The sequence below is a fragment of the Rousettus aegyptiacus genome, unplaced genomic scaffold, assembly GCF_014176215.1.
Source record: "Rousettus aegyptiacus isolate mRouAeg1 unplaced genomic scaffold, mRouAeg1.p scaffold_m13_p_9, whole genome shotgun sequence".
Classification (NCBI taxonomy): Eukaryota; Metazoa; Chordata; class Mammalia; order Chiroptera; family Pteropodidae; genus Rousettus; species Rousettus aegyptiacus.
Window position 1 is genome coordinate 100,337,817 of NW_023416312.1, and position 103,961 is coordinate 100,441,777.

Sequence of the window (103,961 nt, forward strand, 5' to 3'; positions counted from 1 at the left end):
CACCTGCTCTAGGGGCCCATCTGTCACCCTGGAGCCACAGCCTAGGACGCCACCATGGCAGGGTTGGCCTGGATCAAAGGCGGACCACGCCCTCTTCGTAGCTGGTTCCTCACTGATGCAGATGGCACGGACAGCTCACCAGGACCCCTCTTGCAACCAGGAGCTGCCTCCTTCCTTGCTCTGGCTGGATCACTAGCCCCCCTCCAGCCGGTCCCCAAGCCTACAAGAAAGAATGACCCAGTCCAGACCCAAGCCCCCAAGAGCAGAGCCAGTCCCCTCTATGGAGGCTGCAGCCTGCCTAGGGTCTTCGACCTTGTCTCTCTGTGCCTCAGTTTCTTCATCTTGACAGTTCATTAAGAACCGCCAGGATGGTTTAGTAACATTGTGTTTGTCATCCTCATTCCCAGCACAGCGACCAGGAGCTATAGCTCTCATTATCCAAAGGTCTTGGGATGGCACCCAGCCATCCTACCTGCTTTGTCACTCGCTGACTCCTGCTCTAGAAGGTGGTCTCTGCCACCTGCAGCTCTGGGTTCTGGCTCCAAGCTTACCAGTGACACTGTAGGGCCTTGGGCAATTCACTGCCCCGGGCCTTAGCTCCCTCCTGCCTTTACTTATTTCAGACTCTGTAAGGGACTGGCTAGGGCTTCCAGGCCCGGGCTGAGGCCTCAGGAATGGTCCCAGACCAGGGGGAGTGGTGGCTCCAGCGGTGGGGGTGAGATGCAGAGAGGTACTGGTGCAGCCTGGCCTCAGCGTAGCACGTGACCCAGTCTGGCATCGGGCCTTAGTCCAGGTGCAGGGAGCCAAAGGGGGCCCAGGCTGGGCCTTGCAGTGTTGGGAACGGCAGGGGAAGCAGTGTGGGGAGGCAGCCACCCTGGGCGCTCAGTGTCGTGATAGAGGTGCACAGACCCTTGAGGAGAGAGGTGGTAAGAGAAACCTGAAGCATGTGCAGGACCCTCCGTCCCACCCCTTGTAGATATCTGAGCCAGAGCAAGGGGTCGGAATGAGCCGTAGCCTGGGCCCAGCCTCGCTGCCTGTTTCACATATTAGCTTCGTTCCCGTGATGAGATGACCTGGCTTGAGAGGCACCTCCCTAGAGGGGACATGAGAGATATGGCCAGAAAGGCAGATGGCACGCTCACAGAGGCCTTCCTCAGAGCAACTGGGGGTCTGCCGCTGCTCTGTCCTGCTACCCTCGCTGGCTCCCCCTCTCCACATTCAGCCCTCAACCTCCCTCGGACAAGCGAGGAAATCCTCTGCTTCCTTCTCTCCTCCCCTTCCACAGAATGGGGGCCGGAGGGGCTCCCCACTCTCCTCCCTCTTCCCCCTTGCCTCCCTTTGCCTGTCCAGCCAATGGGCGTGGGCGTCTGGCTCTCTCCTGGTACAAGGATTATATCATCTGTAATGTATATCCAGACACACGCGTTGCTGCTTGGGAGGACAAGACGAGGAGAGGGAGCCCGCGCAGCTGGCCGGAGGGGGTTTATAACCAGGTTATTGAACCTGAATTTGAGCCCTCCCAGAATGGGGGTGTTAATGGCTCCTGAGGACCCGGCCCCTCGGAAATCAATCACTGTGCAGGCTGGCTCTCTCAGACGCCCCTCCCTCCTCTCCTCTCGCTCCCTCAGGCTCCGGCCTGGCACTGCCTCTCACCCTTTCACCTCAGCTGCAAGTGCAGCTCTGGGAGCTGTCACAGGGCCATTGGATTTAAAATGTCCTGATATAGCCCCGTTGGGAGCTGCCGCAGGCAGGTGGGGTGCTCCAGAGCAGGGTCTAGAATGTGCTTCTGAAGGCATGGCCACTGGTATCATGTCTAGAAGATGCTGGCTAAGGCTCCTCGGGTGGGGGAGGGTCAGAGTGAAGCCTGTTACACAGCGGTGGAGCAATGGCGGCCTAGGGGGCGGTTGTCATGTGAGCAAATGGCTTCAGCTGCAGATATTGTTCTCTGTAGGACCAAATGGTTGCCTAGAAATAAAGCCTTGGGTGTGTGTGCGCCCAAGTGCCAGGGCCCCCCAGATGGGAGAGGGGTCTCCAAGTAGGGGCCTGATAGGGTGAGACTCTCCTCAAAGCTCTATTCACTTGTAAAGTGGCCCAGAATTGGACATGGAAAGAGTATTCCTGAACAGGTTAAGGCCAATGCTTCAGCCTGCTTCAGCCAAAGGCCCGCCATAGTGCCGTGTGTGTCAAAGCTGGGCCAGCATTTGGCACAGCCGGGTTGAAGAACTCTGCACCCAGGAAAGGCCCAGCTCTCTGCCCCTCCATCTCGGGAAGGACTGGGACTGGCAGTTCCTGGCATCTGACTGAGAGCCTTGGGGTTCTGGTTGGAAAGGGGGCAAGGCCACAGAGGAGAGGGTGAGGGCTGGGGCTGCCCCACCCTGAGAATTCGGTGAGAAGCAGACAGGACCTGAGCACAAGGGCTTGGGCACTTCTGAGGTGAAGGCCCAGCTGCGTCTTTAGAACAACCTGGATTTCGACACGGTTAGCCTTGTGCTCCAGTCCTCTTTGAGAAGGCTCTCCATGTTATTCCTCAACAGGGCACAGGCCAGGCCTTGCTAGCCAAGACCGGTCTCTGGGGATGAGGAGGGAGGTCTCATTTCCTGAGGCAGAACAGGCCTGTGCTTTACAGCCCCTGGGCCTGGCCTGGCCATTGTGTTAGCTCTCTGCTCCTCCAGTGCTGGTGGCTCTTGTTGCCTGGAGAGCAGAGGCGCTGTGGGAGGGCCAGGATGAGAGCTTTGCAGGGGTGGGGGGCAGCATCATTCAATCCAAATGTTCCTCCTCCAGCCGTTCAGCCCTGAGTCACCAAAGCACAGGATTCTGGGGGTGGGGTGGGGGGAGTTAGTTATCCAATCTTTCCAGAAACTCCTCTGTGAGTCAGCTCACTAAGCCTTTGCCGGGGGCCAACTGAGTGTTCGGGCCATGGGCACGGCCACCATGTCTTCCTCAAATGGGAGGACCATCAAGGGGTGCAAGTCAGCCGCATCTTTTTTGATCTCTGTGTATTTTCATGGTTTGGCTGACAAAATGGCCCTATTGCCATATTGCACGGCTTTTAGCATATGTTGAGTTCTTAGCAAAGGCCCCTGAACGTCAGGACAGCTGACATTGCTGTCGGAGAAGCAAAGGGCGCAATGGCAGGGCCCGCACACGGTTTCATTTGCTCACCCATGTCGTGTCATTTCGGCAGTTCAGCTTTACACTGGACCCCAGAGTCCTGATGTTGAAGAAGAAGAGAAAGAGCAGCCATGCGCTAGGGGCACCACCCTGGACCTGCCTGGCGGACACACCTCCCGGCAGGTGCAGCCCGGAAAGGCCCCAGGCCCGAGAGGGCATCTGCTGAGGCCAAAAGGGAGCAAGGGGCAAGGCGGGCATGTGCACTGGCGGCTGCGCACATCATGGGTTAAACCTGCTGAGATGCTAGGGCAGCTCTTGGAGATCAAGAGGTCTTCCTCTCTCCCCAAATGTACAGATGAGGAAACTGAGGGACCAGAGACAAAGCTGTCTCTCTCTTCTCTTTTCCAGGAGTAATGACTCAGGGGAATCCAGCACTGCCGCAGACACGAGCCAGGCGGCCAGGCCTCCCTTGGCTGCCCCTCATCCATGGGGCCGCTGGCATCCCAGCTCTGCCCGCCTCCTTCGAGATGTCATCCCAGCCTGGCCTTGCCTTATTCTCATTTCCCAGGGCTGAGAAGGGAACCTCCAGCCAGAAGCCGGCCCACAGCCTCATGCTGGTTCTCAGCATCCCTCAGCCCCATTCCAGGGCCGAGCCCCGGCTCACAGACTACTGGCCCGGGAGGCCCTGAGTGCTCGCTCCCCCCTGCCTCCCTCCCCACACAGCAGCAAGGAATCCAGGAACCGATGGGCCTTCTCGTTCACACTCAACTGAGGCTCCAGAACTCAGCACATCCGAGCCCGCCCCGGCTCTGCCACAACATTATTGGGTGACTACCAGGAAACTACTGCCTCAGTTTCCCTAGCTATCACATGGGAATGGTCTCTTCTGACTCGGAGACTGGTGTAAGGACAAAATGAATTCCTTGATGGGGATGCTTGTGGCCTTTCCTGCCGAGGAAAGCACACTGGGCCTAATGACAGCGCCCCCTCCCAACCCCCCCCCCAATGTCCTGGCTCCACCTCTTCCAGGCACCAAGGCTCAAATGCTATTACTATTAGGCAGAATCTGATACGTGAGAATGGGAGAACACAGCGCAGGGGGGCCCTGGGGGTTGGAGGTGCTCGCAGTGCAGTCAGCTGGACCTTAAAATCCCTCTCCCCTGTGGCGGCAGGAGGTGGCCCCGGGGACCAAGCCGTGCCCGGCCCTCGATGGGCCCCTTTGCTTCCTTTGCGGGGAGCAGGGCGCCAGCGGAGACTCTTCGGTACAACCCTCTGCCAGCCTAGGCCCAGCCTAGGTCAGGGCCCCCCACCACATTCCTGCTCCCCACGCTCGGGGCCCCCACACAGCAGGGCTGTTGGGGTTCGGGGCTGCAAGGGGCATCCAGACAGGGGCCTTGGCAGGCAGAGCGGGGAAAGGCTCGCAGGTGGGAAGGAGGCGAGCGGGGGCGGCGGAGGTGGAGGGAGACGCCGGGCAGGCCGCGGCCCCTCCCCGCTCCCTCCCTGCGCGCCGCCGGCGACGGTGCCCCTCCTGGGCAGGGGGCGGAGAAGACGGCGACGGGAGGGGAGGAGGCGGCGGCGGAGGCGGGATTTGGAGTTTCCCTCCGCAGCGGCGGCGGCGGCAGCCCCTCGGCTCCAGGCGAGGCCGCCGCCCGAGGCTCCGGTGGCGCTGGGCGGCAGTGGCGGTGGCGCTTCCCGCCGCCCGGGCTTCGGAAACTTCCCGGCCGCCACGCGCGGAGCCGGCGCAGGAAGCCGAGCAGAACGGAGGTGAGCAGAGGTGAGGGAGCACGCGGCGCCAGGGCACCCATCCCCGCCCCACCCCACCCCCACCCCGCCCCCACCCCCACCCGGCCTGGCCGCCCTCCGACGTGCGCTTCTCCACCCTGCACCCACAAAGTCTTGCCAACGCACACCCCACGGGCCGACACACGCGCCCCTGTGAGACACGCTCGGTCCTCCACCGCACACCCCCCGCATCCCGCCGTGCATCTCCCGTGTCCTCCGCCACGCACACCCCCTGTCACTTACACTCGCGCGCACAAGCCATGCGCCGTGGACCCAGGTCCCTGCAGTGCAAACACCGGCAGCCCCTAACCCACCGCCCACCACGGTCCCCAACTCAGGCCAGCACCCATCCCAGACCCTGTCATGCCTCAGTACACACCCTGCCACACACGTCCCCGCGCTCTCTCCCCTCACCGTGCCCCTACCATCTCCGACTCCCCATATGCTCATTACAGACACCCCACCCACGTTCCCAGCCCAGAGACACTGCAATCCACCCACCCCGAGCGAAGCCCCAACACTAACCCACGCCCCAGCAGCCGACACTCCCCACTCCCCAGCACTCGCTCTCAGACACCCCAACATGTAGGCACACCTGCTGGATTCCCGCTCTCCAGCACCCTGCCCCGCCCCCATCGCAAAGAGCCCTCAGCAGCCCCCCGCACATCCCTGAGTCCCTCCCACCACCACCCCCAACACCTGGCACGAGGGCTCTAGAGGCTGCAGTCATTTGGTGACATCTCTGCCAGGCACCTCTGGCTCGCCTTCAGCTGTGGCTTGCCATCCTGAGGGCCCCCAGGTGCCTCCCTAAACAGACCCCGAGTCTCCCCAGCGACTGGCTTGGCCTCTTCCCTAGGATAAAGAAGGCACTTGGGGCGCAAGGTACCGTACTTAGATGTCGGGGTGCGGGGGGGGGAGGGAGGAAGAGAGACGCTGGCACTGAAATGGAGGCGGCGGCAGCACGTAGTAGGTCGGTTCCACGAGGACAGGAATTCACGCCGTGTGTGTGGCTGTCTGCGTGTGTTGGGGGGAGGGCTGTGTATGCACGTGTGCTCGAGCGTGTCTGGGGGGGGAGTGTGTGACCTGCCGAGAGAAAAAGCAGCACCCTCCTGGGCTCCCTCATGCAACAATTGGTTTCATTCATTCATGCCTTCTTTGTTAACGAGCATTTCTTCCGTGAGCGCCAGGCTGGTGCCAGGCCCTGCGCTGAGGGCTGGGGCCAGCTTGGGGCCGGGCACACACCCGCTCCTGCCTTGGAGGAACTCCCAGTCCCGCGAGGAGACCGACCAGGAAAAGCAGAAAGCCATCCCCAGCAGAAAGTGGATTTGGTGGAAAAGACACTGGATTTGGCAGGAACGCTGTCGCTGGGAGTTGTGCTCCCAGCCATGTGACCGGGCCGCGACAGCCGAAATCCTCGGCCCGGCGGGAACCGTGCATTTCGGAATGGGGGGATGGAGGGAGAGGCGGGGCGTCGTTTTCCGGAGGCTCTGGGGACCAGAGGGCGCACGCGGCGCGCACGGGGCCTACGGGCGGCAACGTCGCCGCGGCCTCCAAGACGCAATGGCCGAGCAGGACGGAGGCCAGGGGTGTCCGGCGCGGGCTGGGGTTGCGGGAGGAGCGCCCACCCTGCAGCGAGCGCGCGGCCTGGCTCCGCCCGCCGGAGGGGGCCTGGCGAGGCTCTGGCGCGTGGCCCGCCTCCCCCTGCCCAGCCCTCCCGGGGAGCGGGTGCGGGGAGGGGCCGACTCCCAGAGCAGGCGCTGCCGGGCCGAGTGCGGGGCGGGCCTGGCGAGGGGTCGGGGGAGGGGGGCTTGGCTGCGCTCAGCCCTGCAGTGCGGAGGTGGCAACAGGTTCCAGTTTGTCCTGCTGCTGGCACAGCGGGCGCTACTGGCGCCTGGCACCAAGCACTCGCTTTCCAGGTTGGAGGGCTTGCTGGCGGGGTTGAGAGCAAGGTGCAGGGAAACCACTCCTCAGGCCTCGGGAGACACAGGTCTGCACAACCCCACCGCGGGGGTTTCTTGGAGTCTAACTTCCTCTGGCTTCACCATTGCAGAAGTTGCCTCCACATCCTCATCTTCCTAGCCAGGCTCCTATCTCCTCCCCGGTGGGGGGGTGGGGCATGCTCGAGCACCTCAGGAGCTCCTACCTCCCTTGGGGTTGGCCATCCTCTCTCTCCAACCATGCTGAGCTCCCATGACAGGGTGGGTGGGGACATGTGTCTCTCTACCTCCTTATCGGATGGACCTTGCCACCCCCAGTGCCTGCAGTGTGGCCAAGCCAGGCACCCCACACTGGCACATTGCAGAACCCCTTGGTGCCTTCAACCCCTGGACACCCCAGGGTCCCACCGAGAGCTGCAGTAGGCCCAAAGGGAGCCCCTAAGCTTGGGGCTCATGGCCAGGTGGCTGCCCACTTTTGTTTTGGGGACCAAAGATGGAGGAGTAGGAGCCATAATAAGACAGAGTCCCTGCCCTAGAGCACATGGGACAGGGGGAATTGGGCCCTGATCTGGCCCCCGGCCTCCCAAGCTGCAGCTCTTGGGCACTGCAGCCTCAGAGGACTGGCATCTAAAGCAAGGAGGAGGGAGACCACAAGCTGTCCCAGGAAAGGAAGGCTGCCTGGAGGAGGGCATCTCGAGGGGTCCTGAAGAAGGAGCAAAATCTGGACAGGCTGCAGACAAGAGAGGCCTGAGCTGGGGAGAAAGGAGACACACACCAGCCCCTGGGTGCTGGCGGTGGGTCTCATCCCAGAGGCCAAGACAAGGTGGGCTATGAGACCCAGGCTGGCGACCTACTGGGTCAGCGAGGGAGGGAAGACGAGAGCGAGAGCGAGGCAGGAGGTGACTAGGGGCCCCTTTGAGGTAGCCCGATCCTCCCCAGCATTACCTTCGAGTTCTCCCATCTCACTCTGGTTCGTGAGTGGGGTCTTCAGTTGCACCACTGGACTTAACTAGCCTAAACTTAGGCCTTCTAGTGCCTTCGAGCCCTTCGCTCCTTAGTTACACGTCTCGTGGTGCTTGTCCTATATGCATAGCTCTGCCTTCTTTTACTTAGTTCCTTGGGGTAGATTCCCAGAAGTGGCCAGAGGATGTGGATTTCTTCCTAGCTCTGGATGCATATTACCAAATTAATTTCCAGAAGGCCCAGTAGGGAATTCTCCGGCAACCAGCAATAGAGAGGCCAGTTTCACAGCACCCTTCCCAGTACTGGGCGTTCTCAATTGGAGAGCATTTTACTAATGTATCAGGTGGGAAGTGTTACCTCGCTTTCTATGTCATCACCTTGCTTTTTAAGTTTGCTTTCCTTCCACGTCTCAGGTCGAACCTTCCCCTAAATGTCTCGTACCCAGTTGGGTTTCCTCCTTCATGCAGTCTTTTCTGCTTCCTCGCCCATTTATCTATCAGAGTCTTAACCTTTTGATTAATTTGTATGAGCTTTATCTTATCTGCTGTACATTTTCCTTCGACTCTGTTATTTGCCTTAGATGGGTTTTAAGCAGAAAAGGGACATAGAACCAGACAGACTTTTCAGAAACCTCCCCCACCTCGTTTCATTGTCTGGGCACTTATCACACCTGGTATTATCTCGTTCAGTCCTCTGTTTATTACCGACCTGTCCTGCTAGTCTGGGAGCTCTGTGCAAGCAGACCCTGTGCGTCCTGCCTATTCATCATCCTGTGTCCATGGAAGGTATGGAGGCCGCCGGCCTTTGCTGAGCAAATGTTCTGGTGCAGAGCAGGGGCAAAGGGTGGTTGAGGCAGACAGGCCTGGAGGCAGGGAGAGGGGCTTTGGAACCCGCGACAGTGACCTGGTCAAGAGCTGGTGAACGCAAGCCCCTCGGCCAGTGCGCGGGCAGAGGGGGGAGTACAGATGTGAGAGAGACTTAAGTAGAAAGAAAATGCTTGGCTCTTGATGAGGCAGGAGGCAGAGGGAGAAGCCAGGGTGACTCCCGGGGAACAGTTAACGTGATAAGAGCAGGACGCTCCAGTTTAGGGCTAGGAGCTCAGAGCTCCGGGGTGCCTTTGGCCAGGCCTGCGCGAATGAAGGCAGTAGGGGCGCCCAGAAGCTGCCATCTGCCTGCCTAATCCTCCAGCGTTCTAGACCAGAATGTGGCTGTGGGTTTCTGGTCCTACTTGCTCCTCCCCCTCCACGGTTTCAGTGGCATCCCACAGTAGCCTGGGGTGGTGGCTATGATGAGCCTACTCTATAGATGGGGCCACTGAAGTCCAGAGAGGGGACATGATGGTTCAGGGTCACCAAGTGAGGAGGGATCCAGGCAGCCTTTGGGGCAGGGGCACTGGGCTCTTGTCCCCACCCCTCCCCCTGCCTCCAGGGGCCTGACTGGCGCCGGCCAGGGGAGCTGTGGCTGGTCCCCTGCTGGGCCCCTGACCTGCCCTTGGCCTCTGCCCCAGCCCTGTCCCGCTTGGGTGGAAGCCCCAGCTCAGCGCGCCACTTGCGGGGGGCCCACCCGACTGCTTTCGCTGGCACCCGTTGGTTCGCTGGACCCCTGAGCCCGCCCCCACCGCCCCGCCCCTCTAAATAGTAACTCCAGGTCCAAAGGCCTCCGCTTCTAAGGTGGAAGCTGGCTGCTAGGAAGCAGCCTGCGCACAGCCGCGCAGGACTCGACTTCCACGTGCGCGCCCGCTCGGCCTCACCGCCCACCTCCCAACGGTGGGCCCCGGGACACCCTGCTCGGGGATCGCACCCCGCGTCCTGCGGTGGCCGTGGCCGGGACGTCCGCGCGCAGCTGCCTGCCGCCGGATCACGCCCCAGGTCTCTCTCCTTTTGTTTTCTCCTCCCGGGGTGGGCACCAAAGCCGGATGAGAGGTCCAGCTGAAGCACACCACCTCGGCGTCACCTCGATTCCTCCGGCCCACTCGCGGTGGGGGCGATCTCCGCCTTGAACCCCTCTCGCACTCACACGCCCCCGAAGTCGAAAGCTCGAACTTGGGGAGTGATTGAGGGCGGGCCGAGCTAGAGACAGAGAAGGGGGTGTGGAGGAAAGAAGGTAGCCGTGGCCTTGGGACACCCCAGGAGGGGCCGGGAGGGGACCCACGGCTCTCCGAGGAGTCAGTGGACGCCCAGCCTTTTTCTTCTGGGGGACCTCTCACGCCTCCCTTAGCGGGGCGGCGAGCAGCGGCTGGGCGCCCGGATGGCTGGCTCCCTCGGGTGTTGTTCTTGGGGCACACGGGGCGCTTTCTGCGTGTCCTCACTGTGAGAGGGGCGCGAGAAGAGAACCGGGTGGAGAAGGGGTGTCCCCGCGGGACCCTGGGCGCCTGCCTTCAGGACACGGCTTTGGCTTCACATCTTGAGCCCTGGGCCTGTGCCCCGGGGCGGCGGGGCGCGGAAGACCGGGGCTCACACCGCGCGCCCTCCCTCTCTCCGCAGAGCCAGCAGCCCGACGTGCCAGGAGCCGCGAACCCATGGAGGGTCTGGGCCGCTCGTGCCTGTGGCTGCGCCGAGAGCTGTCGCCCCCGCGGCCGCAGCTGCTGCTTCTGGATTGCCGCAGCCGGGAGCTGTACGAGTCGGCGCGCATCGGCGGAGCGCTGAGCGTGGCGCTGCCCGCGCTCCTGCTGCGCCGCCTGCGGCGGGGGAGCCTGTCGGTGCGCGCGCTCCTCCCCGGGCCGCCGCTGCAGCCGCCTCCGCCCGCGCCCGTGCTCCTGTACGACCAGGGCGGGGGCCGGCACCGGCGCGGGGAGGCCGAGGCCGAGGCCGAGGAGTGGGAGGCCGAGTCGGTGCTGGGCACCCTGCTGCAGAAGCTGCGTGAGGAAGGCTACCTGGCCTACTACCTACAGGGTAGGTGCGATCGGTGGCACGGTGGGCACCCGCTTGGGGAGGACCCCTGCCTGGGAGACGGGGCCCCACCTTCCGAGGGGATTCGTAATTCATCTGACCTCCAGCAAGCCCTTTATGTAAAGTGGAGGTGAGATCCCCTCCTCTGAGCATGATCTTGGGCCAGTCCTTCGCCTTTTGGAACCAGTTTCTGAATCTGGAAAATGGGAAGAATAGGGTTGGCCCGACCTGACTCCCGGGGAGGCTCAAGAATGGAGTCCCAGGTGAGGGATCCCAGTCTCCCTCTGATGGTATCTCCCCCTCCTGCAGCTGCTCAGCCATGGGCAAAGGGGGCGGGTGACACGGGACAAATCCCGCTCTGCAAAGGCTCCGGAAAGGGAGCAAGGGAGAGAGAGAGAAGCAGTGAAGGCAGGAGGAAGCCTGAAGAAGCAGGGACTTGACATGCCCCCTCCCCAGTAGTCACGGCAGGGCTGGGGGGTGGAGGGGAGAGTGGCCGGTATAGCCTGTTGGCTCCTTGCCCAGACAAACACACACAGGCACCCTCTAGGGGTCCAGGGCAGGGACACGGTTTCCATGAACCTACAGAGCTAGCTGCCCCTACCGCCCCATCGATGAGGGTCATTGGACTGTGGTCGCTTGCTCCATTCTGAAGGCACAGGGGGGATACAGAACTATAGAAAGCGTTGGGTTTCCAGGCCCTCACCCCAGCCCAGGGAAATAGCAGTTATCTGTAGACCAAAGAGATGCTCGCTTTTTGCGACTTTGGAACCATCCAGGTGGAGTGTTGCACCCTCTCAAGCTCCCCACCTCCTGGGCTCCCAGTTTATCCCTGAAGAGATCACAGAGATGGCTGTGACCCAGCCCTTGCCTTCCGGGTGCTCCTGGTCTAGCTGGATAGGGAGACACCCGGGCAGAGGACGTGCATCTGAATCTTTCCTCCTCTTTAACTGATGGCCACTGTCCTCCCTGGGATTTGCAGTACATTCAGACTCCGTTGAGCCCTCGTGCCTGCCTCGGCCAGGCCCAAGGGCTGTACGATCCTCTTTGGGTGGCTCTTCCAGGGCTCAGTGTCTTGCATCCCCAGCAGCTGCAGTGGACACTTGCTGTCCACAGGAGTAGCCAACAGTTCTGGGCTGTCCATAGCACACCACATAGTGACACCAGTATAGCTCAGGCTGCTGCCTTTTGAGTTCCCTTTGGTAACATCTGCGAGCCCCCTCAACCATCGGGGCCATCTAGGGTTGGTTCCCTATCCCCAGCCAGGAGTGCTTGGCTGCCAGGAGACCAGATCAGCGGGACCCTCCTTCTCTCCCCTCCCAGGTGGCTTCACCAGATTCCAGGCCGAGTTTCCTCACCTGTGTGAGACCAGCCTCAACAGCCGTGGCGGGCCAAGTACAGCCATGGTGCCCAGCCCAGTAGTAGGGCTGGGCGGCCTGTGCCTGGGCTCTGACTGCTCCGATGCAGAGTCAGAGCCCGACCGCGACTCCATGAGCTGTGGCCTGGATTCAGAGGGTGCCACGCCCCCCCAATCGGGGCTGCTGCCATCCTTCCCTGTGCAGATCCTGCCCAACCTCTACCTGGGCAGCGCTCGGGATTCGGCCAATGTGGAGAGCTTGGCCAAGTTGGGCATCCGCTACATCCTCAATGTCACCCCCAACCTCCCGAACCTCTTTGAGAAGAATGGCGACTTTCACTACAAGCAGATTCCCATCTCGGACCACTGGAGCCAGAACTTGTCCCAGTTCTTTCCGGAGGCCATTGCATTCATTGGTGAGTCCACGCTGCCCTCCACTTTCTCCCTCCTCCCCCAAGGCCGAGCTCCTGGCTTCTCCCATTTCTTCCCCCTCTCCCCAATGGTGGCTCCTCCTGGGCTTAGCTGCAATCTTAGAGCCTGAAGCCAAGATGGCACTTCAGGGGTCAGACAGTGCTGAGGCCAGCTCCCGGAGGCCACTGCTGAAAGTGTCAGGACTCCTTAGGCCGGGAAGGGCTCCCAGGTGAACCTGGCCAGGGCCACCTGGCTTGGAGGGCAGAGAAGGGGCCGCAAGGGCCCCTCTGGAAGGCCATTGGCCTGCACCTCATGCTGGTCCCCACTCTGCCCCCGCCTAGACGAGGCCTTGTCCCAGAACTGCGGGGTGCTCGTCCACTGCCTGGCGGGCGTCAGCCGCTCCGTCACCGTCACCGTGGCCTACCTCATGCAGAAGCTCCACCTCTCACTCAATGATGCCTATGACCTGGTCAAGCGGAAGAAGTCCAACATCTCGCCCAACTTCAACTTCATGGGGCAGCTGCTGGACTTCGAGCGGAGCCTGCGGCTGGAGGAGAGGCGTGCCCGGGAGCGGAGCAGCGGCGGGCAGGAGTCTGCCGCCTCTGACCCGCCTTCCTTCTTCACCACCCCCACCAGCGATGGTGTCTTTGAGCTGGATCCCACATAGGGCCCTGCCCTGCCCCCTATGGGTGCTCCTGACCACCCATGTGCTGGGGGGGAGAGGGAGGGGGTTAGCCATAGGTGGGGGGTGGGGGGTGGGTTGGGGGGGAGAGCGCAATACCTCATGCAGGGGCTGTGGGAAGAGGCAGGAGCCAGGAGCCCCTCCAGGGTGGCTGTGGGGGAGACCTGTCCTGCCCACTTGAATCATCTGCGGGAATCCTATTAAATGTGCCTATGGGCCAGCCGGGAACCACCGGCCTGTCCCTTGCCGCTTTGGGGCGGAACCACGCTCCAGAACCTGCCTCTTCTGCGACTGTTACTTCTTTCTTTGGGTGGGGGTCTCATTCCAAGGGACCATTCCAGGTGGCCGCCTGTTCCCAGGCCCAGGCCCTGGGTGCTCTGCCAGCCCAGCTGGGCCCTGAGTCCCCCTGTGGCTTCCCCCTTCAGGAAGGGTGTGTGCCTGCCCAAGCCACCTCATTTGCCACAGGGACCTGCTCCCAGTCCCATCCCTATCCCCAAATGGCTGTTTATGGGGAGGGGTTCACCACTACCACCAGTGCAGTCACCTCCTTCTCTGCTGAGGTCCTCCCAGGGGATGTGGACTCGGAGGTGCAGTAACCACCCAGCGTCCATGGGGACAACCCCTTTCTGGGTGGCTCCTTGCTGGGCAGCACCGCTGGGGAGAGCGCTGGCCTGGGAGCTGTTGGGAGGGTTCCCAGCCGCACATCTGGCGCCCTGACTGTTTATCCACTTGACATTTGAAAAGATGCTTTTTTTTCCTCTTCCCCCAGATGTCTTGACGGGATCACTGGGGCTCTTTGTGACTGAGGGTGGTCAAACTGCCACCGGAGGAGATGGGGTCTCAGAGCAAGAGCTGGGATGGGGGATGGGAAGAAGACGACCTGGATTGCAATGCTGCGGGTCCCACACGGCCACAGTTACTTTGGGGGGCAGGGAAGGGGCCAAGCTACATGGGCACATGAGCACACACATTCATTGCAGTACACATCCTCATGAGCAACGGGCGTGCATCTGTGCGTGTGTACGTGTGCATTGGCGCTCACACACGCACCCTAGTCTGCTTACACACCTGGTCCAATGACCATCTCACCCTTGGGAACCCACCCCATGGTTGCTTTCTTCAACTGTTCCTGAATAAACGATTTATATAAGATTCTGAACTGAGGGAAGCTGCTTTCTGAGCACCTTGGAGTGTTTGGGGGAAGGTGGGGACGGATGCCTGGGAAGGGGGGGTTCCTGGGCTGGTCAGGACTCACACGCCGCCCTGCCCCCATGTCATCGTTCCCCATCTGGTGCCACATTGCCTTTCGGTCCAAACTCTGGCTGAGTTGCGGTTTCACCCACTGAGCCCCTATCTGTACCCCACACAGCTAAAGACTAAGACCAAGCAGTGAGCCAAAGAGGCCTGCCACTTGGAGCCAACTTCCTGGAGGGGGAGGGAAGGTCCTAAACAACAGACCCTACGAAGCAGTAAATGACACCGGTGTCCAGTGTGGCAGTGAGAGCAGGGGAGCAGGTGACCATGCGGGTTGGCAGCTGCACCCCAAGACTTCATGCAGAGTCAGACCCGAGCCTCGGTACAAGGTGGTGGGAGCCGCAGAAAGATATGAGCTGGGGAGGGACACGTCAAAGCGCATGTCCCTCCGGCAGATGAAGTGTGGAATTTGGACCGAAAAGGCCAAGGCTGGAGGCAGGGAGAGACTGCAGCGGCCACTGGGCCACCTGAAGTGACGGACGGAGTTTGCTCCTCCCTGGCCTCAGTGCCTTCTGCACGCCGTGTCTGGCGCAGTCCTTCTAAAGCCAGGATTCCCAACCTTAGAGACAGGAAGTATAAGGAAAACAAGTGCAGTATGAAAACGCAGCGGTGACTTTACAAGCAATGTGGACAGTATGTCCAGGGAAAGCTTCCTGGTCCAGAAGCCCTAAAATGTAGGATGAGATCTAAAAACATGTTGAAATGAATGGCTGAGCTGGTAGGAAAATAAGAGAAAACCTCCAAGGTCAGAAGCCGTGAGGATACTTGAATCTGGAGGAGTGAGCCAGCTCTGAGGCTAGCGCCTATCCCAGGGGAATCTACACCCAAGAGCCATGAGCCCAGGGCACCCTCCTTAGACACCCTCTTTTATGGCTTTCCAGACACCGCACATGGGAGCCTGGAGACAATACCTCGCCCCCTACTCTGAAGGACAATATTCTCAATAGGAGTGGCTGGAAGAATACTGGTCTCCTAAACACGGCAATATACTAATCCTAGGACCCTGTGAATATAGTACCTTACATGGCAAAAGAGACTTCGCAGATGTGACTAAGTCAAGGATCTTGAGATGGGGAGAATGTCCTGGATTATCTGAGTGGGCCCTAAATGCCGTCACATGGATCTTTATAAAGGAAAGCGGGAAGTAAGAGAGTGAGAGCCAGAGCCAGAGAGAGATTGGAAGATGCTACACTGCAGGCTAGAACATGGATGAAGGGGTCACAAGCCAAGGAACGTGGGCCGCCTCTGGAAGCTAGAGAAGTCAACACAATGGATTCCTGAGCCTCTTTAAAAAGTGCAGCCCTGCCGACACCTCAATTTTAGCTCAGTGAAATCTATTTTGGATTACTGACCTCCATAACTGTAAGATAATAAATCTGTGGTCTGGTTGGAGGGACAGCTCCTTGATCTGTCTTGAAACTTCATCTCATTAGCTTGCATACAGATTTTGCTTAGATCGTGACAGTCCAATAAAAATAGCAAAGTTTAAAAATATATTTTTTAAAAGTTCTAAACGAAGTGGTCCAGAAGGAGTATTGTCCAAGAGTGCCTGGAAGAAGCAAGCACAAATCCTCTGTGCAGGAACGTCCTTTAAATACAGGCCTCGAAGAATTCCTATAGAAAATTCTAAAATATATAATGAAGAAAATCACAAATGTACAAGGAAATAAGCCACCATGCATGAGAAAACCATATAAATATAAGTTCCTATCCTGCCAAAATATATTTTTAAATTATATGACACAAATATAAAATAAGTATGATCGATGTTTAAAGAAATAAAAGAAAGTATCAAAAGAACAAGAGACTATGAAAGGACCAGGTACTCTTGAAAGATGACCAAATAAAACTTCTAGAAATTAAAATTGTAATAATTGAAATTAGAAACCCAAGATACGGGTTAAACACCATGTTAAACATAGCTGAGCAGAGACTTAGTAAACTAGAAGATGGATTTAAAGAAATTATCCAGAATGTGGCACACAGAGACAAAGAAATTGAAGTCGCACAAATATTTAGTTGGATTTCTAGACCAAAAAAGGTAAAAAAAAAAATAATAAGGAATATGCAATAGTAAAAAAGACAATGGCTGAGAATTTTCCAAAATTGATGAGAGACACTGTGGAAGAGGATGCTAACTATCCGCCAGTCTCCATTCTCCCATTCCTGCTTTCAGAAATAAAATACTCAAAGGTTATAGCGCATCTGGCTTTCTAGCTACAAACTTTATTTCACATCCTCCTTTGCAGCTAATCGTGGCCATGTTCTTCCTTGTTGTCTGCTTTTTCCATTAGAGTCCTAGCATATTAATCATAGTATTTCAAATTGCCAGTCTGATGATTCCAGTACCCCTGCCATATTTCAGTCTGGTTCTACTGCTTGCTCTGTCTCTTCAAATTGTTTTTTGCCTTTAGTATGCCATGTAATTTTTTGTTGAAAGCTGGACATGATGAACTGGGTTAAAGGAACTGTGATAAATAGGCCTTTAGTAATGTGTGGCGAGGTGTGCGGGGAGAGGAAGCATTCTATAGACCTATGATTAGGTCTCAGTCTTTCAGGGAGCCTCTGCTTCTGTGCTGTAAACTTTACAATGTTTCTCAGGTTTCCCCTCCTAAGGTGGAATAGGGTGACTAGAGGGGGCCAGAGTAGGATATTTCTCTTCCCGCAAGTCTGTTAGACTCTGATAAAACCCCAATTGGTCAGGCTCTGGTATAATAGTTTGTCTTGTTAAGAACAGAGTGCTCTGGTATATTTCAAAATGTATACTTTTCCCCTCCCCCTGCCAGAATCACAAGAAGATTTTCTATAATCTTCACTGTGGGGGCCTGGTAGGGCTCCTAGAAGTAAAACTCACAAACATGTGAAAACCTAAGACTGCTTCCCAGAGTTTTTAACTCTTAGACTTGTCCACACCAAGCCTCCAGCAATTCGCCGATTACAGTTCAGATGTTCCTAGCTGTGGGTTTATGCTCTGGTAAATTGTGATTCTCTGTATTCACCTGTCTCTCCAGTTTAGGGGGAGCAGTTTGCCCTGTAACCTCAATTCTCTGATGGATCTAAGAAGAGCTGTTGATTTTTCCATTTGCTCAGCTTTTTACACATTGTTAGCATGGAGTGATGACTTCCAAGCTCCTCGTGTGCCAGACCAGAAACAGGAACTCCCCTGGGTCTGTTTCGATTGGCTAATTTTTATCATTATGGGTTACATTTTTATGCTTCTTCTACCTCAGTCAGAAAGTCTGAGTTGTGGAGTTCACCTAATTTGTTTCCCTTCTTTCAGACACCACAGGGTCTTCATTGACTGTTGTCCATCATCCGAAAACAGTTGATTCACATATTTTGCCAAGTTTTCCAGTTGTGTGTGATGGGAAGGTAATTCTGGACCCTCTAGTCCCTCAGAGCCACATTATTATTGAAACCTTTAAATTTTGTTAAGATAAATCTGCATGCTAAATTTTTTATAGTAAGTACTAAAAGAGTATAAATACGAATAGAGTGTACTACTTCCAGACTAGTAGAGGAAAAACATCAAATAATGAGAAAAGAATCTCAATCCAAAAAAAAATTCAAAAGAGGAAAATAAAGAAGCAAACATTGGAATAAGTAGAAAGTATAAAATAAGATTTTATAAATTAATCCAAACATCACTAAGCAAAATAAATGCCTTTTCCAGTTAAAGACAGAATTTTCTTAAATCCAGCTATAATCTGCTTATAAGAGATACATCTACATGATAGGACAAAAAGAAAAACAGATCGAAAGAGCAAGACTTCCAGCTATGGCCAAATAAGTTTATCGACAAATAATCTCCCTAAAAAGGCAACTATAAAGCTGGAAAATTTTGACAAAAACCACCTTTATGGTCTGGAAACAAACCAAAAGTTTATACAATAAACTAAGAAGCTGAACTTTGGGAATCTGTGTCATTCTGACCTCCGGCTGCTCCCAGCCTTCCCAGCTTGGTTGACATGAAGGTTCTGCCCGGGCAAGACAGCCATGAAGACAAGCAGCTTCTCTGCCTAGGGAGCTAACTCCATTTAAAGTAGTGGGCAATACCAACACCCGGGGGCATTGTCAGTGGAAGTGACTTCTCAGAGGCAGACCAGCAGGGGAGGACCAACAGTTTAGCTCTACTAGAAGGAGGTTGTGAATGTGGTCGAGGCAAGCATATTCCTGGCTACCCAGAGAATGGAGAGGTCCCAAGCTATTCATGCTCTCCGGGACTGCCTTGAGGCTATGTACATGTATATAGGAGACTCAAAAGAGCCCAATGGAAAGAAAACCCAGGTCGGACCTTAAAATAGCCTAAACATTGAAATAACTCCCCTACCCACACACAGATCCCTCAGCATACTACTGAAGCCTTACCAGCCCAAGATGTTTGAGCATAGTTTCTGTCCAATGATTGCCCAGGCACTAAGTCAGGCAGATACAGGAGCAGCCCTTAGGAAACCAGGTTTAATATTTTAAACTAGAATATTTTTAAAAAATTAAGCAGAGACACTAGGACTATACACTGCAGGCAGACAGATTTCAGAGATTTTGTCCAGAAAAGTTATACAACAAAGAAACGAACAAGTTATGACACACATGTACACACACAGCAAAAATAACAACCTCTAGGGAGAAAGGGAATATCAGAATCCAGAGTCACTAGGAAATATTATCTAACATGTTCAATATTCAACAAAAAAATTACAAGACATGCAAAGAAACAGCAAAGTGACCCACATTCAGGAAAACAATCCGTCAGTAGAAACTATCTCTGAGTGTTTCCAGATGTTGGGATTAGCAGATGCAGACTTCAAAGCCATTATTATAAATATGTTCAAAGTACCAAAGAAACCCATATTTAAAGAGTTAAATGAAAGTATAACAATGATGAATCAATGAGTAGAAATTTTCAATAAGAATACAGAAATTATAAAAAATAACTAAATGGAAATTATAGAGTTGAAGAGTTTGCTAACAAAACTGAAAACTTTTCTAGAGGTATTTAAGAGCAAGTTCAAGATGTCAAAAGAACATATTAGGGAACTTGAAAAAAGATCAATATAAATTATCCAATCCAAAGAACAGAGAGAAAAACGATTGCACCTCAGAGACCTGTGATATAACAACAAGCATACTATAATCTGTGTAATGGGAGCTTTTAAAGAGAAAAAGACAGAGGAGGAGATAGAATAAATATTTTAAGAAATAATGGCAGAAATGTCCACATTTTTATGAGAAGCATTAATCAGATCCAAGACATTCGATGAACCCCAAGTAAGACAAACACAGAAAGGCTAGTTGTAGACACTTCCTAGTTATACTGTTGAAAGCCAAAGATAGATAATTTTGAAAGCAACAGGAGAAAAATTACCCATGTAGAAGGGAACCACAATAAAATTAACGGTTAACTTCTCATTAGAAACCATGGAAGCCAAAACACAGTGAAATGATAAAGAAATGAAAGGAAAAAAATACTATTATTCAAAAATTCTATATCTAGCAAAACTATCCTTTAAAAATGGAAGGTTGAAAAAAAAAGAGAGAATTTGTTGCTAGTATACTTCTTTACAAGAAGCACTAAAAGAAGTACATCAGGCTGACACCAATTAGTAACTTGAATTCATAGGAAGACGAAGAGCATCAAAAATGATTAATATGTGGGTTAATATAAAAGTCTCTCCTATTTTCCTCATTTCTTCTTTTAACTTCTTTAAAAGACATAAGAGTATATAAAGCATTAGGTATAACAGTGTTTTGGAGGGTTTATAACCTATATAGATGTAATATACATGACAATACTAACACGAGAGGAGAGAAGGAATGAACCTACCTTGGAGCTAAGTCTCCACATTTTATCAAAATTAAGTGAGTATTAATATGAAGTAGATTGCGATTAATCGAGATGCATACCGTAATGCAATTATATATATTGTAATTTTTATCTATCTATAATATATGGTTTTAAAAATCTATGGAGAAAATTAAATGGTACACTAAAAATATTTGACACAAGAGAAGGTAGTCCAGGAAAAAGAGGAACAAAAAGACAGCAGATATATAGAAAACAAGTAACAAAATGGCAAATGTAAGTCCAACCACATCGATCTCTAAATGTGCATGGTCTAAACACCCCAACCAAAAGTCAGAGATTCAAAAAAGCAAGATTCAGCTAACTATGTATTGCTTACCAGAGACAAACCTTAGATTCAAAGACATACATAGATCGAAAGTAAAAATTCAGAAAAAAAAATATCATGAAAACGGTAATCATAAGAGAGCCAGAGTGACTATATTAATATCAGACAAATAGACTTTAAGACAAAAGCTGTTCTTAGAGAATAAACATTTCATAATGATGAAAGAGTCAATTCGTTAAGAAGCTATAACAATTATAAATGTATACACATCTAACAACACGGCTCCAAAATACAGAAAGCAAAAACTGACAGAATTGAAAAGAGAGACAACTCAAGTATGATAGTTAGAAATTTCAATACTCTACTTTCAATAATTGATAAAACGTTTTAAAAAGCAGCAAGGATACAGAAAATTTGAATAACACTAACAACAAATTCGACCTAACAAATCTATAGAACACTCTACTCAACAAATACAAAATCCTCACTCTTTTCAAATAAACATGGGACATTCTCCAGGAAAGAACATAACCTAGGCCATAAAACAAGTCTCAACGCATCTAAAGGGATTAAAATAATATAAAATCTGTTCTCTTACCACAACAGAATTAAATGAAAAATTAAAAGAAAGAAAGAAATCTAAGAAATTCAAAAATATTTGGAAATCGAACATCGGAATTCTAAATAACCCAAGGTCAAAGAAAAAATTTGCAAGGGAAATTAAAAGATACTTTGAACAGAATAAAATGAAAGGAACATATTCAAATTATGGGATGCAGCTAAAGCAGCTGTACCAGCAAAAAAGAAAGGTCTCAAATCAATAGCCTAATGTTTAACAAACTAGAAAAAGAAAAGCAAACTAAATCCAAAGCCAGTAGAGGCAAGATTAGTGCAGAAATGAGTGAAATAGAAAACAGAAAAACAAAAGAAAATATTAATTCAAACAAAAATTGGTTCTTTGATTTTACCTAGACTGGTCAAGAAAAAAAGATTACTAAGACTGATAATGAAAAGAGAGACATTACTACTGACCTATAGAAATTTAAAAGATTATAAGGCGATGTTTTGAACAACTTTATGCCAACAAATTAGACAATTCAGATGAAATGGACAAATTCCTAGAAAGACACCAATGATCAAAATTGATTTTAAAAGAAACAAAAAATTCAAGTAGACTTATAACAAGCAAATAAGTTGAATTAGAAATTGAAAATCTTCCCACGAAGAAAATCCAAGCCCAGAATTCTTTACTGGTGAATTCTATCCAATAACACAACTAAAAACATATGTCCACCCAAAAACCCGCACAGAAATTATTATAGCAGCATGATTCACAATAGCCAAAAATGGTGGAAACGACCCAAATGTCCATCGATTGATACATGGATAAACAAAACGTGGTCTATCCATACAATGAAACATTATTCGCCTGTAAAAAAGAATGAAGTATAGTAACACATGCTACAACATGGATGAAAACGTATGCGTGACATGAGAAATGAGACCCAAAAGGCCACATATCGTATGATTCTATTTATGTGAAATACCAAAATAGGAAAACCCACAGAGGCAGAAAGTAGCTTAGCGTTTGCCAGGGGCTGGGGGTAGGGAGGTGCGGAAAGTGGGGAGTGACCGCTAAATGGGTGCAGGGGTTTCTTTGGGGGTGATGAAAATATTCTGGAGTTAGATCATAGGGATGATTGCGCGATTTTGGAAATATACTCAAAAACAATACATTGTAGTTTTTAAACAGTGAATTTTATGGTATGTGAATTATATCTCAATAAAAAGAAATTTAAGTTGGAAAGGAAAACGATTGAACAAGCTATACCAGGCAAATATCAAAGGAAATTTATAGTTGCTATGTTACTATCGAAGCAGACGATAAGGTAAAAGCATTATTGGTACTACCCCATGTCATTATATTTTGATCGAATATTCGGCTTACCTGAAACATACAGCAATTTTAAGCTCATCTGCACTGAATAACCTCACTCGAAAAAACATAGTTAAAAGAACTACAAGGTTAAACCGAGAAAAACAATCGAGCCTCTCCTGGGACTTCATGTGAGGAAGGCTTGGGTCCCTTTTTGGTGGGGAAACTACCAAGCTCTTCGTGGGGCCTGGTGAGGAAATCTGGAGATGAGGTTTTAATACTTATCAAGAGAGGACAGTATTGAAAAATAGTGAAAAACTCTGAGCCAAAATCTGATCCTGTCACCTTGCTGTCTATAACCCTCAGTGGCTCCCCGGTGCCCTCTTGAGAAAGTTCACTTTCCAGGCTGATCTCTAATCATGTCTCACAGCCAGCCTCAGTCAACCAAACCGCGTTGTTTGTCATTTCCCAAACACTCCATCTGAGAAGACAAGGATGGAGGCAGCGGTGCTTGGGGGAGGCTGGGGTTGGGCAGAGAACATGGCTGCCACACGCCCACCAAGTGGCCAGCAGTAAGGGACTCAACCTAGAGTGGAGCCAGGGGGCGTGGCTTGGCCCCTTCACCTCCAGAATGGTCTGCTGTGCAGGGGGCATCCTCTACGCCTTCATACCCTGCCCCCCGTTCAGCCCAGCACGACCCATCTCCACGTTCCCAGTCCCACTTCCACTGAGCCTCGGCACAGGCTCCGTACATCCCTTGGCTTGCCCCCCCCATGACCCGCACACATGGACCCGTCCCCAGCCCTGGCCCACTTCCCATCCATCCCACACTGAACTCCACAGGGGTCTTTTCTAGAGCTCAGCTTCCACACCCTACTTTGGCGACAGTGGAAAAACCTCTCAGGTCCTCACTTCACAGGAAATTTAATTAAATGAAACTGAGGCACGGGGACATTAGAGGTGACGAAATCACCCGCAAGGCCCAAACTCAAAGCCAGAGCAGTTTTTCCAGCCTAGCGTTCCTTCTCCTCCCTCACACTGAGTTCGCACACACAGAGAGAAGGCTGGAGAACTCTCCCACCTTTTCCTCAAGTCCCCACACGACCCTCATGACATCAGCGAGTCTTCCTCACTTGCACGGAGGCAGGCGGCAGGATGGAGCACAAGGCTGTGTGGCTTTGACTGAGTCGCTTGGCCTCTCTGTGCCCTAGTTTCCCAGAGGGCCAGTGATAACGACAATGGATACCCTCTCAGTTGTGGTTTGAGCGAATACCTGGAAAGTTCTCCAAAACAGGGCCTGGCACACAGTGAGTTCCCAGCAAGAGTTCCCAGTGACCTAATCCTTGGAGCCAGTGGCAAAGCTAAAGCCATATTTGCAGAGAAGAGGGTGAGGGACACGTCTCTTTTGTTTTGCTTCCCCTTCGGGCACCTCCACCTTGCCATGTCCAAAACCAATCTCATTGTCTCACCCCGAAACCCACTCCAAGTGAACCCCTCTAAGCGAATGGTTCCATGATCCACCCAGAAACACATGGGCCACCCCGGAACCCCTCTCCTTAATTCCCCACCCAGTGTGGTCCCTCAGGTTGACAGAGTGTGTGACCAACCCTGTGTGGCCCAGAACAAGGGAGACAACTTCCTCTCGGGACACCCACAAAGCCCTGTGGTCTAGTCCCTGAGGCCCAGGCCAGCCAGCTGCTGGACCCTGCTCCTGAACGATGCGTTTCCCAACCGCCCCAGCTCAGCGCCTACCCCAGACTGGATAAGGGCGCCCTGCTACAACCCCTACTGTGGCTCGCCACTGCTCAGAGACCAAGGCCCGACTCTGGCTCTGCCAGGCCGCAGCCCCTGCAGCCTGAGCACCTGTTGCTCTCTGAGCGTGACATGCTCTCACGGCACCCCCGCCCCCCACTCCTTCTCCATCCCCTCCCCTCTTGCCTTTGGCTGAACCAGTCCTCTCTCCCAGGCTACATCCCAGAGCCGAGCCCACCCAAAGCTTTCCTCTCACGAGCTGTCCCCTCAGATGGGAAGAGCTCGGAGGGACGAAGGAAGGGTGTTGCCTCTGCCGCACCTGGGGGTCCCACTCTCTTCCCGCTCCCAGATGGTAGAGCGGGACCTCTCTCCTGGGGCAGGATTTTGGGGATAAGGTGGTGGCACAGAGAAAAGGTTTTGAGCAGCTGCCCCAGGTGCTGAAGGAGCAAGAGTAGCTGATGCATGTGACCATGGTGCCGCCTTCTGGCCAGAGGCCAAATTGCACCCTGTATCAGGGCAGCCGAAGCTGGGGCCCCAACTCCACAGAGACGATCTGGCCACAAGCCTGGGCTGGAAGAGCGCCTCTCTGAATGAGTGTGATCCTTTGGAAGGCTGGCTCAAACGCTCCTGCTCAGGACGTCCCCAGCAGCCAACATGCTGCTCTCCCCACACAGGCCATTCCTGTCACCCGAGTAAGCCCCGCCCCCACCGCAGGATCTCCTCCATGAAAGCAGGACCTTGTCCGGTAGACCCAGCACCTGGCACAGAGCAGAGGCCCAATCACAATTTGATGGACAAAACAAGAACCAGTTGATATCGCGGGTACAATGCGAACAATTGAAAAGGGGAGAAAGGGACGCTGGGGAACACAGCCGAGGCAGAGGGACAGGAAATGACAAGGCCCCAAGTTGGGAGGGGGGGCTACGGGGAGGAAAGGCAGGTCATTGGAAGTGAGGAGGTCAAGTTGTTGAGACCTGGCCATGGCACTGGCTGTCTGCGGTCCCCTGGATTCTGGGACCCCAAAGCCTGGAGCAAGGGACGGCCCAGGAGTGGCCGTGAGAGCGGAGAGAGCTGCCCACCCCCATCGGGACTTGCCCCGGGATGAGGAGCCTGTGGAGGGGTGTGCAGGGGGCAACGTGGCTCAAGGAAGAGGTTGAGGGGCTGCTGGGAGGGGAAGAAGGCCACAGAGGGGCTTGTAGGCCTAGGAACCGGTGGGCGGGCGCGCCCACTCCCAGCTATCCAGAGGTGCGCTGTGCACTGGCTGCTCCCCTCGGTGGAAGCCAAGCCCCCTGGCTCCAACGCCAAGCCCTGATCCAGCCCCCATGCTGAGACCCAGGCCAGCCCCGCCTTGGGTCTGACTGCCTCCCTTCAGGTCCCAAAGGTCAACAAAGAGAAGGTTCCTCATCACGCTCCATGATCAGAGCTGGCGGGGGAGCAGAGGGGGCAGGGATCACAGGAAGGAGGAAGGAGTGAGCAGCTCACACGAAACTCTGAGGGTGCTCTCTGTGCTCTTGCTAGGGCTGAGGGCTGGCCCTAGGGATTGGCCCCGGACGGACACAGAAGAAAGGCCTAGCAGGGCCAGGAGAGGTTTGCACCTCTCAAAAATGGAGGTGCGAGTGGCAGGAGCTGTATGGACCAGAAGACAGACCACTGATCCTCACAACAGTAGCCATAACCAACCCAGCCTGGGTTCCCCCCCCCAGCTCCCTGAGCCCATGGGTTCAGAAGCCGCAGCACAGCACAGCAGCTGGCGCCCCAGTGGCGCCCTCTCCTGGCCAAAGGGCTCCACATCCGCCCTCTGACATGAGCCTTCTGCATAGGAAGCTGCGCGCTGGAAACTGTCAGGCCACAGCCAAGGGAAGGGAAGTGTGGGAGATGTTGCAGGAGACAGCCCGGACTTTGGTCGCCCTCCAGGCTACAGGCCTCCACCTGACCTTGCACGGCAGGGGCCCTGCATCCCATCCCTGGGGGCCTGGCCTCTGCCATCCCCCTCTGCCGGCAGCCCAACAGAAAGCCAGAGCCACATGCAGGCCAGACTCTAAGGTGGCAGAGCAGGCGGCTAGGCTGCCTCTTGCGGGCACTTTGGGGGTGGAGCAAGGAGAGGAAGTTCTTAGACAACCAGGAACTTGTCTGCCATGATCCGAGTGACCAGGAGTTTGGGTGGCAGTGGACAAGGTCAAAGAATGGGGACCCACGGGCAGTGGCTCTGCCTCCTTGGTTTCCTTCCCGCAGGTGACACCCATCCCCTCCATGCTCATACCCCATCCCTGTCCCTTAGCCCTCCCTCCAGCTCACCACTGGCCCATTGCTCTGTCTGTCTTTATTGATTTGGGGGAAACTGGGGGCGGGGCGCTGGAGGGCCACGACACAAGCGGAACCACCCACAGTCAGCGAAGCGCAGAACAGCGTGCAAGGACAGCCTCTGGAGCCTCTTCAGCTTCTAGAGTGGCTGTGGCAGCGACAGGGGAGAGGGAACCCTGGTGGGCATGCCCCGCCAGCCCCTGGGTGAGGGCGGAGCCTGGAGGGTGCCCCAGCCCCACCCCAGCGCCATGCGCCCAGCAGAGGCCAGCCCCGGGGTGAGGGGCATGGGGAGAAGGGACTGAAAGGGTCCATGGGAAGGGAATCCGCGGGTCAGTGCTCTCGGCCTCAGCATCTGCCGGGGGTGGAGGAGGAGAGAAGTGCACAGGGGAGGGGGACAGTCAGGAGGCACCCAGGCCTGCCCTCTGCCCCTGCTCCCAGTCATGGCTGTCAGCGGCGGCGCCCACTGGGCCCTGTCACTGGGCCCCTCTCAGATCCTTACGGTGCCCGCAGTCACCAGCCCCTGCTGGCCCCTCCCTCATCGGCTCCTCCCAGAACCCTGACTCCTCCCTTTCATCCGTGCTCTCTGCCCTCAGCCCTCTGCTCTATGGGGTCTGCCCCGCTTAGCTCTTGGCCACATACGGCTCACCACCCTCTAAGCTCACCAAGGAGCCACCTCTCAGGGGATACAGGCCTACCCCCACGCACCTGGGCATCACCACTTGGGGGGCTGGCCAGCCCCGAGGCCTGGGTGGCTGTGGCGGACCATCTTCCGCTCTGAGGCTTCCTCACCCTCTGAGCTCTGTCCCAGCTTTCGGATGTGGTGCAGGAAGGAGGTAGCATTGAACGCTCGCTGCAGGCAGAGAGGGGTGTCAGGCCATGCCCCAGCCCTGGCCCCAAGACTTCGAGAACCACAGAGACCACTGGCGGCCCAGACCATGCCCCTGAGGCTGAGGGACAGGGCAGGCATGGGAGGGGTGCATGTTCAAACTGAATGGGTCCACGGGTCCTGCCCCACACTGACCTTCCAGTGGGTCCGAGCAAAATTCTTCTGGATCTGCTCACTGACTGAACCCAGGATGTCCCTGTCAAAGGCTGCATCCCCAGAGATCCTAGGGGGAGGCCGAGGGTCAGTGGGGCTAGGGGGTCTCTGAGGGGCTGGTCCCTCCTCTTGGTCCCAGGACGGCTCGACAGGGGTCCCACTCACCAAAGATGCTGTAAGGCCTGCTGGCACGTGAACCTCTTCTGGGGGTCTCGCTCCAGAAGGTGTCGGATAAAGTCTTTGGCTAGAACAGGGAGGCCAGGTCAGCCCGACCCATCCCCACCTCCCTGGTCACTCCCTCCTCCCTCCCCTGAGCTCAGGGCCAGCCTCAAGTTCACCTGATTCTGAGATGTCATCCCAAAAGGGAGAGTCAAACTCGTAGCTGGCCCTCAGGATCTGGCTGAAGAGTTCGGGGTCGCTCTCGTCGTAGAATGGGGGGTACCCACACAGCCTGGCGCCCACAGATGAATCACCCAGCTGTCCCACCCTCCCCAACCCAGCAGGGGGCAGGCAGGCAGAAGAAGAGCCTTCCCAGTGGTCACTCACAGGATGTAGGAGATGACACCCAGGGCCCACACATCTACAGCCTTCCCGTAGGGTTTCTGCTCCAAGAGCTCCGGGGCTGGGGGCCAGAGACAGACAGACGCACACCCGCGCACGCGCACACCAGCCTTCAGTGCTTCCGGGCTCAGCCTAGCTGACCCCAGGAATGGCCCACCGCCTGCCCTGCCCCTGGCGCCTCAACTCCTGCAGGGTCCCCCAGCCCCCTGGCCTCCAGCAAGCCTCGGGGCACCCCCTTCACTTACCCACATATCCTGGGGTCCCGCAAGCAGTGCCCAGCATGTTGCCAGCCTGGATTTTGGAGAGGCCAAAGTCAGAGACCATGATCTTGGAGTCTTCGAATGGCGTGGCATACAGGAGATTTTCAGGCTATGACACAGGAGCAGCCAGAGAAAGCACCAGGTCAGCCCCGGTTAGGTGTCCCCCTAGGTTAGGACAGGGAAGACTGCAGGGGCTGTGCCCCCTCAAGTCCCCCAGACTTTTGGCGCACAGGGAGGCTGGGTAAGGCCTCAGCAGGAGGGCAAGAGGGCAGGCACCTTGAGGTCTCGGTGCACGATGCCCAAGCTATGCAGGTAGGAGACAGCACCAAGGACCTGGCCCACCAGGTGGCTGGCATCCTTCTCTGTGTAGGAGCCACGTTCCATGATGCGGTCAAAGAGCTCTCCCCCTGTCACCCTGAGGGAAGACGGGGCTCAGTTGATCCAGGCCCCTTGGCCCTCACTCACTGCCCACCCCCAGCCTGTCCCTGCCCTCCTCACAGCTCCATGGCCAGGTAGAGATGGGAAGGGCTCTCGTGGACGTCCTCCAGAGCCACGATGTTGGGGTGGCTGACCCTGCACAGCAAGAAAAAGCCCTGATGGGCCGCTGCAGGCCCCTCTGTGCCTCAGTGCTTCCTCCTGCCTCTGCCCCCTTTCCTACCATAGGCCACCCCTGCGCAATCCAGCAAGGCAGAGCCCCAGTCCAGGCCTTTCTGGGGACACAGAGGAGGCAGGGGACTCCGCCCCAGGACACTGCCCTGAAGGTCTTGAGTGCTAGCAGCCTGGCCAGAGCACAGGCAAATACCTGCGGAGCACTGCGATCTCATTCTCCACCAGGGCCTCCTTGCCTCGAAGGGCCTTCTTGGGGATACACTTGAGGGCAACAAGGTGTGAGGAGCCCCGCTCCTGGGCCAGCACCACCTCAGAGAAGGCGCCCCTGCCACAAAGATGGGGGACGCAGGAAGGGAGGGGGAAAGGTGAAGAGGAAGAGGAGAGGGGCAGGGGAGAGAGAGCAGAGGTGGAGGGAGGGAAGGGCCCCACTCACTGAAGCAGATGGGGAGGCCCTGTCCATCCCACGCCACCCATCTCCCCACGCACGCACATTCACTGACACACACACACACACATGCATCACGCTCGCTGACACACGTTCAGTAGCACACTCACACACACTCACGAGCCCAGCTTCTCCCGGATCTCATAGACGCTGCTGATGTCTTCTGTCTGTTTCTTGAGCAGCAGCATGTCTGAGGAGCAAGGAGGAGGTGCAGGGAGGCCCCCTGGGCGAGGGGCGGCCCTGTCTCCCACCCCAGGCCCAGCAGTGCCTCGGCCACCCTCAGCGACAGCCCCTCTCCAGAACACGGGGCCCATATGGTCCCAGGCACCCTCCCCCAGCCCAGACCCATCTCGCCCATCCCCCACCGCCCAGGTCGGCACTCCCAGGTGGACACCACCCACCGAGGCCACCGCATACACCGCTCCCCCTCCTAGATACACAGCCGCGATCCAGCAACCCCCACCCCAGCACCCCGACGTCAGTCAGCGCCCAGACTCCACTCTCTGCCGCCACACAACCGAGTCAGCCACAATCAGCCGCTTTCCAGAAGGCTCCGTGCACCCCCCGCCCCGACCCCTCCGGACCCACCCCCATGCACAGCGCTCAGAGGGTCCCCCGCCGCCCCCAGGCCTAGACTTGCCCCCATAGCCCAGCTCCCACACGCCACCAATCCGCCTGAGATGCACCTGCGACCCCCGCGCACAGCCGCCTGCCACGACTACGGCCACCCACGCGGCCGCCCAGGCGCTCCCGGCCCTTGGCGCCGCGGGGCGGGAGGGACTCCGCAGCCTGGGCCTCCCGCGTCGCGAGCTGCGTGGGCCGCGCGCATGCGGGCAGGGGGCGCGCCGGGCGTGACAGGTGTGCGCGGGGGCTGTGGCGGCCGGGGCCTGGGACTCCGCACGCCCCCGCACGCGCGCTCACGCGCCCGGGACCGCCCGGTGCGGACCTGGAGCGGAAGCTGCAGCGTCGCCTCGCGCAGTGGCCGCTGTGCGGAGCCCCCCGCCTGGGGCCCGCCGGCCCCGCCCACTCCGCGCGCGCTCCCGCCGAGCGCTGGCGGCCGAGCACGCGGTGGCCACAGCGCTGCAAGGCGCCTTGTAAGGCAATCAGCCGGCGCGCGCCGCTGCCGCCCTCCCCGGTCATTCATGACCATTCCTGCTGTCTCCAGCCCTCTGGTGGCCGGGCCGGGCTGGCCCCAGGGCCTTTGCACCACCAGTGTCTTCCGTCCAGAGTTCTCTTCATTCTCATGTTGACATGGCTCTCTGCATGCCTTGGGGTGACAGCTCAGTCCAGGCCATTTGTTCTAAAACAGCCTCCATTCTTAGCCCAGCCCTGGCACTTCCGCCACGCTGGCCTGAGCTCCCATCGGCACTCAGTTGGATGACAGCCACGGCCTTCTCACTGGGCTCCCTCTGCCTTTTGAACCCGCCCTTAACCTCTCGTACCCAAGTCTTCCCCACCCAGAAGCCAGAGCATTCCAATTATTGAGATCATGTCACCCCCAGCTACAAACCCTCCCATGGCTTTCAATGACATTCCAAAGCATGAGTCTTACAGCCGCCCTTCCCCATCTCTGCTCTGACCCCTCTCCGCCCACTCTCCCCCCTGCTCAAGCAGCTCCAGCCAACTCCAGCCACGCTGGCTCCCTAACTGGCCCTCAAACATTCCATGCATGGGGTGTGTCCCACACATGATCTTCAAACAGGCAAACGCGCACCTGCCCCAGGGCCTTTGCACTGGCTGCATCTCTACCCAGAATGCTCTTCTCCCACATATCTGCTTCACTTGCTCCCTCACTCCGTCGGGTCTCTGCTCAAATGTTACTTCTTCACACAGGCCTCCCCTGTCCCCACTCCCCTCTGTTTTCAGAACATCCATCACTGCAAAATCACCTTCTGTATTCTTCCTTCGCCAGAGCATTCGCTCCCAAAAAGCGTCTCTGCAGACCTAGCCCAGGAGAACTGCTCAGGTAATAAGTGCTGGGTGACCAAATTCAATCCTTCATCCACCAGTTAGCGGATTCCTCCCACTCACTCCTATTCATTCTGCTACCCCTCCCACAGGGGTCCAGGCTTCATCATTGATGGGGGACAGGTGTCCTAGCTGTTGACAGGAATGCATCCACACAGGCCAGAGTCACAGGAGCTCAATGGAGTCGCAGGGTCCAGGAATGACCTGCTGAATCCATCTTCACAAGGTCCTGTAGGCTCCTGGTATGAGAGTCTTTAAGAGGATCCACATCTCAGGCAGAGGTTTTTTTTTAAAATCATCTTTCTGAACCTCAACTCCTACATGTACTCTGTCCAAAACTCAGTAAGTCTGAGAAGGCCCCCTCCAGTTCCCATCCCCCCGCCCTTTCCCAATTGACTCTCCTGGGTCACTCAAGAAGGTTCCAGGGCCCCGGAGCTCAGCAGTGCAGGCCCCTCTCCCAACTGCTCATCTCTGTGAACAGGGGTTCTTCGAGCTTACATCTAAAAACAGAGAAAAGGAATGTGACTGACAATGAGCTCCATCTCATACTAGCAGTAAGTCCTATTTGACTCAGACCGGAGCCCATCTTACTTTCATATTTGATGATTATGCCCGAAAAAAACACGACGGTCACATGTTATAACAAGAAATGTAACGTGCACACATTTGTGTTTCGGAGGAGCAGTAACAAGACTGCCCATGTGGAGAAAGATGGGACACAGAGACCTCTCCGAAGGGCAGCAGATAAAAAGCGGAAGAGGCAGGAATAAAAGGGCTCACTTCCAAGGTGAGCCTGGGAAAGAAAAGTCAGTGTGTGGAGTTTATGATGAACACAGGTGTCAATTCGTCAGGTGATTTCGATGTCACTGGCCTCAGGTAAAAAGTGATGTCACGGTTTTTGTTTTGAGTCAGTATAATGCGCTAGAATGACACCTTTCCCAACTTTTTAAATAAATAATTATCGAAACGTAGATGTGAATTTCAAAACACATGTGCTGGGTGGTGGTGGATAAAGGCCTTTTCAAAATCATTTCAGGAGCCCCCGTACAGAAGATTTTAACTCAAAGTAGATCATAGACCTAAACATAAAATGCCAAAGGTATAGAAGAAAGCATGGGGAGAAATATGTTTATAGATACAATATGGAAAACACGGGCCATGAAAGAAAAAATGATAAATTGGACTGTATCAAAATTTTAAATGTTTGCTCTGCAAACAACACTGCTAGGAAAAAGACAAGACAAGCCACAGGTTGGGGGAAAATCCTTGCAAACAAAAATGTACCGGAGGGGTGGTTCCACAGAGTAGTGCTTAGCACGCCTGCTTTACACACAGAAGGTCTTAGGTTCGAGCCCCAGCAGAGCCATGGCCCGGACCCTGGGTGTGCCAGGCCCAGGGTGCGCCGGGTCCCCCGGGTGTGTGCTGCGAGTGCGTGGGAGGAGACGGCCCGCCTTCAGAGATCCAGTTCTTAAGGGGTAATGGCAATATTCATAGGTCAGGGGTGGAAGTGAGGGTGGTGGGGGAATTTTAAAAAATGTATCCGATAAAGGACTGTTATCCAACATACACATGGAACTCTTAAAACTCAACAATAAGAAAACAAACAACTCGATTAAAAAAAACGGGCAAAAGATCTGAACAGACCCTTCACTAGAGAATAAATACAGAGAGCAAATAGCATATGAAAAGATGCTCCAGGTCATATGTCAGTAGGGAATTCTAGAACAAAACACGAGATACCACTATGTCCCTATGAGAATGGCCAAAATCCAAACACTGACAACACTAAATGCTGGCGAGGATGTGGAGCCACGGGGACTCTCATTCCTCACTGATGCGGATGCGAAATGCTGCAGCCACTGTGGAGGGCAGTTTGGTGGTTTCTTACAAAACTAAACGTACTCTTAATACGATCCGGCAGTTGCACTCCTCGGTATTTACCCAAAGAGTTTGAAAATTTTGTCCACACAAAACCCTGTACTCTGATGTTTCCTGCAGCTTTGTTCACAACTGGGAAAAGGTGGAAGCAACTAGAATGTCATTTGGTGGGTAAATGGGTAAATAAACTGTGGTCCATCCAGAGAACGGAATACTATTCAATGATAACAAGGAAAGAGCTATGAAATCATGAAAAGAAATGAGTGAATTTTAAATACATATCGCTAAGTGAAAGAAACCAGTCTGGAAAAGGCTACATACTGTATGATTCCATTTATATAACATTCCAGAAAAAAGCAAATCTATAGAGACAGTAATAGATCAGTGGTTGCCATGGGTTTGCAGGGCGGGGTGGGGGGGAGTAGTGTTTGAATAAGGGAAACCCAGGGGTGTTGAGGGACGTGAAACTACTCTGTACGATGCTGTAATGGTGGACCCGTGGCACCTGCGTATGTCAAAACCCAGAGGACCGGATGGCAGAAAGAGCAAATCTTAACATATGGAAAATTAAAAATAATATTTCAGGAGGTTGAGGGATCCGAGGAAGGAATGAGGACTGTGACCAAAGAATCTATGCGTATTACACATATACGAAAGTGCCTCACTGAGGGGGACTTAGGGAAAGGTGCTTCCAAGTCACTTTGGAAGTGAGCGAAATCAGTTAAGACCAAAGGCAAAAGGAACCGCATGTGAGTACTACTCTCTAGTTGACAACGTTGTTCCGCAAGGGGGTAAAAAGACAGTAATTCCGAAGCCACTCTACATGTGCGCTGCAATTAGACAATTAAGTAAGTGGAAGGCAGATGAAGGGAGCCAGGTTTCTCTCACTGGGGAAGTGGGAAGAGACAGACAAACAAGGGGAGGTACTAGAATAATCCATGTGGCAATGGATCAGAGTTGGCGACATCACTATGGACTTGTTTATCTTACTATGTAGATAAAGGTATATGCATTTGTATCTACGGATTACATATACATATATATGAGTGTTTATAGATGTGTATATATGCATAGGTTAGTATACACATAAATTTCCTTGCTGTCAGCTGGATGGGCCTACAAGCAATGATACTCCAGTAACAATGAGTGCGCTAGACCTCGATTTCTGATATTTTCCTCCAATGCTGGTCTCTGGAGAAATGGCTGACTCTGGGGCTGGGGCAGGAAATAGACAAGATGAGCCTGAAGAGCCACATAGTGCTGGAAAGGGAGCGTGCCTTCCCCTCCCTCCACGCAGTGACAACGGCGTGACAAAGGGACAGAGGACCCAACTAAAAGAGCTCCTAATGGCCAATGCTAGAACAATTTGAGCAACGAAGTAAATAGATAGTATTGGCTTATAACCTAAAGTATAAAATAAATATCCAGTTATCAGACAATTCCAAATAATTTATGCAGATACTCAACCCCCGAGGGTGAGCCTAACTCTGTCCTCAAGTGTGGGCTGCCCACGGCGACTTTGGTCCAAAGAAGACAGGATGCAAAGGGGGGAAATTACATTGAAAGTGGAGACACCTGATGAGCAAACGACCTCCGCTGGGTGACCAAGGTTGTCACGTGGGATGCATGGAGCCTTGCTAAGGTGTGATGGGAAGGGTGCTCCACCCCCGTGGTCCTCCTCTCAGTATTCCTCACCCTTCCACTCAGGACGCACCCCGAGAGGTAGTCCCCCTGTCTGACAGGACAGCCACAGCCAAGAGGAGTGTAAGGAGACGTGATGACAAATGCAGTGTGGGATGCCGGGGCAAAAAATTTAAAAAAAGGACCTGAGGGGAAAGCCAAGGAACTCTGAATAAGATTACAGAGGAGTTAATGACAATGTCCAATATTAGTTGACGACCGCAGCGAATGAGCCACGCCAATGCGGAATGTTAGGTGTGGACGCGTGGGAACTCGCGGCGCTATCTCTGCAGTGTGTCTGTACATAAAACGATTCAGACATTTTTTATAAGTTTATTTAAAACATAAAACAAATTTAAAAATCCTTTCGGGAATCCGTGTGGATAAGCGGTGGGCAAGGAGTGCCATGCAAGAGTGTGGGGGGGTCAGGTTGCCCCTCGTAGCCCCCAGACCCCAGCCCCGGGTGCGCGGCCTGGCGCCATCCTCCCCTCCCCAGCTGTCACAAGCACAAAGGCCTTCAAGGTGGACTGCAGCCTTCCCTTTGTTCCCAGCTAATTCTAATTCCAAAGCTCCTTGTGCCCGCAGCCTCCAGCAGAGGAGGCGCCCCCCACCCGCCTCCAGCTGCCGCGGTCCTCCGGGTTAACTGCTCGCCCCAGGGAGGGGCACCCTCCCGCCCAGTCCACTCCGAGGGCCAGCCGGTGGGGCCTGCAGCCCCGGTCGCTGTGGGCACTGGGTCTAATTCCCAGACCTTCCTGGACAAGGGAGCCATCCTTCCAGCAGCCCTTCCTCCCCTCCTCCTCGCTCTCACTCCAAACATCCCCTACCGCCTAACTGGCCTCTGAGCGGCCGCCCACCATGGCTGCTGCCTGGGGAACACTTTGCTTCTCACCCAGAAGCTGCAGTAGGGCCACCCCAACCCCTCATGCACTTGCTCCAGAGCCAGCCTCGCAGGGCCATGAACATAAGGACCTGGAAGGGCAGGCGGTGGCTTAGAAGGGGTTTGGTAGGGACAGAGACCCTCCTGGCCCTCGGCTGGGCTCCTGGGGCATCTACCCCACCCCTTCTAAACAGTAGCTGCTGCCTCCCCCCGTGGGGGGATGGCAAGATACACCTTCGCAAAGCCCTGAGACCATCCGGAGAACCTGAGGGCTGGAAATGCTTCTGCCGTTGCTCCTCTGCCCGGCACTCCATGTGTGTGGCCCCAGGAGCTAGGGCACTATCCCTAACAATAGTCGTCCCTATCAGCTAGGGAGGTATTTCACAGCCTGCAGGGGGCCGCATATCAGAGGCAAGCTTTCTGCCTCCAGGTCCTACTTTAGGAAACTCCCACCCAATCAAGCGGCCAAAGGCAAGGACAAGTTCGTGAACTTCATGAACCGCACAGCCCAGCTGCCCTGGCTGGGCGAGGGAGGGAGGCAGCCTGGCGCGGGTTCAGGCTTGGGTCAGAGGGCTCTCACACCCGTTTCTTTAGCCTCCTGGGACAGGTGGCAGCTGAGTTGAATCCTACAGGATCAGAGGGAGGTCAGCAAAGAGGCACCCCAGGCAGTGGGTCCCGGCATGGGCCAAGGGCAGGCAGGGCAACATGGGAGGTAGCTGCTCTTCAGTGCGGGGGAGTCCGTGGGCCAGCTGGTGCCCAATCTTGCATCCTTGGAGAGGAATTGAACTTGATCTCTGGTTTGAAGAAAAGCCCAAAGAAGAGCAGATGGGGAGGGGCTGCTGAGAAGCAAGCAGTGTCTGGGCCTCAAGGATGAGGCCACCGTGGGGTCCAGGAGGGCCCCGGGGGTGGTGTCACTGCCTGCTTCAAGACTTGGAGTGGGAGGGTGTGGTCCTGTCGAGTCCGGCCTGGGGGCCTGTTGCACCTCTCCAGCCCCGCCGCCTCTCTCAGCAGCTTCGACCCCACAGAGGCAAGGGCAGCCCCAGGTGGCAGCTTCCCTCACCTTCCTGCCTCAGCCTTGACGCTGCCTCACTTCCCAGTAGAGTGGGGGAGGGTCCCCGGGAGGGTCCCCACCCCTCGTTCGGCCTTGCTCTTTTCACCCCCCGCCTTCACAGAAGCCTCGGCCACTTCTCCAAAGCACCATCGGCTCACCCGCGTCCTTCCCCAACCACCGCTTTCTCTCCCAGCCGCGCTCTTTGGACGAGCATGGTCTTCAGTTCATGAGAGAGTTGCCTGCACCGAGACCCGTCCTCACTTCCCCCTGCTTCTCCCTGCGCTGTCTGGCCTCCGCCCGCACCTCTCCATCGAAGGAACCCTCATCCAGCTTCCCGCTCCTCCAGGCCATCTATGGGCTACGTACTTCTCTATCGAAGCTTTTGTCTCCAGACCAGCTTTAGCCCTAGACTGGGCAGAGAAGACTCAAGTTAGGGTCTTCTGATGAGCAGTGTGACCTTGCCACCTCGAAGGTCCCTAACCTCCTCCCCCAGGTCCCCACACATCTCCTGCTCACGCCTCTTGAGGCTCCTCCCACCAGCCTGGGTGGAGATGCTGCCCCTCCCTCACCTAGCAGGCTCAATCTGGCTCCGGCCGGAACTGCTTTTCTTCCTAAAGCCGCCGCATGGCTGAGGGAATGAGCTTAACGGGATGAGCCATCTGGGGACCGAAGGCCCGCAATTAGAGAGCCTGGAACTCGGGGGCAGGGAGTGGACACTTCACATACCTGACCAGGATGATGATCCCTTCCTTCCCTACCCCGTGGCTGCTCTCGGCCCTGGAAAATTCCAAACAGGCTGCTCAGCTGCCAGTGGAGAAGCAGCTGAACAACCTTGCTCTTGCTGGGGAGGCCTGGAAGTCCCCGGGGAGAGGAGTGGCAAGAGTAGGGAACTGGGACCTCCCCGCTGAGGCCTCTGGGGAAGGGTCTGTGCACCCACTAGGCACCAGGGGGCAGCCTTACTCAATTCCTGCCCGAGTCCTGCGGCAGGTATGGCAGGGGTGGGGGTGGCAGGGGTCCCTGCAACCCGCCCATCTTGATGACGAGGAGTAGCCATGCCCCTCATCCAGGCAGTCTCCCGTTTATCCCCTTAGAAGATTCATAGAGCCTCACCACCCCAAGAGTTGGGGCTTTGACTTCCAGCTTCCAGGGCTGCACCCCTTGGGGAGGGCCGAACGCCAGGAGGCAGAGTAGTTACTACCTGTGGCCAAATCCAACAGCACACCTGGAGGCGGACATCCCCACCCTCAACCTTTCTTTCTCTTGCTGGCCAGCTTGACCCAGCCCTTTGGGGGGTGCAAAGCACCCTGCAGTCCTTCTGGTGCCCAACACCAGCCCAGCCCCGAGCTGGGAGTCAAAGACGGGTCGGAGATGGGGCAGGCGGCAAGGACGGGGGAGGAGAGAGGGGGCCAAGGATGGCTGGAAGGCAGCCAGGGAAGCGGCTCTCCTAGAACCGGAAAGGGCAGGTTGGGAGGGGCGATCTGGGCCGGGTGGGCCCGGGTGAGCCTGGGGTCAGGGGCGGTTCGGCCCCTGGGGAGGGGATGCTGGCTGGCGCCCCAGGTAGCAGCCATCCAGTTTCCCGCAGGAGCGGCGTCTCCTCCTCGGGAGGAGGGCGGGAGGAGGTGGGCGGAGTGACGGGGAGGGCGGTAGGGAGGGACGAAGGAGGGGGAGGGGGAACAGCCTGGTCGTGGGGGTGGGGCGACAGTGACATCACCCCGGAGTCGGTTCTTAAGCAGCAGCCGGTCAGGCCGGGAAGGAGAGAGACGGTCGGAGCGCGGTGGCGAGTCGCTGAACCCGCCGCGCCCCGAGAGCGGCTGGAGCCGCCGCCGCCGGGAAGGAGGGGCGAACGCGCCGGGGCCACCGCCGTCGCCGCCGCCTCCGGAGCCGAAGCCGCCTGAGCGCGAGCCGCGGGCGAGCCGGCAGTCGCGCGGGCCCGGGCCGGGGCGGGGGGCGCGCGGGCCGCAAGCCCCTGCTCCGGCCGCCGCTTGCAGACAGTGGGCGCCCGATGCCGCCCGCGCCCCGCTAGGCTGAGCCTCGGGCCAGGCGAGCCGCCGCCGCCGCCCAAGCCGCCCAAGCCGCGGGCAGGAGCTTCGGGAGCCGCCGCCGCCGCCCGGCCGGGCCCCACAGCCGCCCGCGCGCCCCCGGGCCCCCGACACACATGAGATTCTTCAGGCTCACTTTCAAGTGCTTCGTGGACTGCTTCTGACCGCGCCGCGCGCCCACCCCGCACCCCGCCCGCCCGCCCGCCGCCCCGACCCCGGCCCGGCCGCCCCCGGCCCCGGGCCGGCCCGCGCCCTCGGGGTCCCCAAGCCGCCGGCGCCCCCCGCCGCCCGTCCCCCGGCCCGGCCGCGCCTCCAGCTCGGGCCATGGCGAAGAAGAGCACCGAGAACGGCATCTACAGCGTGTCCGGGGACGACAAGAAGGGTCCTCTGATCGCACCCGGGCCCGACGGGGCCCCGGCCAAGGGCGATGGCCCCGCGGGCCTGGGGGCGCCCGGCGGTCGCCTGGCCGTGCCGCCGCGCGAGACCTGGACGCGCCAGATGGACTTCATCATGTCGTGCGTGGGCTTCGCCGTGGGCCTGGGCAACGTGTGGCGCTTCCCCTACCTGTGCTACAAGAACGGCGGAGGTGAGCACCCCCGCTCCTCCGCGCCGTGGACCCTCCCCCACCCTCCTCAGCGGGGCGCACGGGCGAAGTCCAGGGGGTGGAGAAAGCCCCTAGGGCGGTCGGGGGCCGGGGCCGCCCCTCGCCGGCCGTCGCCACTCGGTGGCCCAGCCTGGCGGCATCCACCCCTTGGCCGGTCATGTGCCTGGCAGTGTGTGTGGGGGGAGGGAGCCGGCGAGCCTCCGGCCCAAGCCGCGGGGCTTCCCCCCCAGAATCCCGGAGCTCGGGGATTGGCCACTGAGGTGGGAAGGCGAGGCTTGTCCCTGGGGGGGCTCCCAGAGGTGAGGAGCCCTGGCTGCCCCCGCTGGTCAGGCACACAAGTGGCACATTGTGTGGGCCCCCCACGTGTGCACACACGAACACACACACACACAATGAGCCACTCTGTCCCTCCCCCTCCCCTCTCTTTCCTTCTCCTCTCTCCTCTTCCCCTCTCTCCCCTGCCCTCCCCTCGCCACCCTCCCCTCTATCCTGGGCCTGGAACACTGGGTGCCTGAGCCAGGCTCGGAAAGCCTGCGGCCTGGGCCGTCTGGCGCCGCCGCTGGACACGCTGCATGCCCACCCCATGCCCACTTACGGGCCCCAGCCCAGCTTAGCAACAGCGATGGGCACACGTGTCCTGTGACTGCAAAGCAGCACCCGAGGTGGTGGGATGCCATGGCGACTGGGTGATGGGTGGGAAACTGAGGCCCAGAGCAAAGGCCTTTGCCCAAGGTCACACAAGAAGGATGCTGGGACCAGGAGCCAGGCATGCTGCAGCGAAGCCCAGCTTCTGAGTAGTGGAGAGAGCTGAATCAGGGGCAAGGGTAGGAGGCCTGCAGAGGAGGGGGCGCACAGGGGCTACAGGGGCCCAAGCCCCCCCAGGCCTCCGGTCCTGCCCTGCACACTGCCTCCAGAGCTGAGTGGCCTCCCTGACAATGTCTCCCTCTGTCCTTGCTAACACCCTCAGGCACCTCCCCTCCAAGCCCACTGGCAGAAGACTGCCACCCACCCACCCTCTTCCCTGGACCTTTGCACTTGTAGGAGCATATGTGGGGACAGGGACGGCAGGGGCTCCCTGCCCTCACCCTAGCCAGGCAGCTTCCCAGGCCTGAGAGGCAGCCATGGCGCATACACGCACATGCACGCACATGCCTTTCCTTGTGCTGACTGGCAAATGCAGAACTGCGACACGAGGGATGGTTTGTGTGTACAAGCACGTGTGTCCTCCAAGCCCATTAGGTCACCCTAGGTGACGGTGGAGGCAGAAGCCTTGTGGGCATAGGGCCCCCTCCAGTCCAGGGAACTGAGCCACAGCATCCCATGGACATTCCAAACCTCCCTCCCCCCGGGCTATTCACCTGGAGCTTCTGAGTCAGTGGCCCCCGGCCGTACTGATTCACCCAGTGGGAAGTTATGATGGAGCTGGGGTGGCGCCCTGAGCTGGGACTCCACCCCGGCCTCCCAGGGCTTCTGAAAGCTGGGCCGGCCACAGGCCTGCACAGCATGGTGGGGAGTTTAAGTCAAGTCCCTGGTCTGCGCATCCTCCCTCAGGTGTGTTCCTTATTCCCTACGTCCTGATCGCCATGGTCGGAGGAATCCCCATTTTCTTCTTGGAGATCTCGCTGGGCCAGTTCATGAAGGCCGGCAGCATCAACGTCTGGAACATCTGCCCCCTGTTTAAAGGTGAGCAACCCTGGGCCAGCCCCTCTCGCCCTCTCCCTCAGGGACCCCACCCCTTTCCCATTTCTGGGGCAAGGCTGGCACCCATCCTGTCTGAGCATCAGACCTGGGGCCCATTGGTGGACCCCCAAGTCATGAGGCGGAAGCTAGAGACCACAGAGAACATCCAGTGACCTTGGGCATGCTGGGGCTACAGCGGGGGATTGGGCTCCTCTCCACCAGGGCTAGGACACCTAGGCCCAGCAGGGCTGGGGACAGGCACTGCCAATCACACTTGGCTCAATGGGGCTGGGTGGACGGTGGCTGGGTACAACAGAGAATGGCTGGAGAAGGTGACTGGAACCAGCTTTCCCAAGGCCAGAGGGCCAGGCCCAGGAGTTTGGATGCGAACCATTGAAAGTTCAGTGTCCGAAGGGAAAAGCAAGGGTAAAGGTTACCTTAGAGCCCTCTCTGTGTGTGGATAGTGTCTCCCCATCATCTCTCAAAGCCCTGCCTAGGAGGTAGGTTTTACTATTACTGTCCCCATGGAGGCAAGGACACAGAGATGTAAAGTGACCGGCTGAGGTTGCCTGCTGGGAAGGTGACTGTCTCCTATACTGCTCCAGGTTACAAGAAGGCCCCCCAAGCTGCATAGCACTGAAGGCCACTGTGGGGAGGGCAGGTGGAGGCTTGGCCCTTCCTCAGCTGCTGTGGTGGCAGTGGGACCCAAGAGAAGGGGAGTTACGTGAAGCTAGGGAGTCCACAGGAATTCACGCTCAGATGGGGGCAGGATAGGAGGGGCTCTGCCTTGCCTCTGAGGAGGATGCAGGGGCCGATTTCTGGCCTGGGACAGATTGGGGAGTTAACCCAGCATTGGAACACTTGCCCAAGGAACAGTCCAAGGGGCTCGGTCTGGAGCACGACAGAGACGGCCCTGGTGGGATGGCTGGTGGGGATGGGAAAGATGGCGGATGTGGGGGGCTGGCTAGAGCCGACTCCGCACAGAAGCCGCTCTCCTTTCAGGCCTGGGCTATGCTTCCATGGTGATTGTATTCTACTGCAACACCTACTACATCATGGTGCTGGCCTGGGGCTTCTACTACCTGGTGAAGTCCTTCACCACCACGCTGCCCTGGGCCACGTGCGGCCATGCCTGGAACACTCTCGACTGTGTGGAGATCTTCCACCACGAAGACTGTGCCAACGCCAGCCTGGCCAACCTCACGTGTGACCAGCTTGCCGACCGCCGGTCCCCTGTCATCGAGTTCTGGGAGTGAGTCACACACCTTCCTGTCCCTCTCTCGGCACCACACATGGCCCGAGACTGCGTGGGTTCAGCAGGGCCCAGCCCTGGGGAGGTTCCCAGCAGGAGTCACACCTGGGCCCTGCCTGACCCCGGGGACCTCCGGCCCAGTCCCTGAGGGAGCGCAGATGGAAGAGCTTCGCTCCTCCAGTGCCATTTCTCACTCCCGGCCCTGTCACTCCATGCTGCCTGCCCACCTGGGAGAGGGAAGAGGTCAGCAGCTCTTCTGCCTCTGCCCAGGGCTCCCAAGCTCCAGGTGCACAAACTGCGATGCCTCCAGGAGGCATGCTTGGGGCCGGGTCACCCCAGGTGCTCGGGAGGGTCCAGCTAGACTGGAAGGCTGCAGCAAGCAGAGCTCCACCCCGGGGACAGCTCCCAGTCGCTTTGCCCTCTGCTGGCACAGCCCTCATGGGCTCTCCCTTCCTCAGGAACAAAGTCTTACGGCTCTCTGGGGGGCTGGAGGTGCCAGGAGCCCTCAACTGGGAGGTGACCCTGTGTCTGCTGGCCTGCTGGGTGCTGGTCTACTTCTGTGTCTGGAAGGGGGTCAAGTCAACAGGAAAGGTACAGCTGCAGGCGGGCAGGGCCGGGGACGATGGCAGGGCTCGCAAACTGCATTTCCTGAGGCACTTTTGGTCTGTGCCAGGATCCCCCAATGGCACAGGGGAGGTGCCTGGGCCAGCATCTGGGCTTGGGCCCGGGATCGGATCTGAGGGGTGGGACAGGAACCTCAGTCCAAGCCACTCGATTGCCACCCCATGGCTGCAGACGCCTCCCCACCCTCCCCTTTCAGGCCCAGTAACCTTCCCTCGTGGGGGCACAGACCCAGGCAGCAGCTGCCCCTTCCCGCATCGGGGTCCACGTCCCCGCCCCCCTCCCAGTTCCTCTCTACTCCTCACTCACTGTCTGAGTCTGTCCAGAGGGTCTGGGTGCACCTGCTCTATCACTGTCTCCCGTGACTGGCCCAGGGAGGGGTCTAGACATTCACCTTCCCCAGAAGCTGCTCATCAGGTTCCGGACACAAATGTGTGAACAGATGCATGATGACAGTGTGCCGAGGGCTGTGGGACATGGCCAGGTCCCTGGAGGGCTGGCTCTTTCCCAGCAGGGTCCGCGGAGCTGCCTCTTCCGAGCTGGCAGCCTGGCTTGGACCGGAGGCAGAGGCCTTTGCTGTCCAGCCGCTCCTGCCTCTGTCTCTGGCCGGCCCACTAATCCCAGCTACCAAGGACCCCGCCTCTCTGCAGATGACCTGGAATCCCATACAGGAGGCATGGGACCTGCCCCCAGGCTGATGTCCCACTCCCTGCCCAGGCCGGCCCTGCCTCTGCAGCTGCCTGTGCTTGCCGCGGGGCTGCTGGTGCCTCAGACGAGCACCTGGCTGCCTTTGGCTCTGAGGCCTAGAGGGGGGGCTGCTGGCTGGCCTCCATCCTCACCTCTGTACACACTGTCCTGTGGTGGGGGACCGTGGCCTGCCCCTCTTAGGCCGCTCAGGCTGGGGGCCTCTAAGGGAGTAGTGGGCACTGCAGGGCCCCTCTAAGCATCCTGGCCCCCCAGATCGTGTACTTCACCGCTACGTTCCCCTACGTGGTCCTCGTCGTGCTGCTGGTGCGTGGGGTGCTGCTGCCTGGCGCCTTGGATGGCATCATCTACTATCTCAAGCCTGACTGGTCTAAGCTGGGGTCTCCTCAGGTATGTGGAGGGGGTGGGGCGTAGATAGGGGAACTAGTCCGACAGGACCACTCACACCTATTCTTTCCTGGTCCATCTCCAGGTATGGATAGATGCCGGGACCCAGATTTTCTTCTCTTACGCCATTGGCCTGGGGGCCCTCACGGCCCTGGGCAGCTACAATCGCTTCAACAACAACTGCTACAAGTAAGCACCCCTGCCCCGCCCTTCTCTGTGCACCCACGGGCAGCAAACAGGCAGCCTAACCGGCCCCCTCCGTCCTCTCTGTCCCCAGGGACGCCATCATCCTTGCGCTCATCAACAGCGGGACCAGCTTCTTTGCTGGCTTTGTGGTCTTCTCCATCCTGGGTTTCATGGCCGCGGAGCAGGGCGTGCATATCTCCAAGGTGGCAGAGTCAGGTAAAAAAGAACCCCCCTGGGCTCCAGCCTGGCTTCCAGAGCAGCTAGCTGCTGTTCTAACCTACCATGTACATGAACGCGCACAAAAATAGACATTCTGAGAAATAAGAGAAAAATTCAAACTCAACTTGTCACATCACTCTGGGCCAGAGGCAGGCCTGGATGAGCAGCTGCGAGGCACAGCTGTTCCAGCCAGCTCAGGTCTGGAGCCTTGTGGGGAGCCTCAAGCCCCTAGCCATTCATCTCCAGGGGACTCAGGGTATGTTCTCACATTTGCCAGAGTGTTTTCAGAGGGAAAGGAAGGCCTTTCTGGGGTCAATGGTGTCCAGAAGTACAAATCACACGCCCCACTCTTACGGGCGGAGGTCTGCCAAGGGACTGCGGGAGCCTTTCTGTCCCTGGTATGGCACATACAGAGGGGCTTAAGCAGCCCAGCAGTGCCTTGACAAGGGGAAAGGCCCTTGGCCACGGGGTGTCCTGGTGCGGTCCACTGTTCTGGTACCACAGGGCAGGGATGGGGGGGTGGGATGTGGCCACAGGTCGCAGGTATCCACATGCTGCCCCTTCCCCGCTAGGGCCTGGCCTGGCCTTCATTGCCTACCCGCGGGCTGTCACGCTGATGCCTGTCGCCCCACTCTGGGCCGCCCTGTTCTTCTTCATGCTGCTGCTGCTGGGCCTCGACAGCCAGGTTTGCAAGGGGGACAGGACTGAGGGGGCTGGGGGCGAGGGCCTGCGGGTGGGCAAGGGGCGCGGCCTGAGCGCCTGGCCACAGTTCGTAGGTGTGGAAGGCTTCATCACAGGCCTGCTCGACCTCCTCCCGGCCTCCTACTACTTCCGTTTCCAAAGGGAGATCTCCGTGGCTCTCTGCTGTGCTCTCTGCTTTGTCATCGACCTCTCCATGGTGACCGAGGTGAGTGGGAGCAGGGTAGGGACTGCCCTTGGCCTCCGGCTGCTGTCTGCCACTTGCCCTGACCTGGCTCCGTCCCCAGGGCGGGATGTACGTCTTCCAGCTGTTTGACTACTACTCAGCCAGCGGCACAACCCTACTCTGGCAGGCCTTCTGGGAGTGCGTGGTGGTCGCCTGGGTGTATGGTAGGTCTGGGCTGAGGGATAAGCCAGGCTATGGCATGGGGCGGGGCGGGGTGGCGGGTCTCCAGCTCCAGCCTTCCGGCCTCGCCTCACCACAGGAGCTGACCGCTTCATGGATGACGTGGCCTGCATGATTGGGTACCGGCCTTGCCCTTGGATGAAATGGTGCTGGTCTTTCTTCACCCCGCTGGTCTGCATGGTAAGGACCAGGCAGGCTGGGCTGGGCCGGGCCGGTGGGGTGCCAGGGGCTAAGGGCTGAGCCTGGATTCCCTCCACAGGGCATCTTTGTCTTCAACGCCGTGTACTCCGAGCCACTGGTCTACAACAACACCTACGTGTACCCGTGGTGGGGCGAGGCCATGGGCTGGGGCCTCGCACTCTCCTCCATGCTGTGTGTGCCCCTCCACCTGCTGGGCTGCCTCCTCACGGCCAAGGGGACCATGGCTGAGGTCAGTTCCCCGACACCACCCCTCCCTTCTGTTGGGTCACGGCCTTAACGTCCACACTGCCCATTCTCCCACCCACCGGACCTGGCCATTGAGCCAGAAGCCGCAGGGCCAGCTTGGGCAGGGGCTGGGTGGAAGGAACGCTGGCCTTCCGGGGCCTCGGCTTGTGGAAGGGGGAGGAGAGACCTGTTGCTGGTTTCCGGTCTCGCAGCCACACAATCCTGTCTCCTCGGTGCAGGGAGTGGGGCCTGGTCAGTGTCCCGGGAGGAGCAGCCCTGCCTGGGCCCTGAGTGGGTGGCAGGTGGCAAGTGTGGAAAGAGGCCAAGGACAAGCAGGTGCCCCTCCCCAGGCGCTCACCATGTCCTTCTGTCCTGCAGCGCTGGCAGCACCTGACTCAACCTGTCTGGGGTCTCCACCACCTGGAGTACAGAGCTCAGGACTCGGATGTCAGGGGCCTGACCACCCTGACCCCAGGGGCCGAGAGCAGCAAGGTGGTGGTGGTGGAGAGCGTCATGTGACAGGCTGCTGGCTCCCTGTGCCAGCTCTCCCTCTTGTAGCCATAGCAGCCCCTGCTTTAGCACCCCACCCCTCCAGGGGCTTGCCTTTCCCTAACACTTTCGGGGTCTGCCTGGGGGGGAGGGGAGGAAGCACCGAGAGTGCTTATAACTAAAATAACTTTTTCCATTTTTAATAAAATGCCAAAAATATCACAACCCACCAAAAATAGATGCCTCCCCCCCGAACCAAGCTGGTGCTCACGCTGCTTCCCAGGCCCTGCCACCTGCCCTCCCCCTAGTGCCCGCTGCTGACGCCACACCCTGCCCCGACACGCCCGCCTTGCCTGCCTCTCCAGACTCTACCCAACACACCCCTGGGTGGCCCCTCACCCCAGAGGCAGCAGTGGCAGCTTGGGGATCAGGAGGGGAGGTGGGTGAGGGAGGGGCAGCAGAACCAAGGTGAGTATTTCAACCGGGCTAGACCCCTCTCCCCATTCCTACTCTAGAAGCTTAGAGAGCCAGCCAGCAATGGAACCTTCTGGTTCCAGCGCCAATTGCCACCAATATCAATTTTGTGAGCTTGTGTGTGAGTGCATGTGTGCGTGAGTATGTAGGGCATATATAGATCTCTATCTCTTAGCAAAGGTGAATACCAGGTGTAAACTGTGCCTGTGGGCAAATGAGGCTTGTATTTTGCACATTTTATAAAAACTTGAGAGAGATTTCTGCTTGTATATTTCTAAAGAGAAAACAGCCCTGAGGTCCCTCTCCTTGCCACTCCTGTCCCTTTCGGCCCACCCTACCTTGCTCCTCTAACCCCAGCCAAGGAGTGTGAATTTATAGATCTAATTTTCATAGGTAAAACAAGAGCTTCGAGCTGTCGAGTGTGCGAGTCTGTCGTGTGGGTGTGCATGTGTAGTCCCCGGCCCCGGCAGGGTGGAAAAGTGCACGGTAGGGGCCTTGAGGGGTGTCCCCACACTGCCTGTCTGCCCACAGGTGTTGGGGTGAGTAGATGTGGTGTTCCGTCCCAGGGCTGCTCACCTGGTGTGCTCAGGCTTGCCCATACCCCGCCCCCTGGGGGGGTCTGAGGTGGGCACCAGCCAGGGAAGGGATCCAGCTTGGCTCCCACCTGCGAGCTTAAGGCTGATGCAGTGCCCAAGTCTTCTGTGTAGCAGCTTCCCTTAACCCCCCTTGGCGTCACATCCAATCCCGAGACAGCCGCAGAGTGGACCTAGAAAGCCTTCCCCACACCCTCACATCAGCTGGAGGGGTGGGGCTGGGCGAGGGGGTGGGGGCAACGGGGACATTCTTACTGTGCTAAAAGCCACTGCAAACATAGCAATAAAAACATGTCATTTTCCAAAGCTGGTTCCTGCTCCACCTCTGCTTGTCTTAGGGGGGAGGAGTACGGGCCCGGAGGTTTCGTGGGAGGCCTCCCCACCTTGAGCTGCTTCCTTGAGCAAGTATTTAAGAGCCTCAGCGCCCCACACCATTCCAGGAATTGGGAATAAGAGCAGAGAAGGAAGCCGGCAGAGTCTTTTCCCCATGGGGAGAGTTTAACAGTTTGGGAAAGAGGAACATGCCGAGCAGGGCAGGTGGGCGCGAGGTCGTGGAAGGTGAGTGGGAAGTCACGAGTGCAGAGATTTTCCAAACGTTGCCCAAATGCCACAGCGAACAGATGATTTTACAAGATAGAGGCAGCCAGAGGTAGGTTAGCTGAGAGCTGGGGAGGTGTGAGGAGGCTGGCAGAGCCCGGGGAAGGTGGGGTTCACTGGGACTAAGACGCTAGCAGAGCAGGGGAGAAGGCTTTGGATTAGAGACCAGCTTGCCAGGTAGCGCCAACAGGGCCTTGAGATGGCCGAGATCCAGAGCTGAGACGAGTCAGGGAGGCCCCAAGAAATTGAACCTCAGCACCTCAAAGGGTGGCATTACCAGGCCATGCCGGGGAGACAAGGAAAAGATTTGGAGGGGATGGCAGTGTCGTCTGAGTGGAGACCTCTAGCTGGCAGCTGGACGAGGAGTCTGGACTAGACTAGAAAAAGGTGGGATTAAGAAAGGGTGGAAGCAACCCGAGTTTCCACCCACAGGAATGGAGGGACACAACACCTGGCCTATCCATACAGTGGAATACTATGCAGCCTTATAAAGGAAATTGTGACACACGCTGCAACATGAACCTTAAGGACATGAGGCTGAGTCAAAGGAGCCAGACACAAAAAGACACTGTTATGATTCCATTCTATGAGGTCCCTAGAGGAGTCAGATTCATAGCGACTGAGAATAAAATGGTTGGTTGCCAGGGGCTGTGGGAGGCGGATGGGGGTAAGTGCTGAAGGGGACAGATTTTCAATTTTGCAATCTGGGAATGGACAGCGGTGACGAATGCATAATGATGTGAATGTTCTTGATGTCTGAACTATAACCTTAAAAATGGTTAAAACAGAAGTTTTAGGTTACATGGTTTTTACCACAACTTAAAGAAGGGGTGGCGGAAGAACTGGAGACAATGAGTCCATTCATGTCCTTGTGGGCAGACCTCAAGCACAAGAGGCTTTGGCCTTAGGTGACAGCACGGTGCTCCATGCAGTCACAGGAAGGCAGGCAGGATTAAGCGTGGGTGCAGGGCGTGGCCAGGACCAGCCCAGACACCAGCTGTGGGAAGCCTGTGGGGGGCAAGGTCCGGGAGCCTGGTACTCACCCTGGATGCCAGCCTGGGCAGATGGGAGGGGGTGGCAAGGCATTATCCTCCTAGTGAGGAAGGGCTCTAGCCCTCAACTACACAGCCGGGGACAGGCTCCGGCTTGTGGTTGCCATCATACCTCGATGGTCACCAAGAACCTGGATAGGGGACAGTTCCCCAGAGCTTGGGAAGGCTTTTAGAGCCTGTGCTGGCATGCAGGGAGGCGCCTCCCCAGACTCCACAGCAAGCTAGGTCCCTGCAGGATGCCTGACAACCCACTCTTCCAACCCATCCCTTGTCCCACCCTTCTCTTAAAGGCTTCTTAACTCTATAAACCCTCAGCTCTTGCCACACCCACAACTTCCAGAACCCTATGTGCTGGCAGCTCTCAAATCTCCAGCCTGGCTGGCTCTCCTGGGGTGAGAAGGCCCCTCCAAGCCCTGCCCCCCGGGGACTTCCCTACCAGCTGGACAGAGCCTGGTGTCACTCCCAGACCCACTCTGCTCTGCTCCCCACCTCACCCTGGTCTCATGCAAACTCCTTAAGTACTCCACTCCCCCAACAGCGGCCATGCCTTGGCTTGGGTCTTTGTCACCTCCTACGAAATGGCCTCTAAGCCAGCTGCCATAATGCTACCACACTCAGAAAACATCGACATCATAAAAAGAGAACTTGACCGAGTTTAGACCTCTTGGTGGGGCCAGGCACCATTTACTGAGGAAGCTGCCCCTGCAGTAAGAGCTTACGACATAGCGGCCGACAATGTAAGTGGCAGACAGGGAGGAAACAGATCAGCCTGCAGGCCTGGCGGGGACTCTGCGGGCAGTTCCCTCAAAGTGGAGCGCAGCTAGAGAGCAGCAGCACGCAGGCTGGGCCTGAGGGGCTGGCTCCTGCAGCTGGCCCTCCAGTCTGGGCTGGGCAGGCCCCGCGCTTTCCACCTCTAAAAGCCTGTCGCCCACATCACTATCTCACCCCCCACCCCCAGCTAGATAGCTCTCTCCTCTCGGCCTGGCCCAGGGCCTGATGCTGAGGGGGCTCAGAGGCTGCCCGGGGTTGGCCAGGGAAGAACCCAAAGGCATGCTGTTTGGACTCTGGCCTCTAGAAGTTTGGACATGGGTGAGCTCAGGGAGGCCTAGGCCAGCAGGGAACAGTTCCTGGAAAAGCAGGACCAGCCTTTAGCCTTGGCATAGCAACCAGAGGGTGTCACCCACGGCTCCTCCCCCACAGGCACCACCTCAGGAGAGGTAGGGAAGAGACACCTGAGAAGGGAACACCTGGCAGATCCAGCCAGGCAGGAGAATCAGGAGCGCAAGGCTGCCAATCAGCACCACCATCTTCAGGAGACCCCCTAAGTCCAAAAGAAAACACCCCTTTCCTGTTCCCCTGGCCCTCTGCCCAGCCCTTGGTGCCGGCAGCCCCAGCCCTCAGGCTGACCCTGAGTACTAGCCCCTGCGTGGCAAGACTGCCTGCTGAAGCCAGCCTAGGGGGACACCAAGGGGCAGCGGGCTGGAAGAGCAGGCTCTCCAGACTGGCATGCCCAACATGTTCTCAGGGCTGTAAGCGACAATCTGGAGCCCAGTTTCTCCGCCTAGCTCTGACCTGGGCTAGTCGGCAGGTCACTGCCAAGGGAGAGTCTCCTCTCTCAGCCAGCATTACTCAGAGGTCATCCTGCAAATCTTGGGGGTGAGACAGGGAGTGGCTGGTGGCACTCTAACACATTCTAGCTGTCCTAATTATGATAAACAAGATTCAGAGGAGACAGGCGCATCTGCCACCCAGAAGCCCCACCACTTTACCTAGTCTCCCAAGTTTCCCTGGGCCCAGTGGCCACCCCGCAGAGACTGACAGGACAGACACACCCCAGTGGCCATAAAGTAGAGCCTGGCCTGTGCAGCAGGAGGTGGAGGGACGGAGAGGACAAGTGTGAACCTGGGCCAAGTCTGGGATGGGGAGATTTTAGGGGTAGAACAATTTGAAAGAAAGTACTCAGAAGGACAAAAGCTGGAGGTCTCTGTCAGGGCTGTCACTCTGAGGAGGGGGAGGAAGACGGCTCTTCGCAGCATCAGTTGCATGCACACACCACCGACACATCATAATAAACTTTATTGCCCCCAACAGAAACTCTGCCTGCTTCACCCACCCTCCTGCAGGACCAGAGGAAAGGGGCCTTGGAGCCCAAACATCAACGTGCAAAACAAAAAGGGGCTCCGCCCAGCAAGAAGCAAGACCCATCATGAGGGTTCCAGGGGCCCACCTCGCTCCTGGATAGCCAGGCCGGTGACAAATGCATCCTGAGTAGGTGGGAGTCCAGTCCTCTGGGGAGCGCTGGGAGAACAATGAACTGTAGGCGGTGTGAGGGGTGGGAAGTGCAAGTGCCCAGAGAGGCCTGGCTCTCAGGAAAGTGGCGAGCTCGTGCTCAGGCCAGGCCACGGGCAGGAGGGGCCCTCACTCCTCCTTCTTGTCCGAGGAACCATCTACTGCCACCTAAAAGGGGACAGAAATCGCAAAGTACTGGGTTGGCACACTCCCCACATTCACCCTCTAGCCCCTCCACCCAAGGCCCAGCATGGCACCCTTACCTCGACAGGTGCCCAGATACACAAGGGACCCCCATCCTGGCAGCACCCAAAGGCCTGCGAGGGTGGGAACAGCCTCGCTCCAGCGAAGGCCTCAACCCTAGCGCCAGCTGACCCTGCACCAACACCTCCTTGGGCCCTACCCACCCCTGCTCTCACACCCATGGTAGCCTCGGCTTTTGAGTCCCTTGTGAGGCCCAGGTCAGGCTCTTCCCAACTCTGCGCATCTCTCATAGTTCCCACTGCTGAGCCAGCCCAACACTGAGGCCATCAGGCCCCTCTGGGGGCCAGGCCGTCCCACTTCGCCTACTGTGGTGCCCAAAATTGGGCCACCAAGTCCTGAGCAAGACACTATCAGAACTGAGGAGTGTAACTTGGCCCTCACGTCTGACCCCAGGCTACCTGAGCTTCCGGTGTAGCTAATCTGAGGACTGAGACCGGGCCTGGGGACATGGGTGATGGCAGTGACTAGCACCTGCTATGGGTGGGGAGTGGCCTGCAATGCCTCAAGCTTTCTGCCCCACATCGCTCTGCAGCCCCTACAGAGGGAAGGCCAGCAGCCGCTCCTGGAGCTTCTCCCGCATGTGTCCAGTTCTTGAGGGGGGCCCTTCAGTGGACTTGGACCGGGGACCATGTAAGGGAAGGAACTCCTCTCAAGGGCACTGATGCTAGGCCTGAGGCCAACCCCACTGCCGAGGCCACCTTAGTAAGTGGCCGTCATCTGCCAGGCCACGCCCCTCCAGCCCAAGAGAGGGTTCTGGCTGCTGGGTCCAGATTGGCAATGCTGGGCAGGTTCTTCAGACTCAGATCCAGCAGCGACGGAGGAAGGAAGGAGCAGGACAGATCAGCCCCCTTCTCGAAGGGCCTGCAGCAGGAGGGCAGCGGCCTCCCCAGCGCATGGGATGGGGGAGAGGGGCCTCTACCCAACAGAGCAGGCCAAGGCATGCTGACCTGCAGCTTCGCGTGCTCCTCCAGCAGGCGGTCGTACTCCTTGGTCAGGCCCTCAGACTGCTTCCGCATGGCCAGAGCCTCGTTTTCAGCTTTCTCTAGTTCTGGGGACGAGTCGAGTGAAGGAAGGAAAATGAGAAGATAGAGATTAAGCAGAAAAAACCCCACTTGCTGGAGACACCAGGTACATACTGGCCTCTCAATCTGTCCCCACTAGATCACTCCCCTCAAGAAAACTCCTCTGCTGGGAGAGCCCCCCAAATGGGGGAGCTGGCCAACAAAGCTGGGAGAAGTGGGGTAACACCAAAGACCCACCCAGCCCCTTTAATGAAGAGACCCGAGGGGCTCCTGGCAGGGGTGAGTTCAGGGAGTCTGAGGACAAGGGACAAACATTCTGAGAATGCTGGGGTGAGAGCAAGAGGCATGGAGCAGAACCTGAACTTGGAAGCTGAGAACAAGAGGCGTGTTGGGAGAGGCCTTCAGGAAGGGAGTGTCTGGGAACTCACAGTGGGGTTTCTGGGAACGTCTCAACCAGCTCTCATTTATTCTGAGTTCTTTCCTTCCCTACCCATAAGCCCCCTGGTGACAACGATGCCTGTGCCCCATGCCTGGCACTGAGTAAGATGCTCCTGACACTGTGATGCTCTGGAGTCAGTCTATAGGCCTCTGGGGCTCCCCGGGCCCTCCGTGGCAGGACCCCACATGCACCGATAAACCACTGAGCCCCACCATGTTGGAGCCAGACCAGCAGGGTACCATTTGTTTGTTTTCACCCAGCTCCTGAATCCGAGGGTGAGTTTGTTATTAACACTTTAGCAACAAAGCAGTAATAACCACCAGCAGAGGCTCTGGACTTTTGGGGGTCAGGGGACACCAGAGGACAATGCTCACTTTGCTTGTTTAGAGCCAGCTCATCCTTCAGCTTCTTCAGATCGGCCTTCAGGTTACTGGTCTCTAACTCCAACTTCACCTCCCTGTCACTCAACTCAACTCCACCGGCAGCAGCCTCCTAGGAAGAATGCCAAGGGCCTGGTTACTTGGGAGGGAGGGAAGAGGCAGGGAGGGAGAGAGCAGGGAGGGAGGAAGGGAGGCTGCAAGGGGCAGGCAGAGCAGGGGGAGACACTCTAGCACTGTCCTCCCCACTAAGCTGTGATTCCTGAAGCTGCCCTGGGCGCTTGCCCCTTGGGAAATGTTAGCACAGAACTGGGACACTGCCTGTTTCCAGCCACCAGGCAAAGGCCAGGGCAAGGAGGGCCACCTGCTACAGCTCACAGGCCACAAAGCCTGCCCACCCTGGCCCCCAGCCCTGCATCCTTTCTTAACAGCTCCTCGGAGTTTACTAGTCCATCCAATGTCTCAATTTGCTGTCATCTGGGGATTGCTGCCAGTCACTCCCAAGCGACCAATGCCCCTCCTTACTCCCCACAGGAACGACAGCTTGCTCTGGCCAAAGAGCCCCGCACTCGCCCCTGCCTTGGAATCCAAGCCTATCTGCCTCCTTCCCAGCTTGGCTCACACCTCAGCCCTTTTCACAGGCCTTCTAGGACTGACCACACCCTGGCCCTGCCTGTCCCCAACTGAGAGCAATGTTCTTCTATGCTAACTTGCCCACAGGTCACAGCACAGGGCTTGGCTCACTAGGAAGTCAGTTTTATAAGGGAAGAGTCTGGCCTGAACGGAGCAGGTAGAGGTGAGAGAGCAGCAAGGGCACTGCCTTTCCCTCCCAGTCCCCAGACCCCTCCCTACAGGCCCCCACTGAGAACTGCCCTTTTGCCCCTCCCCTAAACTCCTTGGCTTTTCCAACAACCACAATGTCACTGATAGGCTCACAGTGGCCACTGTGGCCCACAAAGAATGTCACATGGTGGGGTCTGGCAGGCAGAACTCACCTTCTTCAGCTGGTCATTCTCTTCCATGTACTTCTTGGCCGCCACACTAGCGCTCTCTGCCTGCTTTTTAAAGGCTTCATTGGAGGCCAACAGAGTGGCCTGCTGGGAGATGAGAGTCACCAGGCGTCTAAGCAGGCTGTGATTGTTTATAAAAAGAAGCGAGAAGTGAGCAAAAGAAAGGGAAAAACGGCTGGCATGAACGAACGTCTCTTGATTGTTCCCACCCCACGTCTGCCTCCAGCCTAGACCTGCCTCTCGGATTGCAGGGGCAACCAAGCGAGACGCCGCCGCGCCGACCTGGATCTGGCAACATGAGGGGAAAGGGACCAGAAGCTGTCCTCTGCACCAGAGTGATTAACACTGCCCCCAAATGGCAGGCACAGGAAGCAGGAGCGTGACAGGACATGCAGGCCAGGGGAGCTACGACCCGAGGGCCCGGAACCTGGCACTTTCCAGGTCAGGACCTCAACGTGCCACAGCAGCACCATGTTCCTCACTGCGAGGCCAGGCTCACCCCGGTAAACAAGAGCAGCTAGTGCCTGGGGGTGCTTCCAACAGACCAGCCAAATCCTCACACTCATCTTGTGAGGGAGGGGTGATCACTGTCCTCACTTCACAAAGAGGAAACTGAGGCTCAGCAGGCTGAAGTAACTGATCAAGGTCAAGAGCCAGAAATGAACATGGCCAGAATCCCCCTCCTGTCTGTCCAATCCCACTATACGTTCTAAATTGCCAGGGTCCTGCTCCCAGGCCAACATGGAGAGATGGAAATGAGTCTCCTCTTCCCACCCCCTTCCCAAACGCATTCTGCAGGCAGCTGCCAGAACACATCTGTTAGATAACATTGCCACACTGAGGTCCGCTGGGGATAGGGGGACAGAAACGAAGAATCGGGGCCAGACCAGCCATGACAGGCAAACAGGCAGCAGCTGGGGGCACGCGTTGCTCCATTTCCTGAGAGCCGCCCTCAAGAAAGGTGTAGCTCAAATGGTCAAAACCAAGGGGTGGAGATGGACAGCATGACTTTCCCCACACCTGGGACAGGGGCCCAGGACAGCCACAGCTCGAAGGAAGGCACGGTATGTGTAGGGGCCCTGGGGAAGATGGAAAGACTCTGCTTTGTCCAGACCCACTCCCAGGCCAGGCCATCCTCTCTGGCCGCACCAGCCAGCCTTTCATGGGGACGCCTGCTGGTCAGAGGGCCCAAAGGGACAGGAAAGCAAACAAGGCAAGCCCTCACTGACAAGATGCCCCGGCCCAAAGATCCAGAACCCATCACTTTCCAAATCAGGACTTGGACATGCCAGAGGAGCCTGGGCCCTGGCAGAACCCATCAGGAACAAGAATTTAGGGGGAGAGCAGGACTCAGGAGCCATGAGATGCCCACCATGCTTCCTGGTTTGGGGATAGGTTCCAGGAACCCCTAGCAACACAGAGAGAGCCAGGCCACTGGTTCCTGGCAGGAGGGCAGAGTTTCCAGTGACATGTGCTCTCTAAAATTAGCGGCCGCAACCTCGTGGCCCAGGGCTCAGGTTTCCCTGTCTCAGCCACTGACTGCCCACCAGCCTGCCCCCCACTGGGCTGGAGCCTTGAAGGTGGAGGGAGCTCCCAGGCACCCCAGAAGCCAGAAAGAAGCAACGCGCCTGACTCGCAGAGGTAGCGGAAGTCACTGGAGGGGTCCAGAAAGAAAGGCAAGTCTGACTATCCCCCCAACCTCCCAGCACAGAGCGCTCGGGCCGATGCCCAGATGGAGTGGAGTGGGGGGAAGGCACGTGTGCCACCTAGCAGACCCAGAGAGGCAAGCCCAAGGGTGACACTTCCCACACACCCCCCCAACAAAGCTGGGCAGGCAGCTGACTCAGGCAGGACTCCAGCAGTGCTGTGAGTGACCACGGCTATCACCCCAGTTACCCAGGGAGGTTGGGCCTAGGGTAGTGGTGGCAGCAATGACAGCAACAGCACAGCATGGGCCCACCTTGCCTCACTACCCTCCCAGCCTGTCCCCAGCTATGGAGCACCAGAGCTGCCAACACGAGCTGGGGCAAACACACGGAACCCAGCACAAAAGCGGTCCCGGGCCCTCCTGAAGCCTTTGCCTGCAGGCTCCCTGCCCTAGCTCGCAGCCCTCATTAGTGAGGGCCTCCCCTTTGGTGACGGCAGGCACCCCCAGCCCCCATGTGTCTTTTGTGCCATCCATGTCCTCTCCCTTTGTGTTAGACCTGCTCCTCCAACCCAGCCCAGGAAGATTCTGGGCAATTCTTTCCTCCAGGGACCTCACTCTTCACCCCTGTCCCTCCTACCTACCCAAGTCCCTCCTCTCCTCCTTCCCCCATTCCTTAACCTATGTCAACCTCCTAGGCCACAGCCTGGCCAAGCCACCAACAGGCCCACCACCAATGCCATAACCGCCCAACCCAAGCAGTGCTCTGGAGTCCTAGAGGTGCTCGCTCTGTAGCATTTAGAGCAGCTGACAAGTCTCTGTTGTGGAATCCTCCCCTTCCCTTGATTCAAGCAACCCTGGCCGCCCGCCACTCCCCTCCCTGACAGGGTTTATCTCGGCCAGGACCCTTACACCCAACTGCGCACTAGAAGGCAGCCCCTGGCTGTCCCCGAGACACGCCCAGCTCAGCCTGTCCGGGAGGGCCAGACCGGCCCTGCATACCCCCAGCTCCTGGGCCCATGCGCCACCTTAGGCCTCTCCCTCCTCCTCTGAAGCCGTCGTCTAGTTCTATCTATGTCACCCCCAGACCATCCCTAGCCATCCCTATCACCAACGGGGAGGGCTCTCACCGCTCCTCTCCTGGGTGGTTTTAACAGCTGCTACATGGCCTCCTCCCGACCCACAACCTGCAATCCTGCAGCTTTACAATCCATGCCCCGAGGAAAGCCAGGCAATCTTTCTTCGAGACAATCTTATCATGTCACCCTCTGCTTCAACCCCTCCAACACCTGCCCTTGGCCTTTGGCTGGCACGTGGCCCTCAGCTCCAGTAACACCACACCACTGGCCCTTCTTGGAACATGCCTTGTCTCTGTGCCACTGCACTCAGCCCTGCAGCCTACAATGGCTCCTCCCTTCTGTTTGTGAACTCCTGCTCATGACTCAAGACCCAGCTCAATCAGCATCTGCTCCCCAAAAAGGCTCTCCTGACCCTCACCTGTCTCTCATCTGGCTGCATCTTTCTCTTCCTCATCATCCCTCTTTCACTTGCTCTTTGTCTGGCTGCCCAGCTACCAACACCTCCAGGTGAGGGACTGCACCTTTGACCTCGAGGTCCCCCAAGGCCTTGGATGTGACCTCACTCAACCACATGTAAGACTGCGCTGTAGGCCAGGGCTAGATACGGGTCTGGACCCTGGCTCTCCCCCAACCCAGCCACATCAAGGGGGACACAGGCAGACACGGAGCTTGCCAGTCGAGCAGTGGGGTGATAGGAAACAGCAGTGGCAAGGCACCGTGTCAGACCCGTGTAGATGAGCAAGCCAGCCTTGTGACTGCGGCAGCAGCTGAGGAGGCACTCAGGGAAACACTCACGCCAGTCAGAGGCAGAGCCCAGCACTCAGGCCCAAATCCAGAGCACGCCAGGCTAAGCCAAGAGCAGCGCTCCCTAGCAGGCCAGCTAGACCTGCCCAGGAGCCAGCCTTCTAGAACATCTCACTATCCCTCACGCACTGGGCCCCGTGCTCTTACGCCTGCCCTCAACTCATCCACTAAGATCCAACTCCAACATTCCCCGTGACCCTCTGCCCCCGGCCCCTCCCAGTTGCTTCACTATGCCCTTTGTGTGTCCCCTCAGTGTTGAGTCCCCGTAGGGCCCACGATGGGAAGCGCTGAGCTTCAGACTCCCTAAGTCTCAGCAGCTCAGGCAACATCAGCCTGGAGTGAAGGCTGAGATACAGCTTCTTCCTCTCGCGATGGTTAGCACCCGTTGTTCCTGTCCTACTTCCCAGGTAGCTGCTCTTGGTCACCCGCTTCTAGGCAACCGGTCAGAACTCACGAGCCATAGAGATTTCCCAAAGGTAAAGGATTGACAGAGGGAGAAGCCAGCACATGAACCTTGAGAGACTCCGGATGTATTCTTGGCAGACAAATGTCATCCTCAAATGCCTGAATTCGACTTGGCTTTCTTGGTTAGATGTTTTTGGACAGAGTGGGACTCTCGTGCTTTTATAAAAGGTTGAATAAACAAGGGAGGAGAAGGGACACTAGAGAAACAGGGCCAACCATATCAAGGGAGGGAGGTGTGCTTCCTACGTGCTTTGCGCCATTCCTGTCTCCCTCCTACAGGCTTAACAGGAAGTGGGGCAGGAGCAAGGGGAAAGGTCCTCCTAAGTCCCGACTGAACTATTTTGTGCTTGTGGAGGGCCCCCATCCCTGTTGCTGACCCTGCCCACTAAGTACTTCCTAGGCGTCTTCTAGGTGCCGTACTCTCAGGTTGAGTTGAGTCACTCAGCTCTCAGGAACCCCTGCAGGACATGTAGGCACAGCTCCCCTTCATCCCACTCCCCCTGTACAAGTGGGAAGCTGGTGTCACAGCGCCACCTGTTGACTCTCCAGGCTGACTACAAGTCCTGCCCCAGACAGGGCTGTCTACCCGGCGGGTGGATTCTGGATGACCCTCTCCAACTGTCCAGGAAAACACAGAAGGCAGCTGCCCTGTCCAGGAACCAAAGCCAGGTGATGCCCCAGGAAAGGCTTCAGGCTGAAAGTAGTAACAGAGTGGAAGCCGCCCCAGGAAACTGTCATCCTGATGGGCCTGGAGTCATGAAAATAAGGCAGCAAAGAGAGAAAGTAGAGTTCACTCAAAAAGATTCAGGGACACTCTTCCTGCAGGGCTGCCCCAGCACTTCTTAGCACACCCCCGGGCTCGGCCTCCCTATCTGCCCTGGGGCACACAGAAGTGGTAGAAATGGGAAGGGGAAATGTCCTTGTGACAACTTCAGCTGAATGCCCAGGTGGCCACCCTGAGACAGCAAAGCAAGCTAGAGGGCAAAGAGGCAGGGGCATGCAGCCGGTCCTGCCCAGTATGTGCCTGTCCTCTGCCCTCTTGAGCTGAAGAGAGCCAGTGGGCAGGAGCAAGCTGTTTCTGTCATGTACCTTCTTGAAACCAGCCAAAGGATTTTGTGTAAACTGGGGGGGGGGGGAGCAGAGAGCAACTGAAGAAGGTCAGACCACCTGAGCAAAGATATTCCGAGACTAGCTGACTCCAACTGAAACAGGCTAGTGGCCCACCTGGCTACTGGAGAAGTTAACCCTGAAGGCAGCGGGAGAGAGAGAGCTGTCACCCCTGGATGTATCAACATGGTCCTAGAGTCCAATGGAAATAAGGCAGTGCCTCCAGCAGATGACCTCTCCTGCTCAGAGCCTCCAGGGATGGTGAAAGAAGTAAAAGACAAAAGGTGACTCCAGCTACACTATCCAATGTGGAGGCCACCAGCCACAAACGTGGCCTTTTGCGTTCAAATGAATTAGAACAAAACATTAAATGGGAAAATTCAGCTCCTCAGTTACACTAGCCACACTCCTTACAGCGAGAGTGTTTCCATCTCGCAGACAGGGCCAGGCTGGAGGAACCCTTTGGTCCCCTCCCATCCAGAGCCCTGCTTTCCACACCCCTCACCCACCCTCAGTCTCTAGGCAGCAAAGGCTGGAGTCCTCAGGCTCTGAGAGAAAAGGGCTTTCCTGGAATGGCAGGCTTTTAATGACCTTGGAATCAGGAAGAAGGAAGCCCTGCTTGTTTGGCGTCTAGCCCCAAAAGAGGTCATTCACTGTTTGTTTTAAGAGTGTGAGGAATTCTTCAGCCCAAATCAAGTAGCTGAGCAGATAATCTGTATTTTAAAAGAAGTGGATGCTCACTCTGATGCATGCCAGATGGTCCTTCTTGGACTCTTCATAGGGAACTCCCCCCACTTTACTGCAGACCCGCTTCATCCAACACACACGGGACACTGGCACACTGCTGTAGCTGGGGTAAGTCTGGCTTGATGGGGACCAGACTCAATGGACTTACCAAAAAGGCTCTTACCAGCGCCTAGATCTGAAGTGCTATCATAGTTGTATTCTTAAAAAAATGACGGCAGCTGACAGATGGATCAAGTGGAACTAAAAGCCAAAAGCCTGTCGGCCTGGTCTTCTACGGCAGTGGTCCTCCACTTAAACCACTATCTTTGGGAGGCCCAAGCACTGGGATTTTAAAAATCTCTAGTTACCTTATCTAGATATCAATTGAAATGAATAGATTATTAAAAAAAAAAAAGCAAAACCCTGCAAAATAATCAAGGCAATGTGAGCAGGCACGAATGAGTTTGTATTAAAAAGTTACTATAAAGTTTTTGTAGGTGAGATGTTAGCATGCTTATAATTTTTTAAAGAAGTCCCTCTCTTTTCAAAAACGATAAACGAATATTATTTTGCCTGTAAACATGATACCTGGGATTTGCTTGAAAATAATACAGAGATGGGGATAATGGGGACTGGAGCGGGGGGAGTAGATACAATGAGACTGTCTGGACAATGTTCTTTGCTAAAGCTGGGTGACACTCACAGGGAACTCTTCTTCTATTCTGCCTCTACATGTGTTCGCATTTTCTACATTGACCAAGCCAGCACCCACCCTGGGTTAACTCCCTAGCATCATCCAGTTGGATGCCTGGGGCCCTGAGGACACCTCAGCTTGCCTGCCTCCAACTCTTGTTCAGCCTCTGCTTGAGGAAAACCTTCCCTGATCCTCTGCTCTTGCCTTTGTCCTCTGACCCACTCAACGCTGCCACTACCCATGCCCAGCCTGGAACATAAGACCCCTGAAAGCCAAGACTGGGCCTTCTCACTCACTACTTGGGCCAGCGCAGCCTACCATACGAGTAGGAAAATCCCACAAAGCACTCTAACTACTCAGAGTGATACTAATAACAGCTACCACTTATTAAACATTCCCCATGTGCTGGGCACAACACTGCAACCATGACCTGAGTGCCCTCAATCCTCACACTAAGCACCCAAAAGAGGTATCCTCATCTGTGCTCTACAAGTAAGGGGAAAGGCTCAGAGAGTAAGCGACTTACCGAGGTCACATAACTAGCCAGTAATAGACCCAGGATCCCAACCCAGACAGTGGTCACATCCCAAAGGATCTGGGCATCGGGCCTTTATGCCAAAGGTGCTACAAAGGCACTGAAAGCTGGAGGTGGTGGGACTGGTTTGACAGAAAGGTCACTTGGCTAGAGGAGCAAGGCTGGCAGCAGGAAGCCCTGCCATGGCAATGGTTCCCAAGATACTCAGGATGAAGCATTCCAGAGGGGAGATCCCTAGGCTGCGGAACGGGGGCAGATTCAGTTTTTCAAGATGAGTCCTGGAGGCTGGTTGTACAAAGTGTGCATGGACTCAACACTACTGACCTGTACACTTACAAATGGTTCACACAGTCAATCTGATGTTACCTGCATCCTGCCACAATTTAAAAGCACCAACGGGCTTCTGCGCTAAGACAATGTGCCATCTTGCTGACCGGATTCCCCTCCTGTACCCTGGTTTTCCCGTTCCTTCCGGTGGGCCTCTTGGCTCCCTTCCCTCCTGTGCGTGCGTGCGTACATGCGTGCTTACAGGCAGTCCTCTGGGTTCTGCCAGTTGGAACTCTGTACATGCCCACAGCAGAAATGCTACCACCTCAGCCTCAGCTTGGCATCCTACTGGCTCCTCCCCTTTCTCCCATCAAACCTCCCAAACCTGTTTCCCACTTGTGACCCAGGCTACTGAGCCCTGGTTCAGGCTGCCAGTGTCTCTCACTCCAGCAACTCCCAGCTTGGGTCTCCCTGCTTCCAGGCTGCTCCACCCTATCCCATGCATGGTCACCGAATACACAACTCTGATCATAGCCCAGCATCTCCGGAAAAAACACAGCACTCTACCACACGGACGTCGGGTACAAACTCATTTAAATCCTCTAGCCTGTCTCCCGCCACTCCTGACCCATCCACCCTGCTCAGCCCCCTTCCTGAATCTTAGCCAGTACCTAAAGAGGTTCAGGCACTGAATCAGTAGATGCCAGTGAGACATGTGCAGACACAGACAAGGAAGAGAAAGACAATAAGAAGCACATGGACATTTGGGAAAGGATCAGGAGGCCCACAGAAGCTGGCCTAGCAAAAGCACACAAAAAATGACAACTGAGAGGGGTTTCCCACTGTTTCCGATATCAGAAAAAAACGGAGATGGGGGCTTTGTGCTCACCAGTGGGGAACTGGTTAGACACATAAGAATGCTGGAGGAACAGATGGGTTGTCCCAGAACAACGTTCATGAGAAATTCAGTGGAAAATGCAAGTTCCCACGACAGTTACAGCTTGGCCCTGTTAAGAAGTGTATAGATTCTGCAGGGAAAGTAGCCGGGTGCGGCAGTCCCATCACCCTGAGTCTGAGTTCTCAGCTCTGCCGATGACTAGCTCTGGGAACTTGGAAAGCCTTCTGAACTTATCCGAATCACAGTTTCTCCTTTGCAGCGGTATTGTAAAGATTAATATGTGCCAAGCACATAGAATGCTTAACAAGTGGTATCTACTACGGGGCACAGAAAAATCTAGAAAGATACACAGCAAAGGTATATGTCACCAGTGGTTACAGTGACATTTCAGAGAACGTTTCTAAAGCCTCATCTTCCTCCAATGGCTGTGTGCTACCAGATGACTCCATCTTCAGATGTACAAAAGGGACTAAGAGATTAAAGCCACCAGACTCATAAAACTAAGACTAACATGGAAAACATACAGGCAGGGAGGTTCTAGCTGACAGAAGTGCAAGCGCCTCCCTACTAAAGCCAGGCAATAACTACTCAGGGAGAGAAGCAGCCCACTGTCCTGCCTACAGCCAGAAAACCAACCACCTAGTGCTAGCAGCTCACACCAACGCGAACACCTGGGGCTGGAGCAGGAGCTCGGAACTAGGCATGTGCTTGGCCACTTACGACCTGGGCAGCTCTGGCCGCCCCATCTCTTTTGGGATGTCCTTTACCATTTACAAAGCCCCACAGGATTATGAAGGGTTATTAAAGCCCTTACTGGTTTCGAGCAGAGCCAGAAACCAAAGGAACCAACCACACCAAGAGTTCACACACATACAGGCGAGGCCACAGAGCAAGCCAGTCTTTGAGATAAGCCCTTCTTTTAACAGAGAATACTTAGGGTGACAGAAGGGAGATGCTTATCTAAAGACACACAGCTGCTCAAGTGGCAGTATTGGCCTGGGCACTCCAGTCTTCTGAATGTTGATTCCGCGTCCTTCTTCCTATGCTGCCAGCCCTCCTAAGTACAGACACCCAGAACGTGCGGAGGTGTGTGCTACTGATCGGTACCCCATGACACCGGATACAGTGTGGTAAAGAGTTGGTCACATGCCATTCTTCCCTCAACTACTCTATCTTCTTTCTCTGGCAACAAGCCGGCATTGTCTCAGGTAGAGTCATGCTCAAATGTTTGCTGAGCTAAGACCATGAGTGGGGCCCCACAAAACAATTCTCCTAACACAACCAAACTTGACCCACCCAAGAGAAAGAGTCATCTCTTTCCATTCTTTCACAGGCTTACAGGCAGCTAACAAGTGAGTGGTTCATCTGTAAAAGAACAAGTGCAAGGGTTCAGAGGGCCACATATGCAAAGAAAGAGATTACCCACCACGCGGGGCAGACAGTGTGTGCTGACAGATGAGGAAAGGCGTTCTTCAGAGAAAGGGCTTCAAAAACTGCTGGGTGCGCACAGCCTGGCTTCTGAGAGAACCAACCAGGTACATGAGGGGAGCGCATACTCCAAGGTTTTAAATGCATGTGACCACATCCAGGCCCAGATGAATCCCACCAGGTAGTGAAACCCTGCAACAGGCCAGAGCTGCTGTCCACCTGTGCCCTCTGGGGTAGTCCGCTTGGGGAGACATGCCAGAGCAGTGCCAGTCAAGCACTAATGGGCACTAATGGGGTCAGTTGGCTGAGATGGGCCTGAGGGTCTGCATTTCTGACAAGCTCCCAGGTCCTAAAGGCTGCTGGGCCACAGGCCACACTTAGGGCAACAAATGCCAGGGAACTAGGACGCTATCAATCCATTTCCAGTGATTAAAGAGGAAAAAAGAGAAAAAAGAAATGTAATGTGTGGGACAACAGACAAGAAACAAACCAATGTGGGAAAGTGTTTAATAGTAAAAATTTCAAACCAGCTCACATCTGTGAGCAGGGAATTGGTTAAACACGCAATGGTCCCCTCACGTGACACAACACTACACAACCATTAAGAACAAGAGAGGTCTGCATGAGTCATTTGGAAACACTGCCAAGCTGTATCACTGGGTAAAAAAGGCAAGTCAAAGCAGAGAGGAAAAAACCCACAGCACTTGTAAGAGACAACTTACACGTGATGCAAGAGATTATTTTTCAAAACTTCAGGAACATCCCAAATATTACCTGTACCTGTCTCTGGGGATGGGACTACAGAGCACTCACTCTCTCGTCCAACATTTCTATATTATTTGAGTTTGGAGGGCTTTATGTTACAATAAGCAGGTGTAACTTTTGTAATCAGGATAACAAAGATGAGAGCTTTGCTTTTTAAAGTGTTTCTTGCATATGGGTTGTATGGATATCAAGTTCGGACAGAAACATTTCTATGGCTAATGCTGTGCAAAAAAAAAGCTTCTCAAGGGCCACAGCCACCACAAAGAATCTAACCCCTAGACAAGGGGAGAGTTTATAGGTCCTGTTTTGATTGGCTACTGGACGGGGACATAGGAGGGTGTGGCAGACACAGCAAGGCATCTTTTCGCTGAGAAGTATTACTGCTGGAACAACCCAATCCAAGAAGTTACCACATGTGACATGTTTAAAAGGGAATACATAACAAAGTCTATGTGCTTGTCTAATAGAGAGGCCCCAGCAAAGTGGGGGAGGCAGCCAACATGACAGAGAACAGAGCAGGATCGCAAGAGCAGACAGAAATGGTGGGCCCAAAGTCTGCTCTGTTCTCCCAACCTCTGGGCACCCCTTAGGGGATAACGTGGGGTGTCAATGAGGAGCGCTTTTCTTTGAAGCCACCCCTTCAGGTTAGAAAGGAAACTGCGAACTGTTCTGTACCCTGACTGGGGGTGGTACTTTACTCTGCTTTTGTCAAAACACTTATTGGTCAAAATATTGAGCCAAGCACACACTTGTCTGGTACACCTGGCTATTCACTGTCCCCTAATACAGATAATATATGCTCTGAAGAGATCACAAGAATGGAAGAGTCAGGAGAGAGAGACTTTGAAGCCACAGTATGCGGCAAATAAGCACCACCCAGTCTATCTGCCAGCACTGTGACTGCTTGGGAATTCACCATCTGCACTTCGCCAGCGTCTCTCAATGCAGGGACCCACATGCAACCCTCCAGGTAGCACCAGCTGACTCCCTCCTTGCAGCCCCAGCCTTCACTGAAGGGCACTAAGGGCTTATCAGCTTTTGCAGTAGTTCAGCCACTAACTCCTACTGAGCTACAATGAGCCGCAACCCTAAGTCATCTGAGTTCCTGTTTGACCCTACCTCTGTAGCCCTTTATGAACCTACAAGCACGTTTACAAATGTCTCCCTGTTAAAAACTCTAATCTCATTCAAGCCGGCCCCACCAGTGAACCAAGATAGCCATGGATTCTGAGTGGTAACTAATCTGCTGTTCACTTCCTCCTGCCTTCCATCTCTCCCTGCATCTGCTCGCATTAAAACCACCATCAACAGAGAACACTGAGTGGGTTGGGGATTGAAAGTTAAGCTCCTGAGGCCTGTATTTGGATGGAGCTGATCCATGAGGCAGCCACTCATGGGAGTTAGGACCCTGCCCAATGACACTGTTATGCCAGCACCTGGCCCACACTTCAGCACAAGGTCCATAAGAATCAAATCAGAGCCTAGTGATCATTCTGCTGAAAATCTACATACACTAGTCTGACAGACGGCAGGGGCAGACTGAGAGAACTGGCTCTCTAGGAACTCACGGTAGATGCCAGCAACCCCTCTCTTTACTCTGAAAGGACACAAGCTTTTTCTTCTAGAACATGGCTTGAAATCAGTCAGACCATCTCATTCTAGTTACTGCTTCATCTAATTTCTCCCTCCTTTGGAAACTGGGATGCTTGCCTGTCTGCAGTCTTCCAGAACCTCTCCCACCCTGCAATTCCTCAAGGACCAGCAAGCCCATCTGCAAACAATCACCAAGAACCTCTGGACATAACGTCATCAAGTCCAAGTGGAAGCTAAGTCATTTAGAGGAGCTGGGCACTCCTGAGTACCCTTGTCCTCTGGGGATTTCAATCCTCTCATCCCGGTGCTTCCCTGACCACTGACCTTCTGCCTGCCATTCCTTGACACAGAAACACCAACGGGACTACATTCTTCCAGGGTCCTACCGTGTTTCATGATCCAGAGCTCACTGCAGGCTTTCACGTCCCCAATACTATTCTTACACTTTGTGTACTCTTCAGGGGCAAGTCCTTACTTTTCCTCCTGCCCTATCTTTCAAATGAGATCTGAGCTGGCCGGGGGAGCCCTAAGCACCTGTGGTCCCTCAGACCCGCGGTATCACCATGTCCTCCAACCTTTCAGCTCTCATGCAGGTTGGCTCAAATCCTGTTTCTGAGACCTGGTCCTCCAGACCTGCTTCCCTTTCAGTCTCAGCCCACAAGATCATCTTTTTCGCAGCTTCCTGAAACCCTAAAATTCTAAAGTCTGTGTCCAGCTCCTCCCAGCTTTCTCACTTCCTGACTCTGTGATCAGACGGTTCGCCTTAAAGAGCTGTCTGCTCCTTCCAGCGTCACCCGCAAGTCTTTCCAACTTTGACCCAGAGAGGGCATGCTCACCTGAGCAACTGACTTTTCCTGAAAACCCGAAACCCTGACAGGTAGTCATTCTAATGTCTAGTGAAGGACGTCCAGGTGACGAGCGGTGGGAGAGCCCAGCCTGAGAATCCACATGTTCACCCTACTTCTGAGTAACCTCAGGGTGAGCATCTTCCCAATACCCCTAGAACCCCGTGGCCTGAGCTCAATGTCTGTCCCTGCCAGCCAGCATGCTTGAGAATGACCAGGCTGCTGGTCAGAACCCCTTTGAGCAGAGGGGCAATAAAGCAGCCCTGAACTCAAACAGGTACTTTCTATCATTCTAGTCTTGCCCAACTAGCCATTCCCTTGGCCCTGATCAAGGCATTCAGTCTTGCAAAAACAAAAAACAACAACAACAAAAAAACAAATACTCCAACTACCATGAAGCACAATATGCTCCTATGACAGGTCTAACATCGGAGAAGACCCTGGGGACAAGGTTGGCCTCAGCCCCTTCATGCCATTTCTGCCTACTCTTTCTCAGAGCAGGAAGAGTTTTTATACACAAAGAGCCCCTATCTAATCGGTCCCTTTGAAGCTGGGCTCCAAAGGGCCTCTCCCAGAGGAAAGAAATGCCTCATCGTTTACTTCATGTTATGTACAGAGAGCGAGCTGCTAATGCATTTGCCTTTAAAGAGCATGTGGCAAGTCACAGCAGAGCCAGAAGACTTTCTGGTCAGTCCTCTTCCACTCTCCACACTGCCTCTGGAAACCAAGAGGAAAATCAGAGGCCTCTGGGGAAACTCTGGCTCCCTAACACACACAGACCTCCAGTTCAAGGACATGGACTGAGGAGTCAAAGTCACAGGCTAGCCCAGGGGTCCCCTCGCTCCTCCCCACTCACAAGGACAGCAGCAGAGAAAAGCCGGCAATGTAGAGATTCCTCTGGGCACGGAAAAGCTTCATGTGGAAGTGTTCCACGGCCCCAGGGTTGTTCTGGAGATTCACCTTCTCTGTCACGTCGTCATACTTCCGAATCTCACGCACAGCATCTATAGTGGAGCAGAGAGGAGACACAGGGTTTAGAGCCCATGCAGACAAGTCCGGGCTGTCCAGCTCGGACAGGCGGCATGAGTCAGATGGCCCTGCTTCCCTCAAACCATCTCCCATTATCGCCCCTTCAACACACACCCTGGGCGTGCCTGTGAAAACTCTGCCCTCAGACCCTCTTTCCCTTCCAACTTTTCTCACGTCCCCCCCCAGGCCCCATTCTACACCAGCCACAAGCTTGCCCTGTGTCAAGATGCTAACTAAGTCTTAGGTATTGCAGGCCAGGAGCAGCTCCCCTTTCCATGGGTCCCCACACCACCTCACCATGTCTGGTTCTGTTTATCTTAAGTCGGATGCTGTCAGTCACCCCACTGATAAGCAAGAATCCTCCTGTTTAGGTAAATACCTGCTAAGGAGACATGAGCTGCCAAGGGGGCAAGAACCAGAGGATGCTTACTTAAGGGTTTTCGCTTCTTAGCTGTATAACAGGTTTTATTATTTAAAGTGTTTTATTAGGATTACGAAAGGAATTCGTGTTCATCAAAAGTTCAAACACTTCAGAAATGTAGAAAAAGCATCCCATAACATAATCACCTCCAGCAGGGTACAGAATATGTGGCCATCTTATCTCAAGCAGTCACTCTGTCACATTACTCTATGTTGTTTTCTTGGTAATACACACCCGTATCTGAAATTACCGTAATTATAGGTTTACTGTCTATCTCCCCCAAATCAGACTACAAACTCCACAAGAGCAAAAATCTTTTCCAGTATGTCCCTAGGGCTTAGCACAGTTCTGGTGCACAGGAGACATGCAAATAACTGATGAAAGATAAGCAGCCTTTGCTCCTGAGAGCCACTGTTAAACATACGCTTTTCTAGTATGCAAATATTTTTACATCTCTAAGTTTGTCAAGTAGATATGGAACCATCTCATACCTAAGGCTTTCTCCCCACCCCAAGACATCTCTTTAGGTTGGTACATAAGGACCTACATAAAGAGAGTCCTTAACAGATCCCCATGAAGGAGGGGCAAGGTATCATTGTAGAGACATTGTTTGGTTCATAATTCCTGGTTTGACACTGCTTGGTTTTTAAGTTGATCTTACATTATAAAAATCTGCCTTCAAAAAAATAAAAGTCTACAGCCATGCCACCCTGAACATGCCCAATCCCATCTGATCTAGGAAGCTAAGGGGGGTTGGGCCTGGTTAGTACTCGGATGGAAGACCACCTAGGAATACCAGGTGCTACAGGCACTTACAGATAGATAGATAGATAGATAGATAGATAGATAGATAGACAGACAGACAGACAGACAGACAGACAGATGACAGAAAGAAAGATGATAGGAAGGAAGGAAGGAAGGCAGGCAGGCAGGCATACATAAAAAAGCTGCCTCTCCAGGGTTGGGAGGGAAAAACCTGCCTCCCCATACTGGTGCCTTTATTAAATCTGTATCATGAAGCGAGGGCTTTCCAACACCATTAGCAGAAGTATAAACTGGGAAACTCACCTATGAACTGCTATGGACTACATGTTCCTGCCCGCCCCCCAGTCCTATGACAAATTCTAACCCACAATGGGATGGTCTTAGGAGGTGGGGCCTTTGGGAGGTGACTAGGTCATGAGCGCAAGACCCTTATGATGGCATTAGTGCTCTTATAAAATTAGGTCGTGAGTGCAATATTCTTATGAATTGGATTAGTGCCCTTATAAAAGGGACCCCAGAGAGCTCCCTCACCTCCTTCTGCCATGTGTGGACACAGCAAGAAGGCAATCAACTATTAACCAGAAAGACGGCCCTCGTCAGACACCAATTCTGCTGGCACCTTGATCCTAGACATCCAGCCTCCAGAACTATGAGAAATCAATGCCTGTTGCTTAAGCCAACCGTTCTATGGTATTTTTGTCACAGCAGCCTAAACTAAGACAAAGAATTTAAAAATGTTCATGACCTTATATTCATCAGCTCCACCTCTATGAATTTATCCTTACGAAGCATTTGCATAAGTGTACAATATTAGGATGCCTATGAAGAAGGAATTACCTTATAATCATTTGATAGAATACAGCCATACCTGTTATTGCACTTCATGGATCCTGAGTTTTCATCAACACCAAGGCAAGATCCTCCACCAGCAAAAACATTATAATTCACTAAAGACTCAGGTGATAGTTAGCATTTTTTAGCAATAAAGTACTTTTAAGGTGCCTAATATTTTTAAAGATATAATGCTACTGCATGCAACAAACTATAGCATAGTATAAACACAACTTTTATATGCACTGGAAAATCGAAAAAGTCGTGTGACTTGCTTTACTGCGATATCCACTTTATCGCAGCGGTCTGGAACCAAATCCACACTCTCTCTGAGGTGTGCCTGTACAGTCAGCCTTTTGTATCTGTGGGTTCCACATCCATGGATTCAACCAGAAGTGGATCGAAAATGCTTGGGAAAATATGTTACGTTATTGCTGACATCTATTATGTAGTTAGGCCTATGATGGCTGTCTATACTGAACAGGTACTGACTTTTTTTCTTATCATTATTCCCTAAATAATACAGTATAACAACTACTTATATAACATTACATATATTAGGTGTTGTAAGTATTCTTGAGATGACAGAGTATAAGAGAAAATATGTATACTTTGCATGCAAATACTATACTATTCTATATGAGACGAGCATCCATAGATTTTGGTATTCATGAGGGTCCTAGAACCAATCCCCCAAAGATAACAAGGGATGACTACACTACACAACCTTTAAAAAGAATGAGACTTATAAAAAAAAAAAACCTAAAACCTAAGATACGGTAAGTAGAAAAATGCACAATCCAAAACAGTGTGTAATATATTAACAAAGATGTCAGCATAAAAAATGCCTCTGGAAATGTATGATGAAGCATTAATGATGGTTAACTGTGAGACATGGGATTATGGGGGACTTTAACTTTCTAGGTTAAATTTCTGAATTTTTAAAAACATTTTTATGACGGAAAAAATGTGTTTTCTACACTGTCATCTGCATCCAGGAACCCCACCATCTTAAGGATCACCTTGGCCAACAGCAAACAGCGGATTAGGGATGGGGGTGTTAGGCCATACTAACGCGAATCACACAACAGAGTGCTGGCCTTCCAGCCTCAGGCCTCTGGCCCAGGGCAGTTGACCCTGGACCCTCATCACTCCCCAGTCAGATCTGCCCTAGGCCCCTCCCAGTGAAGAACAGGGGCCAGCAAGGGCTACGGTTCTAACTGGTATGCCCATCATATTTCACTAGTATTTGCTACCAGCTAACACTTATTATGTTTGTTTGTTTTTTTGTTTGTTTTGTTTTTAGACAAGGCAACCCTTGGTTGACCTCAAAGATTTTAAGGACCTTGTCAGTTTATAATCCCTTATTTTTTTTATTTTTTACACCTACAGTGGGATCAGGCCTGGTTAGTACTTGGATGGGAGACCATCCAAGAACCAGGCCTGATCCCACTTAGCTTCTGAGATCAGACGGGATCGGACTTGTTCAGGATAGCACGGCCATAGACCAACACATATTTGTAGAAACCAGTGCAGATTTCTCTAGATTATACTTATGAAAGCAGCCTGTCATCAGTCAGATATCCCTCTAGAACTTTCAAGCAATTCCCCAATGCCAAAAAGAAGAATGGCACCTTTGCTAACGTGGGTAAGCAAAGCAGTGGTCCCTAACCTTTCTGGCACCAGGGACCGGCGCCCCTATGAGAATCTAATGCCTAATGATTTGAGGTGGAGCTGAGGTAGTGATGTTAGCACTGGGGAGCTGCTGTAGATACAGATAAAACTTGGCTCACTCACTTGCCGCTCACCTCCTGCTGTGTGGCCTAGTTCCTAACAGTCCATGGACCAGTACTGGCACGCAGCCTGTGGGTTGGGGATCCTACTGCAAAGGACCTCCCTGGTCCACTCAGCTATACTAGAAAATGGAGAGTTCGTGGAGTCTGGTTTGCAGAGGGGCAAGGCCAAAAGGGAATACCCTCAGCACAGTCCCTCCCTGCCCCAATTCTCATCCCCACCTCACATCCAAGAGCAAAAGCAAATGAAAACCCTGGCTTTTATGCTCTGAGGATGATGTGCATATTCCCTAGTCCCTGTGTGCTCAGAGGCTGCTCAGGGAGAAGACCCTGATTACAAAGAGATACCAAAGATCTACCTCTTGGGGCCTTGCCAAGTATTTCAACAGCAAGGTATGCAAACAGCTGGCACTGATCCTACATGGCTGGGAACGGGTAGGCCGCACGTGGCCTGTTCAAAGGTAGTCCTGCCTGAACATATCCCATCAGGCCTCAAGACATTAGAAAGAGGAAATACCTGATGCTGAAGCTAGTGGGTGGAGCATGCAAGTTTCCCTAAACTCCAGCCCCCTATTCTCCTACTCTCCTCCAAATTTCTGTTGGGGGCTAGGGAGAGGAGTGCTTTGAGCTTAAGCAAGCATCACTCTTTGTAGACAGGTCTGCTGCCTGTAGCAGGGTAGAGCCAACACTTTGGAGTCCAAGTAGGAGGACGTACTGATCACTAACCACAACAAAACACACATTTAATAGCCAGATGACAGCTGCACTAATTCCTTTGGTCTCTGAACAATCACACCACCACGTCAAAAAATGTTCACCTCCCATCTTAGCACCACCAAGCCATAGGCCCCATCCCTGAGCATACTCTTGGACCAGTTTATATTTCAAGCCCCGTCTAGTATGCACCTCAATGTGGGGTTTATAGAACTTCGGAGCTGGAAGAATCAAGAAATACCTGAGGTTTGACTCAGATCCAGAGAGGTCTGGGATCTGCTCCCTCGATATGCTGCCAGACCTCTTGGCCCCCACTATACTACAGGACACAGCAGCTTCCCTCCCAGCTAGGCTCCCTATCTACTTGGTCATTCAGTCCCCTATTCGTGATCTATTCCAGGCAACAAGGGAGAAACTAATGCTGCTAAGTGGCTGGAGAACGGTACTATTTAGACCCAGGTCAGCATGGCCCAGATACAGCCCCTCTTGACTTCAATTCTGGAACAACCCAAGGAGCCACCTGAAACGTGAGGTCATTATCACAGAGTCCACAAAGACTGCTGGTCAAAATGAAGGCCCTACCAGCAATACCCTCTTCATGAATGAAGGGAGCTTCTTCCCCCAAGAGAAAGACAGGGCCACTAAGTGGTCTATCTCTGAGAAGCCAAAGCTGTACGCTACATATGGAATATGGCACAGGGCTTTGCAGCAGATGCCATAGCAAAGTGTCTCGGTCATGTAGCTGCTATTGGCCACAGCTCACTCACCAATGACCAGCAGCACAAGGATGACAATAAGAACCACAAAGAAGGTGTTGCCATGGGTCACTACGAACTCCACCAGGCGGGACTTGAAAATCTTCTGCCATCTATAAAAAAAAAATAAAAGAATGGGCTGAAAAGAAAGAACACATGCTTGGGATCTGGGCCTTGAGAACAGAAACCCAGTTTTAGGTTCCTCCATTGGCCGAATATCCTACACAGCCTCAGCTGCAATTTTCAAATTTATGACATCCATTCAAGAGTGTTTCAAAAAGATGCTCGTCCCTGTGTAGAAATTTCTAGAAAACCAGCCTTAAATATTGGTAGTCTCTGGGGAAGAAAATGAAAAATTTACTTTCAACTACATTCCCCTGCAGAGTATTCAAAATGCTTGCCATATACACATTAATTCTTTAAGTTGTTTTTCCACATGACCAGTCTTGGATCATCCAGAACCCCACCGCCTAAAGCAGGTCCAACCTCCCTTCATTTCCTCCACAAATACTTCAGAATGTAGCCATAAAGTGGCGAGCCTTCAAAGATGGTTAATGAGATCACAATGCGGTAAGAATCCCCCATTATCAGAGCCAGAATCCCAAAGTCTAGCTGTCACACTTTTTAATAGCTGGTTTGTTTGAATCCAGACCAATGAGATTCTGCTTCTGCATTAGTTGAGAAATATCTTAAACCTCTTATTTTATAAGCTCCCCCTTCCCTCACCCTCTTTTGTTTTCTTTCCCAATTTACTTTTTTGCAGAAACTAGGTTGTTTGTCCTACAAAGCTTCACAGATTGCAGCTCCAAAGGGGCTTCTGTCTCTGCCAGTCCCTGAAAACTGTATCAGGTGTAAAGATTCAGACCTGACTTCTGGCAAAAATATTCCTTAGGCAGTGCTGTACACTTCCTATCGTATCACATCAGGTGCCCGTATTTTTCATTAAAAGGATTTTTAAAATATCTGTGGAGACTCAACCTTATTTGTAATGTTCTAATTTAAGTCAGAATATGTTTATGAACCACATATAATTAAAAATTAACTTCCAATTAACTTTTAACAGGTCCTCTGTTCACTAAAAAGGGATATGGCTTCATCCTTCATAGGCTGAGTAATGCTCATGAGGTTACTACGCAATGCCAGTGAGACTAGTTATGAGGACAGAAGTCACCAAATCAGCAACAACATGACCCCGTGGTGCAAGTCTCCTGGATCCCACACTGCCATCTCCTAAACCTCAGGGACCCAAGGAGAGACAGGAGGGCATCCTTCCCAGAATCATAACTAGAGCTAGGTCTTCTCCCTTTTGGGGCATTCTGAAGACCAGAAGGCGGGGAACACTGGAAAGAACTCAGCAAGATGTGACAAAGCAGACTGGTGCGGAGGGTTGGGAACAGTCGAACACAACCCCAGACAGGTTCTACCTGTTCCTGTCTGGCTCCAAATCCAGGGTCCACCAAATTTACACTCATAAGCGACAAGGCTCCGCAATAGTCACCCCCTTACTTGCTTGCCTGCTCCTCCACACGCCATACCTTTTGGGTGAAATGAAGGGAATGCAGAGCAGCAGCACGAGAAAGACCTCTGCATAGAGGAAGGTGGCAACTGCAGCCCACTGCAGACTCATCCTGTCGCTAGGTTTCCAACGGGGAGACGGGAGCTTGTTTCCTGACGGGGCGCAGAAGGAAAAGGAGTCATGAGAGCTGGACGGCCACGCCTTGCGCACCCCAGCACCCTACTCGTCTTTAAAGAACTGGATGAAAGAGAACTCGGGGGGCTCGACTGAGTACGGGGACCTGACCAGCCCCCCTCCCCGGCGGGGCGGCGGCGCTCTGCCGCCCTCCGGTAAGTGCGCCGGCGCGCCCGGAGCCCCCTTTCTGGATAATTCGTTTCCCCGCGGGGTCCGCGAGGGGCCCTCGTGCCTATTTCAGTAGGAACGCGTTTTTAATCAAGATTATGTACGTGGGAGGACACTCTCGACATCCGTCGGGGCCGCTCCGCTCGCCGCCAGCCCCGGGGCGGCGGTATTTCGGGGACGCACTTTCTCCAAAAGCCGGGGCGCACCCCCCCCCCGACCCCCGCCCCGGGAAAACCGACCAGGGGGCCGTTCCGTCCCAGCCCTTCCGACCGGGCCGAGAGAAAAGCGGCAGTTCGCTGCGAGGCTAGAGCGGAGCCGAAGAGGCCTCCCGGCCACCGCGTCCGCCTCCGATGGGGCCGGAGGACGCGAGTTTCCTCAGAAAACCCCGAAGAGCGACTCCTACAGGGCGGGAGTCGGGCCCACGAGCGAATGCGGGTCTCGACTAAACATCTCGTGGCCCCGTCCACAGAAAGTTCTAGAAAAAGCTGTCACCTCAGAAACCAGAAGAGCCCCTCCCGGCGGCCCTGGCGGGCCACGGTTCTCGCCCGGCTCGGGAGGCCCCGGCCCCACACCGGCGGCGCCTCCGGAGGGGCCTCTCCGCTAACCCCCGCGGCCGGCCCCGACGCCCCTGGAGCGCAGCTCCACCCGCCGCCGCCCCGGCTTTCCTCAGGCCGGCCCTGCCCCCGCTCTCCCAACTCGGCCCTCGGCCCCGCGCCCCCCGGCCTCTCCGCGCTGCCCGCCGCTCCCCGTCGTCGAGGACCTGAGGGACCTCGGCGGCCGCGGAGCTCAACCAGGCGCCCGACACCGCTCACCGAGCCGCCCACCGTCACCTCACACGCCCCGCTCCTGCCGCCAAACTCTCGCACTCCGGCCCTGGCCCCGCCCCTTCCCCCGCAGCCGGAAACCGGAAGCGCGTGCAGTGCCGGCCTCTCCCCCAACCGAAGCGAAGCCCCGAAGGCTCCGCCCACTGCCGCTTTCAACCCCGCCCCCCGACGTCAAGCCGAGGCGCCAACGCCCTGGACTGGGAAAGAAGCGGCGCCCTGGGCGTGCAGGGAGGCAGGGCGGGGCCTTGGCGGGAATACGACGGGGCCGTTTCTCTAGCCCGCGCGGTCCTCCCACGTCTCTGTGGTCCAAGGAGGGGGCGGGGCCCAACCGTGGGGCCAGAACGGGGTGGAGCGCCATTCGCCCGGGCTCCGCCCCCCGCCCCTCCTCCGCCTCCTCCCCTTCCCCCGACTCGCCTCTGGGGAGGGTTGGGTGGGTGGGTGGGGATTCAGGACGGGTGGCGGAGTCACCGTCGCTTCAGCCAGGCTACGGAGAGGACGGACGCTCCCGGTGCCCCGGGAGGGGCGCCACCAGGGTAGGAGGAGGAGGAGGAGGAGGTGGAGGTGGAGGAGGAGGAGGAGGAGGTGGAGAGGAAGAAACGCCCTCCCTGCCCGAGCCCTGTTGAGGCTCTGACCCTAGGGGCTAGGAGACTGACTGACAAGTTCCTCCACTTCGCTGTCTGAAGAGGCGCGACCCTGGAGGGACCTGAGTCCACCTCACCAGGGACCCCAGCACCACCCCAGTGGCCTAGAGCAACCGTCTCTGGGACTACTGCAAGGTTTCCAGTTGCCTAGATAACGAGTCCGAGGTCAGAGCGACAACTCTTCCAGCCACCTGCCTCAACTGCTGGCTCAGGCACCAGTCCCAGCCCCCTGCGTCCAGCCCAGGTGACATGCCGGTGCTCTCCACCCCCCGGCTCTCTCGGGTGACCACGCTGAAGCGCACAGCTGTGATCCTTGCTCTCACAGCCTATGGAGCCCACAAAATCTACCCCCTGCTGCGGCAGTGCCTGGCTCCGGCCAGGGCCCCTCAGTTGCCTGCAGGCGAGTCCACACAGGAGGTCTCTGGGGCCACGGTGGCCTCAGCGACCAAGGCCGGTGTGAACCGGGTGTTCTTGCAGCGACTCTTGTGGCTCCTGAGGCTGCTCTTCCCTAGGATCCTGTGCCGGGAGACGGCGCTGCTGGTGCTGCACTCAGCGGCCCTCGTGAGCAGGACTTTCCTGTCAGTGTATGTGGCCCGCCTGGATGGACGGCTGGCCCGCTGCATCGTGCGAAAGAACCCTCGGGCCTTCGGCTGGCAGCTCCTGCAATGGCTCTTCATCGCCCTCCCAGCCACCTTCATCAACAGTGCCATCCGCTTCCTAGAAGGCCAGTTGGCTTTGTCTTTCCGCAGCCGTCTAGTGGCCCACGCCTACAGCCTCTACTTCTCCCAGCAGACCTACTACCGAGTCAGTAACATGGATGGGCGGCTTCGCAACCCTGACCAGTCCCTGACGGAGGATGTGGTGGCCTTTGCTGCCTCTGTGGCCCACCTCTACTCGAACCTGACCAAGCCGCTCCTGGATGTGGCCGTGACTGCCTACACCTTGATTCAAACGGCTCGCTCCCGTGGGGCTGGCACGGCCTGGCCCTCGGCCATTGCTGGCCTCGTGGTGTTCCTTACAGCTAACGTGCTGCGAGCCTTCTCACCCAAGTTTGGCGAACTGGTGGCCGAGGAGGCGCGGCGGAAGGGGGAGCTGCGCTACATGCACTCTCGCGTGGTGGCCAACTCAGAGGAGATCGCCTTCTATGGGGGCCACGAGGTGGGGCAGGTTGGGGTGCTTTTCTCCTGAGCATGGAGAAAAGCATGTGGCTGGGAAGCCTGGGGGGCAGGCAGTCGTGAATGGCACAGAAGGCCCAGGGGCTGGCTGGAGTTGATGCCAAAGGTGTGGGCGGGAGGCTGGGGATGGCCAGGGCTTTGGGCAGCCCAGACTTAGGCACAGAAATAGAGAAGCAGGATGGCTGGGTGGGGACTGCCCTGGGCCCGCCGCCTGCGTGCTCCAGGCCACTTCTGCTTCCTCTCCTCCTCCGTGAGGTTATCCTGGCCTTGGAGCTACGGATCCTAGCGGTTCAAGATACTAGAGCTCCTGGCTGGCCCCATTCCCGCAGCCAGCCCAGAGGAGGCTCTTGTGTCTGGGAGCAGGGATGGTGGGATGTGGCCTGTTGCCCATCCCTCCTGGGCCCCTGGACCCTTTGAAGGCCAGCGTCCAGCCGAGGTGGCCGGCCAGGCAGGCAGGCATTATGGGCATGACTCAGCCCAAGCGGAGGTTAACAAGCAGCACCCAGCACTGCGGCCGCAGGAGTGGCGGCGCTTGGCACTCCGGGTCAGTGGCTCCGCCGTCTGAGCCTGCAGGCCAGCCAGGCTGCAGGCTCAGCCGTCTCCCCAAGGCCCTGAGCGAGGGATGCTGGGCCTGGGGCCTCCACCTCAGCAGGACGCACTTCCTGCCCGCCCAGCGGTCACCCTGCCCCCGGCGCAGCCGCTCTTCCGCCTGGGTTCCCCCGGCTCAGGTCCCCAGTGGGCCGGGGCTGGGGCTGGGGCTGGGGCCGGGGCTGGGGCCGGGCTGGGGCCTGGCCGGGCAGGGCTGGGAGCCTGATGCTGGGAAAGGTTACTCCAGGCCAATGCTCCCTTTATCTCGCCCTGGCCCCTCCTCTTCCTCGTGCCTGGGGTTGCAGCTGCCTCAGGCTGTGCTCCCTGCAACTCTGGTTTCGATTCGGAGAGCTTTTTCGGGGGAGGGGTGTGATGGCATCCATCTCCTGAAGGCCTGTGTGTCCTCTCTGGGTCAGGTGGCCTCTTGCTCATCCGGCTCCAGAATAGGAGAAAAAGTGCCTGGTCTGCAGCCACAACCCCCTCTCGTCCTCTAGCACACGCCAGGGCTGCAGGGCCTTGGCAGGCAGCCGGGGCCTTGGGTGAGGCACTTGGCACATTACCCGCAGCTACATTGTCAGCCCCAGCTGGCACTCCTGCCAGCTCCCAGCACGAGTCAGGATTGCCAGGGTGCTCAGAGGAGGCACGCTCACTTCAGGAACAGAGGATTGGGCTTGAGGCCGGGCCGAACCGCACCGTGCGGAAGACCTGTATGGTGAGGGCGGAGGAGAGACCTGGCTCTTTGGGAACTTCCTCTGGGCTAGCTTCAGGAGGTAGCATGTTCACCAGGAGGATTTGCTGGCAGGGGATAAGAGGAGGTCAACCCCAGTGTGCATCCGTAGCCTATCTCTTTAGGCTTCTGCCAAAGGGCTGGAAAGCAGCGTGGGGTGACAGGTCCCCATGGGTGGGCCGATAGCCCTTATTGTGCAGGCACGTGGCTCACCCCAGTCCCACTGGCTCGTGTCCTCATGGACACTGGCCCAGGCTCAGACCAACAGGTTAGGGCAGAGGCGACTGGCTGGCTGGCAGGCAGACAGCAGAGGATTCTGTTCTTACTGAGATTTCAACCAGGAGAGTTACTTAGACATATGCACAAACACATATGCACACACAACCTCTTGTTGGCTTGAGAGCAAGGTATACTTTTCTTAATAAGCCAAAGCATCATTTACAAGAATCTGGTCCGACGGCTCTGCCAGTGTGGTCCAAATTCTACACCTCTTACTACCTTCAGATGTGTGAGCTCGGGCAGGTCACTTTGTCTTTCTGGGCTTCTGTAGTGTCCTACTGTACAATGGACATTAGAATACAGGTGCAGTGGCGTGTGGTGAGAACCAAATGTAGAGTCAGGTGTGAGAGCAGTTGGCAAAGGACATGGTGCCAGGCCGGGCAGCTGTTGTCAGTCAGAGGTGGGAAGGCAGAACTGCAATGTGCGCTCCTGTGCTGAGCCAAGGAAGCCATGACCCAATAACCACCTTGCTATGACCACCCGGCACCCCCAGCTCTCCCGCCTCTTTCTCTCCCACTCCTTTCCTTTCTCTCTCTTCTCCAAGATGGCCGATGGTGGCCAGTGTGAGAAGAGGGAGGGGTGGAGAGGGCAGGGGAGGCCCACCTCACTGCTGAGCCGTGGGCTACAGCCCTCAGCTGGCTTACTGTGATGCTGAGGGCCAGGCTCAGGGGCAGGGCTGCCATTAGGGAGCGAGGCCTGCGGGCCTGGCCAGGAAGCATTCCCTCCAGGTTTCAGTGGGAGAATACAGTGGCAGTTTCTCACCCAGAGGAACCCTGGGAAAGGTAGGGAGAGGCAGGGTCTAAGTAGGTCTAAGTAGATTGTTGAACCAAGTTCTTCAAAACGAAGTACTGCCTTTTACTTTCCTGTACTGCCCTTTGCTGGGTTCAGGTTAGTCCCCAGCAGGTACCCAAAGAAATGGGCAAGATGGCTGCCTTTGGCCCATGTCAAAAAGCTGCCCAGGACAAAGAAAAAGTCATGGCGAGTGCCTCAATCCCAGAAGTAGTGGATGGGAATGGGCCTTGGCAGGTGGGGGGCAGGAGTCTCTTCCTCGCTGCCACAGTACCCCAGTGCCATGGCATCAGAGAATCCCGCGCCACCCCCCTCGCCCCTAGTTTGAGATCTGTCCACTATAAACGTGGCCCGGTCATAACCCCCAGCTCTCAACCTTGTCATGGCCATCAGTTGGCATGGCATGTGTGTGTGCATGCCCACAACACTTGGGGCCTCTTGCTGTCACCTCCACGGTAGTTACCATGTGACCTCTCAGGCTCTCTCTGTCGCCCCCTTCCCTGGCAGGTGGAGCTGGCCCTGCTAAAGCACTCCTACAAATCCCTGGCTTCGCAGATCAACCTCATCCTGCTGGAGCGCCTGTGGTACGTCATGCTAGAGCAGTTCCTCATGAAGTACGTGTGGAGCGCCTCAGGCCTTCTCATGGTGGCTGTCCCCATAATCACGGCCACAGGCTACTCAGAGTCAGGTGAGAGTCAGCCCCTTTCACCGCTGGGGCCTTAAGGCCCAGCCGCCTCCCTCGAGGTCACCAGAGGTCATGCTCTCCCTTGTTGCCTTTCACCCTGCATGAGTCTCCCCTTTACAGCATCTCAGCTAAGCCCGGGGACTGCGACTCAGGAGCACCGCATGCCCCCTCACCGGGCACACGTACCCTCGCCCACCTTTACCTGTCCTCTGCTCAACTGTGACTCGGAAGTGGGAGGATGGGGAAGCACTTGGAGCAAGCCCCTCATCCCTGGGTCTTGGCTCTCCCACACCTCGAACAGTTCTAGCAGGTTGCAGAGGCAGGAGACCTCTGCCCCAAGGCCTGGGGGCAGGGGGTCCGGAAGCCTGTTCTACCTGTAACTTTAGCCGTCGCATCATCTGAATTCCCATTTTGTTCCTCTACGGTTTTGCAACACATTCATTCCATCTTCAGTCTTTTCGTGCTTGCCCTTTCACAGGTTGCAGCATGCGTGCGCACTGAGAACATTCTCGGTTAATTGATGGCTTCTCGCCCTCCTGGCCCTTAGAATACCTGGAACTCAGAGACCAGCCCCAGCTGATGGTGCCGATGTACCCCAGTGTCAAGTCCGCTTTCCCGTGTTTTTATACTTGGCAATTGCTTTGTCGCGCGGATGCCTGTTTAAACCCAGCCCTTTGTTTGCGTATTTCTCTTCTCACCAGCCCTTTCCTCCAGATAGGCATCTTTCAGAAGTGTTTTTCTGCAAGGCTTTCGTCATGGGCACTTCGCAATTATTTTGCTGCCTGAAAATGTCTCTATTTTACCCTCCCACCCTGAACTAAAGATTACCTGGATATGGGAGTCCAGGTGGACAGTTATTTGCTCTCAGCCCATTGAAAATAGTCCATTATCCCTGCTGGGAAATCTGCTTGTTATCAGCTCAAGGTCCCTCAGCAGCAGGCATTGTCCCTCTGGCTAGTTACAGACTTTCTTGCTCTGGTATTCTGAGTGTTTGCCTGTGGGTTTCTGTTTATCCTGCTTGAGACTCATCATATGGCCTTAGAATATTCAGATTTTTCCATCATTCTGAAAATTCTCAGCTCTTACCTTTTCATTCTTTTTTTTTTTTTGTCTTGGTTATCTTTTCAAGTATTGTATCATTTTTATTACTTTACTCCTCGCTTCTGGAACTCCTGCTGGATACGTGGGGGCCTTCTCCCCCTCTGCTCTGTGGTTCTCCTACTCACTTCACTATTTCTCATCCGGCACCACATGTGCTGAAGCCTGAGAGATTTCTTCAGATCCTCCTGTTCACTCATTCGCCAGTTTTCTCTTCAGCTGAGTCTAACCTGATTTTTTTTTTTTCAAATTTTCAGTGACTATTTCTATCAAGTTCTATTTGATTCTCCTTCAGATAGAAATTTTAAAATAGATTATTCAAATAGAAATTTCAAACTGTTTTGACAAGCGTCTGATTGCCTCATCTTTTCGAATGCTCCTTTTATGCTGTATATCATATTAATGATACTTATTCCACAGTCTCTATCCAGCTGTTGGGTTATCTGAATTCTTGAGGATCTAAGCCAGCTTGATCTTCCATCTGCCAATCATGGTAGATTCTTTCCTTGTGGGTTTTGCAACCAGACTTTCTTGGAAACCCTATGTACTTAATTGTACCTAATAGGAAGGTACAATTGCCTACAGCCACAAAAACTAAGGTACTGGCCTGAGTTTTGGCCAAGCACTCCTGGAATTAACCACTTGGAAGCCAGTTTCACGTTAACGTCTCAGCTTGGGGACGAGGGGTTCCTGAACTTTGAGGCGATATTCATTTGCACCCCAGACACATAATTACAAAATCTTAGAGGAGACCTTTGGTTCCTGGGCCTGGAGCTCTGGCTACATGACCTGTCTTCTGGTCTCTGGGGATTTCACTGGTGCACCTGGCTGCTGGCTCCTCTGCGGGCTCCTGGGAATTTGCCTCACTTCCCTACGAGCAGGGCTCTGCTTTCAGAGGTGTTCCGTGTGATGTAGTCCAGTGGGAAGAGGGTTGTCTTTTATGTTTAGAGAGAGAGATCCTGACTCGTTTCAGAACCAGAAGTCTCTCTGATTCTCTCCCTATTGGTGGTTCTACCTTGGGGCTTCTGTACCCTCAGCTGTGTGTCCCTCTCTGGGTGACCCCCAGAGAAATGATCTAATTGGAGGGAGGTGGTTACTTTCTACCAATGGTCCTACATAAAGGGCGGCTCTGATTTAGGCACTGGTACCACACCTAGTCAGCACACTTGGTCCAGAGGATAGGGATGGACCCATGAGGAAACCAACCCGCGGTTTCTGTGAGGAACTGCCTACAGCCACTTCCCCCTGTACCTGGCACTGGGCACAGCTTGGCCTATCTGGTCTCCAAGGCCTCTCTCTCCTCTGAAGTCCTAGGACTTTTTGGAACCTCTGCCATGCTAGGCTTCCTGAGCAATTAAAGAAGCATGAGCTCCTGTCCCCAATCTCATGGCCCTTATAGTCAGTTACCTGTGAAAATGTGAGATGCTCCTGTCTCTATTGGTCTCTTCACTTCCATCTTACTGACCTTGTTATTCCCCCAAAACACCTCAGGGCCTTTGCGCATGCTCTTCCCGCTGCCGGGAATACTGTTACCTCCGAGGTCCCGTCCTCCTCTGTCAGAGTTTCCATTCACAGGTGCTTTCTAGGTAAGGCCTGCCCTGCCCATCACCCTGCCTCTGTCTTCCCAAGCACTGAATACCTTATCTTCCCAAGCGTTCCTGCTCTCCCAAGCACCGAATACCTTATCTATTGCACTTAGCTATCTGGCTTATAGTCTCTCTTCCCCTCTAGATTGAGATCTCAATGAGGCCTGGATTTTTGTCTGTTTTTTCCCTGCTCTGGGTGCTTCAAGGAGGCTGAGAACCCTGAGGGCTGGTGGGAGGAAATAGGCACTTATCAACTGGAGAAGATTTAGATGCCTCTGCCCTTCCAGCCTGCTGGCCCTGCAAGGGTGGAGGGCCCAGGGGAAGGGCGGCCTCCTGCGCACAGCCGCTGGGTGTACTGCTCTGAGGCCCTGGTCTTAGCTGCCTGAGAGCAGTTGGTTTCATCTCCAAGAAGGTGCCAGCCATTGCCAGAATGCCCTGTGCACCTGCAGACCCTTTCCTTTAATGTGCAGTCACTGTCTAGCTCTCAGGATATCCTGGGAAGAGGGCTTGTGTCCACTTGCTTGTTTGGGACTGTGTCCCTGGGGGCACAGTGAGAAGGAAGGTCCAGGACCTTAGACTGGGGATGAACAACCCCCCTTCCTCGCTCAGTCCCCTGGATTCCTGGGCCGGGCTGCAGGACATGGCGCAAGCGCTCTGGCCAGCCATCACATCCCCTTTCCACCTCACACTGCACCTGAGCTGCTCTGGAGGCCATGTGCCCGAAGCCAACTTCCTGTCCCTTCCTGCCCTACTGCCACCATACCCCTGAGTCCCCTCCCTCAGACCAGCATGTGCCCCTGGACAGAGCCCTTCCCACTTCAGCCTCAGGAGCCCTGGCTTCCCCTGAAACCCCCAGTGGGTGCTGCTCGCTCCCCCATATCCAATACCCTCAGAATCGGCATTCCCCTTGCTCCTCCTCACCATTTCCTGAACATTCCTCGTGTAAAAGCCCTACCCCTCTGGGGGTTCCCAGGGTCAAGGGAATCAAGGCCATTGACAAGAGAGGGTTGAAGTGAGTGGCCACTGGGCACAGACTGAGACAGCAAAGCGAGTCAAGATAGAAGCAAGCTCTGAGAAGAAGTCAGGATGTGGAGGATCGCTGTTTCCATGGAGACCACTGGAGGAGAGGAGGGAGAAATAGGGGCAGCAGCAGAGGTCTAAAAGTGGGCAGTCATTCTTTCTTTCTTTATTTTTATTTATTTATTTATTTTTAGGCGCGACAGCCCTTGGTTGACCTCACAGATTACAAGGACCTCGTTAGCTTACAATCTCTCTTTTTTTTTTTTTTTACACCTACAGCACCTGGTCTTCCTAGTACTAACCAGGCCCGACCCTGCTTAACTTCCAAGATCAGATGGGATCAGGCTTGTTCAGGGTGGCATGGCCGTAGACAGGCAGTCATTCTTGAGAAGCTCAGGGGTACAACAGCTCTGGGCATTAGAGGACGAGGTACAAGTATGGCCCCAGAGGGGCTACTATGGATAGTACACAATACAGGGTGGGGGTTCTCTAGGGGGAAGGAGCCGGGTGAGCCAAGAAAGAAAGCCAAGTGCCTAATGGCTCATTTTTATCCTTGTTATTAAGATGTAATTAACATACCATACAATTCAGCCTTTTAAAGTATTGAATTCAGTGGTTTTTTAATATATTCACAAAGTTGCGCAACAATCACCAGCATCTAAGTCCAAAACATTGTCATCACCCCAAAAAGAAGGCTCAGACCCATAAAAGTCACTCCCTAGCCCCCACCTCCTGGCGTCCACTAATCTCCGTGTCACTATAGACTTGCCTCTTATGGACACCTCATCTAAATGGAATCACACAATATGTGGCCCTTTGTGACTGGCTTCTTTCACTCAGGAGAATATTTTCAAGGTTCATCCACATTGCAGGATGAATCAGTGCTTCATTCCTTTTGTTGGCTGAAAAATATTCCATTGTATGTGTCCCACAATTTCTTTATCTCTTCATCCATTGATGGACATGTGGGTTGTTTCTACTTTTTGGCTGTTATGAATAATGCTATGATCACTTATGTGCAAGTGTCTGCATAGACATATTTTTTTTTCTCCTGGGCATATACCTGGGAGTGTAATTGCTGGGTCATATGGTAACTTTATATTTAACTTTTCGAGAAACTGGAACTGTTTTCCACAGGCGCTGGAGCATTTTACATCCCTCACCAGTGGTGTACAAGGGGTCCAGTTTCTTCACTTCTCCACCAACATTTGTTATCTCTTTTTAATTCTAGCCCTTCTAGTGGGTGTGAGGTGGCATCTCATTGTGGTTTTGATTTGCATTTCCCTGACGACTACTGATGTCGAGCATCTTTTCATGAGCATGTTGGCCATCTGTATGTCTTAGATATACAATAGAAATGTCTATTCAGATCTTTGGCCCATTGTCTAATTGGATTGTTTATCGCTTTGTTGTTGAATTTTAAAAGTTCTTTATATATTCTACATACTAGCCCCTTATCAGATATATGACTTTCAGGTATTTCCTCCCAGTCTGTAAGTAGTCTCTTCACTTTCTTCATGATTTTCTTTGGTGCCTGAAGGTTTTTAATTTTGATAAGGCTCATTTATCCATTTTTCTTTTGTCGCTTGTATTTGTGGTGTCATATCTAATAGCAGGTCACGAAGATGTAACCCCGCTTTCTTCTAAGAGTTTGTAGTCTTAGTTCTTATATGCAGACCAGTGCTCCCCTCGGAGTTAGTTTTTGTGTATGGTGTGGGGTAAAGGTCATTTTTTTTTTTTTGCATGTGGATACTCATTGGTCCCAGCACCATTTGGTGGAAAGACTCGTGTTTCCTCCAGCGGGTCAGTTTTGACTTTCCACTGTCTCCATCCCTCCCCTCCACTGTGCTCCCAGATACGGAGGCTGTCAAGAAGGCGGCCTTAGAGATGAAGGAGGAGGAGCTGGTGAGCGAGCGCACAGAAGCCTTCACCATTGCCCGAAACCTCCTCACGGCTGCTGCAGACGCCATTGAGCGGGTCATGTCGTCCTACAAGGAGGTAACCCCCACAGCGTCCACCCCTGCCTTGCCCCCATCCCACCTGCAATGGGCAGGGGCTGAGCCAGGGCCTCCCTTTCCGCAGGTGACAGAGCTGGCAGGCTACACAGCCCGGGTACATGAGATGTTCCAGGTATTCGAAGAAGTCCAGCACTGCCGTTTCAAGAGGCCCGGGGAGCCGGAGGATGCTCAGGCGGGGTCCGGGGCCGTGGTCAGGTCTGGTGTTCGTGTGGAGGGGCCCCTGAAGATCCAAGGTAAGGGCATCCATCCTACAGAGGCTCCCTCCCCCACCCCGATCCCTGCCCTCCCACTGCAGGCATCTCCCAGTGCCACCTGGAGGGCAGGATCTTTGAGCTGTGTCCCCAGGGAGGGCTTCCTTCACAGAGCAGTCGCTACTGGCCAGTCTACTCACTGCCCAGCTCTTTTCGGGTGCCCTGACTGGGATTTCTCTTTGCAAAAGAGGGGCACATGGTCCTTAAGTGGGGAGGTCACTTATCCAGGTGGGCAGGAAGAGAAAGTTCAAGGCTACAGCAGGGGCCCAGGTGTTGAGGAAGAGAGCCTGCAGTGTCTGAGCTGCCATTAAGGTGGCGCCAGGAGGGGGCGCTGCAGGGCAGGACTGGGCTCCACGCTTTGGGTTCTGGAAAAGAGAAGTGGCTTTGCCCCTCCCCCTCCCAGAGCACAGCACCAGATACTGGGGAGTGGGTTGGCTTCTGGGAAGACCTACTGTACTCCCAAGGGGCCTTGGACCACACACTGGCATGCTGTTGTGGGGTGGGGGGGCACGTGGAACTTACCAGAAGGCAAAGGGAGTGCTGCTCCTCCTTCTCTTCCTTTGTGTTCTCTTCAGGCCAAGTGGTGGATGTGGAACAGGGGATCATTTGTGACAACATCCCCATCATCACGCCCACGGGAGAAGTGGTGGTGGCCAGCCTCAACATCAGGGTAAGTCAAGTGGGCTGAGCTGGGCTGGGCTGAGCCATGGGGCCCAGGGCCTGGCCTTCTGTATTTGTAAGCCCCAGCCCTTGGCATCCAGCCTGCCCGTGTTATCAGTAGCCATCATCCCCGTATCTACGTGGCAAGTGGGCTAAGGTCAAGGCGAAAGGCCTCTGACTATTAGGTGTGGGTAATGGAGACAGAGCTGATAAAAGAGACTCATGGTTACCAGGATTGGCCAAGAGTCACTGACAGTTCCTTGCCCTATTGTCACCAGCCCCATCCCTACCCTACCCCAGTCCTGCAGAAGCCCAGGACTGGGGAATCTGCTTCAACTCCAACTGCCCTAGGAAAGATTGCCCTCCACCCACTGGGCTTGGGGGCCCACACACCCGCTTCAAGGAGCCCCCGGTGGTGGTGTGTGTGCTAGATGCAGCCTGGCCCCCCGGAAGGACTCTCAGCCAAACTTATACAGGTCATCTTTGGAAAGGAAGCCCTAGTGGCTGACATCCACCTGTGTCCCCAGTCAGGGCTTTGGACAGGGTTTGGGAGTGACGGAGTGAAGGGGCAGCCTGTAGGGTCAGAGGAAGAAGTGAGAAGAAGTCATTTATTCATTTTACTCATTTATTCATTTAACCAATATTCTCTGAGCTCCAGGCTGGGCACTGGAAACCAGAGGTAAAACAGGGAGGCCCCTGCCCTCTGGGAAGCCCCACTCTGGGGTGCTCTAAAGCATTACAAAGGTCCCCAATTAAGCAGCTGTTCAGGGTCCAGTGGGGGCCATGGGAAGGGTAGTCACCATCCCTGGGGGAAGCAGAGGTCATGTGAAGCTCCACCCCAGAGCCTCTAGGGAGGCGGACGGCGTGATGAAGGCCTCCTGCAGAAGGCGGGTGGGAAAAAGGCAACGGAGTGGCAGGAGCTGAGGGGCCTCGGGGCCAGGTCCTGCAGGGGCCATGTGCGCCTGGCCCGGGAGCCGCGTGGGCAGGAGCCGTGGCCTGGCAGGGAATAAGCGGAAGAGGCGAGCGGAGGGGGCAGTGCCTGGGGCTCCTTTCCTTGATCTGCTGAGAGGGACCCTGGGAGCCAGTTGGAGGCTAGGAACATGTCATTACCCCAGGTCCCCAGGTAGCACAGGACAGTGGTGTGATCCCCATCTATCCCAGCAGTGGTCACTCTTGGGGTTTAGGGGGAACTACCGATGGCCCGTTTATCCAAGGCGGATGGTTTCCAGGCAGCCCAACTAGGCAAAGACCAGCGGCCCTGGTGAGCAGGGGAGCAGAGCAGCTGGGCGGGAAGCAAGGCCATGCGAGGAGGGGCTAACTGGGGCGGAAGAGCCGGTGTGGGGGCTGAGCAAGAGCTCCGGCCTGGTGGAGCTGAGCTCTGGGGCCGGGAGGTGTTGGGGAAGGTGGGGGTGAGAAGGGCGGCAGGAGGGATGCAGGGAAGGAGAGGAGGGAGGCAGCCATGGCGCCAGCTGAGGGCCGAGGCAGCTCTACCGGGCCCGGCACCAGAGGAGCTTTGTCACACGTCTGGATGGGGGAGATCCAGACGATGGCAGTGGAGTCTCTTCCAGGTCCGGGGGCCGGAAGTCCAGGCCAGGGTGTCTCCCAGGGCAGTGGGAGAGAATCCGTTCCAGGTCGTCCGAGCTTCTGGTGCTCGCCGGCCGTCGGGGTACTCCTTGGCTTCACTTCTGTCTCGGCCTCTGGCCTCACATGGCGTTCTCTTATGTACATGGCCGTGTCCAAATGGCCCCTTTTTATAAGGACACTAGTCACATTGGATTAGAGGTCACCCCACTCCAGGAAGACCTCATCTAAATTGAACTAATTACATCCATAAAGACTCTGCTTCCAAATAAGTTCACATTCTGAGGTCCTGGGGGTTAGGACCCCAATACATGAATTTTGGGGGACACAGTTCAACCCGTAACACTGACCGAGGTGAGCCAGGGACAGCCTTGCGTGGGCTGCACTCATAGATCTTCTGAGGGCCACGGAGGCCGGTAGGCAGGCGAGGACGGCAGTGTCCCAGCCTCTGACCCCTCCTTCCCACACCCCCAACCCTGCAGCTCGGCTGGCCTTTTTCCATCAGCCAGTGGGCATCATGTGATTGGCTAATTGTGAAGCCTGAGGCCCTTGACACTGAGCCTGAGGGTCACAGTGGCATCTCTGTGGTGCCCTAGCACCTGTGGGGACAGTGAGAGGGCCATGGCAGGCAGCCAGAGTTTACTGTCCACCTAGAACTCTAAACAAAGTGCCAGAACACTTGAATTCCCAGTGAGGTGGGATGGCGTGGCATGGGGGGGTGACATTGACTTTCCGGGGCATACATCCCTCCATGTGTCTGTGGCAGGATGGGCCCTCCTCTTGCTGGTCCCATGCTCTCCTTGTTATGTGTCGGGGCTTTAGGGTATAGGCTGGAGCCCCAAACAGGCATTCAACTGGGGCTCTGGATGCCAGGCCCCATTGCCTTGGCCCTGCTGTCCCTACCCACCGGCCTTGGGGTGCACCTGGGTGCATGCCGCTGTCAGAGGCTATCAGGAAGGCCACAGGTGAGAGGAAGAGGGCCCATGTGCCCCCCGGTACCATGGCACTGCCTCCGCAGGTGGAAGAGGGCATGCACCTGCTCATCACAGGCCCCAATGGCTGCGGCAAGAGTTCTCTGTTCCGGATCCTTGGCGGGCTCTGGCCCACATACGGCGGCGTGCTCTACAAGCCCCCGCCCCAGCGCATGTTCTACATCCCTCAGAGGTGAGCAGCGCAGGGGACAGGGTGGGAACCAGGGTCCCCGCCCCTTCCGACCTGTGGAAACCGACACCCAGGAGATGGCAGAGCTTGGGGCCTTAGGAGAGGGACAGTGAGATGCTGCCCCCAGCATCTTGGGGCCTCCCAACCTGGTGACTTTACAGCTGTTTGGTGTGCACATTGGGGGCCATGTATCTGTGTGTGCGTGTGTGTGTGTGTGTGTGTGAGAGAGCATGTGCACACATGTGCTGTGCGTATGAATGCATGCATGTGCATGCAGGGCGAGTGAGTGGGTCTGGTGTACATAGAAGGGTGTGAGTGCTCCCTGGAGCACTTTCTGGCAGGGGTCCGTGGCCTTAGAGTCGGCACTGTCTCCAGCAGCCAGTGCCCATGGCGTAGCCCACACAGGCACGGGGCTGGCCCTTCCCTCAGTGGACACACAGCTTTCCCACAGGCCCTACATGTCCGTCGGCTCCTTGCGCGACCAGGTGATCTACCCAGACTCAGTGGAGGACATGAGAAGGAAGGGCTATTCGGAGAAACATCTGGAAGCCATTTTGGACATCGTGCACCTGAACCACATCTTACAGCGGGAAGGAGGTAGGGGGTTAGGGCGTCTCACCTCTCAGCCCTAAGGACTGAGCCATCCATCAGGGATCCTGCTGCCAGCCCTGTCCCTGCCTCCCTCTTAGCCCCCTACATCCAGAAGGCCAAAGTGCTAGGTACCCTGAGAGGCAGGCTTAACAGGGCAGACTGACCGGAAGTGGGTGGCCCAGGCTTCCCAGGCCTGAGTGAGGTGGAGAAGGGAATCTAGGCATGTAGGCAGGGGCCGTCCAAGGGGCAGGGGGCTCGCTGTCTGGCCGGATGCCCTCTCCAGGTTCTGGGGCTGGGGGCAGGGAGGCCCTGAGAGGGAAGGAAATCCTTGGAAGGCTTGAAGCAGGGAAGCGACAGGTCAGTTTCGAATTTCATCAAGAGGACAGACCGAGGGGCGTGGCGTGGGCAGCGCAGCCAGGGAGGAGCAAGCACAGGCCGTCGCTCACAGGGCCTGGAGCAGAGGTGGAGGGGATACCCCGCTTTCTGGCTTGAACCTGGGGGTGCTGTCCCCTGAGAAGGAGCGGAGGAAGGGACAGGCAAGGGAAGGCATTGGTCAGGGGCTGACCTGGTTTGTCTGCGAAAACCCGAATACCCGATGGGTGGAGGTGAGGAGGAGAGGGCGGAACCCAGGGCGGGGCCGAATTGACTTTCTTAGTGAAATCTGAGCGGCAGACTTCCGCTTCCTGCCGGCCCCCCACACACACACACACACTTAGGGGCAGCTTGACCCTGAGCAAATCCCTCATCCCTTGAGACTCTCCACCTGTAGGAGACAGGTACCAGTCCTCCCTCAGTGCCGGCATTAAACGAAGTCACTCCTGCGGACTCTTCCCAGGTGTGATGGCTGCACAGAAGGATCGGGGCCCACCGTAGTGACTCACTTTAACTCGATTGCCTCTGTGAAGACCCCTTCCGCAAACAGTCACCTTTTGAGGTCCTAGGGGTTAGGAATCCCTCATATCTTCTTTTAGAGGGGACACAATTCTGGTCCCAACTTCTTTTTGACTATTAACCTATCACCTACAGACATACAAGTACCCAGAGCACTCAGACCCAGAGGTTGGCCTTCTCCAGAGTCAAACGTGCCATCTTCCACTGTCGTTTGTCTCCCTAGCCTCTCCTAAGTGACCCCAGGTCCTCTCGCCATGCTCACTATACCCAGCAAGCCTGGGCCTGGGCCATTGTTGAATTGAGCAGAGCCCTTTTGTCCCCTGCCCAGGTTGGGAGGCCGTGTGTGACTGGAAGGATGTTCTGTCGGGGGGCGAGAAGCAGAGAATCGGCATGGCCCGCATGTTCTACCACAAGTGAGTGGGCTTTCCAGGGTGCTAGGGCTCCCGCGGGCACTGGTTACTCTCCAAGCAGCTCAGCGCGCATGCTCTCTCGGGCTGCCTCAGGGGAGAACAGTACCATTAGGAGGCCCCTTCCCGGGCCCCAGCAGGGATTGGCCCACAAAGGGTAAGGGCTTGGGGACAGGCCAGGGTGTCTGGAGGGTCCACAGCCTTGTCTACTTGGCCCCTACTCCCAAGGCCCAAGTACGCCCTTCTGGATGAATGTACCAGCGCTGTGAGCATCGATGTGGAAGGCAAGATCTTCCAGGCGGCGAAAGATGCAGGCATCGCTCTGCTTTCCATCACCCACCGCCCCTCCCTATGGTAGGTGCCCTCCCTTTCTGCCTGGAGTTCAGGGGAGGGTGCGCCCTTCCCGCATTTGACGCCCCCATGACTTTGCAGCTGGGGAGGGGATGGTGCCACCATCAGAGGGGCAGCGGGCCCTGGCAGGCCCAGCAAGTGTCTTCTGCTGAACGGCCTCCTTCCCATCCCTTTCCTGGCCCAGGAAGTACCACACGCACTTGCTCCAGTTTGACGGGGAGGGCGGCTGGAAGTTCGAGAAGCTGGACTCGGCCACCCGCCTAAGCCTGACAGAGGAGAAGCAGCGGCTGGAGCAGCAGTTGGCGGGCATCCCCAAGATGCAGCGGCGTCTCCAGGAGCTCTGCCAGATCCTGGGCCAAGGCCCCAAGGTCCTCCAGGGTGCCGACATCTGACGGGGCCATGGCTCCAGGCTTTGGGCCCCTGCCCCTCACTGAGCCCTCGGATCATATGAAGGAAATAGCGCCTGTCCACCCACTCGCACCCAGCCCTACCCAAGGCCCACCCTGCATGGCTCCCCGTCTTCCCAGGCCTTGCGGCCACCGGCCTGCCCTGCCTAGCAGACTGCCCGTGAAACCGCGTGCCCGACCCCCACAACCCTGCCCTGGGGCAAGTACACACGGAAGGTCCTACCCTGCTGCTCACCCCAACCCTGCCCCTTCCTTGCCCCACCATACTGTGACCTGGGCAGGGTGGCTGAGTCCTTTCTTTGGGGAGCGGGATAGGGGTAGGAAGTGAGCCCCAGCTCACATCACTACGCAGTCTGTGCTGAGCCTCGGCATTTATGGGGCACTGCCCCTCCTAAGACTGAAGTCCTCCTCATTTCCTCCTTTTCGGTCCCTTGGAGACCGCATGGTCCATCCCTCTGTTGCCACCAGCCAGGTGGCCACCAAGACTCCCGTCCCATGGGACGTCCTTCCTGCCATAGAAACGGCCAAACGGGACCCACGGCCAGACAGGGCCCCTTGTCTTCCTCTTGTCCCTGCCAGTCATCCCGAAGAGCCTTCGGGAGAAAGCATTGCACAGCATTTCTTAGCAAGTGATAATAAGAATGTACTCCCTATCCGTTTTGGCCCCCACAACCTAATTTATTGGATTCCCGTTTGTAGCATCCTCTATTGCCGATGTGAGCACCCTGCTAGCAGGGGAGGTGACCCAGGCTTCGGTCCTTTCACCTGTGTCCCAGCCTCAGCCAGCCCTGGCCGGCCTGTCGCCCCACCAGCCTACACTGCCAGCTGCCACCAGGGGGGCCCAGGCCAGCCAGAGCGGGGGATGGAGCTGGTGCTTCCCGGAGTGTAGACACCAGTGTTCCCAGCTCAGTGCCAAAGAGGGGTCAGCTGGGGAAACTGTGTCTGCAAAGCCAGCCCCTGCCCGAGAGGGAGACCCCGCCACCGCCGTGTGCCTTTCAGGGGAGCCCTCAGCTCTTGGGGCGGGGAGCCTCCCTCAGTCCTTCAGTAAAAACCTCCCATGGAAAGTGCATTCCTGCCTCCTGGCCTCTTCCTCTGGCGTGGCTTCGGGGAGAGACGGGGAGGGGCAACAGAGTGTCTGGAGAGGGGAAGGAATAACCTCAGCCCACACCCCACGCCTGACGACACAGCTCAGCACATTCTCTGGCCGACATGGCGGTGGGGACGTGGCTTGAGCAACAGTATCTCACAAAAATATTGGCTGAGCCCAAATACGATTCTGGGCCAAGCCTGGAATCAGTGCTGGGACGGGGAGGAGGGGCCCACTCCTCGGTCTCTGCGTGAGGAGCTTCTGGAAGGAGACTGTGGGAAAATCAGCAAGCTGCAAAGTGGGCTGATGGCAGGGGGGTGAGAAGGAGAGAGACAGGGAGGAAAAGGGTCCTGACCTGGCCTGGCAAGGGACAGCAGGCAAAAAGTGGTTCTAGATCTTCCGGGAGACGAGAACGCTTGAGCTAAGGCCCAGGGATGAATCAGGAGCAAGATGTGGGATGTCGATGCTGAGCACAGGCGAATGGAGGGGCCGGGGCCGTGCTAAGGAGCCAGGACTTACTTGGGAAACGAGGAGAAGCCGCTGAAGAGTTTTCAGCAGGATGAAAAACACATGGAGTTTCGCTCAGAGCAGGCTGTGTGGAGGAGTGTTTGCAGGAACGCGCACTGCTAGAAAAAGAATGAAGTTCTGACCCACACTACGACATGGCTCAACTGCAAAGACACGATGCCAAGTGAAAGGAGTCGGTCACAAGAGACACATGTCGTATGAGTCCACTCATAAGAAGTGTACGGAACAGGCAAATCCACAGAGGCAGAAAGGGGATCAGTGGGTGTCAGGGGCTGGGGACGGGGGAAATGAGTACAAGGTTTCCTTTGCGGGTGGCAAAAACGTTCTGGAACTATAGAGGTGATGGCTGCACAATATCGCGAATGCATTAAATGCTGCGGATTGTGCACTTTTTAAAAGAGTTAATTTTATGTGCCATGAATTTCACCTCAAAAAGCAGATAATAGATTGCTTGATGATAGAAAGATGGTAGATGATTGACAGAGGCTGATACAGAGAGAGGGGGGAGAGAGGCGTGCGTCAGTGTGCGCGCCGCTCAGAGCGGCCCACACAAGATGTGCTGAGGCCTGAAATCCTGGACGGATTAGAGAGATTACAAGAAAGTCGCCACGAGCATCGGACTCTGGGAGGAGGGGAGGAGGAGAGTCAAGGTGACCCCTGGGTTCTGGCCTGGGTGGCCGCCAGGTGGGTGACGGCACCCTTCACTGAAGGAGGTTGGAGAGAAGGTGTCGCCTGACGGTCACTGCTGAGCATTTGGCCAGGAGAGCATACAGCTTGGACGAGCTCCAGTCTGGAGGTCCTCTGAGGGGCCATTGGTCAGCAGAGAGGCAGGTGGTGATTGAAGATCCGTGTAGACAGCCTGGGGAGGAGGGGCTTGGGAGACATGATTCGTTCCTGATCCCAGGAGTAGTGCATCAGAAGGCGGGAGGTGTTCCTCCATCTCATCCCAAGATCATATAAATCATCCCTACCTGATCACAAATCAATCCTTCCTTCCTTCCTTCCTTCCTTCCTTCCTTCCTTCCTTCCTTCCTTCCTTCCTTTCTTCCTTCCTTCCTTCCCTCCCTCCCTTCTCTCTCTCTCTCTCTCTCTCTCTCTCTCTCTCTCTCTCTTTTGAAACTTAAATAGCTGGAATGGTTCTGAGCTCTCCCACCAAACCCCAATTGATACAGGTGGAAAGAGACAAACCTGGCAAATGCTGTTCAAAGTGTAGTGAAGAGAACATTGGAAAAAGCAGACCTCAGTGCACACACAAATCATTAGGAATTAAAGAGGTCGCTGCACAATGATTAAAGAAAGAATGCTTTCGGAGTGTTAGACGTTCTGAATGCGTGTGTGCCTGCCTGATGACAGAGCCTAAATGTATGTCAAACAAAAAAGTAACAGTAAAAGGGATAATTCATAAATCAGTAAATTCACCACAATAAATTCCACCACCTCTCACTGCAATTGGCAGCTCAAGCAGACAAAACTAACAAGAATATAGGGAAAATTGAACAAGCTTGATTAACGGACATCCCAAAACTAGAGACTACACATTCTTTTCGAGCTCACCTCAAACATTTACTAAGACTCACCTAGGCCGCAAAACAAATCTCAAAAAATACTAAAAGAATTGATATCACGCAGATCATGTTCTCAAATTGCAATAGAATCAAATCACAAATCGATAATAAAACTAAAATTAAGTCGCTCCATATCTTTGAAAATTTAAATTTACAAGTTTAAATTTAAAAAATACACTTCCAAATAATTGGTCCAAGAAGAATTTTAATGAAAATCTAAAAACAAAACTGAACAACAATGAAAAAACTGCACATGAAAACTTACGGGATGTAGCTCAAGCAGTACTTAGGAGGAAATGTATGGCCTTAAAATGAATAAGATGAGCACGAACTCAAGAAGTTAGAAAAACCACAATAGAATAAACCCGAGAGAATAAAAGGAAGGAAATTGCAAAGGAAGCAGAAATTAATGAAATGGAAAAAGCAAGATCGATAAAACAAAAAGTTGATTTTTTTGAAATTAGTAAAATAGGCAAGCCTCTGGCAAGAATGAAAGGAGAGAATATATGAATAAACGATGCTTGGAAGAACGAGAGAATAATCACAGACCCAACAACCATTTCCAGCATAATGGGAGACTTTGGGTTAAGCGTAGAAGCTTGAAAACCCGTGTGGTCCCTGCTTCTCAAAACACAGCAAAAGCGATAGTAAGGGAATGACAATTGTAAAAAGGAATAAATTCACCAAAGAAAGTAAGAGGGGTGCCTACCAAGAAAATTTGGGAAGCTAGAAAGCAGATGGAAGAGTAATAACTGATTGAGGAGACCAGAGCAAACTTTTAAAACAGCTGCAGGAGGAGGCCAGCAGTGGAGACTGCTTTGCACATGAATTGGAGGCACTAGATATATCAGAAGAAAAAAATGCGTGACGACGTACCGAATAGGAGAAGATATTTGCCGATGATATATCTAACAAGGAGTTAGTATCCATAACTTATAAAGAACTCATACAACTCGACACACACACACACGAAACAATCCGATTAAAAAATGGGCAGAGGACCTGAATAGGCATTTCTCCAAAGAGGACATACAGATGCCAATAGACATATGAAAAGATGCTCAAGGTCACTAATCATCAGAGAAATGCAAATTAAAACCACAATGAGATATCATATCACACGTGTCAGAATAGCTATGATCAATAAATCAACATAGGAGTGTTGGCAAGGATGCGCACTGTTGGTGGGATTGTAAATTTGTGCAGCCGCTATGGAAAACAGTTTGGAGGTTCCTCAAAAAATTAAAAATAGAACTACTTTATGACCCAGCAAATGCACTTCTGGGTATTTATCCAAAGAAAACCAAAACGCTAATTTGAAAAGATATATGCGCCCCTATGTTTACTGAAGCAACCTAACTGCCCATCAATAGACAATTAGAGAAAGAAATTGTGCTACATATATACAATGGAATATTACTCAGCCATAAAAAAACTCACCATTTGTAACAACATGGATGGACCTAGAGGGTATTATCTAAGTGAAATAAGTCAGACAGAAAAAGACAAACACCATATCATTTTACTTATATGTGGAATATAAGCAACAAAATAAACCAACAAACAAAACAGAAACGGACTCATAGATACAGAGAACAAACTGGCGATTGCCAGATGGGAGGTGGGTTGGGGAGCTGGATCAAAACGGGGAAGGAATTAAGAAGTACACATTGGTAGTTACGAAATAGTCGCAGGGTTGTGAAGTACGCCATAGGGAACATAGTCAATAATATTGTAATAACTATATACAGTGCCAGGTGTGTGCTGGACTAATCAGGGGGATCACTTTGTAGATTGCGTAATTGTCTAACCACTATGCCGTGCATCTGAAACTCATATAAAATAATAATGAATGTCAATTCTAATTCAAAAATAACTTTTCTTAATTGCAAAAAAAAAAGAAAGAAAAATGTGTAGGGGTGGTGGAATAGAAAGATCAAAAAGCTGCTAGATGAAATATATTTCATGTAAAGCTACAGTGAAGTATCCTTTTATTCCCACTGATTGGGAGAAATTGAAAAGTGTGACAATACCAAGTGTCGTTGATGCTATGGAGTAGCAGGAAGACATACACCGCGGGGTAGGAGTAAGGGGGATGTAAACTGGTACAATCACTTTGGAAAACAATTTGGCATTCTCTAGTAGAGTAGAAGACATGCATATTTATGACCTAACAACATCACTGCTGAGCACGCCCTAGAGAAAGTCTTTCACAAATACATCAGATTGCATGCACAAATCATTCAGGGTAGCATTGTTTATAATAGGCAAAAGCCAGAAACAACCCAAATGTCCATTAACGAGAGAATAAATGAACTATGTTAGAGTCGTATAATGAAAAACTATTCATTAATAAAACTGAATCAACTACAGCTATATGCATCGACTTGAATTATGTCATAAATGTAGTACAGAATGAAAGCAACAAGCTACAGAAAAATGCATCCAGTGTAATTCTATTGATGTAAAGTTCAGAAAATACAAAACTAATATATCATTTAGAAATAAGTCATATTTGGGACAAGTATTAAAAAAAGCAGGTAAAGGATGGCAGTCGCCTCTGTCAAGGGAGGAAGAGAGTACACGGGGACTTCAAAGGCATTGGGAATGTTGTCCCCTCGCCGGCACTGGGGACATATATGTCGTACTTTTATCATCATTCTCTAAACAATTCATATAAATTCTGCATACTCTTTTGTATGTATAGGTTGTAAAAGATGCAACTGCCATTTTTATAGGTCTAAATAGCTGAATATTAAGGTATATCGTCTGGTTTTGGACTTTCAAATTTCATAATAATAAAATAAAACCAAAAGACTTTATGCTGATAAATTTGAAACTTCGATGAAATGGATATATTCCTAGGAAAATCTTGTTTAACCAGAATTGACTCGAAATTCAATTTTTCATCCTAAAATTCAAACGGAATCTCAAGGGAACCCAAATATCTAAAATGATTTAAAAAAAATTGGGACTCACACTTTCTAATTTCAAAGCATTACAAAATTACAGGAATCGAACCAGTGTGGTACTGACATGAAAATGGACAAAGAGACAAATGGAACGGTATAGAGAGCCCAGAAATGAATCCTCACATATATAGTAAAATGATCTTTGACCATGAGGCCAAGACCATTCAATGGGAAAGGACAGTCTCTTTGTCAAATGGTGGTAAGAAAACCGAATATTCACATGCAAAAGAATGAGTTAGACCCTTATCTCACATCATATACAAAAATCAACTCAAAATGAAGTAAAGACCTAAATGTAGTAACTAAAACTATAGAACTTCTAGAAGAAAACATAGGGGAAATCTTCATGACTTTGGACTGGGCAATGACTTCTTCCAAATGACATGAAAAGCATAGGCAACAGAAGCAAAAGTAGACAAATGGGACTATATCGAACTTAAAACTTTTGTGCACCAAAGGACATAATCGACAGAGTGAAAAAGCCTCCTATAGAATGGCAGAAAATATTTGCAAATCATATATCTGATAAGTGGCTAATATCCAGAATATATAGAGAACTCCTCCAACTCAACGACAAAATAAAACAAATTACTCGATTAAAAAATAAAGGAGTTGAATAGACATTACTTCGAAGATGATATACAAATGACCAACAAGCGTATTAAACGATGCTCGACATCACTAATCATAGAGAAGTGTAAATAAAAACCACGATAAGATACCATCTCACACCCATTAGGATGGTTACTATTTTTAAAAAGTATCAACTTTTGGCAAGGATGTGGAGAAATTAGAAGCCTTGCACACTGTTGGTGGGATTATAAAATGGTACAACTGCCATTTTTTTCATCAAAAGATTAAAAAAAAAATTACCGTAGGATCCAGCAATCCCACTTCTACGTGTATAGCTAAAAGAATTGAAAGCAGAGAGACTCGCATATCCATGTTCATAGTTGCACTATTCACATTAGCCAAGAGGTACAAGCAACCTAAGTGTCCATTGACTGATGAATAAATAAGCAAAATATGGTCTGTCCACACATTGGAATAGTATACCACCTTAAAAAGGAAGGAAATCCTGTCACATGCTACAACATGGGTGAACCTGGAGGACATTATGCCAAGCAAAATACGACAGTCACAAAGAATAAATACTGTGTGATTCTACTTATATGAGGTATTCAAAGTAGTCAAATTCATAGAGACAAAAAGTAGAAGGGTGAGTGCCAAGGGCTAGGGGGAAGGGGGGAAAAGAATTCTTTAATGAGTATAGAGTTTCAATTTTGCAATGTGAAAAAGTTCTGGAGAACTGTTTCACAATGCAAGTGAACTTAACACAATTGGACTGTACATGTAAAAATGGTTAAGATGAAAAACATAAAAATAAAAATGAATTTTTAAATACAAATAAAAAAAATAAAAATGCTTAAGATGATAACCTTGTTTTCTGTATTGTTTGCCACAATAAAAATATTGACTCAAAAAGAAATAGAAAACCCGAACGGTCCCATAATTTTTAAATTTTTGGATCAGTAGCTTAACATGGATGGATAGAAGGGTAGAGGCTGCAGAAGCAAAGGCATAGATAGTTGTATAGATGAATTCTATTGAAACTTCAAGGAATGGATAACCCCTCTCTTTGATAAACTGTTTCAGGAGCAGAAAAAAAGGGAATGCTCCCCTAATGCATTTATGCATTTTATGATGTCTTGATACCAAAATCCAACAAGGATTATACAAGGAAAAAACATATATATATATATATATATATATATATATATATATATATATATATATATATCTGAACCAAACCAGAACTGTGTATGAATAAAATACACCATAACGAAGTTGAGTTTAACCCAGAAAATGCGAGGGTGGTTTACCATTAGAAAATCTATTAATGTAATTTACCACATTAACTGACAAGACAAGGAAAATCTTGTCATCTCTTCAGTGCATTCAGAAAAAAAGCGTTTGATAAAATTTAACATACAGCAAACTAGGACTAAGAGGAAACATCCTTGATCTCATGAAAGCGTCAACCAAACACCCCCTGCAAACACTGTACATTGAGGACGTTGTCTTTTGCCTCCATCCAATGGTGTACTGTCCAAGGAAGTAAAGAAAGGGAAAAAAAACATAGTTGAAAGGATTGGAAGAGAAAAAACAAAACGGTCATTACTGGCAGATGACACCAAAAAAAAAAATCCATAAAAGGAACCCAGAAAGAATTATCGGACTTAATACGAGAGTACAAGGTTGCTTCAAACAAAATCTGTACACAAAAGTCATTGTGTTTCTATATACCGGCAACGCAATCAGAAGATGAATTTTTTTAAAAAGATAGCATTGATTATTATATAGTGGCACCAAAAAGCAAGTCCCTAGTAATAAATCTAACAAATGATGTGCAAATTTTTTAGGGAAAGTATATTGAAAGGATCTTAATAGAGAGATATGTTATGCATGGGGAAACTCAATATTTCAGAGACAGATAGTCTCCAAAGTGATTCGAAATTCAACAAAGTCCCCCATTTACCCCTTCCAAAAAAAATCCCACCAGAGTTTTTCCTGATACTTAACACTCTGTTTTTTTCTTAAACTTCTAAGGATAACTAAAGGGTCTAGAATAGGTGAGATGAGGAGCAACAAATGAAGGGGGAAGAACAAGGAGAAAAAAGAGAAAGACAAAATTGAAGACTTGCTTTAATGCCGGAGCCGCCGGCAGAGATCAAACGGCGCCTAAAAGAGGGGGGTGAAGCCTCAGAAAAAAGAAGACAGGAAAGCGCTTGGGGGGGGGCATACAGTCACTGCTGCAGCCCCGAGTTGATTTAGCACAGCCTTTATGGAAGTTTTTGGATACAATAGCAGAGTACGATAGCAAAGCACAGAGTACAATGGCAAAGCACAATGTACATTACCATAGGAATGCTGACATTTACATAAGTTCCTCTATATCCTTCCCTCAGGGTATGAACATCCTTTTCTGGGCTGTAAAACATTCCGCTATCTTAAGAGGATTTCTTTAGGAGTCAAACCTCCCCTCCAGGGTCAGTAACGTTTAACTCCACACCCTGCTTCCTAGAACCATTGTTTAAGCAGTCTCAGCAGCTGCTTCATGGCTATCAGCTACCTGACTTCTTCAGTGTCTCTTAATGGCTCCCGACACTTTAATGCTTTAGTAGGTACAACATAGTAGACAAGGAAACCCAAGGGACAGGAGGGAGAGCCAAGTCCACGTGGGCACGGGACTCAGCATATGACCATGGGCTCACAGCACATCCATGCGGAAGGATGGGCTGGGAAGATAAATGCCCACGTAGGAAAAGGTTAAACATGACCCCTACTTCATGCCACCCCCAAAGAAACCCATTCTAGATGGATTAGGGACCTGAATGTATAAAAATCTATAAAAATATTTGGAAAAGAGACACAGGAGAAAATCTCTATGCTCTTGGGTAGGAAAGGATTTCTTCAACTAGACAAAAATGACAAAGCGTAAAAGAGATCAATAAATGCATTCTATTCAAATTAAGACTTGTTAATCAAATGATGCTATAAGCAAACTGAGAAGACGAGTAATGGGCAGTAAGAAGACATAACATACCAAGGACTGGTATCTAGAATTATAAAGAATCCCTCAAAATAGTAAGGAAAAGACAACTTACATAGAAAAATGGGCAAAGACACAGATCAGGCATTTTGCAGAAGAAGAAACACGCAGAGGCTCGACATTACTAGCAGTCAGGGAATGCCAATCAAAAGCCCAGCAAAGCATCACCACTCCACGGCCCTTGTATTGACAGAACGTGCTAAGTACTAAGTAAAAACACTAAGTGTAAGTGTTGGCAAAGATGTGGAGAAACAGAAATACATGTCTAAAGAATGGCAGGGGGAATGTTGCACGGGACAACAGCTTGGAAAGCGATTCCTCCTTGCCTGGAACCCTATGATCCAGCGGGTCCCCTTCCAACACCTAGAGAACCTCGCACTCGGCAAGGAGACAGCATCAGGACACTCAGTGCAACACCGCTGGTGGCTCAGGACAGAGGAGGCCATCTTCCCACCCTTCACAAGGCCACCAATAACTGGCTGAATGACCGATCCACATGGATCGGCACCGATACATCTCTGAGGACAGGGGGGAGGGGAGGAGCCACCTGCAGAAGGAAACCTACAGCCCGACTCCCTTTCTACAAGATGTGAAGGCTCACAAAACCAGGGAAGGTCCTGCAAGGATGCCACCAACTTCAAACCAGGAGCTGCTTGTCATCTGCTTGGGAGGGGTGGAAGGGGCCCTTATGAAAAAAAGTATACTGCAAAGTGGGTTCCATAGTGTCATGGTTAGCACTCTAGACTCTGAAAAATTGTATCGCCTGGGGATGGATTTATTTTCTTCTGTGGAAAGGTAGGAAAAATGCT

At 54.0% G+C, this 103,961-nt stretch overlaps 5 protein-coding genes and 2 pseudogenes across 10 annotated transcripts; 4 read left to right on the plus strand and 3 right to left on the minus strand.

Annotated features, from left to right (window-relative positions):
- Positions 1 to 4,723: 4,723 nt before the first annotated feature.
- Positions 4,724 to 13,169, plus strand: DUSP9 (dual specificity phosphatase 9). 4 transcript variants are annotated; one of them, XM_036227222.1, is made up of 4 exons: positions 4,724 to 4,885; positions 10,277 to 10,684; positions 12,002 to 12,451; positions 12,788 to 13,169. In XM_036227222.1, the coding sequence occupies exons 2-4, from the start codon at positions 10,312 to 10,314 to the stop codon at positions 13,111 to 13,113; spliced, it is 1,149 nt and encodes a 382-aa protein (XP_036083115.1). In that variant the 5' UTR covers positions 4,724 to 4,885; positions 10,277 to 10,311; the 3' UTR covers positions 13,114 to 13,169. The 4 variants fall into 4 exon arrangements, with proteins under 4 accessions (XP_036083115.1, XP_036083113.1, XP_036083114.1 ...); XM_036227220.1 differs by having other exon boundaries at positions 4,724 to 4,875; XM_036227221.1 differs by lacking the exon at positions 4,724 to 4,885 and adding an exon at positions 5,162 to 5,775.
- Positions 13,170 to 26,446: 13,277 nt separating this feature from the next.
- Positions 26,447 to 30,365, minus strand: PNCK (pregnancy up-regulated nonubiquitous CaM kinase). Of its 2 annotated transcripts, none has more exons than XM_016134129.2 (12): positions 30,303 to 30,365; positions 29,477 to 29,546; positions 29,105 to 29,236; positions 28,801 to 28,875; positions 28,579 to 28,717; positions 28,288 to 28,411; positions 28,028 to 28,103; positions 27,820 to 27,932; positions 27,647 to 27,725; positions 27,464 to 27,551; positions 27,148 to 27,292; positions 26,447 to 26,794 (listed from the first exon to the last, which is right to left on the minus strand). In XM_016134129.2, exons 2-11 carry the CDS (start codon positions 29,542 to 29,544, stop codon positions 27,155 to 27,157), a joined length of 1,032 nt encoding a protein of 343 aa, XP_015989615.1. In that variant the 5' UTR covers positions 29,545 to 29,546; positions 30,303 to 30,365; the 3' UTR covers positions 26,447 to 26,794; positions 27,148 to 27,154. The 2 variants fall into 2 exon arrangements, with proteins under 2 accessions (XP_015989615.1, XP_015989614.1); XM_016134128.2 differs by lacking the exon at positions 30,303 to 30,365 and adding an exon at positions 30,043 to 30,206.
- Positions 30,366 to 38,570: 8,205 nt separating this feature from the next.
- SLC6A8 (solute carrier family 6 member 8) lies at positions 38,571 to 47,899 on the plus strand. Its single transcript, XM_016134124.2, has 13 exons — positions 38,571 to 39,435; positions 41,005 to 41,136; positions 42,136 to 42,385; positions 42,844 to 42,976; positions 43,967 to 44,101; positions 44,184 to 44,287; positions 44,376 to 44,500; positions 45,076 to 45,188; positions 45,273 to 45,410; positions 45,490 to 45,592; positions 45,688 to 45,788; positions 45,868 to 46,038; positions 46,413 to 47,899. Exons 1-13 carry the CDS (start codon positions 39,174 to 39,176, stop codon positions 46,551 to 46,553), a joined length of 1,908 nt encoding a protein of 635 aa, XP_015989610.1. The 5' UTR covers positions 38,571 to 39,173; the 3' UTR covers positions 46,554 to 47,899.
- A 3,397-nt stretch (positions 47,900 to 51,296) lies between these two features.
- BCAP31 (B cell receptor associated protein 31) lies at positions 51,297 to 76,565 on the minus strand. Of its 2 annotated transcripts, none has more exons than XM_016134126.2 (8): positions 76,488 to 76,565; positions 75,335 to 75,467; positions 73,812 to 73,912; positions 68,348 to 68,495; positions 54,626 to 54,761; positions 53,628 to 53,745; positions 52,740 to 52,840; positions 51,297 to 51,696 (listed from the first exon to the last, which is right to left on the minus strand). In XM_016134126.2, exons 2-8 carry the CDS (start codon positions 75,424 to 75,426, stop codon positions 51,658 to 51,660), a joined length of 735 nt encoding a protein of 244 aa, XP_015989612.1. In that variant the 5' UTR covers positions 75,427 to 75,467; positions 76,488 to 76,565; the 3' UTR covers positions 51,297 to 51,657. The 2 variants fall into 2 exon arrangements, with proteins under 2 accessions (XP_015989612.1, XP_015989611.1); XM_016134125.2 differs by having other exon boundaries at positions 76,470 to 76,556.
- LOC118608338 lies at positions 69,634 to 69,752 on the plus strand (annotated as a pseudogene).
- Positions 76,566 to 77,036: 471 nt separating the features above from the next.
- ABCD1 (ATP binding cassette subfamily D member 1) lies at positions 77,037 to 94,456 on the plus strand. Its single transcript, XM_016134123.2, has 10 exons — positions 77,037 to 78,280; positions 81,188 to 81,368; positions 86,925 to 87,067; positions 87,152 to 87,320; positions 87,914 to 88,008; positions 90,598 to 90,743; positions 91,192 to 91,337; positions 92,551 to 92,635; positions 92,858 to 92,983; positions 93,165 to 94,456. The coding sequence occupies exons 1-10, from the start codon at positions 77,372 to 77,374 to the stop codon at positions 93,370 to 93,372; spliced, it is 2,208 nt and encodes a 735-aa protein (XP_015989609.2). The 5' UTR covers positions 77,037 to 77,371; the 3' UTR covers positions 93,373 to 94,456.
- On the minus strand, positions 85,340 to 85,441 carry LOC118607922 (annotated as a pseudogene).
- Positions 94,457 to 103,961: the final 9,505 nt, after the last annotated feature.

Coding starts and splice junctions, on each gene's coding strand:
- ABCD1 (XM_016134123.2), top strand. CDS start 77,372: ATGCCGGTGCTCTCCACCCCCCGGCTCTCTCGGGTGACCACGCTGAAG. Junction 87,068..87,151: donor TCATGTCGTCCTACAAGGAG/GTAACCCCCACA, acceptor CCCTTTCCGCAG/GTGACAGAGCTGGCAGGCTA. Junction 87,321..87,913: donor GGGGCCCCTGAAGATCCAAG/GTAAGGGCATCC, acceptor TGTTCTCTTCAG/GCCAAGTGGTGGATGTGGAA.
- PNCK (XM_016134129.2), bottom strand. CDS start 29,544: ATGCTGCTGCTCAAGAAACAGACAGAAGACATCAGCAGCGTCTATGAG. Junction 29,237..29,476: donor ATCCGGGAGAAGCTGGGCTC/GTGAGTGTGTGT, acceptor TCTTTGTGGCAG/GGGCGCCTTCTCTGAGGTGG. Junction 28,104..28,287: donor CGGGACCCCAGGATATGTGG/GTAAGTGAAGGG, acceptor TCTGGCCCCCAG/CCCCGGAGCTCTTGGAGCAG.
- BCAP31 (XM_016134126.2), bottom strand. CDS start 75,426: ATGAGTCTGCAGTGGGCTGCAGTTGCCACCTTCCTCTATGCAGAGGTC. Junction 54,762..68,347: donor TTTTCTCTGCTGCTGTCCTT/GTGAGTGGGGAG, acceptor AAACAATCACAG/CCTGCTTAGACGCCTGGTGA. Junction 53,746..54,625: donor AGAATGACCAGCTGAAGAAG/GTGAGTTCTGCC, acceptor CATTCTTCCTAG/GAGGCTGCTGCCGGTGGAGT.
- SLC6A8 (XM_016134124.2), top strand. CDS start 39,174: ATGGCGAAGAAGAGCACCGAGAACGGCATCTACAGCGTGTCCGGGGAC. Junction 39,436..41,004: donor GTGCTACAAGAACGGCGGAG/GTGAGCACCCCC, acceptor ATCCTCCCTCAG/GTGTGTTCCTTATTCCCTAC. Junction 45,189..45,272: donor TGCTGGGCCTCGACAGCCAG/GTTTGCAAGGGG, acceptor GCCTGGCCACAG/TTCGTAGGTGTGGAAGGCTT.
- DUSP9 (XM_036227222.1), top strand. CDS start 10,312: ATGGAGGGTCTGGGCCGCTCGTGCCTGTGGCTGCGCCGAGAGCTGTCG. Junction 10,685..12,001: donor CCTGGCCTACTACCTACAGG/GTAGGTGCGATC, acceptor CTCCCCTCCCAG/GTGGCTTCACCAGATTCCAG. Junction 12,452..12,787: donor GGAGGCCATTGCATTCATTG/GTGAGTCCACGC, acceptor GCCCCCGCCTAG/ACGAGGCCTTGTCCCAGAAC.